Raw genomic sequence first — 144179 nt, forward strand, 5'->3', positions numbered from 1 at the left:
TCTTTCATCATTTACGCACCTTCATGCCATCCCAGATGTGCATGATTTTTTATTTCTTCTGCAGAACACAGACAAATATTTTTATAAATATATCTCAGCTCTGTAGGTCCATACAATGCAATCGAATGGTGGCCAGAACTTTGAAGCCCCAAAAAGCATATAAAGGCAGCATACAAGTAATCCATACAACTCCAGTTGATAATTCCCTGTCTTCAGAATGAAATGATAGGTGTGAATGAGAAACAAATAAATATTTAAGTCATTTTTTACAATACATTTTTTTTTTTTTTTTTTTTGCCGATTCGCATTCTTCATGTACATCGGCACCTACTGTGCTGGTCAAAGGTGGATATTTATTTAGAACAGCTTCTAGTATGGTTTGTTTTAGTCAACGAGAACAAATCAATTGACAAAACTTAGAGAAACCCCATTTATTTATTCCCATTAAAACTCAAATACTGCGATGTAGTGTCCTAGTATTATTGTCCTGGTTATTTTTAAAACAAGAGGAAGATTTCTTACAGGCCTTCATAATTGTTGTATAAGTTCCAGCCTGTGACATGCACATCCTTTTATATCAGCACTAGAGCCTCAGGTGGTTCTAGATATTAATTATTTGCTGCTACATTGATCCGTGAGATGTAACTATGAAATGTGACATTAGTCTCCTCAATGTGGCTTGTAGATTGTGGTCATTTTGACCTTTTTAAGCAAATATTGTCAATGATTGAAATTAACTGTATGAAGGCCTACTTGTGCATTAGTAATTAATTTGGCTAGTTGCTTCCTGTGTCAGTTTCCATCCATTGAATAATTATGCTTTCATCTGCCAATGAGAATGCAGTATATTCAGGTCCATTTAACATATTTTACCATGTTTAAATCAATTCCACAAATTTCCCCTCATAATTAGTGGAGATCCATAGATTCTGACTGAACCTGCTGTAAGGTCGGGGATGCAATTAAGTCTTTTTTGTATGTGTGTGTGGTCACAGAGCAACCCCACTGTTATCCCTCAAAGACACAATAGTTTTCATATTGAGCTGAAACAATGCTGCACTCTAGTGGAAGTTATTCTAACTTCTGGCTCTTAGTGTAAATTTTGGATAGTGTTATTTTGTTTTGTTATAATACAACTGGAGAACAGAAGTAAATAATACATTTTGTTTGGCAGCTTTTTTTGGTTTAGAAGCAGGTCTTTCATTTTTATGTCAGATGTTTGTGGCTTTATTTTCATATTATCTTCTAGTTTTGAATTACAGTTTCTTCAGGCTCACTATATATATATAAAAAAAAAATGCAAAAATCTCTATGAATTCTTAAAGGGTTAGTTCACCCAAAAATGAAAATTCTCTCATAATTTACTCACCCTCATGCCATCCCAGATGTGTATGATTTTCTTTCTTCTGCAGAACACAAATTATGATTTTCAGAAGAATATTTCAGCTCTGTAGGTTCATACAATGCAAGTGAATGGATGCCAAAATTTTGACGCTCCAAAAAGCACATACAGCCATCATAAAAGTAATCCGCACGACTCCAGTTAAATCCATGTCTTCAGAAGCGATACATGTGGGTGAAAAACAGAGCAATATTTAAGTCAATTTTTGCATGAAATACACATGAAGAATGTGAATCACCAAAAACAAAAGAAGAATGTTAGTGGAGATTGACTGAGCAGGGAGGAGAATTTATAGTGAAAAAAAAAGGATTTAAATATTGATCTGTTTCTCATCTACACCTATTATATCGCTTAAGACACTGATTTAAGCACTGGAGTCTTATGGATTACTTTAATGCTGACTTTTGATTTTTGGAGCTTCAAAATTTTGGCACCCATTCACTTGCATTGTATGGACCAAAAGAGCACAGAAATTCTTCTAAAAATCTTAATTTGAGTTCAGCAGATGAAAGAAAGTCATGGCATAAGGGTGAGTAAATGATGAGAGAATTTGAGAATTTTCATTTTAGGGTGAACTATTCCTTTAATAACAACTAATTAAATGCCCACATATGTTCTTTTTGACCAAACAAACATGCTTAAATTATTCGAGCACAATGGCTTATGGGTGTTCCCCACAAACTCAGTTCTGTACTTGATCGTTTGAGTTAGTAGTACTTAAAACCTTAATGTTATGGAGTTTTAATCCAATGAAGTTCAAGGAACTCACTATTATACATTTTCTTTATGTGTCACTCTAAGTTCACCTTTAAATTGATAATTGTGTTATACACATTCATGAAAATTAAAAAGTGCTAAACATTTTATAAATATGTGCATTTCTGAGTAAAACCTATTTGTGTTTTTATGGTTGATGAATAATTTTTGTTTTTCAGTGCATCTTCCTCACTTACATGACTGTTCAAATTTTCTGCTCACTATTTTATATTTTTTACTGTTTGCTTTTGACTAAGGTAATACATTTTTTCTGAAACTGAAAGGATTCTCCAAAAGAAAATTGTATTTGTTAAAATAACATTGAAGTAACAAAGGCAAAGTCTAAATCTGATTAGTGAAATAATTTAATTTAATTTATATGAACATAACACAAAAATATATATTTACATTTTCAAGTATTTCCCACTTTATGTCTTGCAGTACATTCAATAACAGTCTTTACCAACTTAACAAAAGAAAAAAACAGCACCATCTCAGATATCTGTAAAAATGTACTTTTCAGTTTGCTAAGATATCAAAACTCCAGCTGAGGTGACCATCCAGTTTTTACCTGTTTTATGTTGTCTGAGCTTAAACCTGCAAGTCTTGAACGGAAAGTTCACCGATTGCACAGATATGACTGGAACAACGTGCTCTATCCAGTCTCAGAGAATCAATTATATGCTTTAAAGTCACAGTATCACAGCTCAGCCACCTGGTGGAGTCATTCTCTGGATCCTTCTTACAGTCTTTCCAAGTCCACTGGTAAATAAATTACTAACTTTCCCACAGTATGTGTGTGTGGTCCCATTCAGTGCATCCTCCAGGGGTAACAAGAAGGATTTTACAAGATCCTCTCCAAATTTGTACTGCCAGTGATAAGAAAAAAAGAGATTCAGCTCTGTCTCAAAGGCATAACTACTGTGGAACATGCATGGAAAATGTGATTGGAACTTGGCAAAAGGTATGTAGCAAAAGTTTGATTCTTTGCACCTACAGTATGTTAGTTACCATAAAAAATGCTCTGATGTAATTTCATAAATTCTGTTTGATGATGGATCTAACTATAGCCAATGCATAGATAAAGCTGGCAGGTAACTCACCTGTTTAAAAGCTTCATACACAGCTTTGAACGCAGGCTGTTTGCCACTATGAAACACGCCTCTATTGCCATGTAGCATGACCACACCCTCCTCCTCAGCAGGGCTGCAGTTGCTGCCATAAATACAGTGGTCAGGACGGTAGTTCCAATGGCAGGGGAAGATGAATAGCATCTCTGGGTGGACACACATACACATCTGTTACTGAGACTTGAACAGCCCTAAGGCTACAAAGAATGTTGATTTAATGCAATCAGTGCATAAAGGCCTACCTGGATTATAATGGAAGATGATGTTAATGAGGTCTTGATCGCCCCAGGTTATGTTAAGCTTATATTTCTGTAGTAAAGGCATTAGAAGCTCTTCCCAGTGAAGACCAACCAATGTCATGTCATTCTGTCCACATAAACAGTCGAAAATACAAAAATTCTAATTATATTAACAAAGTATAGGGTTGAAGTATGTAAACACTGAATATACCATACAAAACGTACACAAGAGCAGGACAGTTTTTAACGCGGTCTTTACCCAAGTAGCCAAGTAAAAAAAATGTAATGATAGCTTTGCCACCCTCTTCTGGACTAAAATGGAATTATAAAATATTCAAAATACCCCAGTGAGGCCGAACACAGAAGTTCAATGTTTAAGCTGGTTCACTTTAGCAGTTAGCCCCTGATAGTAGATACAAAAAGCATATTTCTCTATTGATGACCATTCAGAAGTAGCTGTGTGTATATAGATATATTGAAAACAACATGTAAATAAAAAATTATAATAATTATATTACAGTAGTATGTCTGTCTGCTGCAAATTCTAATACGGAATGATTAGTCACATGGCATTTATGGCTTAGGTGATTGGCTGTGTGTGTATATATATATATATATACACACACTACCGGTCAAAAGTTTTGAAACACTTACTCATTCTTTATTAGAATTTTATTTTATATTTTTCACATTTTAGAATAATAGTAAAGTCATCAAAACTATGGAATAACATAAATGGAACTATGGGAATTATGTTGTGACTAAACAAAATCCAAAATAAAAAAAAAACTATTTTCAAAGTGGTCACACTTTGCCTAGAATTTGCAGACATGTACTCTTGACATTTTCTCACCCAACTTCTTGAGGTATCACCCTGGGATGCTTTTTAAACAGTATTGAAGGAGTTCCCATCTATGTTGTGCACTTATTGGATGCTTTTCTTTATTATTGGTCCAAGTCATCAATTTCAAAAACTTCAGTTTTATAATTAAATAAATTAATATGGTGGCACAATTATATTTTTGTCTACAAAACTAATTTCAAACAATTAAGCATACGCCTTCAGATCAAAAGATTTTTAAGATCATGAGAAACATTTCAGTCAAGTAATTCAAAAGTTTTGACCGGTATTGTATGTGTGTATATACACTATATTGCCAAAAGTATTCGCTCACCCATCCAAATAATTGAATTCAGGTGTTCCAATCACTTCCATGGCCACAGGTGTATAAAATGAAGCACCTAGGCATGCAGACTGCTTCTACAAACATTTGTGAAAGAATGGGCCGCTCTCAGGAGCTCAGTGAATTCCAGCGTGGTACTGTGATAGGATGCCACCTGTGCAACAAGTCCAGTTGTGAAATTTCCTCGCTACTAAATATTCCACAGTCAACTGTCAGTGGTATTATAACAAAGTGGAAGTGATTGGGAATGACAGCAACTCAGCCACGAAGCGGTAGGCCACATAAAATGACAGAGCGGGGTCAGCGGATGCTGAGGCGCATAGTGCGCAGAGGTCGCCAACTTTCTGCAGAGTCAATCGCTACAGACCTCCAAAGTTCATGTGGCCTTCAGATTAGCTCAAGAACAGTGCGTAGAGAGCTTCATGGAATGGGTTTCCATGGCCGAGCAGCTGCATCCAAGCCATACATCACCAAGTGCAATGCAAAGCGTCGGGTGCAGTGGTGTAAAACACGCCGCCACTGGACTCTAGAGCAGTGGAGACGCGTTCTCTGGAGTGACGAATCACGCTTCTCCATCTGGCAATCTGATGGATGAGTCTGGGTTTAGCGGTTGCCAGGAGAACGGTACTTGTCTGACTGCATTGCGCCACCTGTGAAGTTTATTATGGTGTGGGGTTGTTTTTCAGGAGCTGGGCTTGGCCCCTTAGTACCAGTGAAAGGAACTCTGAATGCTTCAGCATACCAAGAGATTTTGGACAATTCCATGCTTCCAACTTTGTGGGAACAGTTTGGGGATGGCCCCTTCCTGTTCCAACACGACTGCGCACCAGTGCACAAAGCAAGGTCCATAAAGACATGGATGAGCGAGTTTGGTGTGGAAGAACTTGACTGGCCTGCACAGAGTCCTGACCTCAACCCGACAGAGCACCTTTGGGATGAATTAGAGCGAAGACTGCGAGCCAGGCCTTCTCGTCCAACATCAGTGTTTGACCTCACAAATGCGCTTCTGGAAGAATGGTCAAAAATTCCCATAAACACACTCCTATACCTTGTGGAAAGCCTTCCCAGAAGAGTTGAAGCTGTTATAGCTGCAAAGGGTGGGCCGATGTCATATTAAACCCTATGGATTAAGAATGGGATGTCACTTAAGTTCATATGCGTCTAAAGGCAGATGAGCGAATACTTTTGGCAATATAGTGTATATATATATATATATATATATATATATATATATATATATATATATATATATATATATATATACACACACACACACACTGGTGGCCAAAAGTTTGGAGTAATGTACAGATTTTGCTGTTTCGGAAGGAAATCGGTACTTTAATTCACCAAAGTATAGTCAGGACATTACTGATGTAAAAAACAGCACCATCACTATTTGAAAAAAGTCATTTTTGATCAAATCTAGACAGGCCCCATTTCCATCAGCCATCACTCCAACACCTTATCCTTGAGTAATCATGCTAAATTGCTAATTTGGTACTAGAAAATCACTTGCCATTATATCAAACACAGTTGAAAGCTATTTGGTTCATTAAATGAAGCTTAACATTGTCTTTGTGTTTGTTTTGAGTTCAAATCAAATCAAATCAAATCACTTTTATGGTCACACAGCCATATACACAAGTGCAATGGTGTGTGAAATTCTTGGGTGCAGTTCCGATCAACATAGCAGTCGTGACAGTGATGAGACATATACCAATTTACAATAACATCAGATTAACACAACACAATATACAAATAATAACATACACTGTACAGTATACAATACACACAATTAAGATACACATTATTCAATAAAAAAAAAAGTATATACAGTATATATAGAATGTACAGTATTGTACTGTATTGACATTCAGGCTGTCGGTTAATAGTAAGTTGTTAAGAGAGAATATAATATAATAATAATATAATTTATGACAGTCCGGTGTGAGATATAAGAGTAAGAGTAATAAAGTACAGTGCTGATGTATTTTGATCGTGGGAGATCAAGAGTTCAAAAGTCTGATTGCTTGGGGGACGAAGCTGTCATGAAGTTGGCTGGTGCGGGTCCTGATGCTGCGATACCGCCTGCCTGATGGTAGCAATGAGAACAGCCCATGGCTCGGGTGGTTGGAGTCTCTGATGATCCTCCGAGCTTTTTTCACACACCGCCTGGTATATATGTCCTGGAGGGAGGGAAGCTCACCTCCGATGATGTGTCTGGCATTTCGCACCACCCTTTGCAGTGCTTTGCGGTTGTGGGCTGTGCTATTGCCGTACCAGGCGGAGATGCAGCCAGTCAGGATGCTCTCTACAGTGCAGGTGTAGAACCTTGTGAGGATGTGGCAGTTCATTCCAAACTTCCTCAGCCATCTCAGGAAGAAGAGGCGCTGATGAACCTTCTTCACAACGACTTCAGTGTGGATGGACCATGTGAGTTCCTCAGTGATGTGGACACCCAGGAACTTGAAGCTGCTGACTCTCTCCACTGGTGCTCCATTGATGGTGATGGGACTGTGTTCTCTGTCTTTTCTTCTGAAGTCCACCACAAGCTCCTTTGTCTTACTGACATTGAGGGAGAGGTTGTGCTCCTGACACCAGTGTGTCAGAGTGTGCACCTCCTCTCTGTAGACTGTTTCATCATTGTCAGTGATCAGACCTACCACCATCGTGTCATCAGCAAACTTAATGATGGCATTGGAGCTATGTGTTGCCACACAGTCATGTGTGTACAGGGAATACAGGAGTGGGCTGAGAACACAGCCCTGTGGGGCTCCAGTGTTGAGGGTCAGTGATGAGGAGATGTTACTGCCCATTCTAACAACCTGGCGTCTGCTTGACAGGAAGTCCAGGATCCAGCTGCACAGCGAGCTGTTTAAGCCCAGAGCCCGGAGTTTCTCATCAAGCTTGGAGGGCACTATGGTGTTGAATGCTGAGCTGTAGTCTACAAACAACATTCTCACATATGTGTTCTTTTTTTCCAGGTGGGAGAGAGCAGTGTGTATTGTAGATGCAATGGCATCATCAGTGGAGCGGTTGTTGCGGTAAGCAAACTGCAATGGGTCTAGAGAGAGAGGCAGCACAGAGCAGATGTAATCTCTGATTAGTCTCTCAAAGCATTTGCTGATGATGGGGGTCAGAGCAACAGGATGCCAGTCATTTAAGCAAGTGATTTTTGATTGCTTTGGAACAGGCACAATGGTGGACATTTTAAAGCATGTGGGGACTACAGACAAAGAGAGGGAAAGGTTGAAAATGTCCATAAAAACACCAGCCAGCTGGTTCGCGCACGCTCTGATGACGCGGCCCGTAATGCCGTTTGGACCCACGGCTTTGCGGATATTCACCCGTCGGAAGGATCGGGTTACATCCACTACAGAGATGGAGAGTGAACTAACCTCTGTAGCTTCAGCCGCGAGAGCTCTCTCAGAGTTTTTATTCACTTTAAAGTCCGTGATGATGTTAATTCCCTGCCACATGCTTCTAGAGTTGGTGGTGTTAAACTGTCCTTCAATCTTGTCCCTGTACTGGCGTTTTGCTGTTCTGATTCTGATTCTGTTTCGGAGGGCATAACTGGCATGTTTATGCTCCTCCGCGTTCCCGGAATTAAAAGCAGAGGTCCGCACATTAACTGCCGTGCGAACATCGCTATTAATCCATGGCTTCTGGTTCAGATAGATCCGTATTGTTCTGGTTGGAACAACGTCCTCTACGCACTTTCTGATGAAACACATTACGCTATCAGCGTAAAGCTCGATGTCGTCATCAGAGGCAGACCGGAACATCTCCCAGTCCGTGTGATCAAAACAATCTTGTAGCTTAGAGTCTGATTGGTCCGACCAGCACTGGATCATTCTGAGGGTGGGTGCTTCCTGTTTCAGTTTCTGCCTGTAAGCGGGCAGAAGCAGAATGGAAGAGTGGTCCAATTTGCCAAATGGTGGGTGGGGGAGGGATTTGTAGCCATCCCAGAAGGGAGAGTAGCAATGGTCCAAAATCCGGTCCTCTCGTGTGTTGAAACTAATGTGTTGGTGGTATTTTGGTGCGACTGATTTGAAACTGGCTTTATTAAAGTCCCAGGTCACAATGAACGCGGCCTCAGGGTGCGTGGTTTCCTGTTTGCTTATAATCCCATACAGATCCTTGTGTGCCCGGTCTGTGTCGGCTTGTGGCGGGATGTACACAGCAGTGATAATGACCACTGTGAATTCCCTCGGTAGCCAGAATGGTCAACACAGAAGCATGAGAAATTCCAGATCAGGAGAGCAGAAAGACTTGATAGAATGTACTTTCCTCTGATCACACCAGGATTTGTTGATCATAAAAAATACACCACCACCTCTGCTTTTACCAGAGAGGTCTTTCGCTCTGTCCGCTTGGTGCACGGAGAACCCGCGTGTTCAATGGCTGAATCTGGAATCTCAGCAGACATCCAAGTTTCTGTAAGGCAGATAATGCAGCAGTCCCTTGTCTCTCGTTGGAAAGAGATCCGCGCTTTCAGCTCGCAGAGCTTGTTATCCAGAGACTGAACATTTGCCAGTAGAATACTGGGTAGCGGGGGTCGATTTGTGTGGCGTCTTACTCTGATGAGAACACCGGCTCTGTTTCCCCTTTTCCTCCTGCATTTCCGTGGCCGGGCAGCACAGACAAAGGGCTCCGCTTGTGTGTTTGTAAACAGCGGGTCGGCGTTGAGGAATTTGAAGTCCGGTTTACGGTGTGTAATTGCTGAACCAATGTCCAAAAGTGTTTGTCTGTCGTAGACAACAAGGCAGACAACATCCAAGACAAAAAACATAAAAATTGTAAACAAAACAAACAAAACACTACCATGTTGTGTCGGAACTCGCAACGCAGCAGCCATATTCGGCGCCATCTTGAGTCGCCACATTATGCAATAGACTGGCATGTCTTAAGGTCAAAAATGGCAAAAAAGAAACAGCTTTCTCTAGAAACTCATCAGTCAATCACTGTTTTGAGGAATGAAGGCTATACAATGCTTGAAATTGCCAAAAAAACTGAAGATTTCATACAAAAGTGTACACTACAGTCTTCAGAGACAAAGGACAACTGGCTCTAACAAAGACAGAAAGAGATGTGGAAGGCCAGATGTACAACTAAACAAGAAGATAAGTACATCAGAGTCTCTAGTTTGAGAAATAGATGCCTCACATGTCCTCAGCTGACAGCTTCATTGAATTCTACCCGCTTAACACCAGTTTCATGTACAACAGTAAAGAGAAGACTCAGGGGTGCAGGCCTTATGGGAAAAATTGCACTTTTGAAAAAGAAAAACAAAAAGAAAAGGTTAGAGTGGGCAAAGAAACACAGACATTAGACAACAGATAATTGGAAAAGAGTGTTATGGATCTTAACCCCATTGAGCTTTTGTGGGATCAGCTAGACTGTATGGTGCGTGAGAAGTGCCTGACAAGACAGCCACATCTATGGCAAGTGCTACAGGAAGCGTGGGGTGAAATGTCACCTGAGTATCTGGACAAACTGACAGCTAGAATGCCAAGGATCTGCAAAACTGTCATTGCTGCACATGGAGGATTTTTTGATGAGAACTCTTAAGTAGTTTAAGAATTTTTTTTTCAAATTGTAATAGTAATTTTTCACGTTATTAATGTCCTGACTATACACTGTGATCAGTTGAATGCCACTTTGGTGAATAAAAGTACCAATTTCTTTCTATAAGAGCAAAATCTGTACATTATTCCAAACCTTTGGCCACCAGTGTATATATATATATATATATATATATATTTATACAGTTGTGCTCAAAAGTTTGCATACCCTGGCAGAAATTGTGAAATTTTGCCATTGATTTTGAAAATATGACTGATCATGCAAAAAAACTGTCTTTTATTTAAGGATAGTGATCATATGAAGCCATTTATTATCACATAGTTGTTTGGCTCCTTTTTAAATCATAATGATAACAGAAATCACCCAAATGACCCTGATCAAAAGTTTACATACCCTTGAATGTTTGGCCTTGTTACAGACACACAAGGTGACACACACAGGTTTAAATGGCAATTAAAGGTTAATTTCCCACAACTGTAGCTTTTTAAATTGCAATTAGTGTCTGTATATAAATAGTAAATGAGTTTGTTAGCTCTCACATGGATGCACTGAGCAGGCTAGATACTCAGCCATGGGGAGCAGAAAAGAACTGTCAAAAGACCTGCGTAACAAGGTAATGGAACTTTATAAAGATGGAAAAGGATATAAAAGATATACAAAGCCTTGAAAATGCTAGTCAGGACTGTTTAATCACTTATTAAGAAGTGGAAAATTCGGGGATCTCTTGATACAAAGCCAAGGTCATGTAGACCAAGAAAGATTTCAGCCACAACTGCCAGAAGAATTGTTCGGGATACAAAGAAAAACCCACAGGTAACCTCAGGAGAAATACAGGCTGCTCTGGAAAAAGACGGTGTGGTTGGTTCAAGGAGCACAATATGACGATACTTAAACAAAAATGAGCTGCATGGTCGAGTTGCCAGAAAGAAGCCTTTACTGTGCCAATGCCACAAATGACAACACCTTGTCACGCCTCATAGCTTCTGGCACACTGTAATGTAATTGGAGTGACGAGACCAAAATAGAGCTTTATGGTCATAACCATAAGCGCTATATTTGGAGAGGGGTCAACAAGGCCTATAGTGAAAAGAATACCATCCCCACTGTGAAGCATGGTGGTGGCTCATTGATGTTTTGGGGGTGTGTGAGCTCTAAAGGCACGGGGAATCTTGTGAAAATTGATGGCAAGATGAATGCAGCAAGTTATCAGAAAATACTGGCAGACATTTTGCATTCTTCTGCACGATAGCTGCGCATGGGACGCTCTTGGACTTTCCAGTACGACAATGACCCTAAGCACAAGGCCAAGTTGACCCTCCAGTGGTTACAGCAGAAAAAGGTGAAGGTTCTGGAGTGGCCATCATTCTCCTGACCTTAATATCATCGAGCCACTCTGGGGAGATCTCAAACGTGTGGTTCATGCAAGACGACCAAAGACTTTGCATGACCTGGAGGCATTTTGCCAAGACGAATGGGCAGCTATACCACCTGCAAGAATTTGGGGCCACATAGACAACTATTACAGAAGACTGCACACTGTCATTGATGCTAAAGTGGGCAATACACAGTATTAAGAACTAAGGGTATGAAGACTTTTGAACAGGGGTCATTTCATTTTTTTCTTTGTTGCCATGTTTTGTTTTATGATTGTGCCATTCTGTTAGAACCTACAGTTGAATATGAATCCCATAAGAAATAAAAGAAATGTGTTTTGCCTGCTCACTCATGTTTTCTTTACAAATGGTACATATATTACCAATTCTCCAAGGGTATGCAAACTTTTGAGCACAACTGTAGATATATATATATATATATATATATATATATATATATATATATATATTATTATTATTATTATTATTTTTTCAGAACTGAGTTCCCATGAAGTAAAAATGGGTCGCATTCTTCTTTCCATCATTAAGATCCTAACAGATAGCTCTCGTCAGGTATATTAGATCTCCTTGCAAATACATTGAGGAAGAAAGTTTGGGTTCCGGCCTTCTACTCTCACCTTGAATTGTGCCATTCGCATACGGGTCATATTCATCAACATGACACCAGAGTTGATGCCAGTTTTTCCGTAGTATGGATGCCGGGAGAATCGACTGTACCAGGCAATCTGAGGCTCCTCGTGCTCTGGTGCCACGGCTACCAACTGATTGGAGTTAAAGTGTGCTAGCATGCCCCAGATTAGCTCTACAGGCTGCAGGAAGAGGACATCAGTGTCCACATAGAGTAAAGAGTCAACTTCCTTCAGGATCAGCTGTAGAGGAGAAAAGACAGGAATGGGAAACATTTATTACAAATACTTTGTCAAACTGTTATACTGTTTAGTAATTATAATATTTCAGATGTTAATATTAGTTCCCATAGTGAATTCCTGTTTTTTTTTTTTAAAAATTGTATCTGTTATCTAACATTTGATACATTTCATGATATTTAATTGAAGTATTTGACATTAATGGATGGCACACTGTGTGTTGAAAAAACAAAACACTCTTAAAAGGGTCATAACATACCCTTTTTTATCATGTTAATGTTCCTTGAGGTTCACTTATAATATAAGTAAAAATTTTGCCCAGAAAACAGTCATATTTTTGTAAAACATGATAACTTTTCACCCTCATTCTGACCCTCTGTCAGAAAAGCTGTTTTGGTGCTACTTCTCCTTTAAGACCTGAAAGTAAACACCCACTGTTATGACTGGCCCTTTGCACTTGACTGACCTGCTCTCTCCTCGCATACTCACTGCTCACCGCTACTGAGTGGGCTACAGAAGTGATACAAGGTAAAGAAGCTGTTTATGTGTTGTTGTGGAGGTGGTCAGATGTGGAGGTGGTCAGATGTCTACCTCAGTGTGACAACATAATGTGGAGGAAGTAAAGAACGAGTTGTTTTGGCAGCTCGGTTTGAACAAATACTCTTTTTGCAGTGAGTTGAAGTTTTGAATTCTGAAACTTATAATGTGTTTTTATAGTACAATGACCTCTTATATGTCTAAAGAAAAATTTAATTACTCATTTCATGAGCCCTTTAAAAGTAAAAAAAGAAAAATGAAAATAAATTAAATTCCAGGGGCAAATGCCACCCATTAATTAAACATTCATTTTTGACACAATAGCCTACTACTTTGTAATATATGCAAATGAGGCTGCCATTTCACCAAACAATTTGGTGTAATTTGACATATCTTGGAGAAAAAAGCATTTTCAAGTTATCACTTTTTCAGATATTTTAAATTCAAAATCGCATAATTAAGCAAAAATTCAGCCCTTGCTTCAAATATTTGTGGGTATAACTGAGCGTGCTATTTCCATTTCTAACATTGCAGTGATACACACTGGGATGAAGAGTCTCTGTGATGCACATGGCTTGAAAAGCTGACTCCACTCTTCATGGTTCTCGTGGGGGAACGAAATGGGATGAACAACATAGCTGAATTTCACTCTGATGAAAACTGGCCAGGAATCCAACTGCACAAGAGGAAAATCAATTGGAAATCAGTAAATCTTTACTCACTTTAGTGTTTCTCAGTGGTAAAGTGACACTGAGATGATATATGAAGTCTAAATATGTTTAAATGTGTAGCACAACCAAGTCAACACACTATGACTGCATGAATTTGCTTATCAAGTAAAAATATTCATGTTTAAGATGACTTGCTTTAAAAAGATTCTAGGGCACAAAATGCAGGTTTATGTTGTTAATGCATATTATCAAGGGTATATACATGCACATGTCAAAAATGGCAGCTAAAAGGCTCATACTGACTGTTGCCTTTATACTGGTGTGCAACTGTTCCTCTGCAAAGATGTGAAATCTCATGGCTCGGCTGCTAAGCATGGCTGCAGTCTTGAGCATGTTGACAGCTTCCCCATGTCTTTGTCCACATGCCACCACGGCCAGGTGCATGAATGCCTCTTGCTGTCCAGCAGAATTCACTAAGTGTTCAACATCTCTGTGGATGGATGGATGGATAGGGACACAAATAAGACCAAAACTTAGGCTAGAACAGAAAGTCATAAATCCAGCCATCATCACTATTATATAAGAATAAGACTTTTAACTGTATTGTATTTTGTTTTGAATGCAACAATACATACTGCATACAGTACATGTGATACATGATAAATGTAGACCAACATTACATGATTGGATTCTTTTTCATATATTAGTTAGATGGAGGGTACAGTATTCTGTATGCTGGCATGGCTCAACAAAAACAATAACAATGTGAATTCTGCTGATTTAAATATGTAACCAAAGCAACATTATCTAGCTGGCTAACAATAGTTTTTTTTTTCTTCGAATTTATGAGAATGACTAGTGACAGTGAACTTAAATATAAATTTTCTGACACATAAACTTCTTTAGGGACTAAAAAAAAACAGTTTTTCATTTCGTTCCATTCTGAGCAGAAACTGTAGTTTTTCGTTCCGGTTCCGTCTTTCTGCAGCCTCCTTTCCAAACGGTAAATGGTTTGAACGAAATAAAAGAACGGTTAATAACGTTCTTTTTTTAAATGACAGTACTTGTGTTAAGGATGGGTGTTATACCAGTTGCAGTGTTTCCAGATCTCACAAGAGAAACAAGGCACCTGTTTTGGAAAAAACAAGCTCAAAATTAGGGACTTGTTTCACCCAAAATAAGCAAAAATAAGAGATAAAATGTTTTCCCATATGGGGGAATTATCAGGATAGAAATCAAAACAAGCATAGTATACAGTAGCAAAAATAAAATAATGTATTTTCAATAAATGTATTCTTAATATTAAATATATACTGTATTCAAAAATATTTCAAATATTCATTTGGCCTCCTAAAATCAACAAATAGCCAAAATCTGTCTTTCCTGCATGGGCGCATTTGGACTAAACGTCATCTTTTGTGGGCCACATAATTATTTTTATTTTTTTTACGTTTATTTTATTTTTACATTTTTAAACTTGCGGTTTCCTTCAGAATCAAATTGCAGGCTTATGTTCTACTAAAAAGAGAGAACACTCACTCACTTCGTTTACGTTCTAAAACAAATTTGGTCAATTTTCGGTTTGAACCGTTTTTAGTCCCCAACACACACACACACACACACAAACTTATTTTATATCATTGTGGGGACTCTCTATATACTTCCATGCATTTATGGATTTTATACAGATCTAACAATAATTTCTATCCCCTACCCCTAAACCTAACCCTCACAGAAACCTTTTTGCATTTTTACATTTTCAAAAAAATATCTTTTAGTATGTTTAATAAGCCATTTCCCTCGTGGGGACCGCTGGGCTGGGCCACACAAGGTATGTGATCTCAGGTTTTACTATCCTTGTGGGGACATTTGGTCCCCACAATGTAGTATAATCTAGTGCCCGACCGATTTATCTTTCACAGATATATCGTATCGGTGTATATGTTTACTGATATGCGCAGATATGAAGAAAAAAAAAATTCAGAACATATAAGGCAGAAAACAATGCTTTAGAATAGGTGTCATAACGTAGTTTGTCCAGCAGAGTGCGCTCCGACTCCATTGTTTACAGAGCTGACTCTGAACTGACGTGGCTCTGCAGACAGGGCGGAGTTAAGCGGTGTCTTCTCGGTAAGTTGCTAACTAGTTTGTGAAATACATACTGGAAAGTTAATAAACAATGACCCTATCATTTTCCCTTTTCAATATAACTAATATAATGTTAACCCTGTCCCTGACAACCATGTCATTTATGTTTATCACATCTGTTTGCTATGTTAGCCAGCTATAGTTTGTCAGAGCATCTTTTTGCAGCTCAGCAGACAACGGTGCGGTGGTGGATTGTGTCTGTTGAGTGTTGATTTCACGCTACGTTGTTACCTAGTTGGTGAGACGCAATGCTGGAAAGTAAATAAAGTCCATCTTTTACTCTCCGTGACAACGAGCTTATAGCTAACTAGCTAACCATGTAGCTACTTTCATTGCTTGTCAGTTGAGTGGAAGCTAATGTGTAAACATGTATTCACCAAACTGTTTTGTTTAGGATTCACAGTTTGGTACCCCCTTCAACCGAAGAATTCCAGTTGTTGCATTTACAAAATGTCATATTTAAAAGTCTGGTTTTCCACCATTGAATGTTTCCCCTGAACTTGTATAGCAGAATACGGTGTAACACAGCTGCCGCTGTTTATCTCTTGACTCGGAAGGTGTAAATGCTTCTTGTTTTACAACCTGCCCCTAATTGACTGGCAGTATTAAAATAGTCAGCATTTGACTGATACTAAACAGTACTGATGTTTATTTAGCTATTTATTTTATTTTATTTTTTTCTTTATTTAAATGATCAGCAACTGACTGATACTAAACAGTATTGATGTTTATTTAGCTATTTACTGTATTTTTATTTATTCTTTATTTAAATGGTCAGCAACTGACTGACACTGAACATACAGTACTGATGTTTAATTAGCATTTTATTTTTATTTATTCTTTATTTAAATGGTCAGCAACTGACTGATACTGAACATACAGTACTGATGTTTATTAAGCTATTTATTGTATGTTTATTTATTCTTTATTTTCTCAGTGTTCATTTCTAGAATTTGTTGACAATGTATAATAATAATGTTCTTTGATAAAATTATTTGTTTAAGAAAGCAGCCTTCTGAGTACTTTTGCATAGTCATATCGGTGCAAAATCGGTGAAAAATCCACATAGAAAAGATCTGTTTTCATTCCAGCTCAAAAATTAACTATATCGGCCACCATATCGGTAATCTGTGAATTTTCCACCTCTAAAATCTGTATCGGTCTCAAAAATCCCATAACGGTCGTGCTCTAGTATAAACATGTACACACACACAAGTAGTGGGCCAAGTGAAAATGTATGTAAGACAAGCAAAACATCGACAGAAAATATCTGCTAAGCCCAGGTTGTGTTTCGGATACTTGTTGACTGTCACCTTCAGTCATGTCTATGAAGTTGAGATATTTGAACTGACATTTCATAACACTTTTTAGCTCAAAGCTCTACACGTCACGAGAAACTCTGGTGTGCATGAGAGTGGCTTGATTTAGCTATTTCTGTTGTGTTAGTGCTGCTGGCAGCACTCTCACATGAAACATCTAATCAAACAGACATATAGAGGTAGGTGTGAAAACCTTCCACCATAAAGAGTTTCTCAAGTTAGTGTGGAATTACTCTCGCTGTTGTCATATGCATCTTTTCTCTTTGATGTGGATTCCATGAGTATTGAACATTTCCTGTTTTTATGACGCCAAACATTCAAAGTTCAGAAAACTTAAAATAATAATAATAATAAAGTTCGCTACTGCTGCATCACAAACTGAAATCGAATGTCACATTTTGATGCATTGTGATTACGTCATGAATTCTTTCAATGTTGTCACAGAAAGTTTCAATGTAACTTTCTAACTACACATAAACTGGAATTCTAAGTTTCAATAAAGTCGTAATTTTTGTGAATCCCGCACAAATTTAAGCGCTAACTAGATTGCCTGTAAAACCAATTGAGATAAATCAAATTACCCGAATCTGCGTGATACAGTCGTGATGTGTCGTTGTTTTGGTTTTGCTCCACTGAAGTTCTTCGAGACGGAACGTGCCTGAGACTCCGTAACTTCCTTAACACCGGCCGAATAACTTTGTACATCACGTCTACTGAACAAAAACAGTAACGATAAAAGTGCGATTACCACACATAAGCCAAATGTTTGACCATATACCCGCATTCTAAAGCATACGGTCACTGTTTTCGCTTGAAATGAGTCGGGATGATCGGTGTACTCGCCCTGAAAGACCACCACCATCCCCCACATACAGTTCTCCCCCCAGTGGCGTGAGAAAGACTCCTGCTATGGCAAGCCATTTTAAGATTTATTCCTCAATACTTAATCTTTTAAGTTACTAGTAGCTATTTAGAGTTACTACAGTGGTTACTATCATCTACTGTATTATTTAATAACATGCAACATTTTGCGATTGAATTCTATGCATATCTATTAGACCAATTCCAACTGTTACCAGTAGTACTTGTTCTAGAATTGTTTTTGACCCATTATCAAGCAGCCATTTGGAGTACTCATTATAAATGTAAGAGAAAAAAAAATTACAAAAATTAATTACAAATTAATTAAAAAAGTAACAAAATGGTGGCCAGAAACTAAACAAGTATGAGTATATTTAAAATAATTACTAGTAAGTTTTGATGGCTAAATATTAAGGCTTGACCTATTTTGACTAGAACATCCATAAAAAGTTCCTGCTGCTGTACAAGGCAACTTATTTTTAGAAATAAAAGGCCAGATTGTGTTAGACACTGTTGTAGGGAGTTGTAAAGTAAGGAACACGCCATCTCATAGTGTTACTGTACTCGTGTGCCAGATATTGCATCACACCCCACTGCAAAGTTAAACGAAACAGTTGGAGGGCCCACAGTGAATATTACCCTCATGCATATCATCAGTTTTAGAGAACTTAAAATGGGCGAATTTAAGAATATAGAAAAGAAAGAAAAAAATAAATAAAAAAAACTCACTGCCATACAATCCCAGTTTTCCTGTGAAATAAATTTGTTTGGTTGACAACAGGAGTCTAAATCTTAAACTTTATTAAGAGATACTTCCTATACTGCAATAGATTTATATAGCACGGTCCATCATAAAGTAGGGGATGCAGTCAACCTCTTACAAATACATTTTTCATTTTAAGTCATAAATGTTGTGTCTTGTGGAATTAACAGAATTAAAGACATTCTAACACAAAACAGCGCTGGTAGAACAACTAGCCGCACAAGTGATGCAATATACCATAGCGAGTGTCCAAAATAACATGAACAAATAGGCGAACAATGAATTTCTGCTTTAAAAGACCATACCAAGTACCAGCAGGTGCAATCAAAAATTAAGAAAGGAAGTGCTGTTTTGTCACAGTTATTAACAGATGGCCTAACGCTCATCTCCTAATGCATTTGATGTGTATTAAAGTTACAATATGGAACTGCTGCAATTGACATGTCACTAATGTTGAAGTAAATGTGTTCACAATAACAAGCCAGTTGACTCAACATGTTTTTAACCACAAAGCTCTTTTAACCTCAGGGCTAATTCCTACAACGTAACCACTGTGATACTGCTGAGTGCAGCTGCAGCAATTACAGATTGTGGTTTAAAAAAAGTTTACAAATGATGCCATGATTGTAAAGAGAACAAAACCTGATGTCAATGTCTAAATCCGAACAGACAACACTGATCTGATTCAAAATACTACACATAATGTTGCTGCTGTACAGAAATAAAATCGAGAATTGTCAAAATTTCTTTTAATTTTTTCTGTACACAAAGTTGCTTAAAAACTCTTCAGTTTATCTCAAGATGACCTACTGGGCATTGTAACAAACCAGGAAAACCATATCCTGGGAAATCCTATGTTCAGATCCTATAGTTGTGGTAGTAGTGAGAGATGGCTTGTATTGATGAGTTAAGTCTTAAGTCTTAGCATACATAAACTTGCTCCTGTGTCTGTTCAGGTTAAATGGATATATTAAATGCAGGAGACTACAAGTAACATTCATAATCCAAGGGTTCTTAGTGAGACTCCCCATTGAGTGAGGACCCCTCTCCTCGTGGGGATGAGGATCTGGAGATCCCCCTTTCTGTGTTATCGGAGTTGGATCCACTCTGACTATGGTGGTCTCCAAATGCTGCGCTGGAGGAAGAACTGGAAGTGGGCTTAGTTTTCTCCTTAAAGTCTGTTATGATAACTGTTAGATCTCCCACTGTCACTTCCAGATGCTGAGCGCTGCTCCGGTCCACATTTTTTAACCTGGGCCTGCAAGGTAGGGAAAAATGGAAAACAAATTAGACCTGTCTTAAGCCAGCGTTCTGTGTTTACACTGGGGAAAAAAAGAAAACCTTTCCTAATTAGTATTTTTTCAGTCTCGTTTTCCAGTAAAAATATCTAAACATCCTTGAAACAAGATACATTTACATGAAAAGAAAAAAAGACAAGATATTAAGATTGTTTTTAGTGATGCCCGATTCTTGCACGAATCGTTCTTTTGAGCCGATTCTCAAAAAGTAACCGGTGCAAGGTGCACAGCTGAAGTATTTGCACTGGTTGCATAGCACGTCTAACTGTACAGCTCAAAAAGAACCAAATGAGCCAGTCCCACGAACTGTCAAAATTTGCAGAGTATTACAGAGGACTTGCTATGTGCTGACACATTAATGGCAGTAGTCAAATAAAACATTTCTAAACCTTACGATGTTTTTTTTTCCTGTTATTTTTTAACTATTTAAAAATATTTGCAAATGAAGGTCGAGAATTAAGTGGACATTTTTACTTGATAATTTTACCATTACAAATTATTAATATATTAGTTTTCTAGTTGTGTTTGTATTTTTTATTAGACAAAGTAGTAGTTCACCCAAAAATGAAAATTCTCTCATCATTTACTCACCCTCATGAGTGAATTTTTATTAATTGTGTAGCTAACTGCGATGGACATTTTCAAGAAATCTGAATTTCATTAACTTATGTATCAGGAACAACATATTAAACAACGCTAAATGCAGACGACTAGTAGCCTGAGACAGAGTTCGAAATGAACGAGTTAGACTCATACAGGCTAGGTGGCACTTACAAGTTACTAGATCGGTTATTGAACCAAAGAACCCGTTCAAAATGAATGAATCAAAACAGGCAGAATGGAAAGTCAGCTTTTCGGTCATGTCCAACTCAAAAAGAACCGAATGAGCTGGTCCAACTAACTGTCGAAGTTTGCCGTGGATTACCGAGGAGTTTGAGGAGTGAGCTGCTGATACATGTGTGTACCAAGGACTTGAATGAGCCTGGGATGAAATGTAAGTTTCTTTAATAACTAACAAAAAACATACTGGAAATATGCTTATGACTAGTTTTATTAAATACAATTTTTATTGAAACATGCAAAAACTTTTCAGTCTAGAGATTTAAATGAATTTAACTCTTGTTTATTGTGCATGCAGATTATATTTTAAATTGTTATAAGCTGAATCATGGTTTCTGGCGAGTTGATTAAGACTAGTTTATTTTCTTTATATGCTTTAGAAACGTAGAACATATCCACGTTTGTGCATCAGTGTCTGTATTGGGTGCTTTAGGTTCAAAAATTTTAATGTAGGAAAGTTATCCAAGATGTACACAATATTTGTCAGTTGTATTTGACACGGCAGGATCTAGGGTTGCAACTAAGGATTATTTTGATAATCGACTAATCTAACGATTATTACAATGATTATTTGACTATTCGGTCGATTATTGCAACAATTAATCATTAGCTCTTAAGCGACTATTCAGCTTGTGCCTCGACTTAAATGGTTGTTGTGGCAGACCCTCTGCCTTTCTACGGGAGGAGGAAGTGGGGACAGGGTGAACACTCCAACGTAAGACTTTAATGATACCACTTTTCAGTGTATATCAAACATAAACGTGCTTTTCAGCACACCAACTAAAAGCATTCAACACACAACAGCCTTGCATTTCAGCAGACACATTAACACAAACACACACACACACACACACACACAGCTCCGTGCGTCTCACTCTCCACATCTGCCGCTGTCTCCTCTCCTTAAATACTCCTGCCGCTTCTCACTGGAACGCAAGACTGGTGTGGCGCACAGGTGGAACTCGTTAACCACTCATCTCCCCAGCCTCACTCTGCCCAGATGCCGCTCGGCCATGCTCTGATCGCCACATACCCCCATCACCCAACTCAGGCTAGGGAGCCATCCGGCCTGCGACTTACTTTCCCCATTTCTAGAGAGGAATTGTTGGCCGCCGCACTGCAGGATGGCTTCTGGGTCCGAACTTCAGGTGCCTGGGAATAGGAACAGGATGACGGGAAGGAGAGGGGGAGGGAGGAGAGGAAGAAAGAGAGCGGAGAGAAGGGAGAGAGAGAGACAGGCTCGTTGGCCCCCGAACACGCTGCCAAACGATCCTCAGCCATCTGCACTGCCTCCGTCAGCGACGCCGGGTGATGGCACTGGACCAACTCAGCCGTCCCTTTCGGTTGCCGGCTGACATACTGCTCCAGCACCACCAGATCAGGATTCTCCTTGGCATCGCAATCTTCAGCCAGCGGCGACGACTCCATGACAGTGCCTTCCTCCTCCAAGTCCCGGGGTTTGACACCAATGTGGCAGACCCTCTGCCTTTCTACGGGAGGAGGAAGCGGGGACTGGGTGAACACTCCAACATAAGACCTTAATGATATCACTTTTCAGTGCAAGCACCTAAGGTTCACTTTTCAGAGTAATATAAATGCACACACTGGACTCTGCTGTGTGTGTGTCTCCGTCTGCCGCTGTCTCCTCTCCTTAAATACTCCGATGTGGCGCACAGGTGGAACTCGTTCACCACTCATCTCCCCGGCCTCACTCTGCCCAGATGCTGCTCGGCCATGCTCTGATCGCCACATACCCCCATCGCCCAACTCAGGCCGGGGAGCCATCTTTGTCTCTCTCTCTCCCCATCTGACACTGTCTCCTCTCCTTAAATACTCCCACCGCTCCTCAATGGAACATGAGACTGGTGTTGTTATCAAGTGTTTTTGTCTTGTTTTCCATTTAAAATGATCTACAAATCATTAAAACAAGATACATTTACTTAAGAAACATTTAACATATTTAGACTTGCTTTCAGAGTATGTATTTGAATATAAGTGTATTTTGTATAAGTGTATTTTTTCACTTGTTCATACTTCTGCCAGAGCTGTAGACAAAATATACTTTAAAATATAAAAGTCTTAATATCTTATATGTTGCTTTTCAGGTAAATGTATCTTGTTTTAAGGATTTTTAAATATTTTAAAATATAAACATTTATTAATTATATTCAACATTCTCCAATAACATTTTTTTTCTTCTGCAGTATAGCTCCTAAAGTAAATGTGCATAGGGAGTTTTAGATATTTATATTGGAAAAACTCTTTAACTCACACACACACACACAAAAAAAAAACTCTTCTTAGAGCAGCATTTCACCTATTTTCTTTACGATAAGATACACACCGTGACTCATACAGTATATTATGATTCACTACATCGCAAGCCATCGTGTTATAATCTAGCTGCAGCAAGCGGGTGCAAGGGATGAGCGTCTCCGCGTGAGAGAGAGGGTTTATCAGCCGGGAGAAGTTTGAAACTCTTTCTTGCTGTTTTTCACACGACTCTTACAAGCGGCTCTGACCACACAGAGAAATGCCAGTTTCGGAGTTTGTGCTTATTTACACAACCAGTTCCTTATTATTTGAACTTTAATAAAGAATGCATTTAAGATATAATGCCAGGGTGTTTTTAGATGCTCTGGCAAGTAAGTTTTGCACAAGTGGAACGCCAGGTAAGGATCCACTTTATTTCACGTTAGGACGACACTGCTTCTGTATTTACTTATTTTGTATTTTTGTACTATAATTCCCCTCATACTTTGCGATCTACATTACCTTTAAGGCTGTTTGGATGGTTTGGAGAGTGTCTCGACTATTAGTTGCGTTTTCTTCCTCTTTTCATTCAGGTGCGAGCTTCATTAGTGTTTCAGTTGATCTCATGTTGCGTTAAATGAAATCAAATGTCTATTCGACAACAACAAAAAATTGACAATTTTTTTTTTTATTGTCGACGTTGTCGATAACGTCGACTAATATTTTCAGCCCTAGCAGGATCACAGAATGAAACACTGATGACAATTAACACCCTTATTATTATAACTTAATTGAATTGGTAATAATCAGCAATATGCATTCACATATGGCTTTATTTGAATGTTTCAGCATGAATACCATTACACCGGGATGTTAGAATAACATACTAGTGACGTCATTGTGTGTTGACAAAAAAAAAAGAACCAGTTCATTTTTGAACCGGTTCATTGTGTTGGGTGCTTCGTTCAGGAGCGGGTTTGGTTATTAGCAATAATGATAAATTATTAAAATCAATAGAACATTGATTAGAATCAACATTAGCTCTTTAATCCTTTAAATCAACAATCAAAGATTCCAGGGTGATAATCAAATTAAATAGAATATTAATTATCAAAGATAATTATTAAAATCAATAGAACATTGATTAGAATCAACATTAGCTTATTAATCCTTCAAATCAACAATCATCAAAAGATAACTATCAATTAACAAAATCAATAGAATATTAATAAGAATTAATATTGCCGGGGCACCACCCTGGAATCAGGGACTAATAACCAGACATATAATACAGTATAACAGTCTCAATATAGGATTGTTCTCTTAGGAAAGTCGACGTCCGGAGAACATCGGCATTCAAAAGAAAAACAATGAAGGCTTGAATCCAAGCACTGACATCCCCTGACAGCCCTTGACATAGGTGCATGCAGAACAATACCAAACCACTTCTCTATAAAGTATAACAAAGTTTATTGATGCGGTAATATCAATTAATTATCAATACCATGCAGTCGATAAACTTCTGACTTCCAACTACAAACTAAACAGTAACATGATTAGTTATGGTAACAAATAAGCCTATAATACATGAGAGGAGGGTATGTGTGTGTGAATGGGTATATATGTGTGTGTAAGGAGAGAAGGAGGGCACAAAACGGCGGTCGTGGCTCTCGTGGAGAGTGCGTCACGTGAGGTTTCCAGCCACACAATATGGCCGTCAATGTGGGTGGAGAGAATGGTTAATGGCATCAGCCTGTTTAATGCGTGTCTCCGTTGGTACGATAACTTAGGGACAAAGCGGGGCTCTATCGCCAAGTTACCTGCTCACCAAATGTGTGTGTGGGTATGTTTGTGAGGGGTCGTGTGTGTGTGCGGTTAGTACAAGAGAGAGAACAGAGTGATGGCACTGAAACCGGTTTTAGTGATCGTGGGAGAGAAGGCAACCGTTAGTTTTATCACTTAGAGACGCGGTGAATGGCTCGTAATCTGCCCGCCGTGGTCATTGGTTCTTTAATGGATAAACTCAGTGTGCCGGCCTCACCCACTATGGCGGAAATGTATAAACAGTCGAACGACAACACAGCAAATCTCATTCTTGGTAACAGTAAGTTACAATAATACCTTGAGTATTATTAGCAGCAATGAGCGGACTCAGCGGTCCGTAAACTGTGCAAGCAATAACTTGATACACAAGATTAACACACTATAATAATCTATTTCTGCCCAGACGTAAACCTCTTACTAGAGGCACGTGAGGACACTGGTAGAATGTGTGTTCGTCCGTCGTTTGACTCCGACTCAGTTGCTCGAGGCTCGAGTGATGACAGGAGGCCGTTTCCTCGCTCTAACGGCGGGTGGTCCGTCAGCTGATTCACGACAGGTTGGCGGATAAATCCGTGAAGTCAACTCGGTTGAAGAGGGAAGAGAAATCTTCTTTCTTCACTTTTGCAGGCAAATGGATTGCTCAGTGGTCTCCTTCAGATCCGTTAGCGTGCTCAGTGGAACACGGAAAAATCTCTGCTCGTCCAGCGATATTGAGATTGTATGGCCAAAGTTCAGGTACATACATTACTTCCTTGGGCAGCAGGGCTACACCTGGGAGCAGCAGGACTACAACTAGACACAGCGAATACTGTCGCTGGAAGCAAAGCTTAGAAAGATCTCCGAGGTTTTTATACTCTCCATGACATCAAGGCTGAGGGATGCGTTCTGTCGTGCGTTTCATCCAATAGGAGTTGAGAGTTCGATCCTTCAGAATTTCACACATAGGTGTAAAGTGCGCAAGGCTTCATAGGATCTGTAGTCTGTTTTGGACTCCCTTTGTTTGATTTTGGCACCACTGTTGTGGCTGTGAGGCTTGTAGTGTTCCTACAGGCCGCAGTCAGGCTTTATGACTGTGTGTAGGCCTGTCTTTATCGCTTAGTACATGGGGCCGACAACTGAAACGAACCGTCTGAAAGAACCAGTTTGCAGAAATGAATCAGACTTCCCATCACTAATTGTTTTCAACAAAATGAGGTTTATGCTTAAACAAGAAAAAACTATTTGCCAGTGGGGCAAGAAAAATAAACTTTTCCCTTGAATTAAGTTTATTTGCTTTACCCCACTGGCAAATAGTTGTGGTGTTGGTGTTGTTTTATGCATAAACCTCACTACATTTTGTTAGATTTCTCTTTAAAAAAAAAAAAAAAAAAAAAAAAAAGTCATTTTCTTTCTCAAGTTCTTTGTAAATGATTCTTGTTGGCTTAGTTGGTTATAAAGCTTTAAAATTCAAGAAATACATATGAAATTCATCACAGATATTTATAACACTAACCTGTTTATCACTAAAAGAGAAAACCGTTCTACAATTCTTGGTAAATGTTCAAATTTTGTGAGCTCTGGTGTTTCTTTTTAGAGTCAGTACTTCACAAATTTTGTATTCATGTCTGTTTTTTTAAGCTTAAATAAATACTACAGGTTCAATAAAAGTTAAGCTTAATCGACAGCATTTGTGGCATAATGTTGATTAGCGCAAAAATCAAGGTTACAGTGAGGAGCTTACAATGTAAGTGAATGGGGGCAATTTATGGAGGGATAAAAGGCAGAAATGTTAAGCTAATAACTTTAAAAAGCACTTACATTCTTCTGTTAAAATGTATTATTTTAGCTGTAAAACAGTTTAACTCGTTGTTTTTACAGTTGTTTTAGGGTTTACAGTGTTACGTCGTCATGGCAACGAAGTTGTACAATTGGATATAACTTTACACAGAAAAGGTTAGTTAGCGATTTTATCACACTAAAACCATGTTAACACGCATATTATTTACATTTTGTGACAATACTAGAGCTGTCACAATTATGAAATTTGTCTGACAATTAATTGTGATTATGACTTATGAATAATTTTCTGTTTTTGGGCAATGACGATTACTTGCCTCTTTTAGGGCTTTCACGATTTAATGTCATAAACTGTCATGTGCCACAAACACCTTAAGAAGTCATTTTTACATATTTAACTTCAAATATATAAAGCAAATGATAAAACAAGGATATATGATTTCCTTTTAAAAATGTTTTAAATATCAAATGTTTTTTCAAAGTCTTTTGTGTCAACTTTAGTTTTGGTCAATTTTACATTTACACTATTGTTTTTGGAACTCATATCATATATATATATAGTTTTTATATTTATATTATATTATGTTATTTTACATTATATTATGCAGTAGTTAAACATTTCTGTCCTAATTTCTTCACTTTCACACATTATCGCACGCCCTTATTTCTCATGAAGCAAAACCTTTGATATTTCACTTTATTTTTCCATTTCATTTTATCACTTCACAGAAATGGAGTCTCCTCCTCTGTCATTAACACTGTGTGTATGAACCCGCTATGACCAGTAACATTTGCCATTACGCGATCGTTTAAAGTGAAACTGGAGAGCTTTGCGTTCACTTTCAAAGTTTATGTTTGTTCATTTATATTTTCGTGGGAGTTTGGCGCGAGCCTCTGCTGACGATGCATGCATCAGAGCACTTGAGAAGCGGTTCACGTGTTCTTCCGGAGCTTCTGCTATGCGGCTCAGTGATGCTCAAGAGTTCAAATGAATGACACACAAACGCGTCGTTGGTGGATATATTTGCTTAAAATTCCTTTATTTTGGGCATTAAAATGTGATTAAAATCTGAAGTGCACAATAACTGCAGTTATCTCAAATAATCGCGATCAGATGATTATTTAATAATCGCTACAGGCCTAGGCTATACTTTTAAAAACAGTTAGTATTTTAACATTTACGGATTAGCCCCATTCACTAAATTACCAAATTACTTTTCATTTGGTTTTAAAATGTGCAGTAACCAGCAATCACAGCTTGCATGATACCCTTTTCTCACTGATTATCACTAGTAGTTGCAGACATAAAAATCATATATATTCAAATAGTTTTCAAAAGGATGACAAACATAAATGATACCTTTCCATATGGTAAGATACCTGCTATGTAAACTGCAAAAGCCACCGCCACTTAATTTGTTTAGGGCGAAGGATCTGTGGAGAAAATTCCAGAACACAGGAAATTGTATCACCTCATTTTCTTGTGGTTATTCTTTTTCAGCGTTGGTTCTCTCTCGTTCTTGTCTTTCTCTGTCTTCTCCTTTTTCTCTTTTTTGGGCTGTGTGGGTGAAGCAAACTGTGGTGGGACTTGCTGGGCTACAAGCTGGGAAACAGGACGAGGTTTCCTGTCGAAAAAAAAAAGAGTGAAGAAAATAGGCAAGGATGAGAGGCAAGAAAGGAAAACATTTCAAATCGAGATGACATGATCCAAGCTCAATAGGGCCTGATGAAAAGGTCTGTGTGGGAAACAGCAAGTTAAAACAGGCAAGAGTGGAAGCCAGTTGAGTAATCTTGCCTACATAGAGTAATCTAAGAAGAATGTGTTTTCTCAACAGTTGAGAAACAGCAGCAAATTCACTAAGCGGTATTCCCTTCTATAGCAGGAAGATAAAACACTGGGAATTCAAAGAGAAACAATGCACAACCATTGGCTTTGTGTTTCAATATGCAATTAGATTGTTAATGGTGCTTGCTAATGCTCATACTTAGTGATCTTATCAAATTCCTAACTCTTAAGTCAGCATGAAATCAAAATTGACAATTTTTAATTGATAATATTTCTTTTATTAATGTATGTTACTGGTCTTATTGCAAACGATTCATCCTTGCATATTTGCTATTGTATGAATAGTTTTTTGGCCTCAATTTTTTAATCAAAATGTCACGGTGGAAAGGGGGAGCAGTCTGTTGACTGTAAACTTGCACTCAGGTCTGCCTCCTTTCCGTTATGCAATGCCCACTTTTCACAATTCAATCAACAACCGATGGATCAAATTAATTCGCCGCCCTACATTTTTTTCTTGTTCAATACGCCGTTTTACTTGGAAATACAGCACAATACAGAAAAACAGTTGGTGGCAATTTCGGTTTCATGCTAACTTCTCTGCATAACTCATCCTATATGTTATGGTCTTTAGTACCTCAAACTGTGCAGCTTGCCGAGGACAGGTGTGCTATTGCTTTTCTAAGCAATCGAAATTAAGATTTTCGCCTGGCAGACGTTAAAACAGTTAAAAAGTTGCTCAAAGAGCGATGGGTGTAAATGACCAATCAGCTACTGCTCAAATAGCCCCTCTGTCCTACTAACGAATGTCTGTTAGGATATTGTAAAGCTTTTATCATTTGACTGCATCAGTAGTTGCACTCCTAAGTAATGACCTGACAGCTGCAGCAATTACAGATTATACATGAACTACAACACTGATTTCAGATGAGCGCACATGGGCAACTCCTGTCAACAGACTGGTACAGAGAACTGTGAACATTGCTTTAATGTCAAGAACAGCTGCTATGGGGGCCTAGGTAGCTCAGTGAGTAAAGACGCTGACTACCACCCCTGGAGTTGCGAGTTTGAATCCAGGGTGTGCCGAGTGACTCCAGCCAGGTCTCCTACGCAACCAAATTGGCCCAACTGCTAGAGAGGGTAGAGTCACATGGGGTTACCTCCTCGTGGTTGCTATAATGTGGCTCTCGCTCTCGGTGGGGCGCATGGTGAGTTGTGCGTGGATGCTGCGGATAATAGCATGAAGCCTCCACATGCACTATGTCTCCGCGGTAATGCGCTCAACAAGCCACGTGATAAGATGCGCGGACGGACTGTCTCAGACACGGAGGCAACTAAGATTCGTCCTCCGCCACCCAGATTGAGGCGAGTCACTATGCCACCACGAGGACTTAGAACGCATTGGGAATTGGGCATACCAAATTGGGGAGAAAAAAAAAAGAAGAAGAACAACAGCTGCTACACCAAAAGCAATGCATAAACAGCCTACAACAAAGAAGTATGAAGGCCAACCAAAGCATCCAAAGGAGAACTGTATTTTTTAATTTGCTGCTGCCAGCTTCGCCAACATACACAGCAGTTTTAACAGGCTCTCAGTATCTGTAGCACTGGTGCATTGTTTACGCTTTCAGCCATAACCCCCAGGTGCTTTGGGAATAGCTAATGAAGTTACACATTGTGAAATTAGGACATCAAGAGCATTAAAGCAGAGCAGCCAAGAACTGGTCATGAGCATTGATCGAGCCCAAGGCAAGTGAAAACAGCCATTATTAGTTGTTGTTCTGGCTAACTATCTCCCTTTTGAATGTCAAGGGCAGGATGCTTGCTGTTTGAGTCTTAACACCCTTCACACTTAACACTGTTAGAATCTCCATTCACAGGAAATCAATCGATTACTTTTTGTGTTACATTTCCTCTTTGCCAGACAAAATAATCAGCATTAATAGCTGCTGATCTTGCTTACTTCAGAAGCTTCGTCATGAGAGAGAGATTTTATGAAATGACTCATTTTCCATCTCACACATATAGTTGCAACTAAGCTGTATATAATCCTAGCTATTAATTTGCTTCTTTTGCTTTTGTAACTTTCAAAGCCTTTGATATAATAAAAGATAATGCAGTCAGTCAGTCAGTCAATATTGGGTATACTTTGCAATAATGACTGACTGACTGTACATTATCCCACTTATTATATGGATACTTACCAAAAAAAAAAAAAAAAAAAAAAATTGTAATAATATATTGATTTGAGTTGCAAATACAGTATACTATCTGAAGTAAATTGATTGGCAAGGACAACTGTCAAACATAGATTGGCAGTCAGTATATGAAAATATTTGACTGCAGAATACTGTGATTAACAAATCAGAATCAAGTATTCTAAAGAACCGTTTAATAAATTATACTGCTCTGTTTGATCAATGCAGCATTCAAGCCATGATAAAACAGACAGTAAAGATGATATTACTAACAAACAGCAGGAAACCGCACTTCCAGGTTCTTAAGGGCAGCTGCTTTCAATGGTGGATAAGAGCAGCACTGCAGTTTTAATAATCTTTCAAGCATTATATAAATGTAATAATGTGTGTTAATGCTATAAAAGTTATTATAAAGAAATATTTATGGTTTAAAGGGGTCATAACATGCCTTTTTATTTAATGTTCCTTGATTGTTAACTTATAATATTAGTACGTTTTTGCACAAAATATTACATATATTTGTAAAACACGATCATTTTTCACCTTCTTCCTGGCTCTCTGTCAGAAGCTCTTTGTTTTGGTGCTGTTTCTCCTTTAAGACTTGACAGTAAACACCCACTATTATGATTCGCTCTCTGCTCTTGACTGATCTGCTCTCTCCTGCAAATGTCTATCTACCACAGTGTGACATCACAATGTGGAGGAAGCAGAGGACGAGTCATCTTGGCAGCTTGGTTTCAACAAATGCTCTTTTTGCAGTGAGGAAGTTTTAGGTTCTGAAACTTATAGTAGGTTTTTATAGTACGATGACCTCTTATATGTCAAACGATCAAGGAAAATTTGATTCCTCATCTCATGACCCCTTTAAAGCAAATAAATATATGTAGGTTCTTTCTGAACTAATCGGCAAAACCTATTTTATCTTAAAAGCAGAATTTGGCCCGTATTGTAAAAATGGCTCTCTATTTCTCTCATCAGCCAACACATTTGGATTGGATTGTTGTTTTCATCTGTTATTGGCGTATTCCAGCACTTTCCAAATGGAAGAGGAGCCAGTGAACATTTCATTACAGTAAACTTAGCCACGAGTCTTGATGACTTTGAGGTGTCAAGGTAATTATGTTTGTGATAATTTTAGTGCGACAAAATTTACGGGGTTTGCCTATGTTATGTCATCATGGCAACGGAGGTTTTAATATTGGATGTAACTTTGCACATAAAAGGTTAGTAAGTTATCACACTAAAATCATGTTAACAGTTGGGCTGGTTAACCCAAAACAACCCTGAAGTGCCAGAGCCCAGTGTTTGTTTGTAAACACTACCTTTATCTATTGTAACAGATATGAAATGAAACACCTGTACATCTAGCTACAGTTTATCATTACCCAGCAAATATAGATGCCAATAACAAACCTTTGTTTACACATCAGGGACTATATCTTCTAGCAGAAGGATTAGGGATGCAAATGTTGGCAAATTCTTTTAACCGAGTTAACGCCAGTATTAACCGGTTATTAACCGGTTAACAAATAAGCCATGAATCAAACAAGTGGCCAAACAGGCATGACAAAGGCCTATACTGGCAAACAAAACAGGCAACATGACAGATGTGCATATTAAGCAATAGTTATTACATCAACATTTGAATGAACAACTGTATATTCCCTTCGTACATTTTATAACAAACAAATTATGAATAGACTGCTGCATGCCAAATTAATCTACGAGGTGATAACTTTTGGCAGTTTGGTTAAACAGTTTTGGGTAAAACTGGGTAAAACTAACCATTTAATAAAACCAATAAGGCATTCAAGACTGTGCAATGCAGGGATTGCCAGCACTCTGCTACACATTCACAGTCACACAAACATCTACAAAGGCCTCTTTTCTTACAGAAATGCTTGGGTAAGGAAACCTATTGCAAAACAAATAAAAAAAATAAAAAAATAAAATAAAATAATAATATGTTCACTGTACAATTACTGTGCAAAAGAGAAGGACACAAGGGCTGCATTTTCTGAGCCAAGAGTCTCTCAGATGTGTTCATATCTGCATGTTTGTATAATGGCGTAATGACTCTACTAGGGATGATTGTGTACTCAGGGGCTAGAGTGATGGGAGGGGACAACGTGATTAATGCGCTACACTGTGTGAACATGCAGTCTCCACGCTGCTCCATGCATCGCTCCACTGCCAAGCCCCCATGTTTGACAGATGGCCCTCTGCCTCCCTCCTCTCCACAATGTTTTCTGCTGTTCTTTCCAAGCATTTGCTTTTCTGGTTACACTTTACATTACGGTTGCATCCATTAACATTAGCTAAAGGAATAGCCACATTCTGTAACAATTTACACAGTGTTATGCTGATACAAGCTAGTTTGAGTTTTCTTTATGTGGAACACAAAAGGAGATGTTAAGCAGAATGACAGCATCAGTCAACATTCACTTTCATTGTACAGAAAAAAGATGCAATAAAAGTGAATAGTGATTAAGACTGCCTAATATCTCCTTTTGTGTTCCATGGAATAAGAAAGTCAGCTGGGTTTATAACAGCATGAGGGTGAGTAAATGAATATCCCTTTAAAAATGTATTAGTATATGTAGAAATTAACATTAACAAATATAAATTAATGCAGTGTAATTATTGTTCATTGTAGGTTCATGTTAACTAAAGCATTAACTAATGTTAACGTATACAGCCTTATTGTAAAGTGCTAGCGCTTTTCCTTTAGCTTCTCTTCAAATCTGACATTGCTGATCCACATGCCTCTCTCTTGCTTCAGTTTCCAGCTTTTCCTTCTTTCAACAAGGGCCCAGAACTGTATCTGAATCAAAATGAGGTCAACCAGTTTCAGATAGTCCACTCAGAATATGCGCCAGAAATATCTCTAATAAATGATAACAGGCTCTTGTAATTACCGGGTAATGTGGCTGTTTTATGTGGCTTTTGGTTTGTTTGGCAGGGGCATGCTGAGAATATTTTCTCAGACTGCATTAGTTTCGCCTTTTTGGGCAAAGAAACGAGAGCTTGCAGTGCAGCGCTCAGGGGTTCTGCACACATGCAATTAGAGAGGATTTTACGTGCTGTTTTGCTACTTTAAACGCCACAGTGTATGAATGGTCGGCTAATTGTCCAATAACCAAGTACTCAATTAGTGAGGCTGACTAGTTTATCTAGATTTTTTTCATATATTTCTACTTATTTTTAGAGAGGGTGTTTTAACTAGTGTGCTGTGCTTACGCTGTTAGACAGTTTACATGGTTAAAACCTCTTGGAAAAGTTGCATTGTTAAATTCATCCCTTTTAAAGCACCATTCTTGGTTAACCTTCATTATTATGCTACATGCATCAACATAAAGTGCATTTCAAACTCAACTCAACGTATATTCAACGTTCAGAATCTGTACATCACTATAGAAGAAATAAACTTCTATAAAAATGAATACAAGAATGGATGTCGTAACGTGACTCGAGTATTTTAATCATACGCCGAAGTCCCACATCTTCATCAACGGAACAGGGCAACATAACTTTGGCTATGAACACCCCAAGCGCTTTAGTTCTTGTTTCATGTCTGTCCGAACTAGCACCGAGTGCCTCCTTAAAGACGGAAGGGAGTGTGTCTGTGTGCAGTTTCGTGCTCACCTGTGCACACCGCACACTATATATCCTCAGGTGATGTCAGCATAAATAGCTATTTAAATATCTATGTTTTACCAGTATACGGCACTCGCATTGAGCAATGTCTGCAAACAGTGCCTGTTTTTTAAACGTTTTTTTTGACCATCGCTGTTGTAATTTACTGCATAAAAAAAAAAAAGTTCCCAGACAGGAGACTTAAATGACGCAGGGGTTTCTCTCTTGCGGCTTGTTTTCTCCGCTTGCCATTTTGCCAACTAATGCATGCAGAACTGTGATGTCATCAACTGATAGCTCAGTGGTAAAAGACGCTGGCTACCACCCCTGGAGTTCGCTAGTTCGCTAGTTCGAATCCCAGGGTGTGCTGAGTGATTCCAGCCAGGTCTCCTTAGCAACCGAATTGGCCTGGTTGCTAGGGAGGGTAGAGTCACATTGGGTAACCTCCCCGTGGTCGCTAATAATGTGGTTCGTTCTCGGTGGGGCGCGTGGTGAGTCGAGCATGGATGCTGCGGTGGATGGCGTGAAGCCTACGCACTTGCTATGTCTCCGTGGCAACGCACTCAATAAGCCACGTGATAAAATGCGTGGATTGGCGGTCTCGGAAACCGAGGCAGCTGGGATTCGTCCTCTGCCACCCGGATTGGCAATGCACTCAATAAGCCACGTGATAAGATGCGCGGGTTGGCGGTCTCGGACACCGAGGCAGCTGGGATTCGTCCTCCGCCACCCGGATTGAGGCGAATCACTACGCAACCACGAGGACTTAAAAGCGCATTGGGAATTGGGCATTCCAAATTGGGGAAAAAAATCCAAAAAACAAAAAAATAAGACAGCTTCTCTCTGTAGAAAGTTGACCCACGTGAAACACAGGTGGAGTGTGTCCATCTACAGAGCCATACAGGTGCATTAGTGGAGGTTACAACTGTGCATTTCTATTTGCCGCTTTATTTTCTTTGTATGATCCAGATGCGTTATTAAACTAGAGATGAACCACGGAGCAAATGCTTACCGAACCGTGGCTGGTGAACCGTATGGTTCAGTTTTTTTACCGAGAACCGTTACACCCCTAATAAAAACATAATTCAGTGCTTTCTTAGGATGGATTTTTTGACTAATTATTCAGGTAACCCACCGACTAGTCAATTCTGAAAATATGTTGTTTAGCACATCCCTACCACAGTGCACATGTAATCGCACCTTTGAGCATAAATAAAAGTCACTGCTACTGCAAAAAATGAAACTGCTGAGTCTGAGTACTGGTAAGATTTATGCTTTGCTCAGTAATCATTCGTAATTGAAATCTTTCATTTGTTATCACCTAACTGACAATGACAGCTATGAAGGATGATACATCCGAATCTCTCCGCAATACCCCTAGAGCGCACAGGTTAAGTCAACAAATTATAACTGACAGCCTTAAATTAGTTGTGACAACACAAATATCCATTAGTGTCCAGTCAAACAGAACTCTTATGCTTGCCTGGTGAAACAAAACATAATGCAGCCTTCCTTTGCTCAATCTGTCATCATGCGAGGGCTTGAGTAAAAACCGGCCTGGTGTGAAGGGACATTCTCTCCGTGTTTGTGGTAATTGAATGGTATAATACTCTCTCCTGCAGAGTGACTATTTTCGCTGGGTGGCAGAGAGTGTCAGTACATTGAAATTAGAGGTTTGCCGGCTGGTTCGGGGTCAGCGAGGGAATGGCCTGAAACGCTCCACATGAAGCACAACAGCTTCATCAATTAACTGTCAGTCTGTCAGCGCAAGGTAACAACTAGGTAAACAAATCACTCTTCGAACAGGAGCAAATATAGCCGCCAATGGCAAAGCAACACTAAGAACCCATTCACTTAGGAGCTTGTATTGTGGTGATTTCCGGCTAATTTTGATTGGGAAATGCGGCTCTTCTCATCCAATCATGTTGAAAAACATGCCTAAGATACACGGCCCACTGATTTATTTTAACCGAAATGACATTTTTGATGAGATGCCCTGAAAACATGATCTAAATGAACCCTTGTATCATTCACCACACATCAGTCAGGCTCGGCTAAATCATAGCCTCATAAAACATTAATCTGCTGTCTGCTGCACGCAACTGCAATCTAAACGAAAACTCTCATCGTCATTCACATTCGTTGCATTCCCAGGAGGATAACAGGGATGAAAGCAGCAGTCAGTACCAATATAAAATGCATGTTCTTTGCATTTATGCATACAAATGCTCAGTAAATCTAGCATGAAAGCAGAAATACAGCAGTCTAGATTGTTATACTGTTCTTTTGGAGAAATACAGAGAAAAATGCTACACTTTTAGTGTTTAAAGGTACATTTCACCCAAAAATGGAGATGCTATCATTTACTTTCACTGCTTTTTTTTCCCATACAGTGAAAGTGAATGGTGACTGAGGCTTACATTTTGATCTCATTTTGTGTTCCATGGAAGAAAAAGGTCACGCAGGTTACCCACAACATGAGGCATGTAAATACTGTCAGAATTTACATTTTTGGGTAAACTATAACCTTTAACGTGTCATGAAGTCCTCATTTCTGGTGCAGGCACATGTAAATTAACGACCTGTAATTATCACACAGTCGAGGGGACATCATCATTAAAACTCATCATTCGTTGCCATCTCGAAGGCATTATAACAGGGCAGATGCGCAATAATGAGTTTATTTATGGATATGAGCGTGTATCTGTGTGTGTGCATCCTGATGTGACGATGCCTCTGATGACATTGTTCTTGATTAAGCCATTGAATGCAAATGAGTTCAGGCCGTCTGGACACCAGCTGCTATGGTGGCCTGGATGGGTGACAGCTCCCCACCCCCACAGCAAACCTCACCATCCTCCGCCATCCCACACACAGTTTTGCAATGAAAACTAACATTTGTTGGCTCCAAACAAATGTTACAACACCTTAATTTAGCAGTGGTAATAAAAATTTGTAATACAGGTGCTGAATGATATAAACACTCCACTATAAAAACGATCGTTATCTGGTACTGTTGAGAACCGAGATCTGCCATTATCATTATCATCTGCTTTTAAATGACGATAAGGAATGTTTTACTTCCAGGCCTGATCTCATCTTCATGACATAAGGGAAATAATGGACTGCCAACTCAGTCCCTGACTGTTCCAAAACAGCCAAAGAGGATTTTTATGATGGATGAGATGAAGGTGAGAAAATACAAGCCCATTAAATGTCTTTTTCTGATTACGTCATTAGTGGTTTCACCTGGGTCTCTGCCACAGGATAGCTCCATTTAAATAAAAACAGGGAGAACAACTTTACATAATGCTAATTTGAATGCCACATTTTCTTTTTTATATGAAAATCATCAAGATTATGTGATAAGTGCTACATTTATGACTTGAACTTGGAGTTTAAGCTAAACGTAATATTTAACTTTTAACAGATGATATAACGGTTTGAGATTGCTCATTTAAACATCTAATAGACTTCTGAAAATTGAATCAGTGCTGCTTCCAAAACCAAGCTATAATTTCATTTACTGAGATAATTTTGAAGCCCACTAAGTTATGTGCATTATCCCCACTGTGACAGTACAGTGCAGTTCTTGCTTATGGGCTGTTTGATTCCATAAATGACTTACAACAACTAATCTACTTTAAATGTATGCAACAATGCATTTTTAAGAACTATTAGAGATAAACTGAATCAAACCCAAATGACTCTGCAATACCAACCACATAATACATAATGTACTAAATGCATATATTACACATACACACACACACACACACACATATATATTACATGCATTATACACACACACACATTTTTTATATATATATATATATATATATATATATATATATATATATATATATATATATATATATATTATACAAACTATATTGCCAAAAGTATTCACTCATCTGCCTTTAGACGCATATGAACTTAAGTGACATCCCATTCTTAATCCATAGGGTTTAATATGACGTCGGCCCACCCTTTGCAGCTATAACAGCTTCAACTCTTCTGGGAAGGCTTTCCACAAGGTTTAGGAGTGTGTTTATGGGAATTTTTCACCATTCTTCCAGAAGCGCATTTGTGAGGTCAGACACTGATGTTGGACGAGAAGGCCTGGCTCGCAGTCTTCGCTCTAATTCATCCCAAAGGTGCTCTTTCGGGTTGAGGTCAGGACTCTGTGCAGGCCAGTCAAGTTCTTCCACACCAAACTCGCTCATCCATGTCTTTATGGACCTTGCTTTGTGCACCGGTGCGCAGTCATGTTGGAACAGGAAGGGGCCATCCCCAAACTGTTCCCACAAAGTTGGGAGCATGGAATTGTCCAAAATCTCTTGGTATGCTGAAGCATTCAGAGTTCGTTTCACTGGAAGGGGCCAAGCCCAGCTCCTGAAAAACAAACCCACACCATAATCCCCCCTCCACCAAACTTCACAGTTGGCACAATGCAGTCAGACAAGTACCGTTCTCCTGGCAACCGCCAAACCCAGACTCGTCCATCAGATTGCCAGATGGAGAAGCATGATTTTTCACTACAGAGAACGCGTCCCCACTGCTCTAGAGTCCAGTGGCGGCGTGCTTTACACCACTGCATCCGACGCTTTGCATTGCACTTGATGATGTATGGCTTGGATGCAGCTGCTCGGCCATGGAAACCCATTCCATGAAGCTCTCTATGCACTGTTCTTGAGCTAATCTGAAGGCCACATGAACTTTGGAGGTCTGTAGCGATTAACTCTGCAGAAAGTTGGCGACCTCTGCGCACTACGCGCCTCGGCATCTGCTGACCCCGCTCTGTCATTTTACGTGACCTACCACTTCGTGGCTGAGTTGCTGTCATTCCCAATCGCTTCAACTTTGTTATAATACCACTGACAGTTGACTGTGGAATATTTAGTAGCGAGGAAATTTCACGACTGGACTTGTTGCACAGGTGGCATCCTATCACAGTACCACGCTGGAATTCACTGAGCTCCTGAGAGCGGCCCATTCTTTCACAAATGTTTGTAGAAGCAGTCTGCATGCCTAGGTGCTTCATTTTATACACCTGTGGCCATGGAAGTGATTGGAACACCTGAATTCAATTATTTGGATGGGTGAGCGAATACTTTTGGCAATATAGTGTATATACACACATACAATACCGGTCAAAACTTTTGAATTACTTGACTGAAATGTTTCTCATGATCTTAAAAATCTTTTGATCTGAAGGCGTATGCTTAAATGTTTGAAATTAGTTTTGTAGACAAAAATATAATTGTGCCAACATATTATTTCATTATAAAACTAAAATTTAATTAAATTTATTTTTTTGAAATTGATGACTTGGACCAAATAATAAACAAAAGCAGCCAATAAGTGCCCAACATAGATGGGAACTCCTTCAATACTGTTTAAAAATCATCCCAGGGTGATACCTCAAGAAGATGGTTGAGAAAATGTCAAGAGTACATGTCTGCAAATTCTAGGCAAAGTGTGACCACTAAAATATAACACAATTTTGATTTATTTTGGATTTTGTTTAGTCACAACATAATTCTCATAGTTCCATTTATTTCCATAGTTTTGATGACTTTACTATTATTCTAAAATGTGGGGGGAAAAAAATTATAATAAAGAATGAGTGTTTCAAAATTGACCGGTAATGTGTGTGTGTATATATATATATATATATATATATATATATATATATATATATATATATATATATATATATATACACACACACACACACACACACACGCACGCGCGCGAACACACACGCACACTGGCGGCCAAAAGTTTGGAATGATGTATAGATTTTGCTCTCATTGAATGAAATTGGTTTTTTATTCACCAAAGTGGCATTCAACTGATCACAATGTATAGTCAGGACATTAATAACATGAAAAACTACTATTACAATTTGAAAAAAAAAATTAAACTACTTTAAATTGTTCTCATCAAAAAATCCTCCATGTGCAGCAATGACAGTTTTTCAGATCCTTGGTGTTCTAGCTGTCAGTTTGTCCAGATACTCAGGTGACATTTCACCCCACACTTCCTGTAGCACTTGCCATAGATGTGGCTGTCTTGTTGGGCACTTCTCACGCACCTTACAGTCTAGCTGATCCCACAAAAGCTCAATGGGGTTAAGATCCATAACACTCTTTTCCAATTGTCTGTTGTCCAATATCTGTGTTTCTTTGCCCACTCTAACCTTTTCTTTTTGTTTTTCTGTTCCAAAAGTGGATTTTTCTTTGCAATTTTTCCCATAAGGCCTGTTCCCCTGAGTCTTCTCTTTACTGTTGTACATAAACTGGTGTTGAGCAGGTAGAATTCAATGAAGCTGTCAGCTGAGGACATGTGAGGCATTTATTTCTCAAACTAGAGACTCTGATGTACTTATCCTCTTGTTTAGTTGTACATCTGGCCTTCTACATCTCTTTCTGTCCTTGTTAGAGCCAGTTGTCTTTGAAGACTGTAGTGTACACCTCTGTATGAAATCTTCAGTTTTTTGGCAATTTCAAGCGTTGTATAGCCTTCATTCCTCAAAACAATGATTGACTGATGAGTTTCTAGAGAAAGCCGTTTCTTTTTTGCCATTTTTGACCTAATATTGGCCGTAAGACATGACAGTCTATTGCATAATGTGGCAACTCAAAAACAAACACAAAGACAATGTTAAGCTTCATTTAATGAACCAAATAGCTTACAGCTTGATATAATGGCAAGTGATTTTCTAGTACAAATTAGCAATTTAGCATGATTACTCAAGAATAAGGTGTTGGAGTGATGGCTGCTGGAAATGGGGCCTGTCTAGATTTGATCAAAAATACTGATGGTGCTGTTCAGTCATGTCCTAACTATACATTGTGATCAGTTGAATGCCACTTTTGTGAAGTAAAGTACCAATTTCCTTCCGAAACAGCAAAATCTGAACGACATAGATACACACACACCATTATAACAGAGCTCTCTAATAATGTGACCCTTATTGCAAAACATTGCAAAAGTTATATCAATTGAATAATTCTAAATACACAAATAAAGAAAAGCAAAAATAACTATGGCTATGTCTCAAAACCTAATAAGTTCCCTACATAGAGAGCATTTTGGTCATCATAGGCAGGCACCTTCGAACGTGTAAATAAACACCCCAAACGCTGTTTTGATAGGCAGTTCGCTAGCTTTTGTGCCACAACCTATACAGTTCTCCCAAGCCAGGTATCCCATATAAACATCGTAATGCACTCACCTCGTTGACGTGCCCTTCCTGACATCGCACATCATGCATTTGAACGCTTCGGCGCTGTTCTTGAATGTACACACGCTGCAGTCCCAGTAGCCGTCGTCAGAGGAGGGCTTCGTTTGTCGTTTCGGCCTTCAAAAAGCAAAACAAATACAGAGAACATTACATATCGAATCGTAGGAATCTTCGACACACTCATCTGATCTTTTCCATGCAAGTCAGCCCAAGCCCTGTGCGCGCGAAGCGGTGTTTTTAATCATTTGACACTTTAGGTTCATAAAACAGGCAGTCCGCCATGGTGGCCACTCTGTTGCGTCTTTCTCATTCACACACACACAGCCTAATGGTCTGTTTCAAGCCCTGAGATGGGCGCATCGAGTATCTTGAAGCCACACCTGGGGGAGTTTGTGGTTTATGGTTTTACCTCGTCGGACTCCTCTTGTCTCCCATGCTGCAGAAAGTTTATGCGAAGGGTTGCGGGCACCTCCGCCTCTCGCGCTCTTTACTCTCGCGCGCGGCTGTCGAAGAAACTCCAGCGCAGCGGTGGTCACGTGAGCGGTCTCGCCCAATCCAGTGCTGATTTATTTTCTCTAAAGTCGGGGTCGTCCAGTTTACATAAACGGGTCGTGCTTCACTTCACCGGCGTGTTCACCCCAGATTCACCGAGCGCGGTGACCGCGAGGTGTCGGTGCGTCACTCCTCCTAAATTACGTGAAATACATTTTTTTTCTGTCCAACAAAGAAGTCCCTTCAGCATCATTGTAACTACCCACATCTTTAAATGTAGTAGTTAGGTGTTAAAACAATAATAATAATAATAATAATAATAAAAAAACACCGCGAGATTTTAATTTGTTTACTGAGCTACCTGTAGAATTTTCTAGCCCGAATAAATAACTCTGTAGCATTACGTTGATTAAAATAATAATAAATAAATAAATAAATAAAAACTTTCCCCTCTTTTCAAGCAAAAATCTGGATAACAGTTAGGCACTTATAATTTAAGTTAATGGGGCTAAATCGTAAACGTTAAAAACTCACTAAGTGGCCATAAGACGTACATAACATTCGCGTTAATATAATTTAAGTGTGATAAAATCTGTGTAGTTATATCAAATTGTAAACCTTGTTAACATAATGACGATGTAACACTGTAAACACTAAAACCATAAAACAACCATAAAAATGTCAATTTAAACAACCTGTTAGCCAAAAGTTTTAACAGAATAATTAAAGTGCTTTTAATAAAATGATAAGCTTTACATTTCTGCCTTTAAACCCTCCAAAAATTGGCCACATCCACTTCCATCGAAGTGACTTACCTTGGTTTTTTCTGTCTTTGTTTTTTAAGAAAAGGAGGGATGAATCTAAATTATTTTTAATGGTAATATACATTATGCCAAAAATGCTGTTTATTGAGCTCAACTTGTTTTGGACCCGAAATATTCCTTTAATTAATCAAACAGCGTAATCAAGAAATAATTTAAGCAAGAGCCACTAAATTAAGTTTCATTGCAGCTATTTTTTTTTTTTTTTTTAATTTTAAATTTTTTTTTTTAAAGCCTTTGCTTTTTAATATGTTCACAATCACAAAGTTGACCATTCAGAAATTCAGCTAGGTCTGGCTTATAAGCCCTGATATACATCTCATATTTCAAATATAAGTAGTTTAAAAAAATAACCGCAACAAAATCAGAATTAATAATCATCATTATCAGTACACACCACTTCTGCCATTTTTAAACCATGCTAATGGAAATGTTTATAAATAGCCTTTTTTAACTTTATTATCATTGTACCTTAATTTCATTTAAATACTATAAATACCATACTAGCTAGGCGCTCCCTGTATTTCATTGACTTTGTATTTGTACATTGCACAATAACTATAAAGTTGAATCTAACCTAATCTAATAATTTATATTATTCAGTTCTGATGTTCTTGTTCTTGGCATCATTTGATGTCTTTCTTGCTGAGAATGCAGACACTGTTTTTATAAGTATACCTTTGACCTTGATGATCACATAAAACTTTTGTGAAGCAATTTGTTTTACTTGCCTTTATGTTTAATTATATTAATTATATAATCTTAATTATATCAAAATTATTGGGTCCAACAAAACTCAAAACTCAATTATTCCAGATCAGAGGATGATACAAGTTGCTTAAAAACGGTTTTATTTTCCATTCTGCCTGAAACAATCACAATAATCTTATTTTGAAATCCACAAAACTAAACTATATTTACAAGATTAAAAAAAGTACAAATTCACAAAGGTGCTCTGCATGATATAGAAATCACAATACTATTTACCAAATATTTTGAAGAGTATTTATCTGAATGAGGAGCATTCATAACATTCATAACTAATGTTTTTTTACTGCCTTGGATGGCAACACTTATAACCAAACTTTGATGAAACTGGAAATTTAGATCAATGTGTGACCTCCTTAATGGGTAAGAACAGATGAGCAGAGGTGTCTTGAGCACATGAAAGTATGAATCAGTCACTGAGCTCCTCCTCGTCACTGAAGTAGGTGCTCTTTTTGATCCTGGGTTTGTGGGTGTCCTCTGATGTAGATGCTCGAGACGTGTCCTCTGTGACCTGCTTTCGTCTCCTCTCCTCTTCAATGTGTGCTTGCTGATAACGATACATAAAAATTCCCTTTGAACATCCAATTTCACTGGAAATATTACTGTAAAATGACTGAAATGCAGACAGGGCTTGGGGCAAAAATGTACCAGATTTTTTAAATGTGTGGGCAAAACTCTACTGTAGTGAATTTGATTTTTTTTGTACATTTTAATTATACTCTATTCCAGGTCTATATAGTTATGGGTTTAATGCCTTTACAGCGACCGTAGTGACATGTAGTTGTCAGATAGTTGTATTCAGTGTCTCAGACGGGAGTGTTTTTTTAAAATAATTTTTATCCCCTTTCCTCCCAATTTGGAATGCCCAATTCCCACTACTTAGTAGGTCCTCGTGGTGGCACGGTTACTCACCCCAATCCGGGTGGTGGAGGACAAGTCTCAGTTGCCTCCACTTCTGAGACAGTCAATCCACGCATCTTATCATGTGGCTCGTTGTGCATGACACTACGGAGACTCACAGCATGCGGAGGCTCATGCTACTCTCCGCAATCCACGTACAACTTACCACACGCCACACTGAGAGTGAGAGCCACTAATCGCGACCATGAGGAGGTTACCCCATGTGACTCTACCCTCCCTAGCAACCGGGCCAATTTGGTTGCTTAGGAGACCTGGCTGGAGTCACTCAGCACACCCTGGATTCGAACTCGTGACTCCAGGGGTGGTAGTCAGCGTCAATACTCGCTGAGCTACCTAGGCCCCTCAGATGGGGGTGTTGTTGAATGTGTATAGTGAATTTGAAGTAATCTTTGATGAAAAAAAAAAAAAAAAAACTCTGAAATCACTGTACGTGAAGAATGTAAAGAAAATACTATATGTCAAATGAGTGTTTATCGTGTTTTTATATCTTGTGCATTATTTACAGCTACTTTTTTGCTGATTTTAATGTTGTTGATTTTGTATTTGATGTTGATTTGTTTTTATAGGCAACCATATTTAACCATATCAGGTAATCTGGATATAAATAGCAATATTGGTAGTTTCAACCAATGCAAAACAATCAGCTTATACACTCAAACACACTTTGTGCCACTATGGTGTATGTGGTAAAAGGAATGCCATTATAATGATTATGGAAACAGGGTAGACTGCACCTGTGGTCAAAAGGATATATATAGTTTAAATTAAGTATCATCTTTTCATGGCACCAAACACTTACCTGGAAAGCAATTGCCTGACTTAAACTGTCCAGTGCTGGATCCTCTCCCTCATCCTCACTGTCCTCTGGTTCTCTGGAAAGAAAATAAATCATATTATACACTCTCTCTGACATTATTTGCAATTATGTGCATATAAACGATCAATCACATATATTAACATATAATCAACAATCCCAGTCTCTAATTATCCTGTTATTATACAGCACTTACACTTCTTCAGGCTGCTGGACCTTTTTCTTCTTTTTCTTTTCTTTTTTAGGTGGTGGTTCTCGCTCCCCAAGTAAGTTTTTTGGACAGAAGTAACTTAAGTGCCCTTCTTCCTGGGGGAGGCAAAGGATTCCACTGAAGCTATACAATTCACTTAAGGAATGTTCTACGTTCAATACAAGTTAAGCTCAATTGACAGCATTTGTGGCATAATGTTGATTACCACAAAAAAAAATGTTTGACTCGTCCCTCTTTTTCTTTAAAAAAAGCAAAAATCCAGGTTACAGTGAGTCACTTACAATGGAAGTGAATGTGGCCAATTCTGAGGGTTTAAAAGCAGAAATGTGAAGCTTATAATTTTATAAAAGAACTTAGTTACATTAATTCTTTTGTTAAAACTCATGTACTATTTGAGCTGTAAAGTTGTTTAAATCGTAATTTTTACAGTCGTTTTAGGATTTTAGGTTTTTTGACATTACATCGTCATGGCAACGAAGATGTAAAATTGGCTATAACTTTCCACAGAAAAGGTTAGTAAGTGATTTCATCACATTAAATCATGTTAACATGCATATTGTTTAAATCTTGTGGCTAAACTTTTAAAACAGTGAGTATTTTAACATAAAAAATTGGCCCCATTCACTTCCATTGTGAGTGCATCACTGTAACCCAGATTTTTGCTTTTTTTAAAGAAAAGGAGGGATGAGTCTAAAATGTTGTGGTAATCAACATTATGCTACAAATGCAGTCGATTGAGCTTAACTTGTATTGAACCCAGAATATTCCTTTAATTATTTAAATAGAAAGTTATGATCCATGCACCTTTCTATCTAATTCACCTTAATGATCTAAGTAATTTATGATCTAAGTATTTGTAAAAGGGTTTTGAGGAAGAAGCAAGCAGTTGCTGTAAGAGGCAGGCTGCTCATGGTAGTTTGACAACAGACATCAAAATAAAAATAGCACTGTCAAACATTTCTATTCTATTCTTTAAAATGTTTCCCATATAATTTTAACTCAGTAGTCAGGATGATACAAACATTAGATTTGTGTGTTGACACAGTAGGCTGATGACATGTTTAGAAATACAAGCATCAACCTATCTGGATGTCACACATTTAGAATACTTACACCACACTCGTAACACTTGGACTTGTCCGTATAGTTTCTCTTCTTGATGAATTCTGTAGCTCTCCCATTGTCGATGGCTATGCTAGCTTTCACTGTTCTCCCAAACAACTGCAAGTTGAGAGCAGCAATCAAGCACACGTGTGCTTTTTGATAGAGAGTCAGTAAATCGTATTACCATGTTCAAACAGCATACCTGTTTGTTGTTCAATGAGCGGGCACAGTTATGAGCTGACTCTCTGTCTAGGAACAGCACAAACGCAACTCCTTTGCTCATTCGAGTCTGCTTGTCTTTGACGACAGTCACCCTTCAGAAAACGACATCATAACTATAATTAGGACAAACTTTGACACAAATAAACAAGTAGGGGAGACCGGGATTGGTTGGCTACAGGGGTTAGTTGGCATAGAGTTGATTTCTGTTATTTCTGTAATTCACAAAAGTGTAACATTTTAAATGTTCATCTTCTTGACCTTCACTGATTGATTCTTTCAAAGAAAAGTAATGGTGAAACATTTTACTTTTGATCTATGTCAAAACAAAAATTAAAACCCTTTGCTAAAAATGTTACTAAAGAAATAAAGAGAATTTTTTTTTTATTTATTTAATAATTTGAGTTAATAGTGATGTGAATCAATTATATTTTGATATAAGATTTGTAAGCCTATGATAAGCTACACCAATCAGCCACATCATTAAAACCACCTGCCTAATATTGTGTAGGTCCCCCTCGTGCCACCAAAACAGCGCCAACCCGCATCTCAGAATAGCATTCTGAGATGATATTCTTCACACCACAATTGTACAGAGCTGTTATCTGAGTTACTGTAGACTTTGTCAGTTCGAAACATCTGCCCTTTTCTGTTGACCTCTCTCATCAACAAGGCATTTCCATCCACAGAACTGCTGCTCACTGGATGTTTTTTGTTTTTGGCACCATTCTGAGTAAATTCTAGAGACTTTTGTGCATGAAAATCCCAGGAGATCAGCAGTTACAGAAATACTCAAACCAGCTCATCTGGCACCAACAATCATGCATGCGATTATCTAATCAGCCAATTGTGTGGCAGCAGTGCAGTGCATAAAATCATGCAGATATGGGTCAGGAGCTTCAGTTAATGTTCACATCAATCATCAGAATGGGGAAAAATGTGATCTCAGTGATTTGGACTGTGGCATGATTGTTGGTGCCAGATGGGCTGGTTAGAGTATTTCTGTAACTGCTGATCTCCTGGGATTTTCACGCACGACAGACTGTACAATTGTGGTGAGATGAATATTATGCAGGTTGGCACTGTTTTGGGGGCACGAGGGGGACCTCCACAATATTAGGCAGGTGGTTTTAATGTTGTGGCTGATTGGTGGGTTACCTGGCTAACATTATTTACAAAGAGTGTGAGTGGGGTTGGTTGGCACTTTTTTTACATTTTTTAAATTATTATTATTACCACACAAACACATGGTTCAAGCCAAGCCAATGATTCAATTTATTTTTATAATTTAGGAATGATATATTTATATATATATAAAAAAAAATATAAGTGAAAATTGTTCATATTAATTCCAAACTATAACTTAATCATATTACTTTACATAATCATTATTACTCATATGTGTGTTAACTGTGTGTGTGTTCTGTTTTTGTTTTTTGTTTTTTTTTTATCTAAGAACTTCATGAAAGTGCACCTAGTTGGGGTATCTTAACGTTTGTCCCACCGGAAATATTCAAAAGATAATTAAAAGTGTGCCAACCAACCCTGGACTTCACTATAATGGAATGCAATCAATCAAGTGGTGACAAAAAAAGAAAGGATACTTACTTAACCACCTTGCCATATTTAGTGCATAACTGTGGGGAAATGGGGGTTGGGAGAGACAAGTTAACATTTTTTGGAAAATTTAGCACATAAATGATTATAGTCAAAGAATGTAATGAAAACATAATGTCAACAAGTTAAGTGTTTTATGCAACAGGCCACCTTGTGCAAATCGTTGTTTGTCAAGGAAAATGGGATATTAGACACATAGACTGTGCTCTTGCTGGGGGCTAAACCACCACTCATATTTATGTCTGATATCTGGAAAAAGAAGAAAATAGATGTTTATCACGTTTTTCTGCATCATAAAAATGAACTAATAAGCAAAACATGACACTGAAAGAGCTTAGGTACAAACCAAGAAAACACATTTTGGACTTACCAAACTGACAGACTGTAGCTGATTTTAAAGCATCTTTATATTAATGATGAAAACTGATTTTGTCGTATTTAAATTCATTTAAATGAAAATGACAAACTTGCGCATCAGACTCTAATATCAGAGCAGCGCGAACCGGAAGCAAATGGACTGCCATTGTCAAAATAATACACGCTCTAGAAAACTAATTATTAACCAATGCTTTTAAAATCAAACAGACCAATAAGAAGTATTCGAAAGCGAATTTAAAGTGCTCTAATAAAAAACTTTCATTAACAGATAAACGTTAATCTTATCTTATTTTGAAAAACAAAACAAAATATTTGTTTAGGACTCGGAAGCAATTTAGTGTTACATTGTGGCCGTGCAGTGTTGTTTGGAAAACGGACTGAGCGTGCCACCACGTTTTGGCTCAAAATTAATGCTTTATATCAAGTAATTAGCTACGAAAAATTTATTTATGATATTTTGACAGCAGATATGTCAAGCGGAGGATGTAAACGGTATGTGTACGCTTGTTTGGATAATGTATGTGTTCTCAGCATGTGCTGGTGAAAAACGGTATTACAGTGTCTGATTTAAACCAGTTTATTTTAAACAAGAGATTTTGTTCTCTGGAGACATATATATATGGGTACAAACATTAACCTGTGATCCATTGAGATGATTCCTCGTTCACTGTAAATTGCAGGACAACCAAAAAAGCGTAATAAGCTTGAACTGCTCAAATACAAGATTAAGATTTGTGCATGCTTCCTGACTACTCAAATAAGTCTTTTAACTATTTCTGTTGTATTGCAGTGTTTTGATGGTTCATTTCACTTGAAGTATGTGATTTCTCTTAGTGTGAATGGTATTTTATGTTTAAAAACAGACAAATCAGTATATAATATTGGCTGCCATAACATAATAAAGTAGTCAGCTATTGGCTTTGGGCAAAAATTTCTGTTTGCATCTCTGTTCCTGTCTTATTTACCTTAATTTCTCACCTGTTTTTAGGTAACCAGCATCATACAGTTGAAGACATTTCTTTCAAACTCAGAAAATAAAAAAGTAAGTTACTTATTAAGGTCACACATTGAGATTTAGCTTAAGAAGTCTGGAAATTATTTCTATTAGACCATGATTTTTAATACTGCTTCAGTATGCTCAAGATTATACAACATAGTTGTATTTTTTTCTTAACTTTGTTAATACATTCAACTTATTCTTTCCAGTTTAAAGGTGCACTCAGCAATTTTTCCCTATTAAAAAAAAAAGTTTTACTCCTAAATAAATTAATTGTAATTTTGAAATGGATTAATAAAATCATGACCACTCACATGAGATGGGGACTCTAGTCATATCAGTAACCTTATAAAAGCTGTTTTATTCTACATGGAGCAGGGGCGCCCTCATGGGTGCTGCCATTTTAGAATCACATGACCAGCTGAAAATTACTCACTTAAAGGGATAGTTCACCCAAAAATGAAAATTCTCTCATCATTTACTCACCCTCATGCCATCCCAGATGTGTATGACTTACTTTCTTCTGCAGAACACAAATTAAGCTTTTTAGAAGAATATTTCAGCTCTGTAGGTGCATACAGTGCAAGTGAATGGGTGCTAAAATTTTGAAGCTCCAGAATCCATAAAGGGCAAAATAAAGGTACTCCAGACGACTCTGGTGGTTTAATCCATATCTTCAGAAGTGATATGATAGGTGTGGGTGAGAAACAGATCAATATTTAAGTTCTTTTTTTACTATAAATTCTCCTCCCTGTTCAGTCAATTTCTACTTTACTTTCACTTTCTCATTCTTCTTGTGTTTTTGGTGATTCACATTCTTTATGCATATCACACCCCAATGGGCAGGGAGGAGAATTTATGACAAAAAATGACTTAAATATTGATCTGTTTCTCACCCAAACCTATCATATCACTTCTGAAGATATGGATTAAAACACTGGAGTCATAAGGATTACGTTTATGCTCCCTTTATGTGGATTTTGGAGCTTAAACATTTTGGCACCCATTCAGTTGCATTGTATGGACCTACAGAGCTGAAATATGCTTCTAAATATCTTAATTTGTGTTCTGCAGAAGAAAGTCATACACATCTGGGATGGCATGAGGGTGAGTAAATCATGAGAGAATTTTCATTTTTGGGTGAACTATCCCTTTAATCTTAGTAACAGTCTTGTTATTGGACACTTTCGCTCTTAGATTAATCATGGCTGATTTTGAATAGTGAATTTCTACAATGGAATCTGTAACTGAAAACTATTGATTTTGAATGATGCTCCTTTCACACCACTAGATGTCACTGTAAGTTCAAGATGACACAAGCAAAAAGTTACTGAGTGCACCTTTAAGATAAAGTAGCCTCTTATTTTGTGCTCAGAATTAACAAATGCCTGCATTAACTAAGTATTAATTTGCATGTTGATATCTTCTCTGTACATCAGTTGTTATTCTTGAGTCTGAGGTTATTATGGTTCTCATGTCTTCTGTGTCTTTATCTCAGTGGCTTTTAGGAGAGAGCGGAACCTCAGAGATATTTATGAGGAACGGTTTCCTCCAGAAAGAGGGGTGAGTTGTTAACTGTCATGACTAGGCCTATCGGAAGGCCTGTCTGTAGTAGATGTTTCAGCCACAGCCTGACATTATGTTTTTTATTTTAATATTATTTTGTTAGAATTGAGCAACACTGCATTAATCCATATTTTGTAGGGTCCATATCCAAGAGGGGGCCAAGGAGAAAGGAGACCTCCCTTCGGGCGGCCGGACGAGGAATATGGCCGTGGTTTTGATTATGATGGCCCTCGGTTTTACCCGAACGGTGCCCCTCGTAACTACCCTGGAGAAGATCAAAGGGGTTACCATGGAGACAGCCATCACTCATTTCCAAATGAGCACAGGGGTGGGCCACCTTCTCGAAGGGTGTGTTTCAAATGTTAGATATTGAAAACATTCAGCAACTCACAACTGCAGTTGTATAATTCAAATTTACATCATATCCATGTGTTTGTATTTCAACAGGAAGACTTCCCATACTACAGAGGCCCAAGAGAGGACCCCCATGCTGGCCGTCAAATGGACTTTAGGTATTTCATGCATTTATCTTGCTACAAGAGAAAAGGTGTATTATTAATTGCTTGATTTTGGGAGGAGAGAAGCAAAAGAATATGTACAGTATGAAAATGAATTAGCTCTCTGGTGCATTTCAAAGGTACCATTCAAGGCCAGTTCCAGAAAATTGGCTACTTCCTAGAAACCTTAAAGGAATAGTTCACCCAAAAATGAAAATTCTCTCATCATATAGTCACCCTTATGCCATCCCAGGTATGTGTGACTTACTTTCTTCAGCAGAACACAAATGATGTGAAGATTTTTTAGAAGAATTTCTCAGCTCTTTTGGTCTATACAATGCAAGTGAATGGGTGCCAAAATGTTGAAGCTCCAAAAATCACACAAGTCAGCATAAAAGTAATCGATACCAGTGGTTGAATCAGTGTCTCCAGACACTATAAAAACTTTTACTATAAATTCTCCTCCCTGCTCAGTCAGTGTCAACTTTAACTTTCTCATTCTTCTTCTTGTGTTTTTGGTGATTCACATGCTTCATGCATATCGCCCCCTACTGGGCAGGGAGAAGAATTTCTAGCAAAAATTGACTTAAATATTGATCTGTTTCTCACCCACACCTATCATATAACATCTGAAGATGTGGATTTAACTACTGGAGTCATATGGTTTACTTTTATGCTGCTTTTATGTGATTTTTGGAGTGTCAAAATTTTGCATTGTATGGACCTACAGAGCTGAAATATTCTTCTAAAAATCATAATTTGTGGTCTGCAGAAGAAAGAAATTCATACACATCTGGGATGGCATAAGGGTGAGTAAATGATGAGAGAATTTTCATTTTTGGGTGAACTATCCCTTTAAGAACCATTGTTTACTTGTTCGACATTTTCCAATCAAGGTCCATATTTTGCTTAAGCCTTTATTCCTAAAATAAAGAGAAGATTAGAAAAAAAACTAATGTAATATTCCTTTATGTATGGTAATCAGCATATTCCAAATTAACTAAGGCATCACTTTCTTTTTCTCATTATTCTATTCTGGAAATACTGGTAATGCTCTCTACTGCCATATACTGTAGTCTTGTGATGGGATTTTCCCAGAAATATCTCATTAGGGAGATATCTTTAACTAATGGTTTTATAAAATTCACATGCTGACGGACAGAATTCTTTGTTTTTATTAAAAGTTTGAACAGATTTGTAACATTTTCACAAGCACTTGTTATGAGTCTAGGTTTGTCATGCGCTTCAAAATCACATTAGCCTCTTTTCCACCATCAGCCGAACTGTTCTTGTTGCGAAACCATTCTATTATGTACCGATCCGGGCTAGGTGGCATGGTTACGGATTTTTTTTCCACTGTGGTGCTGAACTCAGACTTCGATTGTACACAAGAAATACGTCAAGTGACAAGTGACCAATCGTGAGTTGTGACGTCACTAAAGGCATTCCACCAGCACAGTTGAGCACGGTTGTCTAACTGAATTGTTCCCAGGTGGAAAAGCTACTGTAACCATTCCTCACTGTGCTCAGAACTGTTCGGCCTGATGGTGGAAAAGAGACTATTATTGCTCCAGCAGATGGCAGAACTGTTCATTTTGAAAGCCAGCTACGTTCCCTTCAGCTTTAATTCCTTGTATTTTTGGTTTGAGAGAAGGAGGGACACAAGTCTGATTTCTTAATAAGGAGCATAAATCAAACTCGGAGTTGTCCTACATTCTCTGTAATGGTTTTTGTGGTTCAGCTCCCATGGAATTACCCAGAGGGAGTCACTGGATGAGCACTGGAAGGTTCCCAGAGGTTTTTGTATCTCTATATCTCTATCTGTCTCTCTCCGATAATAAATTGCAACAGTTTACAGCAGGAATAGAACCCAGTGTTGCAATACCCATTCTGAGAAAGCATCACCAAATCTGTTATAAGTATTTTTAATTTAATGAATTTATAGGTGCGCTAGGGACCAATCCCAAACACTGCCCTCAGTAAAAGTAGTGTTTAGCTGGTTATGTCATTTTAGCATGGTGCCCAACATCCTGCCTCTAAGTACGTACGTAAAGTAGCTTTTTTCAGTTATCCAGAGTCCACCCCCCCCCCCCTCCCCCATTTTTTTAATAGTCATGTTGCTGCAACATAAAAGATGTTTGGAAGAATATTAGGGACTGTTAGCCTCAGTCACTATTCACTATAATTGTATGGAAAAAAACGATACAATTATATTATATAAATTAGTGACTGAGGCTAATATTCTGTCTTACATTTCCTTTTGTGTTCCACATAAGGAAGGAAGTCATACGGGTTTGAGACATCATGAGGGTGAGTAAATAATGACAGAAATTTCATTTTTGAGTGAACTACAGTTAGGTCCATATGTATTAGAACAGTGACCCAATTTTCATCATTTTGGCTCTGTATGCCAGCACAGTAGATTTAAAATGAAGCAATCCAGACGTGGCTGCACAATTATAATTGCTGATAATTTTCTTTGCTAATGTAATTGCGATTTATTCATTTTGATTAATAGAATTTACATTAAAATACCTATTTTGTTTGGTGCAGCTGCATGCCATGTTCTTTATGTGGGCTAGGCCCTATGCATCAAAACAAGCTGAGAACTGTGTTCTTGAATTGCATTATTATTTTAATTGCATGAAAAACAGTGTGTTATTCACATTTTGAATAAATTATACACAATATAATTTAGAAAGTGAGCATTATTGTTATGTCTTTAGATTAATTTAAATGCCTCTGATTTGCCTTTGCATTCAAGCACACAACGGCCCAAAAAAATATGTTTGTAAATAGAAAATTTTGCCGCAATGGGAGTACACCTAAATGGAATGAGGTAATTGACACTTTTCACGGTTATATAATTGTGACAGCTATAATTGTAATCTCGATAATTTTGTCTGTTAATTGTGGAGTTTTTATTTAGAAGCTGTTGCTGTGAACTCTCAATATGAAAATGGAGCTGTATATATAAAGTGCCGTAATTCCTAAACCGTTGCTTTATTTCAAGTCCATTGTGGTGACGTACAGAGCCAAAATTATGAAAATCGGGTCAAGGTCCAAATACTCATGGACCGAACTGTATCTCTTTAAATTCTAAACTGCACAGCCCAATCTCACCACTTGTTGGCACTTTAATAACCAGGTAGAGCAGCACCATCTGTTTATGCAACACTACGTATTAAAATCAGAGGTTTCCTATATTAACTCATAGGTACTATGTTTTACCTTCATGTCCTTTATATGGTCATAAAAAGGATTTTCCTGCTAATTAGAATGATGGTGCACATCAAGTATGCTTTACAAATTCACCTTTTAGTTTTGACATTTTCAGTGCTTTAATCAATTTTGATGGGTTGTGATTGGGACTGCGAGGTTAACCTTTCTTTGGCTCGGGGTAATATCCTGTCCTCATATTGGTAGTAAAGACAGACATGTGGTAATTTGCTCTGTTAGTCCAGGGCAGACAGGGTCACCTGCACTTCAAACGGATGTGAGGGTCATTAAAGTTTTGCGAGGTCACTGTGTGCGGACACGTTTTTGTGTGTGTTTGTGAGAGAGGGACCTGGCTGGGGTTCAGGCCAGGGTCACTTGGACCAGGTGCCTCTGATTCTTTTACGTCCCCTTGCTCGTCTGTGCAGCAGGCCGAAGTGGCACGTAATCAGCCTTGTATGACCGGAGGGCCCCCACAGAGAAACCAAGTCAAGGGGGGCAGAGTAAACTGAAGGGGGTTTTACTGCCGCTAGAACAGATGTGTGTTAATGAATGTCTTGGCTGCGGTGCTGCTCTGTTAGGCAGCATTGCAACTTTTTACAAGGCTCATTTTGCCCTCCTCTTTGTGCAGTTTATATTGAGTTGCACTTTACAAGCAGGATGTGAAGCCTCTGGCATGATCTTAACGCAAATAGGCAAAGTCTTAAATGAAGCAGATCCCAGTATGGAGACCAGTTTAAGAGGATCTTCTGTGTGAGGGTTATCTTGCATAATCAACAGATACAAGATATTTTAACGAAGCTGTTAAAGATAACATGAAATCATAAAGTAGTTGTTCAACAAGTATTTGGATGTTTAAATACAAGCGGAAAAAAAAACGAACACTTAATGGACACTTAAATCTGCACTATGTAAGATGTTTTGGTTAAAAATGAACAAATTTCCATTATTGATTGAGTATATAATCAAGTGTTCAAGACAATAACCTTACCATACTCCAATTCACTACGGTACGCCTATAAAAATGATTTGTATTTTGAGCTGTTGGGTTCGATTTGGCGCGAAATCACTAGCTTATGACGTTCATCTTTGCGTCATTACGTCATATCCGCACACACAGGAAAGTAGTACCGCTGTCTCGTGTTCCGGCTGGAGAAACAAACTACGCTGTTCAGCTCAGTTCAGTAACTCACACAAAGTTCAGGACAGCATTGTTGCAGTCTAGATGGATGTTTATCTATTATCTGTTTGGCGAAGTTGTTTACATGTTATAATGTTGGATATGTTTTCTGGTAGGGTTGTTGAAGCTTATATTGCTTGTCATGCTTTTATGAATCGAACATTACTCGTGTGTTAACCGATCGCAATGTATCTATGTTGACCGGTGAAGTTACTGTGACATGTTTAATACGTATGACTTCTGAAATGTACTTCTTGTAATTGTTATATTGCATATTTAAGCATATTATTGTTACATTTAATAAAGTATATTTTATCCCCTTCATTATTGAATCCTTATTTAATATTTTTATTTCACGGTGTTATTGTGTGCATTGCATAGACGTACTTTTGTGGTAACTGAGGCTGGATAATATAGTATAAAAATAATAATCTTCTATTGAACTCATATCAGCCATATCACGAGTTTATTCTCTTAAATTGAAAATTATAGTACAATTCAAACATTAATATTTGGTAAAACACTTGAATAATCATGTTAAGATATACTGGTTGTGGCTGAGGAGAGTCCCCTTTTCTATATTTAAAAGTGCTTTGAGTGTAGTGTCAGAAAAGCGAGCCAGATCAATCAGCCAGATTGAGCATATTGAATCGGCGGCGGAGCCCGTCGGTGAGACAGATTATTCTGATTGGCTGTTCAGCTTAGCGAACCAGTGCACAAGAAAAATGGAAGTGACGAAAGCAAGCAAATGATGAAGGGCTGACAACGCCAGTGCCATTTGCAACTTATCAGACATATTCGAAGAAGCTATATTACAAATCCATCTGTGGTGAGTGAGATTGGTGTGAAAATGGTAAGCAAGCGCTGCTTTGTTTATGGTTTGTATATCCGCAGTCCTAGCTCTTCCGGTTTCCCTTGTTGAATGACGAATACAGACTACTGCCACCTGCTGGTATGGGCAGTTATTTCCTCTCATGCAGGCGCAAATGTACATGCTAGTTGGCCATTGGGTGTAGTCTTTGCATTGTGTTCAAGAGCAACTTTTTGGCCCAGATGCTGGCGACGTGAGATGAAACCACAGTCGGCTTTTGTCTCCACTAGTTCTTTGATGTCGGTTTGGTGTGTCTGGACCTTAAAGGGAGGAATAAAAAAAGAGGTGTGAATAGCTTTAACTTGCCTTTTAGGTAAAGAGATGGGTTTATGGGGAGGTTTTGACTGGAGGAGGGAGATTCTGGGCATCATGTTTCCAAGTTGCTGGACCTAGTGTCCAAAATCCAAAATGACCTTCCCAGTCCTAAAGGCGGTAGAAGCACCTCTTCTCTTAACCCTCGACCCCTCAGCCCAGCACACTCGGCATCTGACCCTACAGGGCCAGGGGGGCACTACTCGTATAAAGAACCATCTCAGATGAGCATAATGTGCCTCTTTAAGACCCTTCTTAACCTTTAGGAGGGCAGTGGACAAATAGTAAAATCACGCATACAGTGCTGTGAAAAAGTATTTGCCCCCTTTTTGTGTATTTTTCATACTAAATTGTTTTAGATCTTCAAACGAGATATAAAATAAAGGCAACCTGAGTAAACACAAAATATAGTGTTCAAAAATATATATATTTTTTTTTATTGAAGCAAAAAAGTTATCTAACACCTATATCACCCATGTGAAAAACTAACTAACTAGGTATGATGTTCTTTTTGTGGAATTCTGTGTTTGATTTACGCCAGATGTAATGGGACCCCTGTTTTCCAAACAGTTCCCAGAACATTCTCCCAAAAGGTTTGAGGATCATCAAGTTGTGTTTGGCAAAATTCAGACGAGCCTTAATGTTCTTCTGGTTAGCAGTGGTTTTCGCCTCACCACTCTTCCATGGATGGCATTTTTGCCAGTGTCTTTCTGATAGTGGAGTCATGAACAGTGACCTTTATTGATGCGAGATAAAGCCTGCATTTCCTTGGATGTTGTCCTTGGCTTTTTTGTGAATTCCTGCATTTGTCATCGCTGTGCTCTTGGAGGAATTTTGGAAGGTCGGCCACTTCTGGGAAGGTTAACTGCTGTGCCAAGTTTTCTCCATTTGGAGATAATGGCTCTCACTGTGGTTCTTTGGAGTCCCAGAGCCATTGAAATAGCTTTGTAACCCTTCCCAGACTGATGTATTTGAATCACCTTTTTCCTCATCATTTCTGGAATTTCTTTCGACCTTGGGATAGTATTCTACTGGGTGAGACCTTTTAGCCAATTTCATGCTGCTGAATAAGGTCAGTTTGGTGTTGATTTGATTGAACAGGGCTGGCAGTAATCAGGCCTGGGTGTGTCTAGTCCAGCTGAACCCCATTATGAATGCAGTTTCAGAGACTGGGGAATTCAGTAACTAAGGGAGCAAATACATTTTCACACAGGCCCAATTGGTATTGGATAACTTTTTTGCTTCAATGAATAACATTATCATTTGAAAACTGTATTTTGTGTTTACTCAGATTGCCTTAATTTTATGTTAGATTTAGTTTGAATTTTTGAAACAATTTAGTATGAGATATACACAAAAACAAGAAATCAGCACTGTACTTGGATTTTTGTCTATTATTTTCATCTTAGTTTGTGTCTGTTTTGATGTAGTATCTTTTAATGGGAATATCCTTTTCAGACATTTCTGACTTTACTGATCAATAATGTGAACTTTTTTTTTTCTTTCCCCGTCGCAGACAGGGCAATCGAGCGGGTCCTCCCTCAAACGCTCGAGCCCAGGGTTCTTACCCAGCACCCAGGTCTCTGTCTACGTTGGGCCCTGATGCTGGAGATGACACCCTAATGCAAGCCATAATGAACCTGGATCGGGGGTTCGTATTCAAACACATTATCTTAGATTCCTTACAAATAAGGTTCTTTAGTCATGTCCTACCAGAAGACTATATAGATGCTTAAGAGAACATGTACTGTATGTGTGTCATCTCCATCACAGGGAAGAGCGAGACAACTTGAGACGAAAGGCTCCTTTTCCTCCGGTACGTGAGCGTTCTCCAGTTCGGCGTGACATCCCCCCTTCCCCCCACAGTCGGGGGTCCAGCATCAGCAGCCGCAGCTACTCACCAGAGCGGGGCAAAGCGCACCCCTTCCCGCCCCAGCAGGGGAAAAGTATGAAATATCAAAAATCTCCAGCCTCAGTCAATGCCTAATCAGTTCATGATGTTTCTCTGTTGTTACATACAGTTAGGTCCAAAAGTCTGAAACCACATTGAAAATATATTATTGTTTTAATTTATATATAGAAATAAACGAATCAAATTTTTTCAGTTCAGCTTTTCACTGAAATTTGTTATTCTGATAATATAGTTTGTCATGAAAAATCAAAATAGAAGCATTTTCCTTAGTGGTCTCAGACTTTTGGAACTCGCTGTATATGTAAAATAAGGGATGCACGATATATCGGCAGCCGATATATTGGCCGATAACCGGGAAAATCCAACTATTATTATCGCGCCGATAATGGAATTGCCACCAATATTTTCGCCGATAATTTGTTACGGTTTATTTACTTGCGGTTGAAATTCGTCTTTCCTTCAGGCAGAGACTCGGGCAGTCTCAAGCAACTGTTCGCGTGTGCATACACAGCGTGTCTATGTGAGTGAGAGCCAAGCTTATGTTGCTCTGTGAGGATTATTTCAACATCTCTGCACCTTGTTATGTTGTTTTGGGGCTGATTTTAGTCATCTGCTGTAAGTAACGATGGCATGACCCTTATTCTGTTTATTTCATGAGGCAATAAACGAAACACGACAAAAACATGTATATGTACTCTATGTGACATGGGGGCTATCGTTTTCGCTTATTACTTCATGAAACATAAACAGAATGTGAGAAATAGCACATCGTTACTTACATTGCAGCATGGTGATTAAAACAAGTCCAAGCACAACCTAAAATGGCACATTTAATAAGTTATACAGTGGAACTATCGCAGATGAGTGCTGTAGCAAGCATCTGTGAATGAGACATGCATAAACACAAGCACACACATTCATAACACACACAAACCACCACTGCACTCACAGTCCAGCTGCACTAATAATACACCATGTATACAGAGATTAGGGTTTGTTTTTTGTGATTTGTTGTTTATTCGTTACATGCAGTTTATCGCCTCATTCACCAGGATTAGCATAAACACCTGTATAAATTGGCACCATAATTTATGCAAGTGCATTATTATTTATTTCTCATTTAAATCAGCATATATCTGTAATATAGGTACATTTATGGTTCATGTTACATCTGCCAAACCTTAAATAGCAGTTCAAATTCCAAGCTTTTAAATGACACCTATTTTAAAATGAGAAGCTTTTAATGAGCAGTTCCAGGTGAAGGATGAAAAATGTAAACTTTTATTTTGTATTTTTTTTTTTAAATATCGGTTATTGGTATCGGCCACAATGAGCTGTTAGTTATTGGTATTCATATTGGTGCATCCCTATGTAAAATTATTTATGATGGGGTGTGTCAGTCTATGAATTTAAATTGGTAGTTTATGGCCCTACTTGAAAATTCATCCACCCCAAAACTCAGCCCACCTGTTCAATCAGTTTCACCTAAAACACACCTGGACTTCTGCTTTGCACAGTGAAGAGGTATCAATCTGAAGCCGGCAAAAAAAAAAAAAAAAAACTCTTAAGAAAATCCCTTAATCACAAGGCACTTGCAATTATTTAAAAAAAGGGTCATAACATAAGGGGTTTCTTGCAACTGGGCCCTGAAACTTACAAACTGTGCCCTTGGATAACTGAGGTTTTTTCTGCCTTCAACAACACATATCAGTCTGCATCTCTACTCTGTATATATAAAAATGCTTTACGCAAAATGGTGTTTTCAGGTGTAGACTGTATGCCAAGCCTTCCTGCATTTCACTTGGAGAACTCTCATTGGTGGGGTCTTCCCCACACACAGACTGCAGACAGTACAAGGGGTCAGTGTACTGTGCAGCTTGCAGTGTAATATCTGACCTGAAATGGACTATTTTAAATGTTTGAAAGCCTGTTATTTGATTGACTTACTGGAATTAATTGAAAGGCTCTCTTGACTAATTTGCATGAGATCACATTTTAATGCGCTCAGCTGCAGAGTGGGAAAACTTCAAAGCTTTCCTCTGTTGGTTCATTCTTCATGAACTCTACATGCTTTCCATGTTTAATTTGAGTAATCATGGTCAAAATGACTATACCCAAATGTCCAACTCAGTTCTTCTCTGCCATACGATTCAAGATTATGGATGATGTCACTCAAAGCCTGCCCTAAAAGACTCCCATCTGTGTTTCCTTGTTCTCTGTTACCACAATGAGATCCTCAGTAATAAGCTCCAGAGTGATGCATAGAACAGCCAATATTGGATTCATATGTTTGGGATAACATACCCCAAGTGAGCCTTTTTAGATTATACTGCTTTAAAAAGATGGAAGTAGGCTTGTTTGAGGTCATATACTCTAACCTCTAATATTGATGAAAGAAATGCATCAAACACGCTTCAATTATTTGCTTGTGACAACCAAAGAAGTACAATTTGTATGCTAGTTTGTTTAGGGTGTTTTTTTTAATGCGAAAATCAGCAAAAATATTTTATGTTTTCAGGACATGAGGAGCCATTCGTGCCAGGCAGAGTACCAGGTGAGTAAAACACTGTCTTATGAGGGGATATAGATGATCTAGACGTTATGAACGTGAACAGGCACACACGGTTCAATGCAGAATTCAAATGGTCTTCGCAAATGTCTAAGCATTCACAAAGTTTACCAAAAACAGTGCAGTACACTTAGCTCAAATTCTGTTTGAGGCTGAGCACAAGTAACACTACAAACATGTTAAAAAATTGCATGAAGATACACTACTTGCGTAGTTGCAATGGCTCACTTCAGCAAAGAGCATTTGCACATCTTGCTGAGGTAAATCAAGGAGATGACTTTTACAGCCGTCTCACATTTCTTTTAATGTGAATATGTTAGAAACAAAAATGTGTTGTTTTAAATTGACTGACAAATAGTGCTCTTTTGGAATAATAAAGGGAATTGATGGCCCGCACACAAGGACATTTTTTTTCTCTTTGGTATATATGTGAAAGTTCAGCCTGCAGTCACAGTAACTTGAGAGAAAGCATTGCTAATCGGGCCATCGTAGAGCCTCGTTTTGTTTGTCTGCTCTCCTCTCACTTCCTTTGGCCAGGGATCGTAAAAAGGCCAAAGACATTTGTTGGAGTGTCTGATTGCCAAACCTTGCTCACTCACTTATAGCATTTATCCTTTCCCCTTTTACTTTGTTTTGTCACATGCTTTATAGTGTAGAACATATAGAGTTTATGGAGTTCTTTTTAGACATTCATCTTTTGTTAATAGGTTATTGGTTAAACCATGATCAGGGTTCCCATGGTCATGGAAAACTGGAATCATCAGGGAGTTTTAATATTGTGATTGCCAGGCCTTAAAAAGTAATGGAAATTTCTATGTTGAATATATACTGTGTATTTTAGTTTTGCGCTGCTCTGAATATTTCATTGTCTAGCAGTTGGTCTTTGTGAGTGCAAATTCTATGAAGTTATTTAAAAAAAAAAAAAAAAGAGAGAGAGAAATATTATTAAGTAAACACAAACGACTGGTAAAGCCATGGTTACTCATTGGTCAAAAGGTGTGGAAACCCTACAGGTTGTTTTATAGTTGACATTTTCGTTCAAAAGTAGATCAAATCTAACCTTAAAAGGATAGTTTTAAAAATGTTCTTATTATTTACTCTTATAAATAATTATATGACCCTCATGCCATCCCATATTTGTATGACTTTCTTCAGCAGAACACAAACAAAGATTTTTAGAAAAATATCTGAACTCTGTAAGTCCATACAATACAAGTGAATGGATGAGAAACAGAACAATATTTAAGTCCTTTTTTACTCTAAATCTCCACTTTAACTTTCACTTTTAGATGTGAAAGTAAAACTAAACAGGGACTACATGTGACTTTCAGATGTAAAAGTGAAAGTGGAGATATAGATTTAAAAAAGGACTTAAATTTTGATCTGTTTCTTATCCACTTCTATTATATTGCTTCTGAAGACATGGATTTAACCAGAGTTTTATGGATTACTTCTGTTATTTTATGTGATTTTTGGAGCTACAAAGGTCTGATCACCATTCACTTGCATTGTATGGACAGATTGTCAGAGCTGATATATTCTTCTAAAAATCTTTGTTTTTGTTCTGCTGAAGAAAGTAAGTCTCACACATCTGAGATGGTATGATGGTGAGTAAATGATGAGATAATTTTCAGTTTTGGGTGAGCTATCCCTTTAACTTCTGGTTGTGGAATTCTCTCAGCTGTAAATCAATTCGGCAAGCACTCTTTCATTTCTAGCTGAACAAATCCGTAGGTGCTGAGCCCATGGGGTCATGTGGTGACACCTCAGGCACCTGGCTGTGGTTTGCCTGCAGGGAAGAGCCCTGATCTTCAGTAAAGGAACCACCTGGTTCTGAACACCAGCTGGATATTCAGAAAGCTAGCAGGATCCGTTCAAGCATGTGAAAACATTTATGCCACCAAATGACTCAAGCAAGACCATATTCCGTGGATTTCTGGGGGATGTTGATCCACATCCAACTATAGCTGCATTGTTGGCTTATGTCCTGTAACAGATGCCTTTTGTGCTTGTCTTTCATCTTCTCACAGACAGGGAAAGGCCCCCCGGCCCCTCCGTAAGTGCATCACAGGACGGATCGCCTCATAGCTCTATATCAGCCTCTAAGGTGAGTTGCACACAGCACAACACACACACAGTGCTCTTAAACAGATGTGCTTACCAGAATACCCTCTTTCATCAACTAAAATAATAATAAGTGTGACAGCATTCTCCACTTTTCAAAAGCTGTTACCTTACCCCAGGGGCCTTAGACATCTTATATATGTTTTAAGTTTTATGTTTTAGTTTTACCTTTTGCATATTATTATATTTTGACCCAGATTTTGCCATGAAAATATCCATAGCTGGCATAGCTTATGCCAGGGTTCTTTAACAGTGGTACTGTGATGGTAATTTAGGTAGTCTGCAAATTATTGTTTGATCTCAAACTCATTTATGTGAAAAAATAAAATTAAGTTAACTTCTACCAATGCTTAAATTTTATGTTTCATAGTCACATAACTTGAGTTTCAACTCACCTTTTTTTAACGTAAAATTAAAATGTACAAAGATTGATATGTCTGTCAATAATGATTTTTTTAATGGTTGCATCATAAAGTATGTAAATACATAAATATGGTAATGCTCCCTGCTCAATCTCTCTGTATCCACCAAGGTGTCCATAACCTGAAAAAGGTTGAAAACCCCTAGCTTATACTTTATTCTCTACCAAATTATGGGAATGAGTGAGTCATAAAGGGTCCTTTTTGGTGCATGAAAGGCAAGTGGTCCGTGTCATGTTTATTCTAACTGAAAGCACGATTCTGACACACAGTGCAGTAAATGCAGAAATAACGTTTTTGTATATTTTGGAACATTGGCCACCCAGGAAAGGCTGAGAAAGCACAGTGAAATCCATTAACTCAACTCTCGGCTTCATCACGAGATCTTATCGAAGGCCCAGAGCACTCTGCATACACTCTAGTGAGCACTCTGAGCCTAAAATAATTTGTTTCACTTTTTCCCTCTTCCATTCTCCTCTTTTGCTGCTTAGCATAATCTCTCAGCAGTCATGAACAGTATCTGTCTAAACCTTTAGCTGAAGGTGATGTTTGCTTTAACAATCTTGATTAGGCTGAATTAAAATTATTTACAGCCCGTTTTACTTATGTAGTCTGATGTATTTTTAGAGTAGAATCAGGTTTTTAGAGTAGAATCAGTAGAGTGAATCAGGTTGTTCAACAGGAAAAACTGTAGGGCATGATTTAATCATTTTAAAGGAATTGATTGGATCGGGAAAACTGGCCATTACAAATCAGAATGGAACCACATGCTGATGGGTTCAAAAATACTGTTTTGTTTTTGTTTTTTGATGAATGACGATTGGTGATGTCAGCCAAAAGCAAAGTCTTTTCAAAGGCAAAGTGATTATAATACATTTTGATTAAAGATTACAGAGACAAGTATGTTTATATAACATAATTTATAACATTTAAAGTCTCCATTATCTGAATTAGCTGTTTGATTAGATCATTTTCAAGGCAAAGAAACAAGTAATTCCTTATTAAAATACACATTGCTTCTTCAGTGCATCATGTAGATTCACCTTTTAAACCATGTTCAGTTGAAAGTTGTTTTTGATCAGTAGAAGTCTCAGTCTGAGTGTTTGATCTCCCTCCATGACCCTGTTCATGGGATATAAGCCATAACCTTGTGACTTAGATGAAAAGACTTTGCCTGTGTAAACTGGGCCTAATAGGCGGTCTCAAGTGGGGGAAAAAAAATAAAACACTCACTTTTCAAATTCATTGTTTACAGATAAAGGGCATGTATTTCACCTTGGTGGGCTCATATTTGTCTGTAATTCCTTTGGAGATCCCGTCTTAAATACTGTAAATATTCCACCCAGATTGGAGTTTTTTGCTGAGCAAATCATTGTCATTAATGTTATTAGCTTAAATATTGTATTTATTTTGCACTCTACTCATGGCCACGCATGTCTAATTGTAGTGTTAAAGGTATAGCTCACCCCCCAAAAATCTAAATTTGTCTATTAATGCAAAATGTTCCCATTCTTTTGAAACTGGGTTTTTGGAACATTATTCACTGAAAATCTTCATTTTCACCTCAGCTTCCAAGCCTCATTTTATTTTTGCATAAATTCAAATATGGGCGTCAAGATGCATCAGTGATTTTAAATGCCATTGGCTCTTGTATGTTTCATGACCGATTGCAACGCATCTTGTTTGAATATGTGAAATATGAATGAGAGGTGCAATGGAAGTGAAGATTTTCAAGGAATTTTTTTTATTTTGGTCTATTTTATTTTGGTCTATTATTTATGGTCTTCCTCACAAAAAGCCATCAAATGGCTTCAGAAGGGTATAGTCATCTGGACAAGTTCTATGGTACTTTTTTGTAATGGTACCTAATTAATTTTCATTGTTTTGAAAAGAGAAGCATGAACATTCTGCGGAACTTCCCCAGTTGTGTTCCACGGAAGAAAGAGTCGTTTGGGTTTGGAAGAATCTTAATTTTTGCATGAACTATTTGTTTAGCCAACCAGTTTTCTTCCAATTTTTTTCTTACAATAAGGAAGGGGTGACTTGTTGACTTAAACAAGGGCTTAACTGTTTTCTTGGTATGGATGAGCATTTCATAGACTTAGTTATGGTATATATCATAGGTTGGCCTGCCCACTGGATGCAACACTAATATGTCTGGAGGGTTAATGGGGCAAAAAAATAAAAAAATATTTTCTGGGTTTATTTTGAGTCACTCCAGGCCTATTAGTCATTTTCATTTTCAGGACCATAAGTAAAGCAGACCTGACATGGTTTAATCTGGCCCTCATTTTCTGAGACAACCGTGTCTTCAAGTCAGAGTCACAGATCTAAATAGACAGTGCCCACTATCTGGCTCTTTTTTTTCTGCCTTGTTTTCATTCTGTCACAAAGTAACAGGGGGCTGCTTTGCCTCCTTTCAGCTTGGGAAAAAGAATATCTTTTTTTTTTTTTTGCCTACTTTCCTGAATGATGTTGCTCTCACCTCTCAGTTGACCTCCTGTGATTTTGGAGGTGTTGGCCCTAAACATGTTTTTGTTCTTGAACATTAATCCAGTTTATTTATCATTAAATAACTCCTAGTTTCTGTGTGCTGCAGGAGGATATGCCATCAGTGGAAGGACCCTCAGAGGAAGCTCTCCCCGCTGTAGATGAAGCCACCTCCATCATGGATGACTTTCAGGAGAGACGAGCTCAAGCTATTGCTGCAAAGGCTCGAGAAATTGAGAAGGTTTGAAACATGTCCCAGTACATTTTATTTCAGTAGATTGGAGGGCGTGTAAAGTAAGTGAGAAGAGTGGTTTGCCATTTTAAATGGCCACACACTAATTTTTGTGCCCCCTATTCAGGATGCTCTCTATAATTTAAAGGGCTGCTAAAGTTTATGCATTATATTAAGAGATTATTAAATATGAGTAAAGACAGTATATTTAACCTAGTCTATTCGTTTACGGTACACTTGTCCATCTGTAAATAATGGAGAAAGGCAGTCTCAACAGCAAATTTATTTGTAAATCAAGATTATGCTCTAGAGCTTTGTCCCAGCTGATTTAGCTGAAAAATTCACATCCACTATGACAGAAATGAAAAGATAGGGAGGAAAGACAAGAGCGAAACACCTGCTGTTTCAGCTCTCTGTAGAAGTTCAGAATGCTCGTTATATAGTGTCTGCTTTCTCCTCTTCTTTTACTGGCCCTATTAAAGTTTTAAAGAGTTGGGAACCCCCAGGAGCAAAGCCTAAGCCCTCTTACTGAGCAACAGCCTTCAGCCCAGCTCAATAGTTGCTGACACTGCTGGATTGTAACTGTTGGCTCTTGACCCAACCCTGGGCATTATTGTGTTATTTGCATATTGAAAGCAAAAATACATTTTGTATGCAGGGCCAAGTTTATCACTTAATCCACAGGAAGTCCTTTTGAATCAGTCAGTTTTAGTATTTGAATAGCTCTCTAGTTCTCTTGCACAATCATTCTCTGCGACAAGCTCTTTGCTTTTCTTTAATTTGTTAATAATCAATTTTTTTTTCTACATTTAAGATGAATAGAAGTGTCTTTTTTTGGCTGATTTGCCAATTTGCCCTGAAAACACACATACTTCAGTGACAGTGTGTGGATGCCTGTCAGGCAAAACCTGTTATTTTATAAAGTGTGTGTGTGTGTTGTTTCGCTGTGTAACAAGTGTCCACCAGATGTTTAGCTTCTCTCCCAACCAGGTCTAACCATCTCTACACTCTTCACTTTACCTTATTTCAACAAACATTTAGTTGAGAGCTGCAGTGTGTTTTTAAATACTTGAGCTAGAGATAGACCGATATATCGGTACTGGCCGATAGTTGCTTTTTGGAACTATCGTTATCGGCAAAAATCTATGGTGATCCTCACTTCCTGGTGAAGCAGATACGGGAGCCCCCGGCGGCTCTTGCTTCTGGCATCAAGCGCACGACGCCCATTGCGGCACGGGCGATACCTGCCCCGGGGACAGTGGCAGGTGGTGAGTTTGACTGGGGCGGTACACCTGTCAAACGGTAACGCAGGTGTCCTAAGGCGTGCTCAGGGAGGACAGAAACCTCCCGTGGAGCAGAAGGGCAAAAGCTCGCTTGATCTTGATTTTCAGTATGAATACAGACCATGAAAGCGGGGCCTCATGATCCTTCTTGCTTTTGGGGTTTTAAGCAGGAGGTGTCAGAAAAATGAACACAGGGATAACTGGCTTGTGGCAGCCAAGCGTTCATAGCGATGTTGCTTTTTGATCCTTCGATGCCGGCTCTTCCTGTCATTGTGAAGCAGAATTCACCAAGCGTTGGACTGTTCACATGAGCTGGGTTTAGACCATCATGAAACAGGTTAGTTTTACCCTACTGATGATGAGTTGTTGCAATAGTAATCCTGCTCAGTATGAGAGGAACCACAGGTTCAGGCAATTGGTGCATGTGCTTGGCTGAGGAGCCACTGGTGCGAAGCTACCATCTGTGGGATTATGACTGAACGTCTCTAAGTCAGAATCCCTCCCTAAACGTAATGATACCGCAGCACCATGTGACTCCGATTGGCCCGGGATAGTCGGCCTGCGAGGGCCCGGCGAGGAGAGCCGTTCAAGATGGTGCCGGGGCGTGGCCGGATGAGTGCCACCCCTTTCCCATCACGCACCGCATGTTTGTGGAGAAGCTGGTGCTAAATGACTCGTGACAACCTGATGAGAACAGTCCTCACCCAAATATAACTCCTTTTTCACTGTACATTTTTCCATTGCAGTCTCTAGGCATGATCATGACACTTACTAGCGCTTGATGTACGCACAGAGCGCTACGTGGGGCTATAGGAAATGTAATTCAGTCATGATCGCCAAGGAGACTGCTGTCAAGATCTACAGAGAAAAAGGAGTAATGTTTTGGTCTGTTCTCACCAGAAAACATTGATTTAACCACTGGAGTTTGATGGATTGTTTATGCTGACTTGATCTGCTTTTTGGAGCTTCATACGCCTAGCCACCATTGACTTGCATTGTATGTCCCTACAGAGCTGAGATGTTCTTCTAAACATTTTAATTTGTGTTCTGCAGAAGAAATAAAGTCGTACACATCTGGGATGGCATGAGAGTGAGGAAATTATGAGAGAATTTGAATTTTTAGCCCTTTAAAGTCATCAAACGATTGTTTCTCATACCTTTCTCAGATCACAGGCATTCTTTTGACTTTGTATTGTTGTATTAAATGAGAAATTGATGACACGTATTATTTGGAACTAAAACAACACATTCATTGCATTTAACCCTCTGAAACACTCAGTTCATCATGTTATTATTAATGCATATTATAGGGAACAGCTGAACCTAATGAATTTTTATGCACTGAAACACAATACTTGTTGGTTTGTTGTTGGATACTAAAATAAAACTGAACTTTCAGTGAACATCTCCTAAAGTTGTTAGTGTCGAGATACTTTTCCCCCTTTCCATACTTTTTTCTACCACCCTTCCTGAATAATTCCTTGTTATCTTTACTGGGAATCAGGAATCTGCCTCCCACAGTACAAAAATGACACATGAAAGCATGAACACACACACACACTTGAGGTCTAGTGTAGCCTTCCTGTTTGATTAGGTAACAGAGGTGGAGTTCACAGTGTATGTACAGGGTTATAAAACATTTCATAACAGTAATGGCTGCTTGGACATTTTTCTGCAGAAATATATCCATAAATCACAACTGATACCATTAAAATTTTATAAATAAATCCTAATAAAGCTCCCACAAATGTGCATGGAGTAGCATTCATTAAAAAAAAAAACAGTGGTCTGTTGGAATTTCCTGTTAACATTACCTTACAAATCATCTCTGCTTATTTAGATTTGTTAAATGGTGGTTTATTTTTGGCCCAGACATATTTTCTTCTGTACACTGAAGACATTGTGAATCATGTAACAGTAAATTACCCCCCTCTTCTCATTGTCATAGAATTCATGGCTGAATATACAGTTAACCCTGCATGGACTCTCAGTCGTGTCTAAGATATTTGTATTAATCTTGTTTATTTACTTTCTCTATCCATAATTGTCCATATTTTGTGGTGCTTGCTCTGATAACTATTAATATTGCTAATTCTTAGTGTTAGAGGTTAAAATTTGGTGCAAAAATCGTCCCATATAGCTTGACGTGATTGATACCTCAATTCGTGTGGCTTTTAGGCAAGAGGCAATCAGACTTTCGCCTGGCAGATGATAAAATGCATTGACATGCATTGCAGGAGGGCCCTGAGCTATATCTAGGGACCAGAATATCATAGAGACTATGGGTGGGCTCTTTTGATTAAGAAACACTCCTAGCACCATGGTGGCAAGTTTTGCTTGGCTAAGCAAATTACTAATATAGTATGTAAAAATAGAATTTAATTTCACACTTGCATTGTATATAGTATTAAAACATTGCAAACATGTAGTGATAAGGTGCCTTCATGTAACATTTTAGGTCAACTGGTTTCTATTTTTAAAAATAGCACAAGCAAAAAGGCACGAGCAACCATGTCTATTGGTGGAGCGTTAATGAAATTAAACAGTCACATAGATTGACTCACTAATTCCAGTCTGTCTTAACTCACAGCTTCAGGCTTCAGAGGACTTTCTCTCTCTCCATCTAAATCATTTATCCATTCTATTCTTGAATGTTGTAATTGACTCCCCATTAGAATGTTCTCATGGAAGCTCTTACTTTGACTTAATGACTATAGAGGTAGTTCTCACACAAGACTTAAGGGTCTTTGTGTGTGGTCCCTGGTGATTCCTGGAACCAGGTGATCTAATTTTACTAGAACCTGATTCAGCCATGGGAAAGAGCCCTCTGGTGAACGGCTAATGAGGAGCTCACTGCAGAATTATTAGTCAGCACAATTAGTTGGGAGTGCACATTTCTTTCCAGACCCTTTCCAGAGCTTGTAGGGACAGGTAGTATGAACCACTGTGGATATGAATGACCCTTTTTGATAATGCCCTAACTAATGCTTCTGATATATTTTAAGTACTTCCTGATGTTATTGATGGGTTATGTTATGTTACAGCCATTTTGGAGACTTTGTTGAAACCCTGTTTGTATCCATTTTCAAATCTTTCAGGCGTGTTGCATTTGTCCGTACCATCACAAAGATGTGATAGTAATAACATCAGACTGCTGTACTGTCTCCTCATATAAATTGTAGAGTAAAATTCAGATATCAGTGTTTCCCACAGGATTTTGTGAGACTGTGGTGGGTGGACCTTGCCCCCCCCACCGGAACACAATTTTGTACATTTTAAAGTTAAATACATCAATCTGAGAGCACTTTGAGAGCAAAATTAAGAGGCTAGATCTATAAAGAACTTTGTGCTCTTGTAAAAAAAAAAAAAAAATGTGTGCTCTAGTTGTAATTTAATCAAACACATTGTTTGTATAGATATGAATGGTGATGACACAAAGTCACACCCACAAAGCATAAACGAGACGGAGTTTAATGCAGTTTGCAAATGGTCAAAACACACAATCGACTAGGGCATACATTTGAGCCAGCGCTCGACATTAAACATTGTCGTGCTTGTCCTCCGTACAAGTAAATTGGTTATTCACTTGTCCGGGTAAAAAGTTACTTGTCTAGAGAGAAAAAAGGACATTTAAGGTACAGTACATGCTAAGGTAACATCAATCAAAGTTTGTTGTATATTTTTCTAAAATTATTACCGATGTCCATCCTAATAGTGTACCTATGCAATCAACTCCATTCTCTGCAACAGAAATGTAAACTGCACTGGGTAGAGGAGGAGGATATTTTCATATGATATTTATTTTATGTTAGGTATGGTAGTCAAATAAAGAAAAGCCTCCATTGCCATCATTTACAGCAGGGATGCTCATAATTCTATGGAATGAGATCTACTTTTTCATCATGTTATTGCAGCAAGATATACTATGTACAATAAAGGCTATACATGATCACAATACCAAAATTTCAGTAGTCGTTAGTGAAATTTGATGATTCTCAATACCAGCTTCAAAACCACAACAGGGGGGTAGGGGGGTGGCTGACTGACTGACTTGGAGTGAGAGAGCAATGGCGCAAAACACAACATTGGAGATCTTTTATGTTATTATGAGAAGTGTAAAAATATTTTAGGTTCATGAAACTGTGTCGGGACAAATTAGACGGGCCGCCACAGTCTAGGTAATTAATGGAAAACACTGGATTTAATCTGCAGCTTTAAGTTGTATGTCCTAATGGCTTGTGTGTAAATGAAGGTAATTGCAGAGGTTATGCAGACTCCCCAGGGTCAAAAGCATTGCTTTGATGGCCAGAAGTGTTTGATTATCATACCACAACAAACATAACTGAGCTCTTAGAGTTTTGGTTTGGGTCTGTGTTTTATCATCTGGATGGTAGTTCTGAAGACACGGCGTTCTTCCAAACATACAACAAAATTGCTCTCCATCCTTCGTCTTCTGTGACCGTGAGTGAAAAGAGAAACTTTTACCTCAATAGATTAAAGATGGCTTCATGGATATGTTCAATGAGACCATTGAAACATTTGGTGTAACATGTATTTCCTAGTCAGCAGAGGAGTAGGAGATTCAGTATTGATTTTAAATACTTGTCATGAATGGAAATATTAAACATAATTTTTTGTGCTTATCTATGCATGTGGGTGTTTGAATGATGGTAGAAAGGCAAAAGGAGAATCAAATAAATAATGTTTTTTTTTTTTTTTTTTTAATTTTTTTTTTTTAGCTTTTTAGATTTCCTTACCTGACCACTAAACATGTTTGAAGCATTTTCTGATCAGTTCCTTTTCATTTTATGAGTTGTGGCACAGGTAAAGTGAATAGAAACTGATATATTATGCTTTAATGTGTTGATCAACACGTATTCAAGATTTGTGTTCCCTGGTAAACTTTCTATGTGTCTTCATTTCTGTGCAGCCCTGTTAAGGAATCTTGCATGCATGACATGCTTGAGTTTCTTAAATAACCCTTTTGGACAATTTTACCACATTCTAATTCTAAACAATGGGCTGTGTGTTGGGCAGGTGTACCGTCAGGACTGTGAGACGTTCGGCATGGTGGTGAAGATGCTGGTGGCCAAGGAACCCAGCTTAGAGAAACACCTGCAGAACCCTCTAAAAGAGAACCTGACTGAGATCCGTGAGCGATGCCTTGAGGACCTGCAACACTTCATTGCTGAACTCGATGAGGTCATACGGCAGCCTGAACCTGCTGTCTGAGGTGATGCCATTTCACTCGACCAGCAGTTTTGATTTTGTAAACTCTGAACCTACACGAGCCCCTCGTTATTTTTTGATTTATTACATTAAGACCCTGGACTTTGTACGTTGAGTACTCTGACTCTACATAAAGAAATCCTCCTGGTCTGAAAGGATGTGGGACATGGAAGATGTCTGTATTTTTTTCGATTATGCAGTCCCATTTATCCTTTGATACTAGTTGAAGATGGATTTACTTTAGAATCCCTTTGTATCCTTTCAACATAACGAGTAATAAAGAAATTAAATAACGAAGATACAAGGAAAGCAATGCCAGAATAGAGGGCTTGCTCGTTTCCTTATTTCAAAGACTTAAGAGATTTATTAACCCCCTGAGGACTAACAGTACATGTACTAGATGTTGGTTGTTCTGATCAAGTCTGTATAAATTGAAAGGGTTCTGTGTTGTTGCCAATGAAATCACATATATTCGCATACATTCTTTCAGACCAATCACAAATGTTTCACGAATTATGGTGAGTAGTTTTATCTGTAAAACTATAAAGCTGTGCATCTGACAATAATACATTTTTGTCTTTTTTTTTTTTTTTTTCAAATACATTTTTCCAGTCTTGAGATATATATTAAAAAAAAAAGGTATTTGTGTAGCTTCTCCTGTGTGTAGTATTATACAGAGTCTTGAGCCTACCGTATAAACGCATGTATTTTCTTTTTGAATAAATAAAATTTTTTGTGATTTCACATTTGTAATTAAAGTTGCTATAATTAGCATTCAAATATATTTTTCTGTTGTCTCAGCCAGACTTGGCCAATGAACAAACAAGAAAAATCAAGTTGCAAGAAAATGTATTAAATCTCTTAAATTGTTTTATTGACATCTTAAAGTTAAAAAGGGATAGTATGTTTACCTGTAGGAAATGTACATGATAGAGGGTAGATCTTCCCCAACACTGTTTAAGCGCATAAGCATATCATGGACACAAATGTTTATACAGCAAGGCCATTGAACATATGGATAGTGCATATATACATTGCATTTGCAAAACCCTGGTCAATTTTGATCATTAATAATCATAATTCTATTTGAGGCCAGAAATTGTGGTAATTAATCATTTAACACATTTGAATATAAAACATATCAGTATTCCAATCTTAATTTAACAAATATACAATGTTTGCACTATTAAATAATTATTTAGTTAGTCCACATGCTACTCAGTAATTTTGCTTTTGAGAATAATGCTTTTGCTATACAATGTTCAAGAAAATATTGCAAGTTACTTTCATTTGTTCAACACCAACACAACTGGCACATCATACTTGTAAAGACACAAAATTAAATCTCAATAAAAAACGTTTTGTTTTCCAGCTTCTTTACAGTCGGGCATATGTGTGTTCCAACTGCAACAGAGGCAGGCTGGATATCTTTAGTCTAACATTTAAGAAATTATGCAGTTCTTGCCCTTGTGGCCTTTCCTTTTCGGTTTGGTCCGTGAGCCATAAGGGGGCGTTAAAGCTGTGACCCGGGTCGGATAATCCTCTGTGCAATAATGTAAGCTTTGGGATCGGGGCTTGGGGATTGGCTGGCCAAGGAAGAACCCCTCTTCCTCAGACTCTGAAGATGAAGAGGAGCATGTTGAACACCAGTCATCTTCTTCATCGCCACAAAAGTCTTGGACGTGGTCCACTCGGACCATATCCTGCTGAGCATAGTCTGAATAGGTTTGATGATAGCTGTGAGCAGAAGGATTCAAAAGAATACCGTTCCTGTGTTCAGGTATGCTCAAGCCAGTTTCTTTTGGCACAACATGCAACTTTGCTCTCTCCTTAGAAGGAAGATGCAATGCATTTTCTGAACGTGTTTTCCGACATTGTCTGCCTTTGTGATGATGTCTGGTGGTAGGACATCTCGGTGGCTCCTCCCTGTAATGGGTCCGTCTGCGAGTCCTCTCACTCATTGGTGGTTGCCTCAAGCCCATTTCACCATAATATCCCTTATCCACAACATCATCAGAGAACTTCACTTGTTGAGGTCTAGATTGGGGCTGAGATTGAGACTTGGTCCTTCTCAGCAGAGGAAGATGGAGCAGAGAGGGTAGTTCCTCTCCAAAATAAATTGGAATTCTGTCCTCCTCCTCATCTTCTCCCTCCTCCACCTCCAGTGCCCCTTCATGGTCCAGCTCTGAGTTTAGACTCTTCAGGGAATTAGCACTCCTGTGGAGCATTGAGGAGTTTAGTGTGCCCATGTTACTTATGTTGTCACAGTCTTCCACCTCTCTTTCCTGCTCTTTCATGTTTTGGAATGAGTAGATGGTCTGTCTGTTTTTGCCATCTCCATCAACTGAAGCTCCTGTGAAATAAGCGATGATATGAGTAAACAAATATTTAAATTAAAAGCAAGATATGATAGATATATAGATTGCAGGATGGAGATTATATTTCTACCTGTAATGTTTGAGAGAGCTAGAGAGTCCATAGAGTCTCCAATGTTGTGCTCAGCCTTTCGGAGTTCACTTGCAATGCACTCCAAAGAGTCTTCATACCATTGTCTAGGCTCAGACCAGAACCCAGGCCCTGCTCCCTGATCCATTTCCAGCTCTTGAATCTTTCTAGCACTAGCTGGGCCAGGGTGGCTTCCATAAGCAGAGTCTCCGAGTCCATCCTGAGATTGGGCCCAATACATATCGGTGTGGTGTTTTTTACTACCCAAATTGTGGCTACTCATCTTCATCTCTGGTTTGGACCTATTGTACTCAGAGTCTTTTATAATCCATGGCTCAGCCTGTCTGGTGTCCTCTGTCGGGATGACTCCATGGTCTCCAAATTTCATGAGCAGCTGGGTCATGTAGTCCTCATGTTCAGCCCAATCTTCTACACAGTCCTCGGGGGCTTCCTGCTCATCCCTGTCTCTCCAGTAGTTTTCCTCTGCAAAGTTTTGTCTCTCCAACTGATGGCACATGGTCTCCGTGTTGTCACCGCAGAGACTGGAGGTCCTGTAGTCTGTTGCTAAATAGAGTTGTGTCTGCTTACACTGCTCTGTAGGGTGACTACTCTTGCCCATTCGTATGCTATGCCGAGATTCCCGTGATCTGGCGGACTGAAAGGCTGAGTCCGAAGAGTCAGAGGCATGGACATCCTCACCTAGGCTACAGGCTTTAGAGCAGTAGATCCGACCCTCTTTTGGAAGAAAGGGGCAGCCCAGAAGAGAGGTTTTGCATTGGGCACAACAGAAACATTTGTCAGTGGCATGCCAGTGTACACCCTCATACGTCATCTGAGCATGGTCCACTCCTGAATAAAAACAAGATTAATCAAGTTAGAAACACCTTACTTTTGCAATAAACTTATATCTGTTGAAACATCGTTCTAGACTTGACTCGCCGATATTTTCCCCGCAGGCCTCACAATACTCTGCATATAATGACTCAAAGCATCCACAGCAGAAGGGTCGTCCATCCTTCATGATGTACCTCTGTCCACCTAAAATTGTCTCGCATTCAAAGCAAGAGAAATGCTTCATGTGCCAGTGACGACCCTCTGCTTCGGTACATTCGTCAGCAAAGATTATCTGAGAAGAAATTGAAGAATTTCAAAATTCCTCTTAAAAGGTACATTTAATTGCTTTGTTTTTTGACTCTTTGGAAAGGGTCAATAAGGGGACCCTTTCCAAAGGGAATGATTTTGTCATTTTAATGCTTACCTCATCGCATGCTGAACACCGTGGCTTCAGAAGCTCTGCATGGTGTCTACCGCAGTAGATTTTGCCACTGTGGTAGAAATAGATTAGGTCTACCAGAAGCTCTTGACAGGTAGAGCAAGTAAAGCACGCTGCATGCCAGCACGGCCCAGGGCCCGCTCTTGAAGCGAACACAGCCATCTCTCCACCCTTGATGTTCTCTTTACACTACAGTTCAAAGCAAGATTTTATTCAAATCAGTTTCTGACAAATCTCTCATGTAGTGCATATGTCTGCTTTGGTAAGACATTGGCAGGATTACACTGTATTACTCTGCATTCTTGTTTGGAATTCACACATTATGTTTTACTTAAAATGGACCTCCACCTCTGTTAAAATGGCCTTGTAAAGACCAACTGAGAATGACCAAATGCATGATCACAAGTCTTTTTAAAAGCAGTGTTGCCAATGTAGTGTTGCCAAAGTATTCATTTCACAGCTGCTTCCCATTATTACTACATGGCTGTTGGCCTTGTTGAGTGTCCCACAGATTTTTTCGGCAATGGAAACCAGAGACTAAAGAACAGCGCTGTCCTGCTGTCTTGAATGGCAACTTGTGGTGAAGGGATACATCTGTTTTTCTGAGGTATTATGATGCTGGTCCCAAGACTTTTGTTTTTTTGGTTTGTGTTTATAAGTCTGCACAATAGGAAACAAGCTTTGCATTGGCTCACATGTGCTGACTCAGGCCCTGAAGGAGATGGTCTTCAGTCAGAGATTGTGGGTTGTAAGTCCTAATCCTTATTGTTTTACATGAATTGCCTATGTGCCTTGGTTAACTTTAGGCCATAATTTGTCCATTTGCCTGAATACAAGTTGTCTGATTTGCTATGAAAGTTGTCTACACTGCTTCTCAGGGAATGTAGCATAAAGCAGGAACTGTTATCATCATTAGCTGATTTTATAGGTCCAGAATTAATCATCACATACATAACTATAGGCTGTCTAAAGTCACTTCCTTCAAATGTAACCATTGATTAAAGGTGCAGTATGTAAGGTACAGAAACCCTTGTTATTAATGACACCTGTGGCCGTTAAGTGAACTGCAGCCAGCTACCTGTTGCTCGTGCTCGCGGTCGTGCACACATTCCATAGGTACGCGAGCATCGGCCAAAACAATGACATAACGTACAAAGAGACAATGTGATTCACCGGCATCATGCTGACAGATGAGGTAGCATAATTAAATTTGCACAGTTATGATTGTTTTACTACAAACTTTGAGACTGCATATTATATTTGACTCTCCAGTGCTTGAAGAGGGCTAAAACAAAGTGTGGATATAGGTCTGACTATGCGAGACTGTAGTTTGAAGTAATCACTTTTCTTTGCATGATACATTGACTACATTTATACGATAGCCTATGTTGGCGTTAGCTAGCTAGCCAGCTTTATCAATAGCTGTTAGCTAAATTTGGTGGATGATGACAGTAGCTGTTTATAAAATAGACTACATTATAAATATGTTGACACAATTCAGTATTGATGTGATTCCATCACAACTGTCATTTTGATATATTGATGCACTATTTTATAATAATAGAATGTATATATTTTCTGTATAACCAAGTTACGTTACACTAATGAATGGGTCTTTTTGCATTATCTTGAACATTGTCTAGCATTCATTTCATGTATTATTGTAGTTTACCTTGCTGAATAATTACAGATTAACATTGTTTATGAAAGTTACTGTGCAGGCAAGATCAAGTTAGCTAAAATTACACAGATCAATCTTTATGGCACTATATTTCACATGCTTTGCAGTTATGTAAGCTTACCTGTTCAATAACAAGAATGCCAATTCAGGGTTGGTTTTGATTCCCAAAACCGAATGTAGGTCCCTCCAGGAATCAAATGCCCTGCCGATGTTCACTCTAGTTTTCGCTCGACCACGATCACATTCCCGCTTAGCCAGATGAGATTCAGTAGATAATTTTTTGTTGTTGTTGTTTTTTTTTGTTTTTTTGGTCTTACGCTGAGTTTGTGTAGGAGTCAGTGTTGTGCTGGGAGCCAGACGTTTGCTGGATTCCATCTCTAAGATAACATTACCTAGTGTTGCAGTTTGTTGTCGCTGTTGAATAGCGGACGAGAAGCGATTACTGTGCATAAATTTCACATCCTTTGGATTTTCCCAGCAAAAGCGACCCGCTCCCTTCGCATGAAAATCAGTCTACAGGCTTTAATAGGCAACCTAGGACGTCCGGGAAGGGCTCATTTTTTAAGTTGCGTTACAAGCCGTTCACACCTTGGCAAAAGGCGAATATTACATGAAAATTTTTACATATTGCACCTTTAAGGTCTATTTTTTTTTAGTGAGTTCCTTGAAGGCATCTATACATAGACAAAATTACTTTTAGGAGTTTTAATAAGGCCATGAATATATGTATGCAAGTTATATTTGGCTAGTATTTCTGTTGATGATGGCAAGGAAAGAGCAGTTGTGTTTCTACATACATGTTCGCAAATGTGCTGCAGGGCTCTTGGAAGCAGTTTTGGGGTTCCCCTGCCGAGTGCCGCCTCCTTCCTCTGAATGCTGAACATGTGGAGTTCTCGCCTCTCCTCCTCACTAAGGGTCTGGCAGTACCGGATCTGTATTAAAGGAGTGAATGTAAAAAAAAAAAAATATGTGCTTAAACGAAGAACAGACGTAATACAGAAATCAATTTCATCAAAGGCTGTATCCTCTTGCTAAAGGGCATCAACAGACAAGCTTTTGATGTGAATATTGTGAGATTCTATTTCCCACATTTCTGGGGCAAAGTTAAAGTACACAAACTGGCCTCAGAGTTTACACTAGACTTGTGGAAGTCGTACAAAAAGACAAGAGACAAACAATTCGCTCTGTTTGGCACTGCAAGGAGGTAAATAATGATGCCACATGTTAAGAGCCTTGTAGATCCATAACCCACAGTTATGCCAAGAATTTGCTAAAGCACACAGTTATAGGTTTGACAACAAGTGTCAAAAATCACAGAGGAACATTTTAGTGCTGCCAGCAGAAAGGATCACCCTTCTGTGAAACCACTTAAGAGCTTTGTATGCAAACTCTAGAGGAATTTGTATCCACACTTCAACCTCTTTTTATCTGTTATATTTTAAAGTTCTCTAGTACAGTAGTTCTCAGTCCTGCTCTTGAAGTACCCCAGCACTGCACATTTTAGATTAATTAGCTCATAAGTTGATCCTCAATTATCTGTGTGTTTCAGATAAGCGAGACGTTCCAAATGTGCCCAGCATTGGTTTATTCCATGACCAGGATTGAAAACCACAGCTCTAGTAAAACCATTCTGCATTCTAGCGGCATTGTATATGTTATCTCCATCACTTTTATTGTTCTTTGTTTAACATTCCTTATACCTCATTGTCATGTGGAGGCAGCTGATAGAGGAGTTGTCTGATCCTGTGTTTCTCTCCAGGGCTGTTGACATATGGCACCTTCTCCTCTGGCAGGCAGGAAAAGTAGATCTGGACCTGTTGGGGACAGAAGGCAAACAGAGAGAAAGAGGATTAGGATTTGCTTTCAACAGCTGAAAGCTGAAATGAGACACCAGCCTCAATTGGTGCTACATCATTCAGCCTGTCATACAGGCTTCTCACAATTGTCTCCCCAACAAGGGGGAAACGGGTATATCATTGACAGGAACAACGCGTTTAAACTGTCAATGGCGACCCTGAAGGATATTTACGGGGCAGTACATAATTAAAGACACAAAGATAGATGCCTGCTGGAATGTCCCTTGTGTTGAGTGTTACTGTGCAGATGAATGTGGACTGTTATTTCTGTTGCAGTGGGGTTGGGCATATATGTAGTGTGAGTGGGATTTGATACGGAGAGCTGTCATACAAATTGCCCTGAATTTCCTTTAAACCTCTACTAGTGCTCACAGAATTTCATTTTTGCTGTCAAGCTACATTTCCCCACGTTTAGAGCTTATTGCAGTGGGTTTCATAGAACTGAGGGAAATGCTTTCATGAGGACATTAGGCCTCCCACTCCATGTTTTAAAAAAATGAGAAGGTGGGGGTTAGAAAAATTCTACATCATTCCAGACACACTCTCACTTTTGACCCTCCTCCACCCCTGTAGGTTCTGCATGAGTGGTTGTGTATTGCCTTGTTTCAGTAAAGTGCCAACTAACCTCAAGATACAGGCTCAGTTCTGTTTGCTTACTGCACACAGCAAGGGAAAAAAAAAAGGTTTTCTAAATGGCCATGTTGTTGAGACTAGTGCTTGAACCACACATGTAAAATTCTGGCAGTATAGGCCAGCACAATAAAGTGGAACACTATCTTTGACAGAAGTGATATTTTGTTTTTAAACCATTGAGGGAAAGTCGCAGATATCAGTTTCAGATATCAACATGGAAGAAAAATAAACAATTCATACAAGTTTCTAACAGACATTCTTAAAGATTCAGCATACACATTAAAAGCGTGGAAATTCTATTTTAATGTACTTTGGAAAGGATATGGCATTTGTTTAAGCATTTTGCCATTAATTACTTCACTTGCTGGGACTAGTCTCTATGGTGAAATAAAATGCTGCAACAGTTTGTACACTGCAGGAAGGATTCGAAGCAATTATCACTAATTCTCATTGCTCACGATGGTGTTTCTATTCCAAGAAAATATTGCAACTTTTAAATGTGTAAATATTTTTTCTCCCTAATTGTCCTTGGGCTCATATTAGTGTTCTCTGGAGATGTTCACTGGTTTCTTTGGCCTTATCTTTAAAACTTTCCAGCCTCCATAGTTGTTTTCTCTTTGTACATGAGGGGCGTATACAAATTCTCCCTTGCCTAAATGATGTGTGCTTTCCCATTCTGTAAATTCACAGCCTGCCATTATGCAGCCCGTCAACACCCTGTCAGTTAGAAATAGGTCGCATGCACATGTGCTCGATGTCAAGGTTGAGAGATCCAGTCTAATAGCAATCAAAGAGCTTGCCAGACTTTGCCCATTTCAGTGTGTAGAATCATTTAGAGCTGTTTTCCCCTGTGCAAGGTCATTTGCAGCTGTTTCATAGCGCAGAAAAGGCCTAGATGCCAGGGAGGCATGCATTCTCTAAACCTTGGATGAATTCATGTTTAGATGCTCGAACTTCTCTGCAAAACCTCATACCCGTGTGTAATGGTAGTGCATTGGCAGCCATCGAACTTCAAATGCTTGACTGGCTGGTTTTATATCACAAACCTTGATTGGCTGAGAAATGGACTTAAGGCAAAAAAAAAAAAAATAAATAAATAAAAATTTGAAAACCACAAGAAATGAAGAGTTTTGTAATCATGAGGGAATGCTCTGAATCACTGCAAAGTGGTTGTGTTTAATGTCAGCATTTTTGCTCCTGTCTGCTGGTGTGAAATATGCCCAAAATTAACTTTTACAACTTTATAGATTGTGGAGTCAAAAAAGGGACAGTTTTAGTTTGTGGGACAGACTATAAACAGTTTCTTCCCAAACTTTTGGGTTGTCTGCAGTTAATTAGAAGTATCAAGATCATGAAATATGGCCATCTATATTTGTAGTTATGGATGTCTGCTCTATCATATATTAGTAGGACATCTACACATTTGAGAAAGTCTGAGACAGCCTCAATGCATACCTGCTCGGGTCGCAATCCAGGGGGAACCCAGGTGTACTCCTCCAGAGCGCATCCAGAGTCATCATCAGAGGTAGAACTCCTCTGAAAACCAAGTGCCACTTTGGCTCCTTTCGAGTCCATGTGTAGTGCCCGAGTAGTGGGCCGGGTCCCTGATGAAGTTTCAAGACTCATCAGATGGGTGCTCTGTTCAGGTTCAGAAAAAAAGACTTTCAGTCTCTTGTTGTCAAAATGGGTGTAATCAAACATTAGCCTGGTACATCATTAGTATTCTTTCAAAGTTGCTTGTCATATTTTCCCTGTGACAATTTTAATTCTTTTTACTATTAACTATTTACTATAAGTTTAACAAATTATAGGGTGAGTACAGGTAAAATGGGTCAATTTCTGTTAGTTTGTCATGGTCGTTGTGTTTCATGTTTCCTTTGCGGAAGAATGTTCTACTCGAAACATCTACTCATGGCAGGTGAAGTACTTGTCCAGTGCTGATCCCGAGTGTGGGGTTTGGGGTACCTCTACAATTCCTTTGTCTGTCTGGGCCATGAGATAGAGAATGGCTAGGGGAAATTGCGCTTTGAAATGTCAGCATAGTCTTGTCTTTCAGACCAAGCTCTCAGTTGCAGATAAGTCATAGTGTAGATGAAACAGGATTAAACGCTTGTATCTCTTTCTCCAGGCCTTCTTTATCTTGATGCTTAAGCTCTTCAGAGCACTCTCTGTCAGATAAAATGTCTTTGGCCCCAAGGTGTTGAAAAGAGCACTCCTACCTCATTCCAGTCTTTTGACTTGCAAATGAGGCTGATATAGTGTGTGAACGTCCTTGTTTGGGTTGAGTTGTTTTTGTTTCTTGTTTGAGTTTTTAGCTTCACAAGACCCCTCTCAACTTGCCCTGGGTTATAGGGAAAGTCCTAACACATCTTACCCCATTATGTGACAGATAACAGTTTTATTTCTCATTATTGGTTTGTTTCTTTGTATACTGTAAATTTTTATATGGTTTCTTGTCTTTTGGTCAAACATAAATGTATGAGAGGATTTCTTGAAGCTGATAACATTTTCCATATCCTCTTAAAATCTGCATGTAATCAAAATGTACCCTATTTACTTTGTTAGTGCACACTACTAGTCTTGTGGTGAACAATTCATCTGTGCAAGTTAATCAACAGAAAAAATGTGTTTGTCTTCATAATCTTCAATCAAAATCTGAAAATTAGCTTCGCCTCTGGAATGACATTCCTTCTCTGATGACGTCAGTTTGACGGCTTGGGCAGAGCATCCTTTAACCTTTCCCCTCCAACTGCCAGTCTGCTTTGAACTTTGACAGTGAGTAAAAAAGACGCATAACAAACAGAGATGGCAAGGAGGTGCGTTTTAGGATGTGGCTCTCCCAAAACCCTTTTCCCAATCCCCCAATTACCCTGGTTGTGGGCCCGATGGCTTGATTTTTTGCATTTCGAAGAAGGAGGGATATCAGAGATGTTGTGGTTGTGTTTGAGGCATTTCACCTGCGAATGCTTCAAAAATTGGACAGAACACAAAATGGGGTTTGTGAAATATCGGTCCTTAACAGATACGGCTGTCCTGTCAGTGTACACCGTTGGTACCTCACAAAGTTTGACGGTAAGTGACGAGCAAGCTCGTCAGAAACGTTTTTTGTCGCTAGCTGTGTTATCTGCGAGCTATATATTTATACATAGTTTTAGGCTACAGTTCTACGCAATGCACCCTATTTAAAAACTTGCCAAAATGCAGTAATTAAACACCGGTTAATGTGATAAAGGTTGCAGCAGTAATAGCAAATAACAATTAGTGTTTAAAAATTAGCATTACCATTGGGAGACATCGAGATGCTCTCGAGGGTGAATTTGCTCTTGAGCCTCCACGTCCAGGTTACCGTTAGTACTCTCAGAAGGTAATGGCTCAAACATATAAGGCCTGATTCCCATGATAAAATGATCATCTGATGCTCCTCGTCCACCTCCGCCTGCTGTAAACAAACTTCTTCCCCATCGAAAGCTATTGCTGGTGGTGTGTCAGGTGGCGAGTATTCCTCTACAACTGATTGTAAACTTGCGTTCAGATCTGCCTCCATTTCTGTATAGAACGCCAATCAATTCCCAGTGGATAAAATCAAGCCCTGCCCTCTTTTTTCTCATTCAATATTCCGTTTCACTCTGAAATACGCCATGATACTGAAGTCGGTCGCAACTTCCGTTACATGCAGACTTTAATGGTAAATGTTATTATATCCTTACCATGACCACATTTTAACTGACCTTCTGTGACACCACTCAAATGGAAATGCAAATTAATTTCCCACACCAGTGCCCACTAACCAAACACAATTACCACACTTGAATGAGAATGAACCATCGGATACAGCAATACAGCCCCATATATGGACCTTTGAAAGCAGCATTCGAAAGGGTTGTACATGTCAAAGGAGTAGACCACATTAAAATCAACATGAATGTCCCATAAGGTATCCAGATAGCTTTAAAGAGGGCTCACAATATTTTTCCACAAATTTCAAATGCTAAAATTGTCTGAAACTATTGCTGTTGCTCTGTCAAAGGTGCCTGCTAATATAAATGAAAATACTGTAGCAGTAATATAAAATGAAATATGGCCATATTTTGCAGATCTTGACAATATATAGATCCTCTTTGACTCTGACATCCATATCCAGTGTACTCTGCTGTAGACCAATACAGGTGAGAAATTAATATACAATTTATTTGGCCTATGTAGTTAATATTTGAAAAAAGTTGACATTTTCTATAAATAACTTGGATACTTTTAAACACATCAACCTTAAACTCTCTCTCTCTACATTCTCTGCAAGCTCTCTCCTTCAGAACTCTGTCTTTGAAAGTAGGAGACAGCTGCCATGAATTCCAGAGCCAAAATACACAACCACTCACATTACACCTTGTCACTCTCTGGCAGTGACACAATATGCGGCTTTGTGGCAAAAACAGTGTGGATCTACTCTGCCCTGTTTTCAAAGGAATACATTGTACATTGGAGGAAAGGAACATTCAAGCGAGGTCATTTTTAAAAAGTCCCAACAGCGGAGAAAGGTAAACACGCTCCAGATGTATGCCACTGATCTGACTGGCACCTCAGAGGGGAGAGTGAGCTCTTAACACAGGCCAGGAATTACTAAGTCAAATATGAAACACTTTAGAAATAAACAGATTGGAGCATGACTTAACTGAAGGTTGGATTGCAACAACTCCACCTGAGGCTGAGATTTTAAAAGCCTAGGCTTTACAGTGCCACTTTGGTCAAGTCTGAGGTATACAAGCTTACCAAAGGAAACTGTTCTAATGCAAAGTGTCAAGAGAGCTAAGTGAGTTTGAATTGCTACAATAAGCATAGATTTTGCCAAGCATCGATACATTCAGTGCAGAGATAAAAAATGGAGATGAATGAAACCCGCTGCACCCCCACTAATAGGCATGTTGATATAAACCATTACATATTTTCTATTAGACTATCCAGGGCCGTAACCACCATAAACATTTAGGAGGTGACGTCCCACCATTATTCAGATTTGTGGATGATCAATAATGTTTTGGGGTTTTTTTGTGACCGATTCTTAACCTTGTACGTTTAGTTCCCCATATGAATATGTGGCAATATACTTGCAAAGACCCTATTATTTTAACAGATTTCAAAAACAGTTGGCATTACAGTGTTACACAAGGGTGAGTAAATTATCACAGAATTTTCATTTTGTGGGGTGACTATACCTTTACACTAACTGAAAATCCACCAGAATAAATAATCTGAATACGTAAATGGCCTCTGTAGTGTTAAAAATGGAAGGAACATTTGAAGCAATACCAAGTGCCTCTTTCTCCATCCCTGTTTCTCTGTGACCAATTTCAGCCTCTCCTCCCTGATGCCAAAACTACTTTTCCACTGCTACTTTCTGTCTGTCATCAAATAGCTTACTTATCACACAACCAGTTTGGCTTTGACTCTATGCCCTGCTAATGTGAGAAGTCATGTGCCAACTCTTTAGAGTTTCATATTTACAATGTGAGACTAGTTCAGACTTGCGTGGATCCCATTTAAAAAAACATCTTACCTTTGTGAAATGCATCCTGCATTCTGAAAAAGCCTCAAATTAGTGCTAGTTTCCAAGGAAGAGTCTAGCAAGCATGTCCACAGTTATACAAGTCATGTAAAGATTGAATTCTGACTTAACTGGAAGTTTGTCTCACCAACAGTAGTCTACCACCCATAAACACTTAACTTGTCTTGTACAGAGAAAGAGAATAAAATTGTTTCCAGTCCTTTTAAACACGTTCAAATGAATGTATCGATGTGTGTGCCAAGTAGCATGTCCCCATGTAGTCAGATCCTGGTCCAGCCCCCTCTGCACTCAGGCCCTCCCCTGCACTTCACACTCTAGATTCAAGCCTATTCATCCACTTCCACCCCAAAACAACACTCACCCACATTCCTCCAAAACCTACGGCAAAGTCTCTTCAGTCGACAGAGCCATTTGTTTTGTCCCTAAACACTCAAAGTCAAGTACATCCTGAAGGAGTTCATTTAGTACTGAATGTGTCTCACAGGATTTAAGTTGCATAAGTTGGCCTGTTGTTTTCATCCAGTGGTCCAAGATTTCCTGTTATTTTAGCAGCACTTGTCATGACAAGGAAGAACAGAGAGTGCCAAGGAAATATATGTTCACAGAACAGATTAAGGTACAAGAATGGTGCAGTTAATTATGCAACTGTCAGGATCCTGTCACTTTGTCAGTCTGGGTTTTTGTGGTGACTGAATCTTGACAACCTTGTTCTGTGTCTGTGTTGTGTTTTATTTTTTTGACTCTGTATGAGCACATGGCTTCCAGTTGTGGTTTCCCTGCTGTGTGCTCTTCGGTTGGTCTTGTGTTTCATATTCAGAGCATGGTGTCTGGATCCTGACTCTCCTGTCTGGTCCAGTTTTGGTTCTGGTGTGGGGATCTGGATACTCATGCTCCATGTCCTATCTTTCATTGCCGTGAATGCATTGGTGACATGCACTCACATCAATTGTTTGTGTCTTGTCTCTCGCAACCTCGGGAGTGCTTTGTGTTGCGCTTGCTTTGCACTGCGCATCCGGGTCGCGATCCGTCTTCACGTTGTGCTGGGGTTCGGTCACTTCTGTCTTAGACGCTGGTTTTCATTGCCGTGAATGCATTGGTGGCATGCACTCACGTCAGTTGTTTGTGTCTTGTCTCGTGCTTCGCGTTGCGCTTGCTTTGCGCTGCGCATCCGGGTCGCGATCCATCTTCACGTTGTGCTGGGGTTCGGTCACTTCTGTCTTAGATGCTGGTTTTATTTGTGGCCGAACTCTCGCAGAGGTGTCTTGTCTCGTTTGTCGCCTGTTGTGTGCATCGCACAGTGTTTGCTTTGCGATGTACGCTTGTCTAGTGTGAGAGTGCATGGCATTTCTTTGTTGGTGTTTCCATGCATTCTTGTCTGTCGGTTGGCATGAGTGCATATTGCCTTATTGTCCTGACGATATGCACTCATGCCATTCGGGTGTTTGTGTTTTGTGAGAGCATATGGCTTTGTTTTGTTTCTGTTTTGCCTAGTGTCTCTCAGTCTTGCGTCATACCCTGCCTCCTTGTTTGCCCATTATCAGTTAATTTGTCTCACCTGCCCTGCCTGTTAATCTGTTGATTTCTCTCCCTTTTTAATCTCCTAGTGTGCGCTGTCCTGTGCCAGTTCGTCTTGTTCTCTCATCCTGTTGGTCTTGTGTTCTGCTCATTTTTGCCCCAGCCATTCTTTGTACTTGGAGCCCTGGACTGTGTTTTTCCCATACGGTGTAGTTTGTGTTTGGTTTTGTTTATTTTTTGTATGAATAAATCCCTTTGTTTGCACTCTGCGTTTGGGTCCTGCCTCAGCAAACCATGACATGTAACCATTTAGAAAAGCAGCCTTTCCCTTAGTGTATAAAAATAGATTTTGTTTCAGTGTACATGCACAAGAATATGTCGGTATTAATCATATTATGGTCATAAGTTTATGTTTGTAAGCATCATATATTTTTGCATTAACCTGATTACAATAGCTAGATTTAGTCAATATTCTGGTTTCTAAAAATCTGATATGCCTGTAATAATCTAAATTTGGAAACATTTAAACACCTTTTTCGGAATATCCACCAACTGCACAATTTACATCAGGATGTGTCCAAACAAAGGTAATTCTGGGTGATATTTATAGTGTCTTGATTCCGCCGCAGAAGAAAAAAATAAATGGAATTCTGACTTTATATCTTTCAAATCGGACTATATTTCTTGCAACTGCAACTAAATATCTCTTATTTGAGATTTAAAGTATGCAATTGCAACTTTGTCTCGCAATTGTGACTTTATATCACACAACTGATAAATAAAAAAGACACAATTGTGAGACATGAAGCCATAATTGTGTGATGTAAATCTCAAATGAGAAATATCAAGTTGAATTCTTGTAGAATTGCTTTTTAATTTATGGTGGGATCCAGGTTCCATAGGATACTAGATAGAGACAGTTGTGCGAGAAGTCAAGCTATTGAAGAAATACATTTTTGGAGCAATTAAAAGAAATCTAAAGACCAGCATTTTGCAATTTATCGCACCCTTGTGTGTTATGTGGACATGAATGATGATAATCAAGGAGCTGATTAATTTTCTGTCCAAAATTGGTAAAATTCAGCATAATAAATGGCAATAGCATCTCAGCAGGAAAAGAAAACAAATGTGTTAGTTTATTTAGAATATGCTGGTTGCATGTATACAGGGATACTGTATATCAATAGTTCTTTTTCAGAATAAAGTCTTAACCAGAATATGGACCTTAATTATAAAATGATGTGCATTTAAACATGGTTACTGATTCAGTGCTGTTAATCCACAACATTGCAAGTCATTGGCACTCATGTTACAAGTCACAGTGCTTTACACTTATGTATTTGTGGTCAAAACGAAGATGTGTACATATAGGCAGTTCTCACAATTTCTAAGGCATTTTCATAAGCTCAGTACCACACCCCCTTCCTAGTGTGTTGACTGTGACGATGGCCCCAATGGCCATCTCTCACCTCCACACTTTAGCCAAATACAATTACTTTATTGTGTTGATTCCTTGCCAAATCTTTTAGAATCTCACAAAGGAGAAGTCACTGAGGCATGCGGTTCCTCTCTCTGGAAACTAAGAAATATGGTTGCATTGTCAAAGAGCATAATCTATAATGTTGTAGGGATCCATTTCATTTCATAAAATGAATGTTCAGGCTATTTTATGATTGTAGAGTGAGTTCCAAGACACCACTCTGGGTATGTGCAGATCTTAATGATAGATGTGCTTTTTGTCATTCATGCTCTACACAAAAGCTGGACCCTCCCCATGTGCAGCTCTGTTAAGTCATTGCTACACAGACCAATGCAGAGTGCTTCATCACATTCCACTCTAAATGTTAAATTAGTCTGAATTAAGCCTGTAGACCTTCTAGACTGAACAATCGCTAAATCATCCCAGTAATACTTATTCTTAACATCACAGTGAAGCTGACGAATTATTCTTAAACTAGGGTTCAAGATCTGGGAGGTAGTTTTAGAAAGCAAGTTAAGATAGCAAAGAAAGAAAGCCAAACAAAATGTATTCCTCTACAGTTTTTGGCTGAAATTTATAAGAACCACTTAACCATCTCTCTTAACCTTAAGGATAGTCTTTATTAAAAAGTCCTTTCCCTCTTTAAGATGTTTATCAAGAACACCTTAGAAATGGCAGAAAATGCCATGGCGATTCCTTGTAAGAAATAAGAAATATGAACCGCATGATCCTTAGCAGGTAAAGTCTGGCATGTGATGGCTTAAGAATGGAGAACAGAAGTAGGAATTCCCTAGAATAAATCCTGGAGAAAATAAAATTCTAATAAAAGAAAACAACAATCACTGTCCAATCACTGACCTCAAAAAGTATTTAGACACTTAAGTCACACTTAAAATAGATAGCAAATATTAAACCAAATTTGATACATTTATTTTAAATACAAATTGCATAAACCTTTTAAACAATTCTTGATAAGAATTTTTTTTATTAATTTTTTATTGTTGAGTTTTTAAAGTATAAAACAATATACAGTGTATATGCTGTTTAAAATCAAGGCAAAATTATTTGGACACTTTTTGATTGTCAAATGTTATTTTAACATCTCCAACATTAATGTGATGCATCCAACTACTGTATACATCCACAAAAAAAATTTTGGCTGCTGTTGGTTAAACATAATTGAAAAGAAAACGAAAAGTTGCAGATGCCACTTGGTTTGTCCTTTTGTATCTAATGCAATGGCATTCTTATGTTTTTAAGTAAGACTTAATAGTCAAAATACTTTTGTGGGCTACTATATATGTTATTGCAGATGTTTGCTCAGACAACGTCCCCATTATTTCCTCGAGCAAGTTCTTCAATGTGCATGTGTAAATGGTGGGACAGCACACCTCTTCCTGCTTCCTTAGAAAACTTAAGTTGCAGTATATTACCCCAAGTCCTGTACAGTTCAGTTTCCTCTACACGAAAGGAAAAGGAAGCTACGTACAAAACACCTAAAGTTCACATCCTCTTCTTCTCGTAGTAAAATGGTGTGTCCTTCCCCTGCCAAACCATTATATGTGATAACGCATATTTCACCTCTTTGCCTCGCCAATTGACAAGTGTTTAAGAATGGATGCTGTCCTGCTGCATTCACATGTCAGTGCGACCTAACTAATGATGCGTTTTTTTCCAGTGGCCTTTGACCCATGCACACACCTCGTTCCCTCTGCTCATCTCTCTTAGTCTTTAGATTCGCTCCATTCTTTCCTGTGTTAATGACAAGGCATCAAATTAATGGATTGTGGCACAATTGGTTGCATCCAGCTGCTCCAATTACAGAAAAAAATCAACACATTTATAAGCATAGAGGGTCGTGTTTGTGTAAAAGAAGATGCAGAATGTTGTCCAGCTAGGGTCTTCAACTTCAAACTATTCCCTGCATTCTCTGCACTCAGGCTTTAATAATTTATGTCCCCCATCGCAGGCTCTGCAGGATGCTGATTGCTCTGTTGATTTGATAATGACTGAATGTGTCTCATGCTGTATGATAGATAGACTCAAGATGGCACCGAGTATGGCTGCTGCGTTGCGAGCTCCGTCACAACATTGTAGTTTTTTGTTTGTTTTGTTTATAATTCGTACGTTTTTTTTTGTCTTGGATGTTGTCTGCCTTATTGTCTATGACAGACAAACACTTTTGGACACTGGTTCTGCAATTGCACACCGTAAACTGGACTTCAAATTCCTCAATGCCGACTGTACAAACACAGAAGCGGAGCCCTTTGTCTGGGCAGCCCGGCCGCAGAAACGTAGAAGGAAAAGGGGAAATAGAGCCAGCGTTCTCATCAGAGTAAGACGTCGCGCAAATCGACCCCCGCTACTCAGTATTCTACTGGCAAATGTTCAGTCTCTGGACAACAAGCTCTGCGAGCTGAGAGCGCGGATCTCTTTCCAACGAGAGATGAGGGACTGCTGCATTATCTGCCTTACAGAAACTTGGATGTCTGCAGAGATTCCAGACTCAGCCATCGAACCCGCAGGGTTCTCCGTGCACCGAGCGGACAGAGCGAAAGACCTCTCAGGTAAAAGCAGAGGTGGTGGTGTATGTTTTATGATCAACAAATCCTGGTGTGATCAGAGGAACGTACATTCTATCAAGTCTTTCTGCTCTCCTGATCTGGAATTTCTCATGCTTCTGTGTCGACCATTCTGGCTACCAAGGGAATTCACAGCTGTGTACATCCCGCCACAAGCCGCCACAGACCAGGCACTCAAGGAACTGTATGGGATTATAAGCAAGCAGGAAACCACGCACCCTGAGGCCGCGTTCATTGTGACCGGGGACTTTAACAAATACAATCTCAAATCAGTCGCTCCAAAATACCACCAACACATCAGTTTCAACACACGAAGGGACCGGGTTTTGGACCATTGCTACTCTCCGGGATGTCTACAAATCCCTCCCCTGCCCACCATTTGGCAAATCGGACCACTCTTCCATTCTGCTTCTGCCTGCTTACAGGCAGAAACTGAAACAGGAAGCACCCACCCTCAGAACGATCCAGTGCTGGTCGGACCAATCAGACTCTACGCTACAAGACTGTTTTGATCATGTGGTCTGGGAGATGTTCCGGTCCGCCTCTGATGACGACATCGAGCTTTACGCTGATAGCGTAATGTGTTTCATCAGAAAGTGCGTAGAGGATGTTGTTCTGACCAAAACAGTACGGATCTACCCCAACCAGAAACCTTGGATTTAATAGCGATGTTCGCGCGGCACTTCATGCACGGACCTCCGCTTTTAATTCCGGGAACGTGGAGGAGCATGAACAAGCCAGTTATGCCCTCCGCAAAACTATCAGAGCAGCAAAATGCCAGTAAAGGAACAAGATTGAAGGACAGTTTAACACCACCAACTCTAAAAGCATGTGGCAGGGAATTAATATCATCACAGACGTTAAAGGGAATAAAAACTTCGCCGTGAACACCGCTGCCTCTCTCCCGGATGAGCTAAATAATTTTTATGCTCGTTTTGAGGGAAATAACACCGCCCTCGCGGAGAGAGCTCTCGCTGCCGAAGCTACAGAGGTTATTTCACTCTCTGTCTCTGTAGCGGATGTAACCCGATCCTTCCGACGGGTGAATATCCGTAAAGCCGTGGGTCCAGACGGCATTCCGGGCCGCGTCATCAGATTGTGCGCGAACCAACTGGTTCTGGTTTTTAACAGACATTTTCAACCTTTCCCTCTCCTTGTCTGTGGTCCCATTGCAGTTTGCTTACCGCAATAACTGCTCCACTGATGATGCCATTGTATCTATGTTGCATCAAGCTTGGAGGGCGCTATGGTGTTGAATGCTGAGCTGTAGTCTACAAACAGCATTCTCACATAAGTGTTCCTTTTTTCCAGGTGGGAGAGAGCAGTGTGTATTGTAGCGGTAAGCAAACTGCAATGGGTCCAGTGAGAGAGGCAGCACAGAGCAGATGTAATCTCTGATTAGTCTCTCAAAGCATTTGCTGATGATGGGGGTCAGAGCAACAGGATGGCAGTCATTTAAGCAAGTGATTTTGGTTTGCTTTGGCACAGGCACAATGGTGGACGTTTTGAAGCATGTGACAAGGAGAGGGAAAGGTTGAAAATATCTGTAAAAAAAAAAACAGCCAGTTGGTTCGCGCACGCTCTGATGACATGGCCCAGAATGCCGTCTGGACCCGTGGCTTTACGGATATTCACCCATCGGAAGGATCGGGATACATCCGCTACAGAGACAGAGAGTGAACTAACTTCTGTAGCTTCTGCTACGAGAGCGGAGGAAGAGGTTAATGTTAATGTTACATGTCTGTAGTGTTAATGAATATACTTTTGAGGGCTTTCCAGTACACTGACACAGACTTTTTTACACTGACATATATTTTACTGCCTGCATGATTATTTTTGTAATGTAATTCCTTTGCATTAGACTTCCGTGTGCCTGGTAAATAAGGACATTATAAATAGGTCACATAAATTTTTTTTTTCAAACCATGACATTGCTTGCCAAAAGGTGGTAAAACAAAAGCATACCTCAACAAGTGTTTGTATTGAACACCTTTTTGTGACATTAAATTAGGGCTGTAGAATTAACGTAATTAATCATGTGCCTGGGCTCGGACTGTACTAAGAAATATTCCTACCATCACAGCAATGCAAGCTTGAAATACCATCTGTTTTCCCCAGGGGGCAGTAAGTGAAACTCCAGCTGTATAATCAACACGCAGCTCATACAGGGAACAAACCACACTTACACACATATGACAGCACAAGATGTGTCTCATTCTTGCATTCAAATACAGCTTGATGGAGCGCAAATCTGAACACGGGGATCTAAAAGACATGTTTTTCTTAGTTTTAAACTATGTTAAACTTGGCACAGCGACCTAAAAATGGTAAGTTAATTATGCGAGGCATCCAAATTGAGACGCTCCAAAAGCGTCCATCTGACGCATGTGTACATTGACGCGTCCTTAGACAAGCACCTTTATAATAAATCTTGGACTGATTGACGAACTCAATTGCAAAATGGATTACTGTGCACTGTAGGCCAATGATTGGCTTATGTTCAATAATATTAAAATTAACAATATATTGGATTCTAAAAACAATTTTTGTATTGTCTAATCAATGCTTTACTCATCTGCCACAAAAATGTAATGCATTTTAATTATCTGAATTATTTTATTATATATATATATATATATATATATATATATTATAAAAAATAATTCAATGATAATATTTAAAATTATAATTTGCATTAGTATTTTATTTATAATTATTTAATCATTATTTTTTGAATTATTGTTATTTGAGGGGCTTTCCCAGCAAATATTTATATATGCGATTAATTGAGATAAATTCAATTAATTAATCAGCATACCATGTAATTAATTTGATTAAACATTTTTATCGATTGACAGCCCTACACTAAATATGTTCAGGGTAACAGACATCCACTCCACACTGATCTTGAATCAGCCAAATTACTTCCTCACCCTTTACAAGTGTAACAATTAGATTGAACTTAGATAAGCATTAGCACTATGGCTGCCAGTGTCGTCATTGCCCCTCAATTGTCCATACAGTGCAAATCACACATTCACTCCCCCTGCCGTTCACAAAGTCCTAATTCACACCCATTATCCATCCATTCATATTCAGCATACTACTTACTGAACTCACTTCTGAGGTTTGAATTTGAATTGAAACTGACTTTCAGACACTGACTAAAGACTCAACCATTCCAAGTAAAGTAGTATATCCATCAGCAATCTTTAGAGATGAATGCTTAAAGATCTGCTTTAGAGCTTTTTGCACTGCTGTGTTAATATTCTGAGTCACAGTAGAGTAAAAAAGACACAAGATAGTGCGAGATATCGGGTCATAAAAGAAATGGCAAATTTGTGTGTCCAAAAATGTCCACGGGTGTTTTCAAGACACCTTCACAATAGAACAGGGCTGCAAAGCCTAATAAAAAGGCTGACGTTCCACTGCAATAATGGCACTGAATAGTCTGCAAGTGGAAAAAGGTTAGATTAGCAAGCTTTACTGCTGTTATTAGTAGAGACATGTTGTATGATAATGCTCTTTTATGGTTTTCACACAAACTAGATTAAAACCCTTGGACATTAACTCAGTTTCAAACAGAAAGACAATCATATCAAATTTTTTTGTAGGTCCAGGAATTTGAATGTTGTCTTTTTTCTAAGTTAACCCCATAGGGGTTTATAGCATATTGTGTTATATAATCCATATTTCTCATGCAGCAGGACAACATTACTGAAACAGATTTCCACACAAATGTATAGCAATAGATTTTAATAGAAAAAGAGTTATAGGCTAAATAGACATATATAATTTTATATATTTATATAAAAATATAAATAAATTATATTTATTATAAAGAAAATGAAGTATATTTTTGGTTCCATTAAGATTTTTTGCATTGTGACAATATTTTTTTTTTTAATGAAAATTAAGCACAATCCCCCCCATACATTTACAAGTTTGCATAACAGTAAAATACTGTATAACGATTACTTTTTTATTTAAATTAGCATCATTTAAAGACAGTACAAGGCAGTAGTCAATTTTTAATGTGTAAATGAATATATTTTGTGTGTGTGTATCTGTTATCTTATTGAGAAAACAGACATTTTAATGTTAGTAATTTCCATTCCCTCAACCACAAACTCAAGTATAATTCGCGGTGGTCTGAAAAACGTCTTGAGGGCCAAATGTAGAATGTTGAAGACCACCCAGCCCAACAACAACCCTCCTCAAACTCGACTGGGCTTCTACAGAGCGCAACGACCCCTTACCTCTCCATCTCATAATTACAATAATTTGCCTCATACCAAACGAACACAGAACATCTGCTCCCAATACTGCTGACTGTGATTATTAAAGAGATTTTATTCCCGGGCCGACACACAGAGGAAGCACAACAGACAGGAATAATAAGGAGAGGTACAAGTCCATGCGATTTGTTTTTATTAGCTAGGATACACTGCAAAATGTTGAAGCAATGAGGCCGATATGTTTTGCTAGTTCATTAGTTGTTTTTTCCTGGCACCAGTTTCTGGCATGCAGTTACCGGGTGAAGATGAAAAGATCATTGACTGTTAATGTGGTCGATGAACTTCACCCACTTATTTCAGATAACATTGATGTGGCCTGCACAGGGTCGTTATAGTTTTTAAAATTTCACTGGTTTTTATTTAGTTTTGTGATATGATTTTCAATTTCAGTTTAGTTTTAGTTCATATGAATTGTTCATATAGTTTTATTTCATTGATATCTTTGAAAAATGACTAGTTTCATTTTCACCTTTTTATAACACAGCATCACAAATTGTTCCACCAGTCTATGACGACACACATGACACTTTGTTCGAAAATGCAACATTGATTGAAAATATGAAAATGACATTTGTTAATGTACTTTAATAATCATTTTGCTCACATTTATGGCAGTTTTGGTTAATGATCGGTTAGTAAGTGTTAATAAGCGATCTAGGTAAATAATGGAGTCCACCAACATGCCACTCTAAGAGTGCTAAAAACAGACCTCAGTCATTCTGATGATAACTCGTGCAACTCTGAATGCTATCTTGCATCATCCCCATTTGGAGGGTAATTACTCCTCTCCCAGGCCAACAGGGAAATGTAAACCAGTACGGGGGGGATGGGGGGGGAGTATGCAACAGTAATGACACTAGAACCTAGGGCAATTTGATTGTTTGGCCTTAAATCACACAATGCCCTACTATACAATCCAGCCTCCTTCCCATAATTCATAAACTGCAAAAACGACAAGCAGGGAGCTAATCACCAACTTTGTATTCTGCTTGCTTTTTGACAAACTTAACTATACTTTCACTGGGAGGCTGTTGATACATGTTAGGATAGTGTCCTTTGGGGTAGCGGTGATGAAATGTAATTTAACACTATGAGTTTATATAGTAATCTGCACATAATGCCTTTCCGTGTCTGGGCTGAAGTGCTACTTCCTCTGTTGCTTAATGCAGCTCCATTTTTTCCTTTTTGTTTTTTGACTCATTTGCCTTTGCTGGCATGTGGCCAGTGTGTAGTGATACAGTATCTCTTTGGCAGTATGCAATTTAGTTGGTGGGCCCTTTACATAGATACTGATGCCAGAGTTTGTTGTCCTTAGTCATAAAAATATCTGTATGTGCAGACAAGACATGCATTTATTTTATAATTTATGCAAGATCTATTTAAATAAACGTATTTGTATTGGTCAGAGGTCGCTCTTTCAAAGCTTAAGTGACTTTATAGAGTTCTCTTTTATGTTTCATTTAAGTCTCAACTTTGTTTCAGATGTTTCTCCTAAAAGTCCAAAGCAATTATTGGCATACGGATGGCATATTTGGTCTTGGAAGAATTTGATGAGAAATGTTTGAGTTGATGTTGAAATCTCTTAACCCTAAACCTGGCAAATCTGAGCACAGTATGTGACATTGTTTAGACTTTAATTTAATCTCACTGCTTTCAAGGAGAAACAATTGCAACACTAAAGAGATCTCATTTGTTATTTTTATTATTTTATGCTTCCTATGGGTCTGCAGATACATGAGGGAGGAAATGAGACACAGAGAGAGAAATTTCATTTCATTAGGCAGAGAAAAAAAAGGGTCAAGGGGGTGTAATGTATAATGATCTTTGTCAAATCTCTCTGTGGAGCAACAAGTGTATTATTGAAAGGTAAAGTCCTCTGTCCACATACAGATGTCATGGGCCCTTGGGGGATTACGCAATGTTTCTCAGCAATGTAAACTGCGGGCACACACGCATATACTGTGTGAATTTCAGCAACTTCATTAAATAAAACCCACAGAAGCAGAAAAGATGAGACACCAAAACAAGCCTTTGCATGTTGCATTTCACAGCTGAACGCGTTTAGATAATGTATCTCGTCCTGATGGGTTTTTTTCCCTAGAAAAGCAAACGGTCAAGTTCCGGGGGTTCATTCATATTAGCACACGGTGACTCTTTACAACTTGTTACTAATGCAAGTGATTAAAACCCCATACCTTAACTTGCCAAACAGGCACACAATAAAATCTCTGTTTGGTTGCAGTTTGCTGGAACGCCCCAAGCATTCATTAGCAAACCACAATCAATTTATAAGCATGTCTTCCATCCCATGCCATGTGAATGAATCCATTACAGTATTAAAATAAATATTAAAAGGGTCATGACATGCATTTTTATTATTAGAATATGTTCCTTGAGGTTCATTTTTAATAATAGCAAAGTTCTTTGCACAAAAAAACAGTACTATATTAGTAAAATATGATCATTTTCCACCCTCATTCTGACCCTCTGTCAGAAACACTGTTTTGGTGCTGCTTCTCCTTTAAGACTTGACTGTAAATGCCCCGTTATGATTGGCTTTCTGCTCTTCACTGACCTGCTTACTCCTTGCCGTCTCACTGCTCACTGCTGCTGGGCGGGGCTTCGGAATTGATAAAGTGAAGTAGGCGTTGATGTTTAGTTGTGGAGGCGGTCAGATGCCAATGTCTACCACAGTGTGACATCACAATATAGAGGAAGTAGAGAACGAGTCGTTTTGGCAACTTGGTTTGAACAAATACTCTTTTTGCAGTGAGGTGGAAGTTTGGAGTTCTGAAACTTCTTACAGTATGTTTTTATAGTACAATGACATCTTGTATGTCAAAAGATCAAGGAAAATTTGATCCCTCATGTCATGACCCCTTTAAAGAAATATACTACAAATTTCAGTAGGCTGCATGTGCCTAAAATTTTATAGATGTTTTTAATTAAATTATTATTATTTTTTGTTTTACTTTATTCTGCTTATTCATAGGGATAGTGAGAGGACAGGAAATGATCTGGAGAAGAGAGGGCAATAGGATCAGGAAATGTTGCTTGCCAGATCTGCACTTGTGTCGCCCACATGAGCACCATTGCTCAATGTGTCACATGCATTAACTAGGCCACATATTTTATTGTACTGTCTGCAACGAGAAATACGTTGAGAATAAAAGAGATCTCACAAAGTTACTGTGTAAGCGAGAGAGAAATAGAGGTCCTGTATCTGATTTTTAATTAGTGAACAATTGAACAGCAATATACTGACTGAGTATGGGACTTGGCTAAGTGTTCTGATTAGTGTAGGCTTGGGAATGCATGACATTCACATGAGAGTAATCGGAGAAGGCAAAGAGAAATCTGGACACACAATATCACACCTGCCCTAATGTCAAAAACAGTTACAGTGCATCCAGAAAGTATTCACAGCGCTTTACTTTTTCCACATTTTGTTATGTTACAACCTTATTCCAAAATGGATTCAATTCATTATTTTCCTCAATTCTACAAACAATACCCCATAATGACAATGTGAAAGAAGTTTGTTTGAAATCTTTGCAAATTTATTAAAAAAATAAAATAAATATATATATATATATATATATATATATATATATATCACATGTACATAAGTATTCACAGCCTTTGCTCAATACTTTGTTGAAGCACCTTTGGCACCAATTACAGCCTCAAGTCTTTTTGAGTATGATACTATAAGCTTGGCACACCTATTTTTGGGCAGTTTCTCCCATTCTTCTTTGCAGGACCTCTCAAGCTCCATCAGGTTGGATGGGGAGCTTCGGTGCACAGCCATTTTCAGATCTCTCCAGAGATGTTCAATCAGGTTCAAGTCTGGGCTCTGGCTGGGCCACTCAAGAACATTCACAGAGTTGTCCCGGAGCCACTCCTTTGTTATCTTGGCTGTGTGCTTAGGTTCATCTTCCAACGGGACAACGACCCTTCGCACCAGTCTGAGGTCCAGAGCGCTCTGGAGCAGGTTTTCATCAAGGATGTCTCTGTACATTGCTGCATTCATCTTTCCCTCGATCCTGACTAGTCTCCCAGTTCCTGCCGCTGAAAAACATCCCCACAGCATGATGCTGCCACCACCATGCTTCACTGTAGGGATGGTATTGGCCAGGTGATGAGCGGTGCCTGGTTTCCTCCAGACATGACGCTTGCCATTCAGTTCCAAAGAGTTCGATCTTTGTTTCTCATGGACTGAGAGTACTTCAGGTGCCTTTTGGCAAACTCCAGGCAGGCTGTCCTGTGCCTTTTACTGAGGAGTGGCTTCCGTCTGGCCACTCTACCATACAGGCCTGATTGGTGGAGTGCTGCAGAGATGGTTGTTCTTCTGGAAGGTTCTCCTCTCTCCACAGAGAAATGCTGGAGCTCTGTCAGAGTGACCATCGGGTTCTTGGTCACCTCCCTGACTAAGGCCCTTCTCCCCCGATCACGCAGTTTGGCCGGGCGGCCAGCTCTAGGAAGAGTCCTGGTGGTTCCAAACTTCTTCCATTTACGAATGATGGAGGCCACTGTGCTCATTGGGACCTTCAATGCTGCAGAAATTTTTCTGTACCCTTCCCCAGATCTGTGCCTCGATACAATCCTGTCTCGGAGGTCTACAGGCAATTCCTTGGACTTCATGGCTTGGTTTGTGCTCTGACATGCACTGTTAACTGTGGGACCTTATATAGACAGGTGTGTGCCTTTCCAAATCATGTCCAATCAACTGAATTTACCACAGGTGGACTCCAATCAAGTTGTAGAAACATCTCAAGGATGATCAGTGGAAACAGGATGCATCTGAGCTCAATTTTGAGTGTCATGGCAAAGGCTGTGAAAACTTATGTACGTAATTTTTCTTAATAAATTTGCAAAGATTTTAAACAATCTTCTTTCACATTGTCATTATGGCATATTGTTTGTAGAATTTTGAGGAAAATAATGAATTTAATCAATTTTGGAATAAGGCTGTAACATAACAAAATGTGGAAAAAGTGAAGCGCTGTGAATACTTTCCGGATGCACTGTATACTTATGATGTATAATTAAACTCAATGACAGCCAATCTCTGTTATCCAGTTGGACACAGCGTTGATCAGTAATACATCTCAATCGAAACAACCACAATTCTGGCAGCATGCCGCCTCTTAGCTGTCTGGATCACTGTATGATCATCTCCGTGTCAGTTGAAACGCCATTAGCATCACACTCTCAGAAGCGGTGGCTGCTGAATGTCTTCCGCACGTGTTCACCCTGTCTCATCTTAATGCTTTGATTATAAGGCAGATGAAGACAGCCGTCTGCATGACTGAGCAAAATTATTACCTGCCTTTAATCTCTGCTCTGATACTGGCTGTCATGGGTAATTAATGTGGTACCAAATCAACTTGCTCTCACTTGCATGTACTAAACTAAACAAGAAATGTGCTCATCAAAATTAATTGCTATGGGCCCTTGGCTTTGCAAGATATATTTGACTTGTGCTTACTACCCTGCAAAGAGGACACAGTAACTACACCCTTTTCAAAACTGTGTTATGACCAAAATCAGGTGGTACAGAAGCTGCATCTGAAGTGGCACTGAGGTGTTTTACACTGAAGGTTTAATGCTGCTAAGAGGTGGCATAAATGCATTTACATCAGGGGCAGTAATAGGATGTGATGTTAATATTAAATTATGAATACAGAAATCTGAAATTAATGAAAATAATAAATTGTACTTTCAAATATAAAATATATGCTCTATCATGGCAACAACAAAGTTTAAGGGTGCTCTGATGCTGCATTTCATTTACACAAAGCCAAAGCAGCATCAGAACGCCCTTTGACACTTGGGGCTGAGGTGAGTCAAAGCAGACATAATTTACTCTGGCTTTTATGCAGCAGTGTGTCTTGCACTTTCTATGCAGAATTTTGAGCAGGCACAGTGCAGCTTTAACTCAGCAATATAAAGGTGCCTTTAGACTATGATCTGTCTCGCAACAGACAGCTTTGGCTCAACTATGCTCAGATTCAGAAAAAAAAAAAAAAAAATGACACTTTAAAATCCACACAAAAACATTTGAAGCCATTTTCCTCAGTTTCAGTGCTGGCGTAGTAACTGCGTTTTGGCTTTGTGTAGGGCAGCTTACCTTTCGTTGTTTTTATTTAATCCCTTATGTTTTCTTTCTACTTGGATTGTGGGGATATGACATGTTTTAATATCAACCTGCTGTTCCACAACTTCACCAGGATGTGGTTCGTGAGTGAGCCAAGGCCAGACATTTGTATTTCATTTTCAAGCACTGAGGAACCAGGCACTGAGTAATTAGAAACAACTCAAGCATCTCCCACACCAAGCCAGACAAGTGTGTTTCCCTACAAGCTTTTGGTCATGGCGGGTTATTTCCATCTGCTGTTTTGCACTCACATTTGTTCAATCTTCCTCAGCCGTCCTGATGTTGTAGTGTAAAATGCTATAGAGAAGATTTTGTGATTTTTGCTACAAAGAATCCAATATGTTGGAGTCGTGGCCTGGTATTTAACACAAGTGCTCTGACACGTTGAGCCGTGGTGCTCATGTGGATGATGCAAGTTCAAATCAAGCTCATGTCATTTGTCAATCCCATTTCCCCGTATTCGCCCCATCGTTTACTGTCCTCTCAGCTTTCTGTATAAATACAAATGGCAAAAATAATAAAAAAGACAACGATATCCCATTATCCTTTCCAAAAATATTGGGGACTGTCAAGCTCCAAAAAATGACAAAAAAGTACTGTAAAAATAGTCAATGTGCACTATATTCCAAATCTTCAATAGCCATATGATAGCTATGAGGACAAACCTAAATTTAAAGAAATATCCTGGGTTCAATACAAGTTAAGTTTAATCATTAGTTAAGCATTATGCGTTTGTGGCATAATGTTGATTACCTCAAAAATGATGTCCAATTTTACAACTTCGTTGCCATGACAACATAACGCTGTAAACACTCAAACAACCATAAAAGGACGATTTAGGCTGTGTCTCGTTTGGAAGGATGCATCCTCCGGAGGTCGCATTTGTCAGCCGCATACATCATCGAGGCTGTCTCGTTTCAGAAAAGCGAGCAGGACACTTTGAATGCAGCCTTCGAATGAGACCTTCTTTCAAGGGAATTCGGAGGATGCATGAGGTGTATCTTTCGTTGGCACTCACAACCCACAATTCTTTGCTTCAATGGAAATGTCTAAAAAAAAAAAAAAAAAAAAGAGCAAATTTGCCCATAAATATGATGTTCAAATGCAAGGATTGTTAATTCCCAAGTTTAAGTACCTCAGTAGATGGGTGTAGAGTATATAATATGTATAATTATATTAATATATAATTAAAATAAAGTATTAGACTAAAAGTACACCTGTAAAATCTATTTTCTTTTCTCTTTACATCATTATAACTCTCCTAAAATGTACCTCATACATTCCCTTCCAGAGGGACTTTGTTCCCTTCTCACTCAAAGCGCTCACGCTTGTTAAAGAGTGGCGTGCTGTCAGAGCAACCATGTTACGCTCTGTTTCCGTTTGTCCTACGAAGGCCATCTCGTTTAAACGAGGCTTGTTTAAAGGAGGACACTTGGTATACTGCAGCCTTCAAAGGATGCATCCTACCTAGCATGCAGCCTTCCAAACGAGACACAGCCTTAACTTAACAGCTCAATTAATACACAAGTTTTAACAGAAGAGTTAAAGGGATAGTTCACCCAAAAATTTTAATTATCTCATCATTTACTCACCCTCATGTCATCCCAGATGTGTTTGACTTACTTTCTTCTGCAGAACACAAACAAAGATTTTTGAAGAATATCTCAGCTCTGTAGGGACAAACAATGCAAGTGAATGGGTACTAAAATTTTGAAGCTCCAAAAATCACATCAATCAGCATAAAAGTAATCCATGAGACTCCAGTGGTTAAATAAATGTCTTCAGAAGTGATATGAAAGGTGTGGGTGAGAAACGGATCACTTTCACATTCTTCTTCTTGTGTTTTTGGTGATTTGCAATCTTCATGCATGCCAACCCCTGCTGGGCAGGGAGAATAATTTCTAGCAAAAAGGGACTTAAATATTGAACTGTTTCACACCCACACCTGTCATATCACTTCTGAAGATATGGATTAAAACACTGGAGTCGTATGGATTACTTTTATGATGCATTAATGTGCTTTTTGGAACATCTAAATTTTGGCACCCATTCATTTGCATTGTATGGACCTACAGAGCTGAGATATTCTTCTAAAAATCATAATTTGTGTTCTGCAGAATAAAGAAAGTCATACACATCTGGGATGGCATGAGTGTGAGTAAATGATGAAAGAATTTTCATTTTTGGGTGAACTATCCCTTTAATGTAAGTGCTTTTATAAAATTGTATTCTTCACATTTTTACCTATAAACCCTCCAAAACCTTCCTCGGCTTTTGCTTTTTGTAGGGAGGGACGAGGCGAAAATTTAATTTTGTGGTAGGCCTAATCAACAATATGCCACAAATGCAGTCCACTGAAATTAACTTGTTTTGAACCTGGAATATTCATTTAAATGGTTATTTGCTTAAAATTTCCCCCTCCATTTCATTTTTCAAAGATAATTCCCACATGCTGAACTGTGGTGCTCATGCAGGCAATGCAGGTTTGAATCCTCCTTTGAATGTCTCTACTTTGTGTATGAATAAAAATGATTAAAAGGCCAAAATATATAATGACAAAAGAAAACTTAATGGCATTGTGCTTTCCAAAAAAATATTGTATTGGACTGTGTACTAGCATTGACTTGCGTTGTTTTAGACATTTTGTTGTACTGTGTTGTTGTTCTTGCTGCTACCTAAGGAAATATCTATTGTTTAAAGTAGTGGTTTGGAGTGTTTACTAGGCTGAATGCCAGCTGGCCTGCATCAAAGTCAGACTGTTTGACTCCATCTTCAGCTCAGTTAAAGGGCAGCTTGTCTGTGTCCCCTCTCCATGCTTGGCAGCATTCACGGGCAGAGCAGATAGAGGACTGCCAAATGTGTTTGAGGTGTGGGGTGATTTGCATAGGTGAGCACACGTCAGGGCCTCCTAGCATAAATAGGGCACTGTGAACCCTCTCTGTTCTCTGCTAGTAAATCAACACAGATACGTATAAAAGCACTCCACAGAGCATGTCCTGTGGGCCAGGTTTGGGGGTTAGAATCGCTCTTTCTGTCTTTCTCCTAGCTACACATACACACACAGACTTGTTCTTACACAAATATCCCTCTATTTCACATCCTAGACAAGTTTATGTATCATATAAATTCCAAACCGGGTCCAGCTTAAGCAACCCGAAGTGACAGAATGCTCAATAGTGCTGATTTTGTTCCTTTTCTCTGGACATGCTAAAATGTAAAACAGAATGTTCTCATTTTTACCATGTGCAAAAACATGCCCAACAGGCAAAACCTATTATTAAATTGTTTAGCTTGTCCTTGATACATTCCTGATATCTTGAACTCCAGTTTGAGTGTCAGAACCATTAATTTTGGAACCATCTGGGATCCATGGTTAACACAATGCCATAAAACTAATAATGTGCACAATTGAACAACAAATGATGAATGACCAACTTCAAATACACCTAAGAGATCTTCAAACTGCCCAGGAGGAAACATCTCATCACTAGAATATTCCAGTCAGCTGAAACAGAGCTTCACATGTGGTCCTAATATATAGTCTATTAACAAAGTCTTTACATAACAAACTCAGATCTTCATTCTGGGCAACATTTGGAAACCTGCCACTCAATTCCACACAAGTCACCTGAGAGCCCCCCAGGGGTCTACTTAACTGGTTTGTCATTGACTCCCACATGGAGTCAATTTTAAAATACCAAGCATTTCTAAAGTATATAATGATAATAATATATATATATATATTTATAAGGTTTGTTAATTATGAAACTGACACGTCACATATACAGAGGGTTGGGAGGGTTACTTTTGAAATGTATTCCACTACAGATTACAGAATACATGCTGTAAAATGTAATTTGTAACGTATTCCGTTAGATTACTCAAGGTCAGTAACGTATTCTAAATACTTTGGATTACTTCTTCAACACTGGTAGATTTTTTCACTTGTTTTGACTATAAAAACTCTGCCAGTACAGAAAGACAAAATACACATGTTAAAGATACATTCTCTGAAAAACCTAAATATCTTATGCAGTGTTGTTTCTAAAACAAGATAAATCTAATTGATCTTGTTTTAAGGATTTTCAGATATTTTTACAGGAAAACAATACAAAAATTATTATCAAGAATACGATTTTTGCCCTAATATCAAAGGTCTTACTAGAAAAAATTAATTATGATCCAATGTGCATTTTCTTGATAAAAAAATATGATCGTGCCTGGTAACGTGCATGTAAAATGGCTAGAAATAGCATTTTAGCTTAGCGTAAATCTGACAATTTACACAAGGTTTATTTCTATTTCTTCTGCTCCAAACTTATTTCAAACGTACTTCTCTGTCTGCTCGTATGAATGTAACACATCAGAAGAAAGTGTTTCACCGCTGTTCAAATGCACTTTGGATTGTATCATTTATATGTATAAATGTTTTCCATCTGAAAAGACTAAATATTAAATGAAACAAATACAATGCAAAGTAATCTCTTCAGTAATCAAAATACTTTTTAAATGTAACTGTATTCTAATTACCAATGATTTAAATTGTAACTGTAGTGGAATACAGTTACTTATATTTTGTATTTTAAATACGTAATCCCGTTACATGTATTCCGTTACTCCCCAACCCGGCATATATAAAGTAGAGATCTTCTATCAATTTCACAACAACCTCCAAGTTTAAACCATTGCAGAGAGCGTAACGTTCAACTAGCGTGTATCGACAGTACGTCAACGTTTGCGTATACCATACAAATGAATGGAGAGAGTCGTAAACTGACACCTAAATGTCGCAAAATCAGTGTCTTCTCTTCTAAAACAGCATTTTTATCGTAGTACTCTCCACATAGTTCATTCCAAAAGGTGTAAAGCATGTTGAAGATGAGCGGACAGGCGGTCAGGTCATTAAGGGGTGAGCTGTTTCCTCACAAAAGCAGTTTATTCAGCACATTCAAGCATCTCCTACGTAGACATCCATTCTAAAAACGGCCTCTTGTCTCCTCGCCAGTGTACAGACATAGAATGTCTTTGGGACCGCTGAGTTAAGCATTACTTTGCTAACCTTGTAGAGTCAACTTGATAGAAGGGCTCTGATAAAAAGCAGTAAAACGTTGATCAGTAAAACGGTTGTTCATCTAGTTTACAATGTGGACTGACGGTCTACAACGCAGGCAGCAACCCGTCAGGTCAAATTCTACACAGAAGCAACCGCTAGGTGACACTAACACCTTACGTATAGCGAAAAACGCTCCCAATACTCCCTCAAAATATGATATACTGCTGGAAAACAGCACCCGGTAAGCTTCAGACGGCATAAGTATCGTTATTAAGGAATTTCAAAGCTGTTTTTCTTTTCATCAATCTACAACGGTTACAAACGTCACGCGCCGTCAAAAAGAGAGAACAGAAAAGGTAACAGTAAAAGCTAATATGAAAATGATCCCTAACGACAGGTATTTAACAAGTACACTCTTTTCGAAGGGGGAAATTGGCTGCTACGGTTAGGATAGTTTTATCATGGAAAAGGTTTGTCTTTCGGTCACGGCTTTACGTCAGGCGACAAACGGCACCGTGAATGACAGGAAAGAGAGAGACTTTAATGCCAGCCGCGACCTGAGTGACAATGAACAGCTGAGCGTGTGTACACATCTGGAGACCCGCAGGGGTTTCACACTATCCACTCCACATGCAGTGATTCCCCGTGAGTCTTAAAGGAACTCGTTGGTTGGCAAACTACTTTGTGCAGTTTAAAAGTGCTGTTACATATGTGTGAATGTATTGAGTTCCTTTTCAAATATTTGAGTAAGAGGTGTCTATATAATATCATTATGCGCTTAAAGAAAATAGTTTTTTTTTTTTAAGTAATCTCGCGCGTGCATTATGAAAACGCATAGAAAGTCACACACAGCTGTGTAGATGTTTAATTTACATCTACACAGCTAAAAAAAAAAAAAAAAAAAAACTAGCACGATTTCTATTTTTTTCCCCCCACTGTTGTTCATGTTTCTGCTAATTAACTAATAGAAATCGTCATTTTATTATCAAGTGCTATTAAAAAAAAAAAAAAAAAAAAAACTATTGCACAACGTTAGGTTATACTTACACGGATGAAGAAAGTGGACGAAAGGGTTGATCTGATTTATTCCCGTAGTTGTTAGAAGTTACTCACAACGGGTGTCATTTCCTCGAGTCCAGCGGTCAGAAATTAAAGCAGCGTTCTTGGGACGTGGTGGGATTCAGTATCCAAATAACGCGAACCAATGGGTCAGCATAGCGGAGACGCAGAAAGCGAGTTTGAATCCCAGCTGCGAAAAGTAAGCGTTCAGTCTGTGGCCCCGCCAGTTAAAGACCCTGTGTGTTCACTGCGATGAAATGACATTAACGTTTCTCTCCTCCGATTGGCTTAGACGCGCAACCCCCACCAACCCCTCCACAGACTGACATTCTTGCTTCTCCTCTCTCACTTTCCCTAGGAGTCCAAAGTAAATTGTGCATCAGCGGATGGATGAATGAGCAGAAGTGCACATTGGTTTGGGGCATATATTGATAAATCACAACGTTAGGCATTGTATTTGACCTTAACGTCAGATTAACAGTGATTCATCTATTTTCCCCCCAGAAAATATTGAAAGGGGATAAGACGCTTTTAAGAAAGGATTTTCGGTACTTGAGGTTCCATTTGGGTTCCATTTGTTTATAAAATATTCCGGGTTCAATACAAGTTACGCACAATTGACAGCACTTGTGGCATAATATTAATTATTACAAAAAATATTTTCAGCTCGTGCCTCGTTTATTTGAAAAGAAGAAGAAGAAGAAGAAGCATCGATTGCGGTTACAGTAAGGCACTTACAGTGGAAGTGAATGGAGCCACTACATAAACATTAAAATACACATTGTTTCAACTATTTAGCCACATGACATAAACATTAGACATGTTAAAATGATTTTAGTTGGGAAAAAAAAGTGCTTACTAACCTTATCAGTGTAAAGTTATCCAATATTAGAACCTAATTGCCATGACGATGCAACTCCAGTAAACCTTGTAAGCTATTTTTATCCCAATAAAATAATGTAAAACTGAGTTTTTATCACACTGTGTCATGTTTATGAGGGTTATGTCTTGTGGCTATACAGCACTTTTGAAACAGTTTATGGACTGACCCCACTGACTTCCACTGTAAGTACTGTTTGGATGTACCAGCAGCTTGAGACGAAATGTCATAAGCTTTATTATATATTTCTAATATTTCATAAGCCATGCTGATGCAAGATCTGCATGTCTGTTTACTACACACCATTGAGAAAGAGAGAATGCATTTTTATGGTGCCGTTTTGGTGCACTGAAAGATGGAGCAGCATTTTCCCATTGGATTTCTGCTCTCTCCTTCTCTCTCCTCATAGTGTAAAGTTTGTGGTAACCATGACAGACGGAGCTGAGCATTTCAGTGCCTGATCTCTCATTTATTCTGCCTGTGCAACAGCGTGTGATAAAACAATGGCAAAATGCAATAAACAGTGAAACCATATGCGCTCCAAACAAATGTTTTCATGAAAATAATAATGTAGGATAACAATTTGATCACATGTATTTGCAGTCTGCAATATAAAGCCGTTTAAATTAGTATTTCTGTATTGCTGAAATGGCTGGAGGTGGCTTATACCGGAAGAGGTCCACATTCAAGGTTGATAATGCAGCGCCCTAGTTACGCTGAAAAATAATGTGGATAAGGAGCCCCCTAATATAGCTTGTGGCTTTTTAAAGTAATACATTAACATTTACAGGAATGCAGGCAAAAATCAAGATTTTAATATTAATCTCCCCCCGTGACGTCATCGGTAATGGACATGCTTTCCTTTTATCGCAAATGGATGCTTTAAATATACCGAGGCTGAGTTTGGAATGGCATACTACCCATACTACTCTTCCATATGTGTCTATGGCAGAAATAGTATGAGTAGTATGGTAGTATGCTATTCTGAACTCATCCCGGGTCTTGTACAGTGAAGGTTTGGCAGATGCAGCATGGACCAGGACTGTATTACAGATGTTTTGTTGGTTTGCATGAGAAATAAAGGACAAACACCATATTTTGTATTGTGTATTTGAATATTGTATTGAGTATTTATGGTAATCTAGTGAAACACTATAAAGTTATGCAGAGAGAACAACTAAAACAGTTGTGAAAATGACTAAAACCAGAATGAAACTAGATATTAGCGTTTTTTTTTTAACTAACATTAAACAGAAAAAACACAATACAAACACGATGCAAACATGCTGGCAACCAGACTGTGTGCGTGCAACGGTGGTACATGTGTGTGTTATGCGTGTGCGCACATGCGCGTTCTCAGTCTCGTTCACAGGCACTCGTACCAGTGCTCATCTGCGACAAGTGCCATACTGTAACCGAGATTTGTAAGTTACAAGGGACATGTCGAAACATTTTCTGTGGTAATCAACATTATGCTACAAATGCTGTCGATTGAGCTTTACTTGTATTGAACCCAGAATATTCCTTTAACATTAGTTAACTACATTAGATGAACTAACAATAAACAATACTTTTACAGCATTTATTATTATTGGTTAATGTTAATTTCTACATATACTAATACACTTTTAAAACTGAAGGTTGTATACATTAAACTATAGTTAATGCATTATCAACTAACATGAACTAACATTAAAAACTTGTATTTTTATACAAGTAAGTAACATTAACTAAGTTAGTAACATTAACTAAGATTAATAAAAGCTGTAAAAATATATTGTTCATTATTAGTCCATGATACCTAATGCAAAAACTAATGATAACAAATGGAACCTTATTGTAAAGTGTTACTGGATTTTCTTTTGTGGATGTGCTTTATTAACAAAATCATGATGCAATTACTGTTGAAGCTGAAATAGATATTCCCAAAATTTAAACCTCAAATCCTCAAACCATTACACTCATGTAGTTTCCAACCCACACAGCATTCTTCTGTTGAACACAAAAGGAAACGTTTAGTAAAATGTCCTGGCTGCTCAATGAAAGTGAATAGGGTCAGGGGCTTTCCAGCTCCAAAACTGAAAAAAAGAAAAAAAAAAAAAGTGTTCCATAAAGTACAATAAAAGTAGTCCATGCAACATATGCACTATAACTTCTGTAGCCATATGGTAGCTTTGCGTGGGGAAGAGACCTAATTTAGTAAATTGTTATTTAAAATTGGTCTCACCAACCTTAGGTTTACTGTTGATGAGACGTGTGAACCAATAAAGTTTGATTGATCTCACTGAATGACATCAAACAATGTGCCCCATATTTTCAAGGCAATGGCAGCCCTAGTTTGGCACTGACAGTTTGGGAAGAATAGGGAGGCAGAGGTGAGCTTAACTGCACCCTTTGGCACCCTGTAGTGAAGTGGCTTGCTCAATGGCACTTGCCGTTAATCTTTACTATGTTTTAGTTAAGGTTTACTTTAAAAGGCAGAACTGTGGCTCATATCAATCAAATAGTTATTGCATAACCCGAATTCCTGTTGTACAGATAACTTAAATCGAGAACTGGAATTTTGGGTTAATACTACACAGCCGAGTTACTTCAGTCATCGACTGTCTGGCCTGTCCATCAAGAGCTAGTTATTGTGTGTGTTTTCACTTAGACGTAAACCTTACAACTTTAGAGAGCAGAAACATCACTTTTCCTGACACCTTGACAGAACCGGCTCCACAGCCCTCTGCCGCAGACGGCCTGGGCCCCTGACCTAATTCACTGGGTCTGCCACAGGCTGCCCTCTAACCCACAGACACAATGACAGGAGAAACCCCTTTCTACCATACATTTTAATCTCAGGGGCTTATCTCCCCTATTCACTTTAAGTCTGCATACACACTGAAACACACATACATATGTACACCTCTCACAATTGGAAATGTAGAGTCAGCTTATAAATCGTTTTCTCTCTTTCTCTATCTCTGCTCTCTCCAACGGCTCTTCACAGAAAAGGACCCCTAACAGCACTTCAGGCCTTTATGTATCCCACAGACAACTGAAACTCTAATCCTATTTACAGTGAGGCATAAAATGTAAGACTATACACATGCTGTGTATAAAGGGAAGTACAGATTATCTCGGCAGAGCACACATCTGACTGAGAGAGAGTGTGCTCTGGCCGTCCCCAACTGCCATTTAGTGCTTAATTTACAGATGTTTGCAGAATGCTGTCAAATCCAACAATGACCCCTTCATAGTCAAAACAATGTGAGGGTAGATCCAATCTCAGGTACACCGGCAGCCAAAAGTTTGGAATAATGTAAAGATTTTGCTCTTATGGAAAGAAATTGGTACTTTTATTCACAAAAGTGGCATTCAACTGATCACAATGTATAGTCAGGACATTAATAACGTGAAAAATTACTATTACAATTTGAAAATAAAATTCAGAACTTCTTAAACTACTTCAAAGAGTTCTCATCAAAAAATCCTCCATGTGCAGCAATGACAGCTTTGCAGATCCTTGGCACTCTAGCTGTCAGTTTGTCCAGATACTCAGGTGACATTTCACCCCACGCTCCTGTAGCACTTGCCATAGATGTGGCTGTCTTGTCGGGCACATCGCACGCACTTTTTTTTTGTTTTGTTTTTCTGTTTCAAAAGTGGCTTTTTCTTTGCAATTCTTCCCATAAAGCCTGCACCCCTGAGTCCTTTCTTTACCGTTGTACATGAAACTGGTGTTGAGCGGGTAGAATTCAATGCAGCTGTCAGCTGAGGACATGTGAGGAGTCTATTTCTAAAACTAGAGACTCTGATGTACTTATCCTCTTGTTTAGTTGTACATCTGGCCTTCCACATCTCTTTCTGTCCTTGTTAGAGCCAGTTGTCCTTTGTCTTTGTAGACTGTAGTGTACACCTTTGTATGAAATCTTCAGGTTTTTTGGCATTGTATAGGCTTCATTCCTCAAAACAATGATTGGCTGTTTCTTTTTTGCCATTTTTGACCTAATATTGACCTTAAGACATGCCAGTCTATTGCATAATGTGGCAACTCAAAAACAAACACAAAGACAATGTTAAGCTTCATTTAATGAACCAAATAGCTTTCAGCTGTGTTTGATATAATGGCAAGTGATTTTCTAGTACCAAATTAGCAATTTAGCATGATTACTCAAGAATAAGGTGTTGGAGTGATGGCTGCTGGAAATGGGGCCTGTCAAGATTTGATCAAAAATGGCTTTTTTCAAATAGTGATGGTGCTGTTTTTTACATCAGTAATGTCCTGACTATACTTTGTGATTAGTTGAATGCCACTTTGGTGAATTAAAGTACCAATTTCCTTCCAAAACAGCAAAATCTGTACATTATTCTAAACTTTTGGCCACCAGTGTTTGTTTTCCAAATGCAGAAGGTCAGAGATTGCTTTAAAAAAATCTGATTTCTAAACTGAGGTGCAATTTGTTTCCTTTTGCTTGCGGCTTCAAAGATTAAATGTATTTGAGTGGTGCTTGCCCATTTAAAACTTGCCACCATGATGCTTTTCTTTTTAGTACATTGCTATTTAGTTACTAGGGTGTTCTTGAAGGTTGCTGATGTGTTCTGGGTGGTTGCAAGGTGATTGCTTACTGGCCAGGCCGAAAGAGCCCATGACCAGCTCCAGAACTGTGGTTCCACCTCAGAATTTTGAGGTCGGATTTACAAAAATCTTCTTAATGGCCTCAATATAATTCCGTAAAAGTTCTTCTTCGTTCAGGGGTAAAAAGAAGTTCTAAACAGCCAAGCAACAGTATACTGTTTCCGAACATTCAGACACCCGCTATGCTGTGGGTGGCATTTAGAAGTACATTTAAATATGAGGACGCTACATGTAAAACCTTACAAATTTGTTATCAATGACTTTATGCCTCATTCTGAGTTGAATTCACATGAGGTCAGTAAAAGAAGCTGTTTAAACCACTCGATGATGATTTAGAGTAATATATATGCAGTAGGAAATGTTTAATTTGTCTTGTTTACATTGTGAATTCATGACGCAAATGCGCTAACATGCTACACATGGCCATAATATGCGCCGGTTACACTCTGTTATTGTAATTTATGATGACACTGATGCCATTGCAAAGATGGGAGTATAAAAGTGTTAGAACAAAGATAAAACAATGATGATAGATGCATATCTTACTTTACAGATGACAGATGTGTGAATGGCTTTTGCTGCAGATGGCACATGAGTGAATGGGCACTTGAGAGTATTTGAGAAGATTTGATTCCTTTAGTAGACAAAAAAAAAAAAATTAAAAACAATTTACATGACATGGAAAATGTCTCTAAGAGAAAGATCATACAGATGTACAGTAGGTACATTTGCACCAGCTCGCTAATAACTCCTGTTGACTCATTGAACAACGTAAACAAAATTATCCATTGACCTCAAGGTTGATAGAGCTTGAGGTCACACCTACCGATGACATGGAACAATGGCAGTAAGAAGGTGTTTAGCAGCTGGTAAGCATTTTTCCTACAAGTTTGCCCCGGCGAGCTGTTATGAACCACTGAAACGAATGCAAAAACTCATTCTTTTTGGCCAGATTTTGTTCTAAATGACGTCACAACCGTTCTTTCTTCGATTTCGTTGGAAGTATATCGAGGCCGTAAGAAGAAAATTAAGAAAGTTCTTTGGGTTAATTATAAAACGTTCTTAAGAAGGTGTCTAGCTACAATGTTGACAGATTAAGAGAAAAGATAACAATCTTAAATACAAAATATTTTAACCTTTTTTTAAAGTTAGATAGTATATAGTATATAAGAAGAATTTTATTCTTAAGAATGATTCGTGAATCCAGCCCCTGGTTCCTAGATGGTTCGGGTCCCTTCTTCAGTGTAAGTCTATATGGGATATTATCGTCTGCCAGGTAAAAATTGTAATACCGGGTTCACACATCCTCCGTGAGCGGGGCGGTCGTGTTAGGCTGCGAGAAACAGCAGCGCCTCTGCGCAGAATATAAAGTTATCTATGGGGTCCTGCGCCAATTTTTTCTTTAACAAGGTCATAATAAGCTGAGGTTATTGCTGCTTCAAGGACAACAGAGGGCAGTCACGTGTACTTCATCTTTATCAGCACACTTGGTTGTGATTGGTTAATGTAGTGTCTATACTGTTCGCCTATATACACAGAATGGCAAAAGGTCCAGCAGTTTATTAATTATTTCCTTTACTAAGTTATTTTATTGAGTTTACTTGCATGCTGACATATAAATTATAGTGTACTATAGGTTCGGTTTGAATAATTTTGATTTGCTTTTGTGTCTTTTCAATAATGCCCTGATTATTTTAGTGTTGTTCTGCACCCAAAGCCGCTGAGCTCAGGGTGAGTTGTGTGTCAAAAATAGGCTCAATGCCGAAACTATCCACTCACTGCCACTTCTGGGACATGGCACCTCGCAATTCACGCTTGCAGTGTAAATGGTGTCATCTGTTAATATGGGGGCCGAAACGAAAACGCACCGCTCACGCCCTGCTCACAGAGGATGTGTGAACCCGGTGTAAGTCCTCTTGCTTAGAAGAGTAACCACACACATCTCCTCATAAAGCCAGACGATTCAAGGTATCTTCATGTCCGTAGCACGAACAGTGTGTGATGAATTACATGCAGAAATCTAATCCTTAGCTTGTGACGAGGAGGAGGGCGTGGCCGCAAGGGTGCACGGTTGGCGCTGAATCAGCTGATCAGCGGGAGAGCGAGATAAAGGGGAGTGGGAGATGCCAGTTAGAGAGACAGAGAGACGCACGCCGTGCACCCTCATGGCCCGGCCATGGCCTCCTTCAGTATTGACCCCACTAGATGCTTAATTAATCTAGCTAAGAATCTGAGCCCTGCCAAAGGTAGCAGGCGATCCAATTTCATTCAGAGTGTGAGGATGTCAGAACCGGCTCTATTCTAATAACCATAACGTATCATGTTACACATTTAGTTATACTTTTGTGTGAGCATTTAAGGTAACTCACTCCTTCACGCTGTTGCTGAATCGATAGTGTGAGTGTAGGGTTGTGACCCGGTAATCCATTTTGTAGCCTGTGAGAGGGTCAGTAGATTTATAGACTTTTCATATGACGCATGTCTTTGTAAACCAAACCCAATGGATTCTATTCATTTCTCATTCCTGCATATTCTGCCCCTGGCAAGAATGCATGGCAAGAAGTCATTAATGTTTCATTAAGTGGGTGGGAAGGGGTGTTAAGTCATAGTCCAGCGCCAGTTATGTGCCCTGCTTTCTGTGTACCCCACACACTTAAACTCTGCCCTTTGACCAAAACAAAGAGCCTGTTGATGTTTAGAGGAGAGGGTATCTTATTACTCTGGGCTGGGTAAAAATCATTGCCCTATACATGCAGTGTGAGTCTGCTAAAATGTCCTACTACACTTTACCAGCAAACTATTAATGGAATGTTCCAGGTTCAATACAAGTTAAGCTCAATTGACAGCATTTGTGGCATAATGTTGATTACCACAAAAATAATTTCGATTCGTCCCTTGTTTCTTTAAAAAAACATAAAAAATCACTGTTACAATAAGGCACTTACAATGGAAGTGAATGCAGTCCATAAATGGTAAATTACACACAGTTTCAAACATATAGCCACAAGATGTAAATATAATACATGGTAACATGATTTTAGTGTGATTAAATGATGGATTTACCAGTGTTTCGATGTTTACCAGATTACATAGTATACCAGCATTTTGTTGTCATGACAATGAAGTTGTGAATTTGGATATAACTTGACACAGATGAGGTTATTAAGTGACTTTATCACACAAAAATTATGTTAACATGTATTATGTTTATGTCTTGTGGCTATGTTTTTGAAACAGTGAGGATTTTAATGTTTATGGACTGGCCACATTCACTTCCATTTTAAGTGCCTCACTGTCATCACAATTTATGCCTCTTTTTTTAATAAACAATGTTGAGTGGAGCACATTGCTAAATGGTTGCTAAGGTGCTCTGCGTGGTTGCTATGGTGTTGCTAGGTGGTTGCTATGGTCCTCTGAGTGGTTGCTAGGTGGTTACGTACTGGACCAAGCCAAAAAAAAGCCCACCCTATTATATTCTCATTCCTAGGTATGACTCAGGTCCCACCTTAGGGTTAGTGGTTTTGAAAAACACACACACAAACATGGACTGATTGGCTTCCTCCTGTTATCCGTTATTTTTAGGAGTCTTGTTCCTTTGGTTTATCCCTACTGAGTCCGCTTAATGTTAATTAGACTCTTGGTGCAGCATACAGACTTACTCTCAAAACAGGTCAAGTACACTTAATTACTTCACCGCCTGATCTGCCCATCACATAGAGTCAATCTCGTCTCTTCTATGCCCTATTAGTGAGGCTTTAATTAGCGTTGTTCTCTGGACGTAATTGACAGGAAGGAAGTTTGCTGAGCTTACTCTTGTCAGCTGCTCTTTTGAAGTCCGGATGCAGATGATTTCAGGGGACTTAATGTCAATGACTAAGAACTGAGCCGAGGGTTTGCGTACTTCCCTCAGTTAGGTCAGATGATACTTTTTGTAAATGGACAGTCTGCTGAGGTAGTACTAATTACTGGAGCACTGTTTTTTTTTTTTTTTTTTTTAAAGCTGATGTAATTTTTTAGATGTTAAAGAATATCCATCTGTTTGTCGTCCAGTGGCAGATTGGGGGAGTGTTCGGGAAACCTGTTTAAAAACATATTTTTCTAATTCTGTTTGGTGATGCTAGTGGCGTAGAAATTCCACACTTCAGCTTTAAGGTTTCAAGGTCAAATATTAGACACATTGCAAAACATATTTCTCGAAAACTGTACCTTATTTATGAGAAATGCTTGTTTAAACAGTACAAGTGTGAATTTATATAGACTTGCAAATGTCAGTGTGCAGGACGAGGCTTGAGAGTTGTGTCTTTTTCTCTGGTTCCAGTTGAGTACAATTGAACAGCTGTAGAATTTTTTACATAATGAGCGCAAATTGAGTTTTCATCCCTAGTGAACTCAGAAGCCAAGTGCTGCTTGAAATGTTTGTTTCAGACTTGTGAAGCTCTATAGCTGCTGGTCACACATCGTTTCCAGTCTTTCATTGGGATGGAAATATTTGGCGTGTTAATAAGTGCGGTTTTACGCCTTAACTGTGTTCATCAGATGTTGTTTGCCGGAATGGCCTCTGCTACACTTCTTTACAGTTCATCGTAAAACCATAGCCACAACTCTGCCTGTTAATGCTAGAACTCTCATTAACATCATTATCCCTCTTGACACTCTTTAAACCAATATTAACCCACTGGATTTCAGTTCAGTACTTATGAAGCCAGCTAAACAAACAAACCCATGGTAAGACTATCATTGATACTTGGAAGACTGACCGGAACTGTGTGAGATCACTGAATGGAATGTAAAGCAAATTGTGGGTGGTTGTGGACAGGACCAAGCAAATATCTAAATTGTTTCCTGCTTGGCCTTGGGTGGTAGTGTAGCTTGGTTGGATAGGGTGGGGGTAGGGTAGGACTCGTCTTCTGGGTTTATGTTTACTGAGGAAAACTGAGGAACAAACAGTGGCAGGACAAAGCTTAGACCAGCATGAATTTCCATGTTGGTCCAGGCTGGTTTAAGCATGGTCTTTCAGGTGAAGCTATTTGATTAAAAAAAGGCTTGCTAGTTATGGTAATTAAAGGGACAGTTCAACCAAAAATGGAAATGTTTTCATCATTTACTCACTCATGTTTTTCCAAACCTATATGACTTTCGTTCTTTCTTCTGCAGATCACAAAAGGTGATGACAGTCTCAGTCACAAATCACTTTCAATGGAAACATGCAATGAAAGTGATTAGTGAATCAGGTGAATAGTGGACACTTTTCCTAACATCTCCTTTTGTGCTGGATCTATACATTCAGTATTGGAACATTCATTTAATATTCCAAAATGACTAACAACAAAAACTTTTTTTTGGTTAATAATTTCATATTTCTAGGAATAGCAGCTTGTTTTAATTGGCAGCATGTGTAGGTTGATCTAGGCTTTCTTGTTTTGGACCTGAAGGCTTCAGAGTATTTTCCCATCTCAGTAGGGTGGAAGTGAAGGGCGTCACGGAGCTCCAGGTTGTCCTGTGGAATGTCACAGTTGTATAAGAGAGCCAATGGCAAAGCTGAGGCCAGCGAGTCAGGGATGGGAAGGAGGGAATGGAAGAATGGGGGACTTGGATCATTTTGACAGTCAGAAACAGCCTTAACTACTTTTGCTGGAATGTCTTTTATTTTGTTTTGTTGCCCTTTCATGTTTCTGCCTTGTTTAGTAGCTTAAAAATAGCAACATTTTTATATTTTCATTTTTACATTGTTTATTGTAAATTTATAAAATTATTCTTTGTGTGCAACATGGAAATATGAAAAGGTTAAATTTTTTAAAACAGGGTGAAGTTCCTCAATCCTGCATCATATACCACCATATGATGGTTCATGTTTTTCTACGAAATTACAACGTCAATTTTGATAAACACCCCAGTGCCTGCAAGTGATCTGTAGATGCTTTTAAGTCAACTGTGCATCTTAGGAACTCAGCCAATGAGCATTTTACGGTATTTGACTGTGGAGATAAAGCGTACATCCAATACCATACAGTCGCAATAAGAACAGTCAAATCTACATTGCACAATCAGTGACCCTCTTGTTGTGTCCTCAAGTGGGGGAACTTTAGTAGTTCAGAAGTGATTTCATTTTTAATTTAGATTAATTTTTAGTATGTAGACAGAATAGATTTGACTATGAACAGATTAAGTAAAGCACACAGCTGTAATTATATGAAAATTTCTGCAAGCACTCAGAGCTAAAATGAACTGAAAGCTGCAACCAAAATCCAAAGCAGATTTTGGGAGGATCACACCTCCCTCCCCTGACAAACAGCTTCTCTCATGTTTCTGAGATAAGCCGGCCTGTGAGACTGTGACCGCCTCTAAAAGGCTGTCTGCACCAGGCCGAGGTGAAGATCAAGAGGATGCCTAGCTCTCCCCATTCAGTCTCTCTGGGTTTGAGTTTCTGCCCCTCCGCCACCCTGATCCTGCTTTCACCCAGTGGTCACAGGACACTCTTAAAAGAGGGATTTGCTCTTAGTGTGAAAGTTGGCAGCTATGAAATTGGGAAACCCTGAACCTCTGTTCTCCTCCTTTACCTGTGACCACCCGTAACCAGAAGATCTTGGTCTTTGTGTCATTCACTTCTATCATTTTCTTGCATAGAACACAAATAAAGATATTTACACTGTCTAAGTTACTCTTTTGCATACAATGGAATGAATGGGGACTGGGGATGTTGAGCTTCAAAAAATGACAAAAAAGCAAAAAACAAACAAAAACACAACAACAACAAAATGATCACTGAATTAATGGAAGGATTTTCAGCGCAAAGCTATTGCATTGCTACAAAAGTCTCAGAATATTGCTCACAAGTTGTATGGAGTACTTACAACCATCACTTGTCATTGTATGGAAAAGAGAATCTTTAACATTCTGTAGAACATCTCCTTTTGTGTTCCACGGAAGAAAGAACGTCATGGGTTTGGAATGATATGATGGTGAGTAAATTATGACAAATTTCATTTTTGGGTCATCTATTCCTTTAAGGATGATGTGACAACACTGCAGAGACCTTATTCATGCACGCATGTCTGAGCCCTATGTTGAAACCAGTGTTTTATATTTGAATGGGTCATAATGGATACAGTACAAGGCTTAAACAAAGATTTCACATTGAGAAGACCGCTCACTGTCTGTGAACCCAATGATGCAAGCCAGGAGCAATGAACACATATATTTTTGTAGTCCAAGCTAATCTGGGCTTGTATAGTTGAGCTCCTAATGACAAGTAAAAAAAACAAAACAAAAAAAAAACAGACATTCAAAACATAAAGTAATACTCTCTTAGCTTGAATCAAATCTATTTGGTTAAGCTTATGTGCAGCTGATTATTTTGCCATTATCTGAACTTAAAAACATCTGATCCATCAATTTGTCTTCTGTGGTAACTGCTCTCACTTTCAGAGTGTGTTTTTTTTTTTATTCCAGTGGTCCAGGCAAGAGCTGACTGGCAGTGTACAGAGTTTTCTCCCTGTGTAGTTAAAAGCCAGTTCCTTGAGAGACATCTGTTGAGCATGTGCCAGGCGGACTCTGTCTTCACCTCAAGGAGAGTCACTGAGAAATGGTTGCTCAGGGAAAAAACTCTACATGAGGCCTTGCTGAGACCAGCCCTTTTACCCATGTCCCTGAAAAAGATATAGTGCATAGGCTTCTGACTCTCTTGCTCTGTTTTTGTCTGTCCCTCATTATCACTTGTGTGATTACCATTCAGTAATCTTTCTTACTGAATGTGTCTGCCTTTATGTGGAATTTGTAGAGCTTTATTTTGGAGGTCTCTTCTTTTCCCACATATCTATCATTCTTTTGTTTCTCACTCTCTACATTTCTCCAGATTCACTCTTTTCTCATTTGCTTTACTCAAACTAAAACATTGAGTATGTACAAAGGAAATGATAAGGAGAATTTTATTAAAAAATAAAATACTGCAAACCAGATTCGAACTTTTGTTGACCACATGAGCACCACAGCTCAATATGTCAAAGTATGAGCTGTATCCGCTTAGCCATGGGTCTAACATAAAACCTTTTTGTTTATTGTATATTATGTCATATTTCATAGTCTCTTCAGTTGCATATATGACAACAGAGTCAAACCTCCTAAAAAAAGAAAATAAAAAATAAATCTAAATATACGCCTTCCTTTAAATAAATGCCTGCTTATGAGGAACACACCATTCCTAAAACAACAAAAATGTAAAAAGTAACATCTTGGCCAACAAATATTGTAATTGATAAACTGTATTCATTTATGGCACTTAAAACACGTCAAACTGCCCCTATAAAAAACATACCCGGCCTGACTATCATGAAAAATACCTTCATTCTATGAACACATTTAAGCATTTCGGTCTTCATTACTTAGTTGACCCATGGCTGAATGTGGTTTAATTATGTTTGCTTGTTTATCTGAGATCTATCACAAATATATGATGATTGTGAAAATTTACTTTAGTGGGTAGAATTCACCAAAAAATGTGGTGTTTGAAACCAACCATTTTGAAACTTCTGCTATAGAGAAAACACACATTTGTGCAATTGTACTTTTGACTCCAAATCTTAGGCTATGTTCACACAGGCATAAAAAACAGATTTTTTGGATGCAGTCACTCAAATCCGTTTAGGTTTTTGTAGTCTGAACAACACAAAAACACATTAAACAGATTTTTACAAGCCTCATCCAAACCACATTTGTTGGTGGTTTGGAATCCGATTAAAATTAGATTTTTCTTAATGTGTCTCAGTCTGAACGGTCAGATTGGATTTCATGGTTTTTTGTTGTTGTTTTTTTGCCATTTCCTGTGCACGACGGTTGTTATATGTCAGGTTTTGCGACAAGAAAACAAACTGTGCTCCAAACAACATAATTAATGCCTTCACAGGGCACTTCAAATTTAATACAATAATGATGGCGACGCAGTAAGATCGTTTCAAACAGAGTTTTCAATAAAAATGACTTCAAAAGTGAGTTCAGCCTGTTTTATTACACATTTCAGCCTACAAAACTCTCACAGTGGAAGGTAAACAGGGCATAGAGATCATCACTTCTGAATGAAACACACCCATATGTCATTTATATGTTACAGGGCATGCATAGCTCTGCAAACCTCTTATAATAACACAAACATTGGCTTAACTTACCCAAAGATATGCGCTAAGGTGCAGTAACCCATACTGGTTGTGAGAAACCACAGCGCGATAAAGTATTGAATGTCACTTGAATACGGGACGCTTGAGCATTTTATCACAGGACGCGGGTCATAGTCTCACCGTCTGACCTTTTTATGATTCAATATGGGACGCAAAGCCTTCAGTGCGTTTTGCTCTCTGCTAAATACAGGACCCCAGGATAAAAATCATCCTGTATGAGATATCGTAATTTCGGCTAAAATACAGGATGTCCCCGCTAAAACGGGCAGCAACAAACATTCCATATGCCACCTCTCCCATTTTTAAGCCCTTGTCTGTGAAGAATGTTCATATTTGGATACTCCCCTCATGAAAAGCATAATCAATGGTAAAACATCCATCTCTAAAATCTTATGCATGGTGAATCTACGCAAGTTTTCTGCATTACCATGACAACTAATGTGGATATGATAGCAAAAGCGACTGTAGTCTGAACAGAAAAAAATCTGATCTGGCCACATATAACTTGCAGTTTGAACAGTCACTCAAAAAAGATTTGATGAAAAATCGGAATTTTCCTGCAGTGTGAACAAAGCCTTATTGTTATGTTACTGAGATACAGTATAGCCCTTGTGACAACTTCTCTATGTTGCAACCAGTGTTGGGTAATGTTACCTTTTAAAGTAACTCATTAGAATATTGTGTTACATCTTTAAAAATTAAGTTAATTAATTAAAAAGTTAATTTTTATGGAAAGAAAAGCATTACATTACTTTTGCATTATTTTTGTTACTTTTTTCTCACAGCCACTTTCTCTTCTGCTATGCTATGCATTCCATACAAATAAGCCATGCATTGCATACAAGAGACATTACAGGTCACGCTAGCTACTGTACAACACTCATGTCAAAATAACATAGTAAACAAACAGATATTTAGAAAGTAGGTCTTCACGTCATATCTATAATAAAGAATCAATCAACATGAATATGCATGATTTGTTTTTCCATCAACATGGCAGCCAGTATGAATAATGAAGAATAACCACTGTCTTACCTAAAGCAGCAAAGTCCAACACTTGAACCTGCATCATATGTCATCATGTGCTGTGCCCATCGACAATGCCAGAGTCAACTTAAGATGTTTTTCAAAAGTCAGGATAAAATTCAGTTGGTAATGCCTGCCTAACATGTTCAAGGAATGTGTCTGATAATAAAATAATATTTTTCACTTAAGTCATCTCAGTGCATGCTTGTTTTGAGTTGTGCAGATGCCACTGGTTGATCGCATACAACATTAAAGGTGCACATTGATACAACTTGAATGGAATAGTTTTGAATGCTACCAAAATGTCATAAAAACAGTTTGTTTCATGAATCAAACTACTTGTTTATTCTAAAACAAAAATGTTGAATATTTTTTGAATCTAAGACATTTTCTCTGCATACACAATCGGTGTAGAACGTTGCTCGGAGCCACTGATCCAGAGTCAGCTATTCTCATCCCATTCTCCCAGTTACGGGAGGTGTAACACGGAGCAGTTTGGCTGCATAAGTCAGTGAATTGAGCGAGAATTTCACCCTGTGTATCATGTCGTGGTCACTGGAAGACTAGTCTTATAATCCCTTTGCCTAAACGCGTTTGCTGATTTTTAATGCAATTCGTATTAACACATGAATCAATCGCGTTTCACTCAACCAAATGTTGACCTCATATTACGCTAAAACATGCAATTTTCCCAGCTTGTTTAGCTAATGCGCATGCGTGTTAGCGAGTTGACTGACAGGTGATGTCTGTATCTAAAAGGTGATTGGCTCTTTTACCTGCAAGGTGGGACTTCATTTCTACATCCATTGACTGTTGGGCGCTAGAGCTTCTTGGTTGGGTGTTCCAATTTCTCCCATTCCCATCTTATCTGTGACACATATATCACCCATTTGTTTCATAAATATATCCTTCCTGCAATTAAAACCTTGTAATCACAAGTCACTTTTATACTTCCCTTACCCATTTATTTACAAAACCTCTTTCTTTCTTTCTTTCTTTCTCTCTCTTTGTTCTCTTTCTCTGTCTGGACCTCTCTCCAAGATTTCATCATCCATTTTCGCTTTCAAATTCCCAAACAGCATGCAAAATTTCTCTGTAGTAGGTCTAACAGAAGTTGATCTTTGTCTGAAGGCATCATTTCTGTTTAGACATGCACTTATCCCTTATCTATCTTTCTGTGTCATCTCTCTATCTCTCACTGGCTTTCTCCCTACCACACACAAACTTGTAGGAACTTAAGTGCATGCTCAGCACTCTAACTGTTGACTGAAGTGTAGCCAGGCCAGAGGCGATTGAATACACACAGAAGTGTGACAGTCAGTGTTAAGATTCACTGTTCTAAATATGATCCTGGAGCAGAACACCTGTGCACTGTCATGAGTTTAGCAATCACAAACACACATTCACATGACACTCTCATTCACCCACACGTTCCTTCTCCCGTTTCATCACAGAACTACAATAGAATTGAATAAACCTTAGTATGGGCAAGTGATGCTACCCAAAAACACTCTCCTTCCCATGTGTGATTCCCTGCGGCCAAATCACTGCAATGCTGATATTCAGTTCAACAGCATGATTATGAGAGTGATATTGCTTTTATATAACAGTTCTATAAACAAGAAGTTAATATTGGGTAACTTACAGTAAGACGAAGTTTAGATATGGCCAGTTTTTTGCTGTTTTGCTTCTGATAAGAGGACTGGAACTAATTGTTAAACAAATTATTTTTTTCATGACCATTCTCTTTGTGATCCTTTGTGTTAAGAAGTTGTTGTTTTTTTCTGCTGTGATTTAAGACTTGTCTTAAAAGATGCAAAAGAATGTTATTGCATGTTGTACAATTATGTTAAAAGATCCATTCTTTTAAAGAACACATTAATGGAATATTTCAGATTCAAGTTAAGCTCAATCAACAGCATTTGTGCCATAATGTTGATTACCACAAAAATCATTTCAACCCCTCACCCTTTAAAAAAAAGGATAAGAAAATAATAATAATAATAATTGAGGTTACAGTGAGGTTACACTTACAATGGAATTAAATGGGTCCAATTTTAGGAGAGTTTAAAGGCAGAAATGTTAAGTTTATAATTTTATAAAAGCACTTATATTAAAACTTTGAGCTGTAAATTGTTTAAATTGTCATTTGTCTTTTTAGGGTTTTTATGTTTACGGCGCTGTGTTGACGTGGCAACAATGTTGTACAATTTGATATAACTTAGAAAAAGTAAGTAAGCAATTTTATCACTCAAAAATCATGTTAACATGCATATTGTTTACGTCTTGTGGCAATACTTTTGGAAAAAAAAATAATATTTTAACATTTACGGATTGGTTCCATTCACTTCCATTGCAAGTGCCTCACTGTAACTGATTTTTGCTTTTTTTTTTTTTTTTAAAGAAAAGAAGGGACAAGTCGAAATTAGTTTTTGTGGTAATTAACATTATGTCACAAAAGCTGTCTATTGAGCTTAACTTGTGTTGAACCTGTAATATTCCTCCAAAAAATAGCAAAAGCAAAGTTATGACTGTCTCCTTCAGTCATTAATGTAGTTCAGTTTGTATATTCTTGTAGCCTGTATTCCTTTAACATGGAATAGCAGAACCAAATATGATTTGGCATTATGATAAATGAATGTATTTGTGTGTCTAAAAGTGTCTGCTCTTAATGTGAGGTGTCTTTTCTAAGTGCTCAGATAGAATGTAGAATGTGTGTGTGTGTGTCTGTGTGTGAGAGAGAGAGAGAGTGTTTTGTTCCCAAGGGACTGTTCACCACTCTCTCCAGACTGCACCTGTCCTTGCCATCAGGATCTCTAATTAATCACAGAGGACCTCCTCTACCCTACTTTCTCCCTCTCTCCTCCTCTCTCTCTCTCTCTTTTCCTCTACAGTACTTTCTCATTGCCATTTTTAGCCTGACTGTTGGCTTTCTAGCTCCTACTTATACACAAGTAGATATTCAACTTGACACAACACTATGAATACCCTTGGTGTCTTTTTTGTTTATTTCAATCATATTCACCGCACAAGGCAAAAAATGAAAATTCTGTCTTCATTTACTCACCCTCATGTTGTCGAAAACCTGTTTGACTGTCTTTCTTTCATAGATCACTAATGGAGATGTTAGGCAGAATGATAGGAACAGTTTAAGTCACCATTCACTTTCACTGCATCTTTTTTCCATACATTGGAAGTGAAGTGCGGCTTAGGCTGCCAGTCCCTAACATCTCCTTTTGTGTTTCACAGAAGAAAGAAAGTTATATGGGAACAACTTGAGAGTGAATAAATGACAAGAGAATTTTCATTTCTGGGTGAACTAACCTTTTAATATGAACTTAATGGTATCAATTCACTGATTAAGTGGAAACAAACCCCATTTTAATGAGAAGAAGCCAGAGGCAAATATCTGTTTGAGATATTTGGCTTTAAACTTTGTTAGCCAGTTTTGAAGTGGCTTGTCACCTCGGAGCTAAGGTAGGCGGCTTTTTTGTCTCCACAAGGACGGTGTATTCCCACAACAGAGCAAGGCATCTCTCACCATTCCCACAACTATGTAAACACAAACCTGTGCCAGCGAAAACAGCTGAACATGTGCAGAATATCATCTCTGCTCCTTCACACCACTCTGTTCTGCTCGCAAACTATCCTAGAAGAGAGGTGTGCTCTGTAAAACCGCCATAGATGCATTTCTTAAATGCAAATTGTTCAACTCTCTGCCAGAATCCTTTATTTTGGTGACTAGAGAAACACTTCAATTCATACTTTATATCTCTTGTGGAGAACTTTACCTAATTTTAGACAAATAGAAACCAAATGCAAAATAGCTCCTGTCTGATTTTGATATGTGGCATCCAGTGCTGAAATTTGAATCAAAACCTTTGAAGGGAGAGTTTCATTGAAAATTAATTGCAACTTAGTGACATGGCAACTCACTGACACTCAAAAGCTTCTTGTACTGTAGTTTATTGAGTTGCCTTGCAAACAAAAAACAGAGGAAATTAAGAAGACTATAACATCTTTCTAGAAATATGCCAGTTTATAATGCTCTTCTCCATCATTTGATCATCATTTGAAGAATAACTGCTCCCATGATCAATAGAAAATGTAAACAGACATCTCTATAAAGGAAAATACATTTCCTCTCTTTGCGGGTGAGATTAGAGCGCAACAGTGCCCAGTCACATTTTCAGCTGTCTTGGGTCCAGAAGTATTTTTCCCATTTATTATTTTTCCAATAAGGATTTCATAAAATCCTTCATAAAAGAGTTCTAAGCCATGAACCAAACCAACCAGCTCCGAGGTAAATCACAAGATTAAAAACTTTGACTTGAAGCAAAATAGTGTGTGAAAATTGGAAACAAAACTAAGATACTTACTGTCTTTAATGAGATCACGAACTACAATCTTATGAAGCATTGCAAATAATGTAATTGAACAAAACATTATGGAAAAACTATTGACTTTAAGTTGTCGATTATATATTTTTTCCATAATTTTTTATTAAATTACAGTACTGTGCAAAAGTCTTAGGCACATAAGATGTTTCACAAAAGCATTTGTCTTAAGATGGTTATTTATACCTTCAGCTTTAGTGTGTCAATAGGAAACATAAATGTTAGACTCCCAAACATTACATTTGCAAATAGAAAAGATTAGAATAGAAGAACAGGGAGCCCTGCAACATATGTCATGGCCCCCACAGAGCGCCCCACTGAACATCGGGTCAGTCTGAGATTACATAAAGAGACAGAAGCAATTGAGACAGCCTAAACAGATAGCAGAGCTGTGGCAAATTCTGCAAGAAACTTGGAACATCCTATCTGCCAACAACCAAGAAAAACTGTGTCCAGGTGTACCTAGGAGAATTTGTGCAGTTTTAAAGGCAAAGGTGGTCACACTGAATATTGATTTAGTGTTTTTTATGTTTACTGGACTTTGTATGACATTAAGTGATATATGAAAACTATTTATGTCATTATTTTTGAAGACATCCTCACTATGCAACATTTTTCACAAGTGCCTAAAACTTTTGCACAGTACTGTATATATACATATATATATATATATATATATATATATATATATATATATATATATATATATATATATATATATATATATATATATATATATATATATATATATATATATATATATATACATATATATATATATATATATTAGATCTGTCGAATGCAAACCATGCATTGAACGCCGCAAGTATAATTTAGAGAAACGGTGCACGTTTTAAGCGCTTTCTTTTTCTTCTTTTAATTTTTGTGCTATATCATGCAATAATACACTGACATAGGCCTAATGATTAATGTGTCAGTATACCAGAGTCTCTCCCACGAAATCCAAACACAAGTGGTCAAAAAAAGAAGCATAATATGACCAGTTATAACGGTGATGTGTCTCGCTTGTCCACTTTTGATTGAATCATCCCAAACGGGTGCGAGCCATTCTTTTATGTTGTTTATTTACATGTTATCATGAATGAACTCTCCCGTTGAGTTTGTGTATGAATTCTGGATCTACTCATCTGTTAATCAACCGATGCGCTAAAGGAAGAGTTTTAAACTGGCACATGACGGGAATAACGCAGGCTGCTTTTGAACTTCGCAAACTGTCGGTCCTCCGTAGCAGCGTAAACTAATTTGTCAGACATTACCAGCTAACGGAAACCCTGCTGCACACAGTCTCCAAGGTTTTGTCACAGTGTCTCTGCATAATAGTGCGTTTGATAGTGCACTAGCCCCTGTAGAACAGCAGAAGATGCTGGAACCCTGCAAGTGAACTACACTGTCATTAGCCCATTTAATCCCACCAAACGGGGAGAAAGGGTTCTAGAAGGAGTTGTTGATGTATTTTATTCAGAGTTGGCTATTGTAAATGACAGTGCAGACATTTTTTTTGCATGAGTGGTGCAAATAGTCACATGATCAGAGCTATTTAATTACACTGTGCTCCTCTACATAATGTCTGTTAAAACAACATAAAAGGAAGCAAATATGTCCTGTCATAATACAAATACAACTATATACTATATTATTTACATATATATTCTCGAAAGGGGACATGCCTGTAGCAGAGGAGCGAAGGGTATTGTGAGCGTATTCTGTCCACATGATGAAGGAAGACCAAGAGGATGGGTTGTTAGCTGCCATACACCTCAGTGTAGCCTCAAGATCTTGGTTAAGCCTCTCCGTTTGCCCATTGGACTCCGGGTGGAACCCAGAAGATAGACTCACTGTAGCCCCCAGAGATTGACAAAATGCCCACCAGAATTGGGAGGAAAATTGGGGTCCTTGATCAGAGACGATGTCTTGTGGGATGCCAAAGTCTCGGAAGACGTGGTTTATAACCAATTCAGCAGTTTCTTTAGCGGTGGGTAGTTTGGGCAAAGGAATAAATCGGGCGGCCTTGGAGAATCTATCAACTATGACCATGATAGTGGTGTTGCCTTGTGATAGCGGAAGTCTAGTGATAAAATCCATGGAAAGATGAGACCAAGGTCTATGAGGTATGGAGAGAGGATGCAATAGCCCCTGAGGAGAATGGTGAGGGACCTTACTTTGGTTGCACATGGGACATGCGTTTACAAATGTTGTCAAATCCTCCTTGATAGTTGGCCACCAAAATCATCTTTGGAGGAACTCAAGAGTGCGAGAGGTACCAGGATGACAAGTGAGATGAGAGGAGTGTCCCCACTGGAGGATCTGTTAGCGGACAGCTTTAGGGACAAACAGGCAGTGGGTTGGCCCCCCTCCTGGGTCAGGTTCTCGGGCTTGGGCTTGTTTTACAGTATTTTCCAGATCCCACCTGATAGGAGCTATTATCTTGGAACTGGGGATAATCGATGCAATAGAATCTTCCTGAGGAGTGTTTACATATACTCGGGACAAAGCATTAGGTTTTAGGTTCTTAGAGCCGGGGCGGTAGGATAAGATGAACTTGAATCGGTTGAAGAATAAGGACCAATGTGCCTGGCGTGGGTTGAGTCGCTTTGCCTGCTGAATGTATTCCAGATTTTTGTGGGCCGTGAATACTTGGAATTGGTGTTTGGCCCCCTCAAGCCAAGGCCTCCACTCTTCAAGCGCTAGCTTAACTGCCAGTAACTCTCGATCCCCTACATGATAGTTCATCTCAGTCGGTGGGAAAGGAATGCACATGGATGCAACTTGTTGTCCTCCCCCCTTTGGGACAGCACAGCTCCAACCCCTACGTCCGAAGCATCGACCTCCATGATGAAGGGTTTATCTGGGTTAGGGAGAATGAGAATAGATGCAGAGGTAAAATGGCTTTTGAGTTTGCTGAAGGCCAACTCTGCTTCATGTCCCCAATTAAAGCTGGTTGTGTTCCCCTTGGTGAGGGCAGATAAAGGAGCCGCCACAGTACTGAAGTTCCGGATGAACTTGCGATAAAAATTGGCGAAGCCAAGGAAATGCTGTACTTCCTTTACCGACGAGGGGGAGGGCCAATCCACAACTGCTTGAACCTTTTGAGGTCCATTTGTATCTGGCCAGGCTTGATATGAACCCCAGCAACTGAACTTTGGTCACATGGAACTCACATTTCTCAGGTTTAACATAAAGATGGTTATCAAGAAGACGTCTGAGAACCTTACTGATGTGTTTTACATGCTCTTGGAGGGAACTCGAGAAGATGAGGATATCGTCTAAGTAGACAAACACAAATTGGTTGAGCATGTCTCTGAGAACATCATTGATGAGAGCTTGAAATACTGCAGGAGCATTAGTGAGACCGAAGGGCATAATATTCATAGTGCCCAGTGGGCGTGTTGAAGGCGGTCTTCCATTCATCTCCTTGTCTGATGCGCACAAGATGGTAGGCATTGCGCAAGTCAAGCTTAGTGAAGATGGAGGCTTCTTGCAGAATTTCGAAAGCAGTGGCCATTAGCGGCAAGGGATAGCGGTTTCGAATAGTGATCTTATTAAGGCCCCTGTAATCAATACATGGCCGGAGTCCGCCATCCTTTTTCCCAACGAAAAAAAATCCAGCTCCAGCAGGGGAAGTGGATGGTTGGATGATACCTGGCGCAAGGGATTCGTTAATGTATTTGTCCATAGCAGTTCGTTTGGGGGGAGACAAAGAGAATATACGACCTCTGGGGGGACAGGTTCCTGGGAGCAGCTCAATGGCGCAATCATAGGGGCGATGAGGAGGTAAGGAGGTGGCCTTCCTTTTACTGAACACTGCTTTGAGGTGGTGGTACTGAGCAGGGACTTGAGACAGATCTAGGGCTTCTTGGGACTCGAGAACAAGATCAGGGGAGTTCTGGGCCAAGCATGTAGTCTGACAGGTGGGACCCCAACTGAGAACAGCACCAGTGGACCAGTCAAAGTGTGGGTTATGCTGGAGGAGCCAGGGGTGACCGAGGATAATAGGGAACGCTGGAGTCTGTATAAGATGAAAGCACATTCTCTCCTGGTGCTGGTAAGTGACGAGACAAAGGAGAGAGGTGAGGTGGGTTATTTTCCCTGGAGCTAATGGTCTTCCATCCAAGGCTGTTGCAGTTAGGGGGGCAGGAAGGGAATTAATAGGAATCTGGAGACTTTTGGCAAAGGAAATATCCATGAAATTCCTGGCAGCACCAGAATCAATCAATGCCTGGAGTTGGTGTTTTTTGATCTCCCCAAGTGAGTGTGATGTGAAGGAACAATCCAGAGTTGGAAGGTGAAGCTGTGCGTGTAACTCCCGTTACAGTCCTTCCTTGCCTGTACGGGACTGGGTGTTTCCCGAAAGCTCGGGGCAGGCGGAGCGAAAATGACCATACAATCCACAATATAGACAACAGTGCTCTTTCATGCGACGGTCTCGTTCTGATGGGGAAAGCCTAGTTCTTCCCAATTGCATGGGTTCCGAGGACTCGTGGGGCACTGGTAGCATTTGAGCAAGTGCTGTATCATGCTGTATTGAGGTAGCCATATCATCCTTGATTGCCTCAGACAGACCATTCAGGAAACACACCATGAGGGCCTCGTCGTTCCAGCCGCTCCCTGCTGCAACTGTCCAAAACTGTATGGCATATTCAGCCGCGCTGCCATTACCTTGTCAGAGGGTGAGAAGTCTCTTAGAGGCTTGCCGGCCACTGAGGGGGTGGTCAAAGACTTGCTTGAACTCCTTTTCAAACACAGAATAACTTGAACAGAAGGGTGCCTGTGCCTTCCAGACTGCTGTTGCCCAAGAAAGAGCCTTGCCAGAAAGGAGGGTGATAACATATGCGATCTTGGCCCGATCTGAGGGGAAGGAAGATGGTTGTAATTCAAATGTGAGAGAGCATTGAGTCAGGAACCCATCACATGCACTGGGATCACCTGAGAAATGTTGTGGTGGAGGTAGGCGAGGTTCACTCAGAGGAGAGAGCACTCGAGAATCCGGAAGGGGTACCGAGGCAGCAGTGGCTAAAGTAGAGGGCAGCCAGTCCAGGATCTGACAGACAGAAATCATGAGATCAGACAGCACTTGTGAGTGTTTAGCCATCACAGTCTTCTGTTGAACTAGTGCTGACTCATGGCATTGGATTGTGGACTGCTGCTGAGCAATTGTGGCCAGGAGTTCCTGAGCAATTGGCATCTCTGGGTTCATAATGTGGCTTGGTTATTCTGTCAAAGCCAGGATTCAAACTTGGGTCTCTGGCGCAAGAGTCTTAATTTCCACCACTGAGCCACAGAAGGGAGTTGAACCCAATAGTCAGATGCGTTCTTAAATGAACTCAGAAGAGTTTATTAACAAAAATAGCAAAAAGGGTACAAAAAGCAATTTCTTACTGATAACCACAAAACAGAAAAATCTTTAGTCCAAAAAGGATCCAAAAGGAGGAAAAAATAATCTCCAAAGAACTCAGGAAAAAGACACCAAAAAACAGCAAAAATAAACACAGGGAAAAAACAATCCAAAAGGCTTTCAAAGTTTAGTACTTAGAACTAGAGCAGACTTACGGCAGCAACTGGCTAGGAACATCAATAACCAAGCAAAGAAACAAAAGGAAGTGATCAGCTTAAATACACAGCCCAGAACGAGGCACATGTGAAAACAATAACACATGATACAATGGCGGGAAACTGAAATGAAACACAATGAGGGCCTCTAGTGGCCAAAATATAACATTAAAGCAAAAACTCTGACATGAGTATGTAAATTTAGAATTAATAATTTTTTATTTAATGATTTATAGCCCAGAGTGTTTTCCAATTACGTGAACGTGTAATGAGAATTCTATTGTTTTAAACTGTTATATATGTCCTTAAAGCCTGGTTAAAAATGCATTAAATGCTTTGAGTGATTTAAGCAAGTACTTAAATGCATATTAAACACGATTTTTAAACACTAAAGTCGAATTAATGCGGACTGATGGCTTCAACCATCAGAGCTCACGATAGGTCTGTTTTTAAATGTTTATAAGTTATCATTAAAAATCTATTTGCCAATGGAGAAGATAAATTGGATTTTTACTTCCGAAACCAGACTGTTGCACTCTATATCACACCATTAACTGCAACAGGTAAATAGCACTACATTTTGTGAATAAAGCGCATTCTAAAATAAGATTTTTTGCACAGAAAGGTGGTGTGTTGCACTGTAAAGAATGACAATGACTTGAAATACTCGCAACTCAATGCTATTTCAGCTCATTTAGCACCTGGTTAAGATGGATTGTGGGTGGTTAGTGAATAAGATACAGCTTTTTGGCACTGAAAAACTGCAAACAATAATGGCACAATTGTTTAGTAAATTCCCCCGATAATGGGAAAACCTTTTGTACTGTACATCAACAGACCTTACATCTTTGCCATAAGTAACTCACTATGGTTTTTGAAAACATTTCTATATTCAAAATGCACAAGAATGTTTTTAGGAAAGTATGTGTTGATTTATGTTTGCGTTCTGTACCTTTTGCGGCATCACCTTGTAAAAATTTACAATGGACACAAAAGCAAAAACTGTACATTTTGGTCCAGAACCAACTTAATCTTGTCTTGGAGTCTTCCTTTGTATGATTCATAGATATTGATCCATTAGTAACATCAGTCTTGATGCCAAGCTGTAAAAAATACCAGATGCAGCTGGGCTGAAACCCCTGAGCCATAATTTCCTCCCTTTTCTTATTTTTGAACAAGGGAAGAGCTTATACAGAAAAAAATCATCAAACAAATAGCCAAATCCAACATTGTAAAATTATTTCCACCTCCTCATGGGGTTTGTCAGAGTTGATATTGAATTCAATGTGGATGGTTAGAGTCTTTGCTAGGGTGGATTTTAAAGTGCCATCATTTATGCTTGTAGAGCTTAAGCAAAGCAGTGAGTAAATGGCTCAGTTTAGCCAAACTTCATGCAATGACTCAGAATTAAAATGTATTGTGAGCTTATTTTGTATACTGTGCTGACTTTTCTTTGACCTTCCTTGGGTCAAAAGATCAAGCTTAAAATGTGAGATTTGACTCTTGGGCTTGTCTCATGTCTGATTCAACACAAAATGCAGAACATCAGTTCATGTTTGCGTGATTGAAAAATGCAACCTTTCCTTGTAGGATTAATTAACTTGATGATTTATTCAAGGCTCCACAAAGACATTGTGGTACATAACTGCGGTACTTTCAAAATGACGTGTAGAGTTAATAATAAGCTCTTTGCGAGCTGTGAAGATGGAGTGGTATGTATGTTTGTCATATCTACAGATAAACATTTTGACACACACCCTCTGCTATACAAGATAACTGCCTTCTCTCATACCACAATCTCTGCACGTGTGCTCACAAATCAAGTGTCAGGATGCCCCTATGAAATAAATCCCAACAGTCTGGGTCACGCCAAATGGACTAGCAGCCAAGAGAATAGGTGAGACCTCTGGCGCCTTTCGGATTCACTTTATGCTGGCTATCTTAAATAGCCACGGCGCCACAGAGTCCTACAGACCTTACATGTGACATTTTGAAATAAAGAAGCGACTTTGAGGATAATATGGATTCTGCAGACAGAGTTGCAAATTTAGGAATACATGAAAAGACAAAGCTCTCAGGAGCTACTGTATGCAATGAATGCAATGAGCTGTGGCTCAGCTTGAAACAGACTCTTCACAAAATGGTGAATCAACAGAAGATCCTCAGAGGCCTGGATCAGTTTAAATCTAATCTACTTCTAAAAGTCTCAACTGTGAGCAAGAAAATGGCCCAGGGGACAGAAAAACCTTGACGTTTCATTAGTGGCTCTAAGTCATATGAGTGGGTAAACGGAGTGGATATGTTTCCAATCTTCCTGAGATGTGAGTCAAACTTGAGTCTGCTGAATAATGCATTTAGATACATAAGAACAAGGGAGAAAATGAGAGAGCAAAAGAGAATGAAAGAGAAAAGACAAAAGAGCCAAGACCCACAAAGATGTTTTCCATCAACCTTCTCCACACTACCTTGTCTGATGACTACTACATAAACATCCTCTTATCATATGAACAGAAGAGTCATTATTTTCAACATACTTACAGAGTCATTGTTTACTTAGACAAACACGCCCCTCCATTCCTGAATCACAAACTAGATGCCCTTGAAACAAAGAGATACACATTCCACAGGGAATAATAACCCTGTAAGTAACCACAAAAATGTTGACGTGGGCTCACGGACTCCCCTAATGTTGCAACACATAATGGGGGCTACAACAGTATCTTAGTTTAACACAGAGGTCGTAATGAGAGGCAAAACAGAACAAATATGCACTAAGAGAACTTCACAGTGCCAAAGCCTAAACTACAGTATGTTTTCCACATTAATATATATATATATATATATATATATATATATATATGTTTTTTTTTTTTTCTTCTTTTTTGTTTTTCTCATCTCTTCTTGGTGAGGTGTAGACCGTCAATGGAGCAAAGAGAAGACCTAGATGAGGGAGGATTTGGATTTTGCAGTGGCAGGCCCTCATAGTTTAGTGCCAAGAAAAGCAACCCAGCTGAACAACTATGAGAGATGGTTTTAAACAAAGGATAAAGATCTCTGGTCCTCCAGGACTCTCCTACCAGTTTGAAATGGAAGACTTCATCATGGCTGCCATATTACAGCGTTGTATGTGTTTCTCTGCACTTAGCTTGACAGCTAAGGAATGCACCATAAATCACTTGTTACTCATTACTGTAATTAATAAGGCTTTGTCGAGACTCTCAGACCTTTGGGTAGCTCTAAAAAAGCTTGTGTTGGATGGTGAAAAGGGAGTTCCAATAAGAAATCAATAGAGAGACTAAAATAGACATTCTTGTCATCAGCCATCTTTACTCAGATTTCCATCGACACGCTTAAAGATCTCATTAAATTGCTTGGCAGTTTTCTTTTCAGTGCTGATGTGTGTCTTATTGGAACGGAAAGTTGGGACGGGGCGTATCGAATGACTCAACTCTTTTTTTTTTTAAACAGGCTATAAATAGCATTTAAATAGCCATTAGTTTACGTAATAGGCTTGAACGTGATTTGCTAGCTGATGTTGCTAGTCAGTTGCAGGTGTTGTAAGGGGAGGACCATTCTCATTCTAGAGAGCATTTTATTGAACAAAATGGGTCTGTTCCACAACTTAGTGAGCTGCCTCGCTGTCTACTGCTTACATAGGCAGCAGTCTTCCATGGCAGCATCCTTACTGAAATTATGCCTCATAAGAGAGTGATTTGGAACACGCTACAGTGGGGGCTGCTCCACTCATCATTCAAATAGCGCTCCTCACACGCAGCGCACAGAACACTTGACTCGCAACTGATTTCAATACAAGTGACGTGATGGAAACTACGCGATCCTCTAATGAGCAGAAATACATACAGCAAAAACACATTTTGGGTAAAATAGTCGGTTTTGTATCATATGAAACTGTTATTTATCTATACTTTTCAGTATTGAATTGATTATAAGTATATTTATAATCCAAACTTGTCTCACTTCGTCCGCCATATTGGATTTATTTTTCCGCCGAGCTCACCAGGGGAAGGATACATTCGATGCCACCTTAGAATTTGGCCAAAACTCTTAAATCTTAAGAGGCAGCATAATTAAGATACATTTTGGAACAGCCTTCGCGCCGGGAGCGCACCTATGATGTCTTAAAATGCTGCCCCGAAGGGTTCTCACTAGGTTTTGGAACAGACCAAATGAGTGAGTGCAAGATGAGTCATCAATATTCCGTCCGTTATCCCAGAAGAGAAAGACTGTACATTTTAAATGTTAAAATCTGCTAAAAGTTAAACTTTTAGGGGAAGACTAGCACACAGGGGCTCAAACCTAACAGAAATAGACTAAAAGCAACAAAACTCACATTTTTATTTCATGGGGTCCGAATGGAAGGCTAATCTAGCTTTAAGAAACAGGCTTATATTTATTACAAAGTTCACATCAAAGTGTAAAAATTGTGTCAAATCATAGTTATTACAGCTTTGAGGTTGATGGTGTAAGGCAGAAAGACTTCAAGGTAGAATTTGAACGTGACAATGTAGAGACTGTAAAAAAACAAAATATATCATAAAACCAAACAATTCAATCAGACAGATATCACTGAGGTGTATGTGGATTGGCCGGGATTGGCTCTTTATTTGACCGAACACTCTCACTGTCTCATTTGATAGTTTTTTGGAGGTCTCCAACTGTGTGTTTACATGCTTTTTCTTTCTCTCAGCAGGAACATACCCCCAAAGCTGCAGGGGTCCCCATGGAGACGACCTTTACGCTGCTAAGGCCAGAGGTCGACAGTCCCAGAGGGAAACAGTGGCAACACCCCAGTGGCTAAGGAGCTTGAGGCATTCAGCAGACTAATGGGCTCTGACTTCATCATTAAAAGGTGGCTGTATGAGAACAAATCATTATACACACCCACAAATTGATTAGGGAGATACACAGTGCTTAACCACAAATCTGCTCAAGTTTCACTGAAACAAAACAATAATCTATTGTAGATTTGCATCTTCAAGTATTTTTGTATAATGCCCCAAAATGATGAATAACATCGTATCACTACGTGGTTTCCTACTCTCAAAATAGTTTAAACTCTAATCATTATTCGATGTCTGTTTATTTATTTGTTTTGTAAATAGCCATGTAATAAAAAGGATACAGTTAGGGTGATACGATCCTGTTGGTGTTTATTTTGAGATACTGACTGGTACATTATGCCTTACTAATTACCTTTTTTCATTGACACAGTGGGAAAATTGGAAAACGAGACAAGTGCAAGACATTGTGGTAAGGACAAAATATAGTTACCCTCAATTGTAAATTCTGAACTATGCCTTTATAGAAACCTGTTTCAAAGACAGCACTGTATGAAGTTGAAAGATACCCACAATTCCCACTGAACGGTCACCCCATCACCCTAAACTTGTCCCTCTAGTTTCGAGCAATTGGATTAGGCTGTTTAGTTCGTGTAGTGTCAGAGGCTAAATGGATGGCTGGGCACCATGATGGATGAACATTTCCAACAGGGCGCCTTTCCATCTGACACACCAACATACATCATCTATTAGCCTCAATTTTGGCTGCTCAGTGGACAAATCGTGGCCAAAATAACCAAATGCATGACCACAGGGACCACAATATCACAGGCCTACATCTTTGACTCGTCCATTTAAAGTATTTAGAGTAATTGCATTTAAAACTTTAATCAAATTTCACTTTTTGGAAATGTGGTTGTTTTGTCCAGATTTTAAACTTCAGTAAAGAGCTAAATATGTTGGTGTGATAATAAAATGGAACTCCTGATGTGTTGCATAGAATAAATTTTCAGTCATTTAACCTAAAAAATAAAATAAAAATTGCAAAAATATTGCAAAGAAATTGCAAAAAAAAAAAAAAAAAAAAGAAGGAAAAAATTTCTCTATAAGATGAGGAATTAAGACAGGAGCTTCTGTGTGTTGTAACATAACGAGCTGTAAGTTCATGTTCAAATGAATTTCTTTTCTTGACATTTGAGAGTGCCTCGAAAAGCCTTGGATATTTGACAAAGATTAATTTCAAAATATGAAGAAGTATCTGTAGTATTTCTTTGGTATGGATTAAGAAAAGCAATTTACAAATGCTTTTTTAAAATGCATTTTAAAAGTGACATTTTAAAGTTAAGTCAAGTCATTTCAAGTTAAGTAATTTTTTAAAAGTGCTTTTCACAACAGATGTAGTTTCAAAGCAGCTGTACAGGAAATTATGCTATAACAGAAAATAAAGCTGTAATGTCTTAGTCATCATTGTGCTATTTCATAAAAATGTTATTGTAGATTGTGCGTTAATATGTAAATATTTGTTTTTAGGTTTGTAAATAATATTAATATTTAGTTAGTATTTTGTTTTTAAAGGTTTTTTTTATTTTTTTATTGTCACATCTAACATTTTTAAACATGGATTATACAGTTTTATATGTTTTAATTTTGTCTAGTTGTAAAGTGTTTTATTTATTAAAATTTGTGCTTCAAATTATATTTATTGTTAATAAATTATTTATTAATTATATTTTATTTTACATATTTTTCTTAGTTGCACTTCTAGTCCTCAATTTAGGAGTTTGCCTATACAAATAATGAATTTAATCTACAAAACTGACTTCAGTGGTCTAAACTGGCCTATGCATTCTGCACCCTTATCACATGTCCAAGAATTGTTCTGCTGTCCTCCATATGCAAGCACAGCCTCAGGAAAGACCCAGGCAACGCCCTCTCTCCTGCTCCCAGGCCCTGGCTATTTGTTTACATTTTGGTTCATCGATAATGCAGGCCTCAGGCTTATATAAAAACACTACAGCTTTTACTAATGAACCATTGATTCACAAAGAGAGTTGGTATCAACCTGGCCTTCCCATTATGGCACCCCTAACTGTGTGTTTGTGTGCTGTTCTAAAAGGATAGTTCACAGTGGTACCTCATTGTGTGTGTGTGTGTGTGTGTGTGTGTGTGTGTGTGTGGGTGGGTTTGGGTGGTTTACGAGGACATTTTGTAGGTTACAAACTGGTAATTACAAGGGTATTATGCTATAAATGTGTTTTATGAGGACAGTTTTTTGTGAGGGTTAGGTTTAGGGTTAGGGTATAGAATCAATAGTTCATACAGTATAAAAATCATTATGTCTATGGAGAGTCCTCATAAAGATAGCCGCACCAACATATGTGTGTGTGTGTGTGTGTGTGTGTGTGTGTCTGTGTGGGCAGTGGTTTACGAGGACATTTTTTTTCAGGTTAGAAACTGGTAATTACAAGGGTATTATGCTATAAATGTGGTTTATGAGGACATTTCTAGTGTCCCCATAATTCAAATCGCTTAAAAAAACATACTAAATTATGTTTTATTGAAAATGTAAAAATGCAGAAAGGTTTTTGTGAGGGTTATGTTTAGGGGTAGAGTTAGGGTTAGGGGATAGAATCTATAGTTCGTACAGTACAAAAATCATTATGTCTATGGAGAGTCCTCATAATGATAGCTGCACCAACGTGTGTTGTGTGTGTGTGTGTGTGTGTGTGTGTAAGTGTTTTGGAGGGTTGGGGGTTGGACTGGTTTTTTATCCTGTTGTGGGGTCAACATGTCAAATGAGGGGGAAATTTGTATTAAGCTCAACAACAATACAATAACTGGACCACAGTGTCATTAAACAATGGGTGCAGTTAACCTCATTTGCTTGATTAGTCATTGGTGGGTCTGTGGATCTATCTGTGCCAGGACTGAACTGCTCTAAATAACAACAAATAACTGTATTTATCCCCCAAACTCTGCTGTGTTGTAGGGTGAATGCAAATGTGTTGTAAGCCCAAAAAGGGCCAAGTTATTCTATAGACGGCTTTATGTACAATTGAAATTTAAAGGATTAAACTGGCATATATGTACCTATTGTTTACATTTTAATTCAGTATTATTTCTTGCACACAAGGAATGTGTCTCTCATTAAATGGGTTATGTTATTTTCAGGTCAACGTTGCTATTCCATTGCATCATGGAAAATGTGTAATTAATGGTGAGGTGGCCTGAAAATATTACTTATAACTGCACAATGCCTGTGTGATTTTCACTACCCATTTTGGAAGACATAGCATGGGAAGGGCAATTAGTCTTGTGGCAGGTTTGTTAAAAGAAGTGAGGTGAGGCTCAAACTCTGGGTGTCTGTGGGGCTGTAGATCAATACAGCATTGAAACCACTATGATGAGGCAGTACTGAACCTCTTTCTCAGTCACTGCATTGATTCTCCCCCAGTATGGAGGACACATGTCAACTATTGAATGACTACCGGCTGACCAAATACCACAGGATTCTGAGGTTACTGAATATTAAATACTAATTCAAAGCTCAAGAGGGATTTGTATGTTCAAAATGCTTTATTGAATAGCATTTTCAATCTCTCTCTCTCTCTCTCTCTCTCTCTCTCTCTCTCTTACTTTCTGTGCAAGTGTGGGCACTTGATCATTTTAGTTTGGTTAGGATGTTTCTGTTGAACTTATTCTTGGGCTATATCCAAACCAAAGTGTTTCGTTAGTCTAAGTCTTCTCTCCTTTGTAACTTGTCACTTTTAACTAAACATGCAAGTGTATTAAACATGAGATTTTCATGTACATCATTTAGATTTGGAAGGGGGTTTCTCATATTCACATAGTGAACTTTTTGTGCCTTTATGGGCGTGTGTGCAGACTCTTAACAGTAAATCCCTTGGCTGACACCTGCGGTGCAGCCCACTCTTGTCAAGATCTGTATGTCTGTGCTTTACAACATCATATTTTTCATGTAGCCCTTGGAGCTCTCTTCCCCTGAAATGATTCATGCAAAACATTCCCAGTTGGGAAGTTATTCATGAACAAAGACTGGGGCCTTCACCTTCAGACATGTTTGGTGTGGTGTTTATATTGAGGACATACAGAACAATGTTATAATTGCTGTAATTGATTTAATTTCTTCACCGTTCTTCACTTTTAG

The 144179-nt window shown here is 38.7% G+C and overlaps 5 protein-coding genes across 9 annotated transcripts; 1 reads left to right on the plus strand and 4 right to left on the minus strand.

The window, feature by feature from the left end:
- Window positions 1–2511: 2511 nt before the first annotated feature.
- gxylt1b (glucoside xylosyltransferase 1b) lies at window positions 2512–18291 on the minus strand. The gene is made up of 7 exons (XM_051691435.1): window positions 17814–18291; window positions 14069–14255; window positions 13639–13770; window positions 12309–12560; window positions 3531–3654; window positions 3262–3434; window positions 2512–3027 (listed from the first exon to the last, which is right to left on the minus strand). Exons 1-7 carry the CDS (start codon window positions 18101–18103, stop codon window positions 2866–2868), a joined length of 1320 nt encoding a protein of 439 aa, XP_051547395.1. The 5' UTR covers window positions 18104–18291; the 3' UTR covers window positions 2512–2865.
- A 586-nt stretch (window positions 18292–18877) lies between these two features.
- yaf2 (YY1 associated factor 2) lies at window positions 18878–42340 on the minus strand. 2 transcript variants are annotated; one of them, XM_051691454.1, is made up of 4 exons: window positions 42126–42340; window positions 41708–41833; window positions 28320–28472; window positions 18878–20114 (listed from the first exon to the last, which is right to left on the minus strand). In XM_051691454.1, the coding sequence occupies exons 1-4, from the start codon at window positions 42149–42151 to the stop codon at window positions 19871–19873; spliced, it is 549 nt and encodes a 182-aa protein (XP_051547414.1). In that variant the 5' UTR covers window positions 42152–42340; the 3' UTR covers window positions 18878–19870. The 2 variants fall into 2 exon arrangements, with proteins under 2 accessions (XP_051547414.1, XP_051547415.1); XM_051691455.1 differs by having other exon boundaries at window positions 42097–42339.
- A 1519-nt stretch (window positions 42341–43859) lies between these two features.
- Window positions 43860–49214, minus strand: zcrb1 (zinc finger CCHC-type and RNA binding motif 1). Of its 2 annotated transcripts, XM_051691449.1 has the most exons (8): window positions 49054–49214; window positions 48834–48932; window positions 48675–48703; window positions 47050–47161; window positions 46857–46964; window positions 45729–45838; window positions 45518–45590; window positions 43860–44344 (listed from the first exon to the last, which is right to left on the minus strand). In XM_051691449.1, the coding sequence occupies exons 2-8, from the start codon at window positions 48915–48917 to the stop codon at window positions 44207–44209; spliced, it is 654 nt and encodes a 217-aa protein (XP_051547409.1). In that variant the 5' UTR covers window positions 48918–48932; window positions 49054–49214; the 3' UTR covers window positions 43860–44206. The 2 variants fall into 2 exon arrangements, with proteins under 2 accessions (XP_051547409.1, XP_051547410.1); XM_051691450.1 differs by lacking the exon at window positions 46857–46964.
- A 183-nt stretch (window positions 49215–49397) lies between these two features.
- On the plus strand, window positions 49398–74702 carry pphln1 (periphilin 1). The gene is made up of 11 exons (XM_051691441.1): window positions 49398–49553; window positions 50050–50103; window positions 51557–51621; window positions 51763–51972; window positions 52072–52136; window positions 59217–59351; window positions 59474–59646; window positions 62131–62166; window positions 64212–64288; window positions 67324–67455; window positions 73767–74702. Coding segments are annotated over exons 2-11 (1089 nt in total). The 5' UTR covers window positions 49398–49553; window positions 50050–50102; the 3' UTR covers window positions 73962–74702.
- LOC127436909 (prickle-like protein 1) lies at window positions 74520–109797 on the minus strand. Of its 3 annotated transcripts, none has more exons than XM_051691426.1 (8): window positions 109542–109797; window positions 83302–83484; window positions 81058–81171; window positions 80155–80289; window positions 77662–77865; window positions 77343–77529; window positions 76407–77252; window positions 74520–76311 (listed from the first exon to the last, which is right to left on the minus strand). In XM_051691426.1, exons 2-8 carry the CDS (start codon window positions 83470–83472, stop codon window positions 75401–75403), a joined length of 2568 nt encoding a protein of 855 aa, XP_051547386.1. In that variant the 5' UTR covers window positions 83473–83484; window positions 109542–109797; the 3' UTR covers window positions 74520–75400. The 3 variants fall into 3 exon arrangements, with proteins under 3 accessions (XP_051547386.1, XP_051547383.1, XP_051547385.1); XM_051691423.1 differs by lacking the exon at window positions 109542–109797 and adding an exon at window positions 87398–87558; XM_051691425.1 differs by lacking the exon at window positions 109542–109797 and adding an exon at window positions 85129–85633.
- Window positions 109798–144179: the final 34382 nt, after the last annotated feature.

Source organism: Myxocyprinus asiaticus, chromosome 47, assembly GCF_019703515.2.
Source record: "Myxocyprinus asiaticus isolate MX2 ecotype Aquarium Trade chromosome 47, UBuf_Myxa_2, whole genome shotgun sequence".
NCBI classification, from domain to species: domain Eukaryota; kingdom Metazoa; phylum Chordata; class Actinopteri; order Cypriniformes; family Catostomidae; genus Myxocyprinus; species Myxocyprinus asiaticus.

Coding starts and splice junctions, on each gene's coding strand:
- pphln1 (XM_051691441.1), top strand. Junction 52,137..59,216: donor GGCCGTCAAATGGACTTTAG/GTATTTCATGCA, acceptor TCCCCGTCGCAG/ACAGGGCAATCGAGCGGGTC. Junction 59,647..62,130: donor CCCGCCCCAGCAGGGGAAAA/GTATGAAATATC, acceptor TTATGTTTTCAG/GACATGAGGAGCCATTCGTG.
- yaf2 (XM_051691454.1), bottom strand. CDS start 42,151: ATGGGAGACAAGAGGAGTCCGACGAG. Junction 28,473..41,707: donor AGGAAGGGCACGTCAACGAG/GTGAGTGCATTA, acceptor TTTTTTCGACAG/GAAACCTCGTCCTGTTTCCC. Junction 20,115..28,319: donor AATAACCACAAGAAAATGAG/GTGATACAATTT, acceptor CCTACCTTGCAG/GCCCAGGTTAAAAAATGTGG.
- zcrb1 (XM_051691449.1), bottom strand. CDS start 48,917: ATGAGTGGTGGTTTAGCCCCCAGCAAGAGCACAGTCTATGTGTCTAAT. Junction 46,965..47,049: donor GCTCATTGAACAACAAACAG/GTATGCTGTTTG, acceptor CTCAACTTGCAG/TTGTTTGGGAGAACAGTGAA. Junction 45,839..46,856: donor CCAAGTGTTACGAGTGTGGT/GTAAGTATTCTA, acceptor TGCCTCCCCCAG/GAAGAAGGGCACTTAAGTTA.
- LOC127436909 (XM_051691423.1), bottom strand. Junction 77,866..80,154: donor TGCAGCACATTTGCGAACAT/GTATGTAGAAAC, acceptor TTTGAACTGTAG/TGTAAAGAGAACATCAAGGG. Junction 77,253..77,342: donor GGCCTGCGGGGAAAATATCG/GCGAGTCAAGTC, acceptor GTTTTTATTCAG/GAGTGGACCATGCTCAGATG.
- gxylt1b (XM_051691435.1), bottom strand. CDS start 18,103: ATGTGGGGGATGGTGGTGGTCTTTCAGGGCGAGTACACCGATCATCCC. Junction 14,256..17,813: donor ACTGTATCACGCAGATTCGG/GTAATTTGATTT, acceptor ATCCATCCACAG/AGATGTTGAACACTTAGTGA. Junction 3,028..3,261: donor TGTATGAAGCTTTTAAACAG/GTGAGTTACCTG, acceptor TATCACTGGCAG/TACAAATTTGGAGAGGATCT.